Raw genomic sequence first — 144179 nt, forward strand, 5'->3', positions numbered from 1 at the left:
TTGTTAACAGCACGACATCATCTCCAGCTCTTCTCCTGGGCTCGTGTTCCTATCGGCCCAGTCAGATGAGTCAATTGGAAAAGCTGATGGTAGGATTAGAGTGTGACGCAGACAGGCACTATTTAAGCTGGCGGCTGCTCCATAGTGATGTCGACTGTGTTTACATGGAAGCGACTGAGTCCTCTGGTCCAATTGAACCGATAATTGACTGGAAATGGTTATGTACGGCTAGTTGGGGACTATTTGCAGCCATTCGTGGACCTCAAGTTCCCAAACAACGATCAAATTTTTACGGATGCCAATGCGCCATGTCACCGGGCCACAGTTATTAGCTATTGTGGTTTGAAAAAAATTCCGGACTATTCGAGCGAATGATTTGGCCACCGAGATCACTCGACATGAATCCCATCAACGATGTATGGTACGTAACCGAGAGGTCAGCACGTGGACAAACTCCTGCACCGGCAACACTTTCGCAATCATGAACGGCTACAGAGGCAGAATGGCTCAGTATTTCTGCTGCGGTCTTCCAGCGAGTGGTTCAGTCCATGCCACGTCGAATTTCTGCATTACTCCAGGAAAAGAAGATCCGGCACGGTATTAGGCGGTATCCCATGAATTTTGTCACCTCATTGTGTCAGCAATAAGTAGAGTCAGTTTAGTATACAAAAGCACAACAGTTGTTTTGTCACAATACAAACTGGACCTGCATTCGGGACAAAGAGCGATCTAATTTCTCCTTTCAGGCATACCGATTGAAGTTTACTGTAGTTTCCCTAAATATCTGAGATCAAATTTTGGAATGATTCCCTGACAAGAACGCGGACGAATTTGTTTCAGATCCTTCCTCATATTCGGTTGTGTTATGTTTCTAATGACCTCGTCGTCGAAGGGACGCTAAACTCTAAGCTTCCTTCCTTCTTTTCCTTTAATTTCCTTTGGTAGACTGTTTTCAGCTACGTTCTGTTTTACTAAAGAACTTAAAACTGTGTGTGTCGTCTTGAAAATTGACGAGCCATTCGAAAGATGAATTACAACTGTTGTTATTAACATGGTTATGCTTTCTATATTGACAAGCTAGCCAAGGTGTAATTTTAGTACTATTGCTCCGCAGATTACAAGTTACGCCTGGGACTGTGATGCTCACAGTGAACGTATGCCGAGAATGTTAATTCCACCGTAATATTGAGGAACTTGCGCTAGTAATTCGAAGCGTAATATTGCAGTGGGAGTCAAGGTTCATCGTCCAAATTATAACACCACAATCTCCTGTTTAGTCACATTATTGAAATAGAATTGTTTTTACTACTTGTTTATGCTAGCAGTCATAGAATAGAAATAATGTAATTCGTTCAAGTGGCTAACACTGATTTTAGCTTAACAATAGTAAGTGAGTTTGTTTTATATGGAGAAACTGGACAATACTAAGTTTCCCTTTCAAAAGCATCAAGTTCTCTTTCACTGCAATGTTTTTGTCAGGTGTCTACAACATCGATACACACGTATTATGAAAGTGGGTGTGTGTATGTATCTGTTTCACATCTCAAAACTACTGGACACGTTTCAACGAATAGTGGCACACATACCACTCACCACCAGGAAATCATTGCTGTGGGGGTAAGAACCTACCTATCGCAGGGGTAGGGGTGTGGGTGAATAATCAGTATGGTCCACGACAGGTGAATACCCATAATTTAGACATTCACTCTTTGAGAATGAGAGCACTTTCACCCAAATCTCCAGATGTCAGACACTCAGAACGGTACCAAACGTTGCGCGCCGATACTGTATCAACCATAACACCGATTAGGTTAGCGCTATGTGTTGTCGTCTAGTACAAAACGCGTAAACTGTAGTTAAAACTAACACCAGAATTATGAAGCACAGGAAAAGCTATCTGAGAGCTATTGTTTGTAGATTTAATGGGCGTCAGTTGCTAGAGCGTGAGCTCGTGGTTCCAAAGGTTCCGCGCTCAAACACACCGATGATAACATTTTTAAAATTTACTTTACCTTTTTTTATTTACGCGTCAGACGGTTATATCTAATTTCCTTCTCACACTTCTTCGTATGGGACCATTACTGTGAAGCCTTTGTTCCTGAATGAATAACACTGCCTGTGTTTGTATACAGGGTGTTACAAAAAGGTACGGCCAAACTTTCAGGAAACATTCCTCACACACAAAGAAAGAAAATATGTTATGTGGACATGTGTCCGGAAAAGCTTGATTTCCATGTTAGAGCTCATTTTATTACTTCTCTTCAAATCACATTAATCATGGAATGGAACCACACAGCAACAGAACGTACCAGCGTGATTTCAAACATTTTGTTACAGGAAATGTTCAAAAGGTCCTCCGTTAGCGAGGATACATGCATCTACCCTCCGTCGCAAGGAATCCCTGATGCGCTGATGGAGCCCTGGGGAATGGGGTATTGTATCACAGCCGTCCACAATACGAGCACGAAGAGTCTCTACATTTGGTACCGGGGTTGCGTAGACAAGAGATTTTAAATGCCCCCATAAACGTAAGTCAAGAGGGGTGAGGTCAGGAGAGTGTGGAGGCCATGGTATTGGTCCGCCTCTACCAATCCATCGGTCAACGAATCTGTTGTTGAGAGGCGTACGAACACTTCGACTGAAATGTGCAGGAGCTCCATCGCGCATGAACCACATGTTGTGTCGTACTTGTAAAGGCACATGTTCTAGCAGCACAAGTAGAGTATCCCATATGAAATCATGATAACGTGCTCCATTGAGCGTAGGTGGACGGAACTAAAATGAGCTCTAACATGGAAATCAAGCTTTTCCGGACACATGTCCACATAACATCTTTTCTTTATTTATGTGTGAGGAATGTTTCCTGTAAGTTTGGCCGTACCTTTTTGTAACACCCTGTATATGTGTGTGTGTGTGTGTGTGTGTGTGTGAGAGAGAGAGAGAGAGAGAGAGAGAGAGAGAGAGAGTGGGTGGGTTGGTGGGTGTGTTAGTGGTCGGGTGGGTGGCTGAGTGTGTGTGTGTGTGTGTGTGTGTGTGTGGTTGGGTGGGTGGGTGGGTGGTCGAGTTTGGATTGATTTCTTAACGTTACGTACCTACTATTGATCTTATTATTTTGTTATTAATACCACTGTTAGTTTTATTAAGCACATTATTATTATTATTGTCATTATTACTTCCGCATGTGTGATAGAATTATTTCTTTATTTTTCTGTTCTGACTGTGTATTCTTAAAACTACAAATGTATTCTACGGGTTTACTACTTTCAAAGAAAGGAAGCGAAAGCAGACTGCCAAGAGAACATTGCTGTGAACTCCAATCAGTCCTTTCACGCGTCATAAACATGTTGTCCCATGTAACACTTTCGTTCATAATACAGTAAAAATGTTGTCGTTATTGAAGTTTGAACAAAGGACTTGTTCCAACGCTCACCAACTTCCCCACCTACGCTGTACGTGTTGATTACTAACAGTTATCTTTTTCTGTGTTCCATTGTTCTGGTGTCACTTTCAATTAACGTTTGCGCCAGTTCTGTTGGACGACAGCAAATAGTACGAACCAAATCGGTATTTTGGTTGATATTCTATCGACATACAAGATTTGGTACCGATTTGGGTGTCTGACATCTGGAGCTTTAGGTGTTAGAGACTTGCAGAAAAGTTGACACGTAATTTCAAACCTATATGAAACTTTTCCTCACTAACGTCTCCTGCAAAAATGGTGAAAGGAAAAAACTTGCTGCGTGAAATAAAACGTTTTTATTATCACTTATTTACTAATAACTGTATTGACGTATACCATGTACCTGGAAAATTATATTATTGTAGAGCAGACAGTTCAGGAGATACGACACCAAAGCACTGAGGTGCCTGAAAACGAAACTGCGGGGCGAAAGTCGCTAGAGATACAGCTGAAACATGAGTAATAATACTTGTGAAACATGTTAAATGTATGTGAAATGCTTTTGGCGTATCCGCACGCGGGAAAACGAGTGAAAACCTCATCCTGAATCCGTTCAAAAACTTCAACTAAATTTGGTATACATATTAATTATAACATGGAATAAATTCACTGGGGGAAAGAACCAGAAGGCTCCTATTGCATTGAATGTGATATCGTGGAAAGAGAATGGGGAGGAGATGGAAAATAACGAAAGGGAAGAAGGAGATGGGCACAGAGAGGGGGTAGGAGGAGATGGGCAGAGAGTGGGGAGAATGAGCAGGGAGAGTGGAAAGGAGGACAGAGGAAGAAAAGACGAGGAGATGGACAAAGGCAGGGGGAGAAGAGATAGGCAGAGAGAGGGTGGAAGAGGAGATGTAAGAGGAAAAAGAGAAAGGAAGAGGAGGAGATGGACAGAAAGGGGAGAATAGATGGACAGTGAAGGGTAGAAAGAGCAAAGTGGTGGAGATGAACAGGGCCGCGCAGTTAGGAGGAGGAGATGGACAGAGTGAGTGAGGAAGAGGAGGAGATGGCCAGAGAAATGGGAAGGAGGAGGTGGAATTAGAGGGGGGAGGAGAAGATGGACAGAAGGGGAACCAGCAGATGGACAGAGGGGTAAGGAACACATGGACAGAGACTGGGGAGGGGGGGGGGGAGGATATGGATAGGCAGAGGGGCAGAAGGAGTTGTGAGTCATGGTCTTAGTGGACTGAGGGAGAGAGAGAGAGAGAGAGAGAGAGAGAGAGAGAGAGACAGAGGATGGAGGAGATGGACATACAGAGTTTGAATGAAGAATTGGACAGCGAGAGGGGTAAGGAGGAGATGGATTAATAGATGATTGGAATAAATACATACCCATTCAATCCTGGGTACTGAGATTACTTTCAATAATTGTTTGCACTTTATATAACCGTTTGTTATAATTCACAGGATTATAATTATTGTTAACAAAGTACAATATTCTTAATAGAGCTACTAGTCTATTGTATGGCGTCAATTCCTGTAGTCTAAAATATGTCATTTTTGGAATAGTAATCATTAAGCTCAGGTTTGCATTAAACACCATGGACCAATAACACAGCAGTGAAAATATGTATACACTTTTTGGTGCTGCACAGATGTCATCAAGATACACCCACTTCACGTTTCGGACTTCCTGCGGATAAAACAATGTAGACTATTCACCTTCAATGTCGAGCTCGCAGTCCTCTGTGCCATTTACGCTGCTCTGCTGTATGTCTCGCCGTTTTCATTGGCTGTTTCACTGTATTCCTCATAACTTCACGCTAATAGCCACAAAATAATCTGACAGCCGCGCGGAGTAGCCGCGCGGTTAGAGGCGCAATGTCACGGATTACGCGTCCCTCCCGCCGGAGGTTCGAGTCCTCCCTCGGGCATGGGTGTGTGTGTTGTTCCTAGTATCAGTTACTTTAAATTAAAGTATACAAGCACATCAGTTATATGGCTCAGCAATGTTTGCAAACGCACATCTAGCAGGTGCCAATTCACTGTATTGTACACAGTCGTTATGTCTGTATGGAACTGTTTGGTTTGGCAAATGGCTGCGGAACGCTGCATGCCATCTTGTATAGTGTAACAGAAGGTTGTGCCACGGTATCTGACTGATTTTCGTGTTTGAAGTGTGGTCCTCTTTTTGGGCTTCAGAAGACACTGGGTACTGCGTAAAGTTAGAGGAACAGTTCAGAGCATGAAAATGGAACCTGTCATAATAAAGACATGCGAGGCAACGGTATCAAGGCAATAACTTTCCTGACCCGTGATCTGGGGGTAGCGTCTTCCATTAGTAACGTAAATGTCCTCGGTCCCAGGTTCGAACCCCGCCACTGCTTAAATTTTTAATAAAAATTATCAACAATAGCGGTCAAAGACTTCCGACATGAGAAGTCATCCTCATTTAGCCATCAGCCTTGTCAAAGAAGGCGGAGGAGCGGACAGGAGCTCAGGGCACTCTCTTCTGCGGTGGGTAGTTGCCCCTAGAGGCAGAAAAATGAACAATGATCAACAGCATGAGGATGCACAAGGCAATGGAAACCACTGCATTGAAGACACATGATGTGTACCCATAGGACAAGTAACCTGTTGTTCAAGAAGTGCTATGGTGATCTCTAGATGGGCATAAGATTCCGGACTAGTACCCCATTCGGATCTCTGGGAGGGGACTAACAAGGAAGAGCTGACCATGAGAAAAAGGTTGAATAACCAACTGACGGATAACGTGTCCTGAAATGTCAGAATTTTGAACGTGGTAGGGAAGCTAGAAAATCAGGAAGGGGAAATGCTTAGGCTCAGTCGAGATATAGTGCGAGTCAGCGAAGTGAAATAGAAAGAAGACAGGGGTTTCTGGTATTATGAGTATAGTGTTATGTTAACAGCAGCAGAAAATAATGTAATGTGGATAGGATTCGTCACGAATAGGAAGGTAGCGCATAGAGTAGTGAACAGTTCAGTAACAGGGTTATCCTCATCAGAATCGACAGATAACCAACACCCACAACGATAGTTCAGTTATACATGGCGATATCTCAAGCAGAAGATGAAGAGATTAAGAAAATGTATGAGAATATTGAACGGGAAATTCAGTAGGTGAAGGCAGAAGAAAATCTAATAGTCTTGGGAGATTGGAATGCGGTAGTACGGGAAAGAGTAGGAGGAAGGGACACGGAAGAATGTGGGTTGGGTAGCCGGAATGAGAGAGAAGAAAGACTAATTGAGTTCTGCAATAAATTTCATCTAGCACAAGCGAATACTCTGTTTATGAATCACAATAGGGAATGGAAAAATCTAGGAGATGTGGCAAGAGTTCTATTAGATTACGTCTTGGTCAGACAGGGATTCCCAAACAAGGTACTGGATTGCAAGACGAGCCAGGAGTGGATATAGACTCACATCACAATTTAATATTGATAAGTCTGGGTTGAATTTTAAGAGACGAGTGAGAAAGAAACACTGTGCAAAAAAGTGGGATACGGAGATACTAAGGAATAAGGAGATACAGTTGAAGTTCCTTGAGGCCATAGATTCTGATATAATGGATAGGTAAGTACGCACTTCAGTTGAAAAGGAATGAACAACTCTAAGAAGGGCGATCATATAAGTCGGAAAGAAAAACATAGATACAAAGAAGGTAACTAACATAGAAACCATGGGTAAAAAAATAGTTCAAATGGCTCTGAGCACTATGGGACGTAACTTCTGAGGTCATCAGTCCTCTATAACTTACAACTACTTAAACCTAACTAACCTAAGGACATCACACACATCCATGCCCGAAGCAGGTCGCGCGGTCCAGACTGTAGCGCCTAGAACCGCCCGGCCACCCCGGCCGGCCATGGGTAAAAGAAGAAATTCTTCATTTGATAGATGAAAGAATGAAATAGAAAAATGTTCAGAGAAATTCAGGAATACATAAATACGAGTCATTTAAGAATGAAAAAAGTAGGAAGTGCAGAGAAACTAAGCTGAAATGGCTTCATGAGAAATGTGGAGAAGTAACAGGCGGAAAGCGTGACTCACCTTACAGGAAAGTCAAAACAGCCATCGGTGAAACTGAAAGCAAGGATGACAACATTAAGAGTGCAATGGTCAGTCCACGGTTAAATGCATAGGAAAGAGCCGATAGGTGGAAAGAGTACATTTAAGGTCTCTATGACAGGGAAGACTTGTCTGATGACGTGTTAGAAGCAGAAACAGGTGTCTATATGTAGAAGGGATAGGGGATTCAGTTTAAGAATCAGAATTTAAAAGAGCTGTGGAAGACTTAAAATCAGATAAGGCAGATGGGATTGAAAGCATTCCATCGGAATTTCTAAAATCATTGGAGTAAATGGCAATAAAACAACTATTTACGTTGGAGTGTAGAATGTATGCAACGATATACCATCAGTCATTTGGGAAAAAACGTTATCCACACCATTCCGAAAATTGGAAGAGCCGACAAGTGCGAGGATTGTTGCACAGTCATTTTAACAGCTCATTCGTCCACGTTGCTGACAAGGATATTGTATAGAAGAATGGAAAATAAAACTGTGGCTTTGTTAGATGACGACCTCTTTGCCGCATCAAATCAGTCTGAAGACTGATGACTAAAAAAAAAATGGAAGCAAGACTCAAGAAGAATCAAGACACGGCCACAGGATTTCTATTTGTCGGCCTGGAAAAAGCGTCCGACAGTGTCAAATGGTGCAAGATGTTCTAAATTCTGAGAAAAATAGGAGTAAGCTATAGGGAAATCCATTGTGTACAAGAGCTAAAAGAGAATAATAAACGTGGAAGGCTAAAAATGAAACGCTTAGATTAAAATTGGTGTAGGAAAGTCTTTCGCCCTGCTGTTTAATCTATGCATCAAAGAAGCAGTGACGGAAATAAAAGAAAGGTCCAAGACGAGAACTAAAATTCAAGGTGAAATGATGTTCAATGATAAGATTCACTGATGACAAAAAAATTACCTCCATAGGTGAAAGTGAAGAAGAATTACAGTATCTGCTGAACAGAATAAACAGTTCAATGAGTACAGAATATGGACTGAGAGTAAATCGCAGAAAGACAAAAGTAATGAGAAGCCAGAGAAATGAGGATTGCAAGAAACTTAACATCGGGATTGGTGATCCTTAAGTCGATGAAGTTAAGCAATTCTGCCACCTAGGCAGCAAAATAACACATGACTGCAGAGCAAGGAGGACATAAAAAGTAGACTGGCACTGGCAAAAAGAGCAGTCCGGGCCAAGAGAAGTCTACTAATATCAAACTCAGGTCTTAATTTGAGAAATGAATTTACGAGAATGTACGTTTTGAGCATAGCATTTTATGGCAGTGAAACATCGACTGTGGGAAAACCCGGAAAGAAGAGAATCGGAGCATTTGAAATTTGGTGCTACAAAAGGATATTGAACACTAAGTGGGCTTATATGGCAACGAATGAGGAGGGTCCCAGGAGAATGGGAAAGGAAAGGAATGTATGGAAATCACTGACAAGAAAAATGGTGAGGATGATAGGACATCTGTTAAGCGATCACGGTATAATTTCTATGGTACCAGGAGCTGTAGAGAGTAAAACCTGTAGGGGAAAACAGAGACTGGCTTGCATCCAGCAATTAATAGGGAATATAGGCTGCAAGTGATACTCCCAGCTGAAAGATTGGCACAGGAGACGAATTCATGGCGGACCGCGTCAAATCCGTCAGAATGAAAAAAACCTTTCCTAAGCGGACTGGTCGGCCCAGAGTCCCGACCTGAACTCAGTGGGATGAGCCAGGACGCCGACTTCGCTCCTGTGTTTTCACCACAACCTTCTCTGATTCCGGCTGACGAGGAAGAATGGGCTGCCATTCTTACATAGATATTTGTACATAAAATTGAAAGTGACCCAGCAGAGTTTAAGCTCTCATAACGGCGTAATACTATCTGCTAATAGCTGTACATATACTTGGGATCACATGGTATATACCTATTATACATGTGATAGCTTACGGTCGTAATGCTACTTACTCGTTAGACCATTTTGTTCAACCAATCCCTGCGTATGTCAATTGTACCGAGTTCTTATAATTAAACTGGCGGGTTCCAAGTGCCGCAATGTGAGCTATGTGCATCGCAGGACGCTGAAACATCGTAGAATGTTCATTAATCAGCGCGCTCGCGAAGTATCCTGAGAAAGTAATAGTTATAGTTTCTGTCACCAGTTGATAATATGGCATTTTAAGGAGTCAGGATGTGAAGTGTTTTCCGTATTGGCGTCAGCGGGCTGTTCGTCGCTTGGCGACTTCAGTTGATTTCTTTGGTGAAGTGACTGTTGGTGTAGAATTTGAAGAAGGTTGAAGATTTGCATACGAGACGTAGTAGCTACTGAGAAGAAAGACCATGCACTGTTCATAAAGTTGTTATATCAGAAAGGCAAAAGTAGTAGCGTTACAGTGCGGCACTATTTCCGACAAAGACGCCCCATGTCCGTAAACAGGCTAAAAAAAGTGAATAAGAAATTTGAAGAATCAGCCGAATTAGGAGTAGTAGCAGGGAGAAGAAGGCGGCCCATTCCCATGTTAGCTGTTGAAGTTGCTGCAGCTATAGCCGACCTTGCAGCACTTGCCTCAAGTTCTACAGCCAGTACTCGAGCTGTGTCACGGTAACTGTCTCTCCCCTAGTAAACTAATTAAAACATTTTGCAGCACATTTTACGCTAGTATCTCTATAAGATTCAGAATGTGCACCAAATAAATCTCTAAGGCAGGCTACAATGCAGTGACTTGGCTATTCGGGTTTTGGAGCGCATGGAAATCAAGGACATGTGACTGGGGAATGCTCTTTGGAACGGCGCGATACATTTTATTCTGAGCGGTCCTGTGAATGGGGTTCTATTTTCATGCACCCACTGCACGTTCTGACTGTTTACAGCGCCATATGTTAACCTGGTGTCAGAAAGTGGAACAATATTTTCTTCAGCATACTCCGCAAGCGCAATAATTAATGAACGTACGTATGTTCTAACGTCTCGCAATTTACACGGCCCGCACTGCAGCACACGGACCATCGTCGGTTTAATTACAATCGCCCAGTATATACGGCAGGTAGTGTTAACGCAACTTAGAGCAACTCATTTAACCATTTTCTGTAGATACCAACACACAGGGTGAATACCTAGAACTTGCACCACAAATACTGCGGAAATAGGAAGTGCTATTGATGAGCGGTTTTCACAGAACGGTTTGGTAGACAGTGGTTCGTATTGTTACCCAATCAACAGATGGTAATAACAATTAGAAAGTGTGTTTTTCGTTGAATATTACACATTTTTGAATGGAACAATGACTATTAACATGAATAAACTAAAATTAGGGTAAACTAGAATGTCAGTGGTGTTCGCTGCAGGATTTTAGTGTGAAACGTGTATTTTTAACAGTTTCCACACTGACACTTGTTTGTGCCACTCAACCTGCATAGTTTCTAGGTGCGATTTTAATGTGTTTGCTTCTAATGTCCTTGCTTGCTCCTTTAGTGCACTCCGGCTTGTAGTCACTTAGTGTTTGATATTCCAAACAGTAGGATGTGAGTGGACGATGGGAATTTGCAATGCAGAGAAAGCCTAAATGCTCATGGTGTATGGAGTGTGTAGGAAGAATACAGTTCGTTCTTGTATGGCATGTACGGAAAGATATCCCAGTAGACGTCAACCATCTGGACAATTATTTATCAACCACTTCAACCAGTTATGTGAAAGTGCTAGAGTAACACGTAGACAACGTAACAGAAGGAAACAAGTGACGATACACGAGGGGAACATTCACGTTCTTGCAGCTGTTGCAGTTGATTCACACGTTATCTCCCGCGTAATAGCACGAGAAGTGGCATGAATCAAGTAAGTGTCGTACGCATTATCCGTTGGCGAAGGTTTCATTAATATCACATCTCTCTCCATCAAAAGCAGCATAGAAACGATTATGAGAACTGCATTAACTTCTGTTCATGGACATTATGGCATGATAACTCCAAACGCATTATGTATCTTGTTTAGTGATGAAGTCACATTTACCACTCATGGCCAGGTAAACCGCCGACGCGCGTACCATTGATCTGTTGATAATCCCCGTTGGCTTCGTCAGGTGGAACCTTAACGTCCATGCAGTACAATCGTGTGGTGTGGAATAGTGAACCATCAGCTCATAAGCCCGATGTTCATCGACAGAACACTGAACGCACACAAGCATCGCAGCCTCCTAACAGACCATCTTCCACGGATGCAATAAGACGTTCCACTGCAGAGTATGTGGAATGTGTGGTACCAGTAGGATTGCTCCCCAGCCCATAGTGTACGAAGTACTACGGCACGTCTTCACGCATTGTTTCCAAACCTTTCGATTGGACCCAGAAGACCTGTAGCTTGGCCGACCAGTTCCACGGATTTTATCTGTGGGGAAAGCTGAACGGCGCTGTCTATAGTGACATACCAACTACATCCAACGACATGTAATGACGTATTACCTCAACCAGCTCGGACATTTCAGCTGAAATGCTAGCATGTGTACAGCAATCCATACCAGAGTTGAAGCGTGTACTGCTGCTGCCAGTGGCCATTTTGAACACAACCTGTGATGTTCAGTTGAGTCTTTAATGATCAGAATCTACATAACTACTGTATGCACTTGTGTTGTTCTTTAGCGTGTTCTGCTACAGCGCCGGTATGGGAAATTTTTAAAATACTGTATCTCGTACACAGCTCGCACTAGAATCCAGCAAGCAACACCGCTAACATTCTAATTTATTGTACTTCTAGTTTATTATGTCAATAGGCATTGTTCTGCTTGGAAAATGTATGTTTGCAGAAAAAATACTCTTTCTCAGTATTACTACAATCTGTTGACTGGCTAACACAACGAACCCCTGACTACCAATCCATTCTGTGAAAACCGCACATCAGTAGTACCATTTTTACGGTACAAGTTTTAGGTGATTCACATTGTACAATATGATTTCATAGGGCTCATAATCCTGTAACTTCCATTAACAATTGAGAGACCTAGACTCAATGTTCGCTACATTGTCTGAGCCAGGAATAGAATGCAGTTTACGTAATTGCTAAATTTTTTAACCATACGTCGAATATTTTGGTTTCATCTTAAAAAAATAAGGCATTTTCCCCACCCGAATTCATGTCCACGACATAGGAAACTATTACTCCAGCGACTTTAAATCAGACTTGAAATATTAGTGGGAAACTAGATTAGTATTCCCGTTGCATACCGACCATTACACACTTTCGGTTCCACTACATGCGTTTCGAAGTATGGGTGTCAAACATGAGTGGTCTATAGCTTGTGAACAAGTTAGAGAAACGTGGAATAAGAAACTGAAATACGTACCGTGCATTTTTTCTGAGGAATCCTAGGAACCTGCAGCCAGCCGCTGTGACCGAGCGGTTCTAGGCGCTTCAGTCCGGAACCGCGCTGCCGCTGCGGTCGCAAGTTCGAATCCTGCCTCGGGCTTGGAGGTGCATGATGCCCTTAGGTTAGTGAGGTTTAAGCAGTTCTGAGTCTATGGGACTGGTGACCTCAGTCCCATAGTGCTAAGAGCCATTTGAGCTCAGCAACCTGCCTGTAGCAAATGCAGCACAAATACCTACAGACTGAGAATGAGGCACTAACCACCAATTATGGAGGGTGTAGATTTCTCTCATAACTGTCCATAAACATCTGGTGACGTTATTTGGTTCTCACAATGCTCTTCCGGTCATAACGTGCAACGTCTGCCACATTCTTTCTTATACCAATTTTAAACCTGTTTCTAATTCACTGCTCACCATACTTATGTCGATGCGCTCTCTCTCTCGACGTACTGCCAGTCCTAAGCTCGCCTTTGGCCAGTAAAAGGGAGTCTGTTTCCTCCTAGACCACGATATCTATTGTGCTATAGACGGATTCCCAGTACGTCTGATTAGTTACTCTGAAACTGCCGACGGTCCGTTCACTACTAAGCAGCAGCGTAGCAGGCAGTTTGGCATCGGGTGCGAAGTGTATAGTTGTCACCCCCTCCTACCCCCAATCCCCACCTATCTGACAAAAATGTGAGACAATTTCTTGTGGGGGTGAGGTAGTGGGAGGAAGGGAGAGCTTATTTTGGTTAAGAGTGGTTAAGTAAGCGAGGTACAATGTTAACTATTTTGGAAATGGTTTTTATGAGTGGAACATAACCAGAACACATTTTTAATAGTAGCATAGAACGAAGATCTTAATAACGATAGGTGGCTTTAATATATAGCTTTTAATCACTTCCTCCTAACATTTAATGTTGCAGATTGTGAAACTGTGTCATTAAAATCGATACCTTTAGCTACAGTATTTTCGATTGACAAAAATGCCAACCTAGAAAGTTATTCTTGACTCATAGTGAACCTAAGACAATTCTTAATCAGTTTTGGTTCTGAAAAAATTCAAACATGACAGTACTGAAACATACAGAATCAAGAAAAATCCTGTAACTCTTCAGGCTTCCGCGGCGATCTAATGACATCTTGGGTTGTCGGGTGTTCTGCCGGATATCAGCGTCGTACTTGCACGATATTTCGGTCACGTAGCTCGTGACCTTCATCAGGTGCGACCTGAGACTGAGCAGTCTCAGGTCGCACCTGCTGAAGGTCACGAGCTACGTGACCGAAATATCGTGCAAGTACGACGCTGATATCCGGCAGAACACCCGACAATCCAAGATGTCAAGAAAAATCCTAATACCAAAATGAGGTTGAACCAAGAACTAGAAGATTCTCACAGATGTCCAGTTGAGAGTCTCTTCTTTCACAACTTTGGCAGCTTACCTAAATCTTCTTAGGAGTGAAATTTCTGCAACGATTCTATCTTCGTAACTCTCATCATAAATTTCAATTACACTTTCTACGACAGTAGGCAGTTCCGTTTATGAAGTTTTAATCTAACAGAAAAACAATCTGAAAGATCTTCCGTGGTATTTCTGCGTGTATCAATTTCTCGTAGAAACCTGTCGATGCGCTGTAGCTTCGACCTTAACATTTCCTGATGCAGAGTCAACGTCTCGCCATCAGCCTTTCTCCAGGCATAATTTTGTTCTTCTACGTGGTACCATCTTTTCCACAGGAAAGGCAGTTTCGCCACATGTGTCCTTCGCAAGTAGAAGTGCTTCATCAATAAGAGAATTTCTTTTGTCTTTCGAAAACAGCTTCAAACTTCTCATCACAGTAGTAGACCTTCCGAAGCTGACTCGAAAGCTGGCTGGATACTTTTGAGCTTTCGGATTTCTTCTAATGCAGTACTCCACTAACATAAAAAAAACACAAAAACGCGAATTCACAAAACTTAGGCCACAAAGTTTGTGAGTGTGCTCTGGTTTCAATAGTTACCAAAGAATAAGGCAGTTTCTCAGTCTCCCATGTCAAGGTTCAGAGAAACATCTAGCAGATTTATCATCAACGTCGCAAGATGATTCAGCAAAGATTTTCAGGCATTTTGCATCAAGGAGAAAGAAACCATCCATGCGACTAAGAGAAGTAAAACTGTTATAAAAAATATTCTTAAGTAATTCCATTTACTTACGTACAACTAAAAAAAAAGAACCTTATTCGACTTTCTGTAGATCTGCGGTAGAAAACACTCACTCACGTCGGGTCACGCATGATAATTGCAGAATGCCAGCCAACAATCGCGTCGATCAGATGGACAGTAATGGCAGTTTAACGTGAAACAATAATACTAATAATTATCCGATTATACTATTCCACACACATAGACAGAAAAAAATGCATTTCAATTTCAGAGTAGAAAGAAGAAAATTTCCTCCATTTTGGGCCGACGCGAGCACTTACCTAATTGCATTTCAAAATTAAAAAACGTAAAACAGCTCTAGAAAGACCGTCGCATCAAAGAACGTTCTATTGCACTAACATGATTTAACAAACGTAACAGCCATGTCTTTGTTATAAACACATACAACATAAAGCATTGATACATATATTCAGCTACAGATTTTGCTGAAAAACAATTCTTTTTAGTGGAGACAACCGTGAACCGTTCATGATTTTCTTTATTTTACAATTCCAAATCTCTCCTTACCACAAAATAATAAAAGTACGAAAGCCTTCAGAGCACAACCAAATCCTAAAAATGGTTTAGTAACTGATAGACTACGTTAACTATGCCCTCTGCAAACATGAACTATACGTCAAACTAAGATTATTGACGTCACTCTCTCATGTACTTCGTGGGTATAATATGTTTTGCACTCTGTTTAGCTATAACAGGGACAGGCCAAGCCCACAAACTCTCTGGTTGCCCGCCCACTTCTGTTAGTGTCAGGAATGAAATGGCGAAAGAACTCGTGAAATAGAAGCTAGCATGTTTTCTCACACTCCTGTAATAGATAACTTGTGTTATAGCAACCATCCCCTCCCCTTCCCACACCCCTAAAGATCGGCTTCTCTGCTCAGGTGTTACGTTTTCCTTTCTTCTTGTCTGCAGCTCGTGGTCTCGTGGTCGTGTTCTCGCTTCCCAAGCACGGGGTCCTGGGTTCGAATCCCGGCGGGGTAAGGGATTTTCACCTGCCTCGAGATGAGTGGGTGTTTCTGTCGTTCTCATCATTTCATCATCATTCATGAAAGTGGTGAGATTGGACTGAGCAAAGGTTGGGAATTTGTAAGGGCGCTGATAACCGCGCAGTGGAGCGCCCCAAAAACCAAAACATCATCCGCTCCTCTTTTGACGAATTCTGACTGTCAATAACCAGAAGTTTTGGTACGCTGTGGTACCATATCTTATTTCTCTTGGACCACTGTCACTGGAGAGTTAGTGTCGTGAAAGGGTTGGCACACATCATGTATGCTGACCAGTCAGTGACTCAGATCACGAAAAATCGGTTTGCCACCGCACAGTCCGAACCTCCAACCTGGCCGCTCCGTCAGAGTTTCTTTTCTGGGACCACATCCAGAGAACCTTGGCACCGCATTCATCTGGTCTTTGCGGGTACGGTCTTGAATCACAAGGCACTTACAATCGCTACCTCTTACTCTCGTTGTCCATTTGCATGCATGATGTGCGCTGCAACCACTGATGCTACTTTCACAACTATCTCCCAGGTTTTCTCTCGAACTTAAATGACTGATAAAAGTTTGAAATATACTTGAGTCTCTTTCTGTAAATTGCTAACATCAAGGGATGACCCTTCTTTTCACGGAACATCTTCTCCTTGCGTTTAGCGGTGTAGCAGATGTAATAGAACATTATGGAAAGGAATCCACAGCCTCCCAAGATATGATATGATGCAGAAACTATAATCTGTGAGTAATATTATCGTCATGTTATAGTTTCAAAACAACTGGTAGGTCAAGCTCAATTCTTCTCGTTTTTGCTGCTTGGCGCCTTTACCGTCTGCACTAAAAGCAGAAGGTGATGTTTCTGTACAACTAAGATTAATTACATACGATTTAAATCTGTATTACTTTTGTTTGACGTTACTGATATTTCCCGTCCTACCAGTGTTTTAAACGTTTTCACTGCGTTATATAGGGGAGCTCCTAATGAAGTTGGTTGTTACTAATACGATGATGCTATTGATCGTCACCCATTGCTGCTGCCTTAAACGCATATAGCACGATCAGAACAGAACCTGCGTTTATTCAAATTTCATTTCACGAGGTCTGAAACTTTTAAAAGAAGATCTTCGTCACAACGTAAATAATAGCGTTGAAATATTGATATTTCTTTCACTGTTACGCATCACTTCGTCAGTAACTGACCAATAGTTACTCATCGTGCCGATTTTACCGCCGCTCCCTACAGTAAGATAATTACTCTTTCTTGCCTTGCTAATCACCTAAGACAAATATCATTTGATTATTCACCAAAGTGGAAGAGAAGCTGTACAGAGAGCATCTTTAAACGTAGTTCGGTGAACGTTTTAAGGTCTGACACTACTTTTCTTGGCCAAATTCGTACCACAGTTTCCGGTTCTTGCAGACCCCGTAGCGACCAAAGTTCAACAGAAATCCCACATGGACGCCAGACTCGGAAGCAACTACACCTGCTGAAGACTGCCTCATCACGCCACCTACACATTCTTTCCAGTGTCAGACCGGCATTTGTCTCCATAACGATGTCAAAACACATCGTACATCCACGGCTGAAGGTTTAGACGGTGTCTAAACCATTGAACGAGGAGGGTGCCCTTGGTGCTCAACGACTGACACAATATTTTACCATTTCTCGCCATAATTCCATCGATTCTTCTTAAATGTCTGGGTTCCAGGGAGAAGGGATATTGATACCGGCTCCGATACCAACAGCGCCAATAACGGTATGGTTACCCAATTTCACCAGCTATAAATATGCGAAAGCAACCAGTAAGTAGGGTTTCTACCGTAACTAGGAACGTAGGGTGAGGCAGCAATCTCGCGCTGACTACAATGCCCCCATACTACGATAACCTCGGGCTCTCCCGCCATTGGCTAAACGAATCTTAGGAAATGGGCGCCTAGACAGATGTCAGCAGTATATGATGGCACTCCGATTTGGAGGGGGCAATTACAGCAAAAAACACGTGATGGGTCACATCACAATTTTCACAAGGGTGTCATTCAGGCTGTTGTTAAAGACAATGTCTTGTGGGAGAAACAGAATGCAATGGGATCCTGTATATATTCGAACGGGTTTTTTACTACAACTATTTCTATGAACTGTTAATGAATTAAAAATTGGTGCTCTCTGAACACCTTCGTGTATCCTGTGGATGACTAGCCTCTTCAACAGTCATCAGAATCAAATCATTTTTATCACTGTTTGAAGTGTACTTTGTCGTGTATTCACTAATTTGTGTTATGTAGATACCGCTACAACAGTCAGTAAGGGCTCAGAAAACCCGCCGTTGGCCAAACGAGTCTTAGGAAATGGGCGCCTGGACAGATGACTGCAGTATATGATGGCACTCCGATTTGGAGAGGGCAATTACAGCAAAAAACACCTAATGGGTTACATCACAATTTTCACAAGGGTGTCATTCAGGCTGTTGTTAAAGACATTGTCGACTGGGAGAAACAGAATGGAATGGGATCCTGTATACCATCGCGCCTTCCATATAGATACGCAAAACTATCCCTACCTTCAGCCAGACAAGTTTCCAATCGTTTGAAAACAGTTTTTGAAACTAAAATAAAGGAACTCTCATAGACGGTTTGAAAAGAGTGTGGATGCATGCACTTCTACAAAGATGATGGCTACTTCAGAGTTGGCACAAACAAGGAACTGAATCAGGATCTGTAACATCTGTGTCCCTTTGATGATTGAGGATGAGTACGGATCGATCATAATGATTATTGATTAAATGTGACGAGTTAGAAATGAACGTAAGTATCTAACTTTCTCAGGAAACTTACTGCGGATTGATCTGTACAAGCAACTTAAACTACATTTACGCTCATAAGTTAAGGGTAACTACAGAATGTGGTGCCACACAGCGTGGCACTACACAACGTGGCACGACACAAAACTGGCACTAATAGCATAGGCACATAGGGAACACACAGGAGACAGATCTGTAAGTCCACGGTATTGGTGACATGTAGAGAAAATCGTCCCGAAACACATGTATTACAAAACGCCACTGTTTCCTGCTCATGTACCCCGACGTCAATATGGGATATTATCACCATGCACATGTACACAGGCCGCACAACGGGTTGGCGTACTTTGGATCAGGTGGTCGAGCAACTGCTGGGTTATAGCCACCCATTCTTGTTCCAGTTCCTGTAGGAGCACCTGAAGTGTCGTAGGGGTTTGAAGACGTGCATCGATACGTTGACCGAGAGCATCCCATACGTGCTCGATGGGGTTTAGGTCTGTAGAACAGACAGGCCACTCCATTCGCCTGATATCTTCTGTTCCAAGGTACTCCTCCACGATGGCAACTCGGTGGGGCCGTGCGTTATGATTCATCAGGGAACCACTGCACCCCTGAAAAGGCGGACATTCTGGTGCAATATGACGACTCGATACACCTGACCTGTTACAGTTCCTCTGTCAAAGACATGCAGGGGTGTACGTGCACCGATCATAATCCCACCCCACACCATCAAACTACGACCTTCATACAGGTCCCTTTCTAGGAAATTAAGGGGTTGGTATCTGGTTCCTGGTTCACGCCACATGAACCCGGTGAGAATCCCGATTCAGATTATATCTGGACTCGTCCGTGAACATAACTTGGGACCACTGTTCCAATGACCATGTACTGTGTTCTTGATACCAGGCTTTACGGCTCTCCTGTGACCAGGGGTCAGTGGAATGCACCTTGCAGGTCTCTGGGCGAATAAACCATGTCTGTTCAGTCGTCTGAGGAATGTGCGTCTGGAGGCAACTGTCCCATTGGCTGCAGTAAGGTCCCGAGCAAGGCTGCCTGCAGTACTCCGTCGCGGTGTGCGGGCACTGATGGTGAGATATCGGTCTTGATGATGATGATGATGTTTGGTTTGTGGGGCGTTCAACTGCGTGGTTATCAAGGCCCGTACAATTACCAAATCTTTGCTCAGTCCAATTTCGCCACTTTCCTGGATGATGATGAAATGATGAGGACAACACAAACACCCAGTCATCTCGAGTCAGGTGAAAATCCCTGACCCTGCCGGGAATCGAACCCGGGACCCCGTAGATATCGGTCTTCTGGTGGTGTTGTACACTGAGGACTTCCCGTACTGTAGCGCCTGGAGACGTTTCCTGTCTGATGGAATCGTGGCCACAATCTTGAGATCACACTTTGTGGCGCATGGAGGACTTGTGGTACGACCTGCTTTGTTTGACCAGCCTCCAGCCACCCTTGTATTCGACCCCTTATAACATCAATATGTGTTCTTTGAGCCGTTTTCACACAGTCACCAATAGCATGTCTGAAAACATCTGCACACTTACTCGCTGCACCGTACTCTGATATGCAGCAACACACCTCTGCGTATGTGGACTGCTGCCAGCCCCACCGTGCGACGACCGCAGGTCAAATGCACCCATGGTCATACCCTGAGGTTTATTAAACCCGCAAACCACCCACCAGAGCGTTGTTTCACCATGTATTAGCATTATTCTTGATTAATTAACATGAGTGAAGTACTTATTGAATAATGTCAATATGTCACTAGCATTGTGTTGCTGTCTCTGCTCCAAAACTGTAGTCAGTTCCTTTTTACGGAATATAATATATTTTTGAGTGCCTGCTGTGAGACTCATGTTCATCAATTATTTGTAGAGAATACAAAGTAAAATACAATAATCAATCATCGTGTAAAAAGTGAAACATTATGTATAAATAATACGTTATCCAAAATTAGGCAATTGTAGTACAGCATACAATCCCCATTTCATACATCTATAAACAAAAATAGAAAACTAAAAAACGAAAGTGATTTCTTCAGATCCATTTGCCCTGTCACTTCATGTTGAGAAGATGTCTTTAGTGAGATCTCAGGCGTCTTACATAGAGACTGAAGCAGCTAATGAAAGCGGAAGTTACTTTCAGAAACAGTTTCAATATCCACTTACGCTAGAGGAGTACATGTGTGGGAAGTTTTCATCTACATCTACATCTACATTTATACTCAGCAATCCACCCAACGGTGTGTGGCGGAGGGCACTTTACGTTAAACTGTCATTACCTCCCTTTCCTGTTCCAGTCGCGTATGGTTCGCGGGAAGAACGACTGCCGGAAATCCTCCGTGCGCGCTCGAATCTCTCTAATTTTACATTCGTGATCTCCTCAGGAGGTATAAATAGGGGGAAGCAATGTATTCGATACCTCATTTAGAAACGCACACTCTCGAAACCTGGACAGCAAGGCAAATGCCGGGATGGTTCCTTTGAAAGGGCACGGCAGACTTCCTTCCCCATCCTTCCCTAATTCGCTGAGACCGATGATCTCGCTGATTGGCCTCTTCCCCCCAAACAACCCAACAACCCAACCCTGGACAGCAAGCTACACCGCGATGCAGAGCGCTTCTCTTGCGGAGTCTGCCACTTGAGTTTGCTAAACATCTCCGTAACGCTATCACGCTTACCAAATAACCCTGTGACGAAACGCGCCGCTCTTCTTTGTATCTTCTGTATCTCCTCTGTCAACCCGACCTGGTACGGATCCCACACTGATGAGCAGTTCTGTAGCAGCTGATTGGATGGTAAGGGATACTTATGCATGCGGCCGGACATGGCTGCTTGTCCTGTTCCAGAGGTTGCCCCTCAATCTGCAAGATCCGGGGGTTCGCAGAGGGTGGGGTTACTGGTAGTTGGGTGCTCCAACGTCAGGCGCGGAATTGGGCCCCTTACGGACATGGCTGCAACGGAGGGGAAGGAAACCAGTGTGCACTCCGTTTACGTACCGGGGGGAGTCATCCCAGATGTGGAAAGGGTCCTTCCGGATGCCATGAAGGGTACAGGGAGCACCCATCTGCAGGTGGTGGCTTATGTCGGCACCAATGATGTGTGTCACTATGGATCCGAAGGAAATCCTCTCTGGCTTCCGGCGGCTATATGATTTGGTGAAGACTGCCAGTCTCGCTAGCGGGATGAAAGCAGAGCTCACCATCTGCAGCATCGTCGACAGGACTGACAGCGTATCTTCGATACAGAGCCGAGTGGAGGGTCTGAACCAGAGGCTGAGACGGTTCTGCGACCGGGTGGGCTGCAGATTCCTCGACATGCGCCATAGGGTGGTGGGGTTTCGGGTTCCGCTGGATAGGTCAGGAGTCCACTACACACAGCGGGCGGCTACACGGGTAGCAGGGGTTGTGTGGCGTGGACAGGGCGGTTTTTTAAGTGAGATGGAATCGGGCAAGTACAGAAAGGGCAACAGCCTCAAAGGGTGCGGGGAAAAGTCAGAACATGCGGGGACCAAGCAGCAGTCGCTATTGTAATTGTAAACTGTCGAAGCTGCGTTGGAAAAGTACCAGAACTTCCAGCGCTGATAGAAAGTACCGAAGCTAAAATCGTTATAGGTACGGAAAGCTGGCTGAAGCCAGAGATAAATTCTGCCGAAATTTTTACAAAGGTACAGACGGTGTTTAGAAAGGATAGATTACATACAACCAGTGGTGGCGTGTTTGTCTCTGTTAGTAAAAGTTTATCCTGTAGTTAAATAGAAGTGGATAGTTCCTGTGAACTATTATGGGTGGTGGTTATACTCAACAACCGAGCTAGGTTAATAATTTGCTCCGACTCAGCAGCATTAGTGGCAGAACAACTGAGAGAAAATCTGGAATACATTTCACATAAATCTCCTCCGCCTGTTATAGTCTTAGGTGGAGATTTCAATTTCCCAGATATAGACTGGGACACTTAGAATTTTAGGACGAGTGGTAGGGACAGAGCATCGAGTGACATTATATTGAGTGCACTATCCGAAAATTACCTCGAGCAATTAAACAGAGAACCGTTTCGTGGAGATAACATCTTGGACCTACTGATAACAAACAGATCCCAACTTTTCGACTCTGTAAGCGCAGAACAAGGAATCAGTGATCATAACGTCGTTGCAGCATCCCTGAATATGGAAGTAAATAGGACTATTAAAAAGGGAGGAAGGCTCATCTGTTTAGCAAGAGTAATAGGTGGCAGATATCAGACTAGCTAACAGATCAAAACGAAAATTTCTGTTCCGACACTGACAATGTTGAGTGTTTATGGAAAAAGTTCAAGGCAATCGGAAAGAACACTGGTAGCCGTTCTGTAAAATATTTGGGAGTATGCGTGCTGAACGATTTCAAGTGGAATGGTCATATAAAATTAATTGTTGAGATTCATTTTGAGAGCCCTTAGATAATGTAGAACATTAACAAAGGAGGTGGCTTACAAAACACTCGTTCGACCTATACTTGAGTATTGCTAGCCGGCTGGAGTTGCCGTGTGGTTCTAGGCGCTACAGTCTGGAGCCTAGCGACCGCTACGGTTGCAGGTTCGAATCCTGCCTCGGGCACGGATGTGTGTTCTGTCCTTAGGTTAGTTAGTTTTAATTAGTTCTAAGTTCTAGGCGACTGATGACCTCAGCAGTTACGTCGCATAGTGCTCAGAGTCATTTGAACCATTTGAGTATTGCTAATCAGTGTGGGATCCGTACCAGGTCGCGTTGACAGAGGAGATAGAGAAGATCCAAAGAAGAGCGGCGTGTTTCGTCACAGGGTTATTTGGTAAGCGTGATAGCGTTACGGAGATGTTTAGAAAACTCAAGTGGCAGACTCTGCAAGAGAGGCGCTCTGCATCGCGGTGTAGCTTGCTGTCCAGGTTTCGAGAGGGTATCGAATTTATTGCTTCCCCCTACTTACACTTCCCGGGGAGTATTGCTGCAGCGTTTGGGATCCCTATCAGTTCGGATTGAGGGAGGACATAGAACAAATTCAGAGGCGGGCGGCTAGATTTGTTACTGGTAGGTTTGATCATCACGCGAGTGTTACGGAAATGCTTCAGGAACTCGGGTGGGAGTCTCTAGAGGAAAGGAGACGTTCTTTCGTGAATCGCTACTGACGAAATTTAGAGATGCAGCATTTGAGGCTGACTGTAGTACAATTTTACTACCGCCAACTTATATTTCGTGGAAAGCCCACAAAGATAAGATAGATTAGGGCTCGTACAGAGGCATATAGGCAGTCATTTTTCCCTCGTTCTGTTTGGGAGTGGAACAGGGAGAGAAGATGCTAGTTGTGATACGAGGTACCCTCCGCCACGTACCGTATGGTGGATTGCGGAGTATGTATGTAGATGAAGATGTAGATGTAGAGATCACGAATGTAAAATTAGAGAGATTCGAGCGCGCACGGAGGCTTTCCGGCAGTCGTTCTTCCCGCAAACCATACGCGACTGGAACAGGAAAGGGAGGTAATGACAGTGGCAAGTAAAGTGCCCTCCGCCACACACCGTTGGGTGGCTTACGGCGTATAAATGTAGATGTAGATGTAGATGAAAAGTTAGTTTTAGACAGGTACGTGCCTAGTAAATCTGTGAGGAATGGGAAAAACCCACCGTAGTTCAACAACAAAGTTAGGAAACTACTGCGAAAGCAAAGAGATCTTCACTGCAAATTTAAACGCAGCCGAAACCTCTTAGACAAACAGAAGCTAAACGATGTCAAAGTTAGCGTAAGGAGGGCTATACGTAAAGCGTTCAGTGAATTCGAAAGTAAAATTCTATGTACCGACTTGACAGAAAATCCTAGGAAGTTCTGGCCTTACGTTAAATCAGTAAGTGGATGGAAACAGCATATCCCGACACTCTGGGATGATAAGGGCATTGAAACAGAGGATGACACGCTTAAAGCTGAAACACTAAACACATTTTTCCAAAGCTGTTTCACAGAGGAAGATTGCACTGCAGTTCCTTCTCTAAATCGTCGCACGAACAAAAAAAGGGCTGACATCTAAATAAGTGTCCAAGGAATAGAAAAGCAACTGAAATCACTCAACAGAGGAAAGTCCACTGGACCTGACGGGATACCAAATCGATTCTACACAGAGTACGCGAAAGAACTTGCCCCTCTTCTAACAGCCGTGTACAGCATGTTTCTAGAGGAACGGGAGGTTCCAAATGATTGGAAAGGAGCACAGGTATTTCTAGTTTTCAAGAAAGGTCGTCGAGCAGATGCCCAAAACTATAGGCCTATATCTCTGACATCGCTCTGTTGTAGAATTTTAGAACCTGTTTTTTGATCGCGTATCTTGTCATTTCTGGAAACCCAGAATCTACTCTGTAGGAATCAACATGGATTCCGGAAACAGCGATCGTGTCAGACCCAACTCGCTTTATTTGTTCATGAGACCCAGAAAATATTAGATACAGGCTCCCAGGTAGATGCCATATTCCTTGACTTCAGGAAGGCGTCGATACAGTTCCGCACTGTCGCCTGATAAACAAAGTAAGAGCCTACGGAATATTAGACCAGCTGTGTGGCTGTATTAAAGAGTTTTTAGCAAACAGAACACAGCACGTTGTTCTCAATGGAAAGACGTCTGCAGACGTTAAATTAACCTCTGGCGTGCCACAGGGGAGTGTTATGGGACCATTGCTTTTCGCAATATATGTGATTGACCTAGTAGATAGTGTCGGAAGTACCATGCCGCTTTTCGCGGATGATGCTGTAATATAAAGATAAGTTGCAGAATTTGAAAATTGCAGCGAAATGTAGAAAGACATAACTGAGGAGTGTATACGAAGCTACTTAAATACATCTAAATTAAAAATCCGTTATTGTAGTATCATAAAATGTTCTTTGTTCACATGCTCTTTTGTTACACTCCAAGGAAAACCATTGTCATTGCAGCCTCATCTTCATAGTCACTATGTGATACGTGGAGTACATTATTGTACAGAAAGGGTTTTTCACTTACCATGCACCCGTGCCTGTATCTGAATACTAGCTTGAGTGCAAAATACTCTGACTGTAAACAATCGGTGTTATACTAATACCCCAAACTATCTGTTAGTATGTTGCCTTTTATTATGAATATAAGATTCATTTTCTAATCCAGTCTATAACACTCCACATAATCTCTAGGTGCGTCAGTAGAACCTGTATACAGAGATTAATTTATGGACAGAGCGATTCTGCAATGTGTAATGCAGACCCAATTAGCGGGGCTGGACAGCTCTCATAGTTGAAGTGTTAAATAGCGTTAACCATGCTGCAGGCTTGTCCGCAAATCGGCCCACCTATGGAATCCGTGCCTCCTGAAAACTGACTTTGTGATTAATAAGAGGAGTACAGGACGTAATTGTGTTCGTGTCTACCAACAATCTCGTGATAAAGACTTTGAATTTTTAGGCTCTTTCTCTCCACAATTCAGAATCGACCATATTGCATATACAGGGTGTTACAAAAAGGTATGGCCAAACGTTCAGGAAACATTCCTCACACACAAAGAAAGAAAATATGTTATGTGGACGTGTGTCCGGAAACGCTTACTTCCCATGTTAGAGCTCATTTTATTACTTCTCTTCAAATCACATTAATCATGGAACGGAAACACACAGCGACAGAACGTACCAGCGTGACTTCAAACACTTTGTTACCAGAAATGTTCCAAATGTCCTCCGTTAGCGAGGATACATGCATCCACACTCAGTCGCATGGAATCCCTGATGCGCTGACGCAGCCCTGGAGAATGGCGTATTGAATCACAGCCGCCCACAATAAGAGCACGAAGAGTCTCTACATTTGGTACCGGGGTTGCGTAGACAAGAGCTTTCAAATGCCCCCATAAATGAAAGTCAAGAGGGCTGAGGTCAGGAGATCGTGGAGGCCATGGAATTGGTCCGCCTCTACCAATCCATCGGTCACCGAATGTGTTGTTGAGAAGCATACGAACACTTCGACTGAAATGTGCAGGAGCTCCATCCTGCATGAACCACATGTTGTGTCGTACTTGTAAAGTCACATGTTCTAGCAGCACAGGTAGAGTATCCCATATGAAATCATGATAACTTGCTCCATTGAGCGTAGGTGGAAGAACATGGGGCCCAATCAAGACATCACCAACAATGCCTGCGCAAACGTTCACAGAAAATCTGTGTTGATGACGTGACCGCACAACTGCGTGCGCATTCTCGTCAGCCCACACATGTTGATTGCGAAAATTTACAATTTGATCACGTTGGAATGAAGCCTCATCCGTAAAGAGAACATTTGCACTGAAATGAGGATTGACACATTGTTGGATGAACCATTCGCAGAAGTGTACCCGTGGAGGTCAATCAGCTGCTGATAGTGCCTGCACACGCTGTACATGGTACGGAAACAACTGGTTCTCCCGTAGCAGTCTCCATACAGTAACGTGGTCAACGTTACCTTGTACAGCAGCAACATCTCTGACGCTGACATTAGGTTATCGTCAACTGCAAGAAGAAGTACCTCGTCCATTGCAGGTGTCCTCGTCGTTCTAGGTCTTCCCCAGTGCGAGTTATAGGCTGGAATGTTCCGTGCTCCCTAAGACGCCGATCAATTGCTTCGAACGTCTTCCTGTCGGGACACTTTCGTTCTGGAAATCTGTCTCGATACAAACGTACCGCGCCACGGCTATTGCCCCGTGCTAATCCATACATCAAATGGGCATCTGCCAACTCCGCATTTGTAAACATTGCACAAACTGCAAAATAACGTTCGTGATGAACACTAACCTGTTGATGCTACGTACTGATGTGCTTGATGCTAGTACTGTAGAGCAATGAGTCGCATGTTAGCAGAAGCACAGAAGTCAACATTACCTTCCTTCAATTATGCCAACTGGCTGTGAATCGAGGAAGTACAGTACATACTGACGAAACTAAAATTAGCTTTAACATGGAAATTAAGCGTTTCCGGACACATGTCCACATAATAACTTTTCTTTATTTGTATGTGAGGAATGTTTCCTGAAAGTTTGGCCGTACCTTTTTGTAACACCCTGTATGTATACAATCTCATTCAACATTCATGGAGTAACACACGTGTTCAGAGCGTCTAAAATATTTTCAGTGGGTATACAGTTGTCAGTCGATTACTGCCGGCCAATACACTTAATTGCCACAGTCAAAAATGTTCACACATACACATGTTGAATGGTTATTTCCGATAACGAAAGGGGTACTATAACATGAGTGATAGTTCCTGTACACCGACAAAAGATCATTGCATACTTCTGTTTACTGTAATTGCAACTAGTCCTGTGCAATTGCTTATATCGTACAAGTGTATGACATCTCAAACCAAATTGACTTAATATACCTCTTTTCTGTAGTATAATGCATTGTCCTCTAAGTCATAGCCCTGTATGAATATCATGTACACAACGTGCATACACTCAATTTGTTCATGCAGCGCGATCTATTGCCCATAGTACCTGGTCAATTTTGAATGTTTGGTACGTTTTGGATTTCCTTGAAGTAGTTTTTTTTTTTTTTTTTTTGTTGTGGTTTTAGGGCGCAAAACCTGTATGGTCATTAGCGCCCAGTCCTTGAAGTAGTGACTACATGATAATGTAGAGACTGCAACGACACACTCAAAAATTTACATGCCAAATCTTCATGAAGGTTCAATGTATTACATGCCAAGCCCAGTGTTATACTAACTACCTACTGAGCTAAACTGTACAAGGTATCCATGATGGTATTCATTTATACTACTGACAAAGCATGCACATTCAGTATTTATAGCAGTATTACTCAAAGGTGTTTGTTGTATGCATCGAGCCACTACTGCAGAAATCTAATGCCTATGTCTGTCTCCCAACTAACCACAATTTCAGATACTTATGCATATTTGTAAACGTTAATGACTATGTGTTACATCTGGAGATAACCAGATGTATGCCACCACCATGCACTGTCGTATCCTCTTTGACAGCGGTGCAAAGATGGATAACGGTGATTTCCAATACTTGAGCATTTTATGGCATGTCCTTAACCATGGTCCAGTGAGGTTTCTGCATGCTGTTAGACAGCTCCAGCGTGCCTCTACTAAAGAAATATAATGCTCATATCCAACTCCTAGCTAACTGCAATTTCCAGTATTTACCCATCATGTTGTGCATTACATTATTCACCATACAACTGACAGCTCGATACAGATCACCTCTGCATCATGTCATGTCATGCACATAATTAATTGTTACATTTGCTAAGGAGTAAAGATATTTGTATGAACTGTGCTGAAGTGACTGATGTAAAACAGTTGTGTATCATTAAAAATCACTAATTTTATTTATTTGTCATCCAGTCTAAATGTAACAGTGCATTTTTCCATATGCATTCATAAGTGTATCATGTGGAGTGTTCAAAGTAGGTAATGCAGGATATTTATTATCTTCTAGATTTTCTACTGTAGTATGTTCATATATGGCTCCAACACAAGTCAGTTTTTCACATCCTTCCAAATAATTATGTGTTTGTATGGTCGAATATCTTACCATAACTGTGTAGTGAATATTAGATTCGTTCCAGAGCAGACCATGCAGTTTACAGGTCAACTATAGTTCACTTCTTTGTGTGTTGAAGCATTTGACACCTAAAAATGCTCTTTGTGATGACATATTCATGCAGAAAATTGTAACAATACCTCCTTCTTCCCTCCCCCCCCCCCACCCCAACCCAAATGTTATGAAACCAATGTTTATCGCCATAAATTCCCCATTCTCATCATGAAATCCTTCAAATGATTTCAATTCCTTTTTATATGACCATTTGTATTAGCCCAGTGAGTGATTGATAATTAGTTACCTTATTTTGAAGTATTAACGAATAAGCAGCTGTGCCTGCTGGGAAATTTTTCTTTAGCCTGATATTCCATATATTCAACAGGTTCTGGTTTAACAATTTCATTTTGTTTTACATAGTCAATTATGACAACTGGCGCTGTTTCTTGGATCATCTCAAACTTGACAAACCACACCCATCTTTATTACCTTCCTAGGATGAACTTCAGAATTTCGAATACATGTCATCTACTAAATTGTGAAGGCTCTGGTCAGAATTTTGTTGTAAACTGTTATATAGTTACTTTTCACATTCGTCTATTTATATTAATTTCCCTTTCAGGTATGGAAAGCTATTACTTGGAAGTGTTATAGCGTCTTGGTGTTAAATAACTATTCCCTGATCATTGTTATTATACATTATCAAAGTATAAATTATATGTGAGAAATACTTAAACTAAGTAATATAGTCATCATATTCTACATGCAAATCATGTAAAGTAACTTCATGATTATTATTAATGTTGTTGTTGTTGTTGTGTAGCTTCAAATGTATAGATTTAAGGAAGTTGTAGTTAGTCTCTGTTAGCATGCTAAGGTTTTTATTGTCATACACCAACTCTTAAGGAAGCTGTAATTAATCTGAGAAATATAGAATACATTGGTCGAGCTATGTGTACCAAAACAGATTAATTTCTTATACAATCTTGTTTCTCACAGTGTATGTCATCAAAAATGAAGACTGAATTCAGTTTCAAGGGAGACGGATTTTTAGATTTTAGCATATTTGAAATACCTGGTGTCTTCTGATTTTAACCGGTTTTTGTTTCACATAAGTACGACAATTGCTTCGTGAGGTATGGGTTTCCTGACGCACAGTCCTTGCCCGAATGATCCTGACACTTTGTGCAAGTACAGGAGGAGTGCCAGATATGACCAGAAACATTCTTTACCCGCATCAGTAATGCATGAAATTAAACCCATATTTAGAGACCTTTGTAAGGATACCTTGTTGAAGAAATGTCTTCATGGGAAAACCCAAAATTGAAATGAATGTGTGAAGTCTGTCATTTGGAACTGGTTACTGAAAACTGTATATGTTCAGCTTACAACCCTCAAATTTGGTGTTTATGGTCCTATTTTATGCTTCAATGATTGTGTAATTAGAAAATTTGATGTTTTGGATATATTGGGCATAAAATGTAGTGGAAATACTGCAAAAGTTTTGGTGCAAATAGATAAAGAGAGAATCGGCAAAGCAGATATTGCTAGCTTAAAATGTACAAAAGAAGCCAGATAGAAAAGAAGAGGGACCAAGTGAAGAAAAGAAGATCAATATGATTCAATTGATGCTCACTATGGTGCAGGAAAATATTACTGCTAAGTAATTCTCATCAGAAACTATACTAGAATTGCAATATTAAACTTTAAATGGATTTTTCACAAACCTACATTTCTTTTTAATTTCAGGTAACATTATTTGATAAACTAATGGGGTTAGAAACATGAAATTTGGTCAATTTATACTGCAGATGGTTATACGTTATTACAAGTAGGTTGAGAACCACCAAATAATGAGAAACTGTTTTATAACAATTAATGTACAAAAAAGTTAAATTTTACTACTGAAAGAATAATTTTTTTCTTCAAAACCATAAGAGGTATTATGTTCAGTTTAATTGTAAGTTGAGGCATATGTGTTATATACATGCAGTAAAAATTTCATTGTTTTATCACTTATAGGTCTTTTGAAAAGTGTACCTATTCATAGGGTAAAATAGCATTGGCAGAATAGGGATAAAAATTGCCTTCCATCTCCCCTTCACTTTGTCTGTGTGACATATAATTTTATATATATAAATTTTCGGTGCCTGCAGTGTCACGTCTTTCAGTGTCACACAAATTTTTATTTTTAAAGGGGATAACTAAAGACTATTTCCATGGGTTCGCCACTCAAATTTCTCCCTCATATCACAAAATTGTTGTCTGATGTAGTACAAACTGAAAAAATAAATTCCTTTTAAAGCACAGTTTCGTATATAATTTATATTCAAAACCTTACACCTGTGTCACAGAACAAATCTTACATCGAGAATACTTTACACAATGTTAAGGGAATAAATGCTTCTGATAATTATTACAGTATTTAAAGAACATCAAAATATGAACAGGCTGAAATGAACAAACAGTACATAAGACTATGTTAATCAATTCAACTGTAAAAAGCTAAGGAGCGTATTATTAGCAAAATGAGAAATATGCATAATTGAAATGCCAAAATGAGCACTTCTCAATTGGGAGTAAATCAAAACAATCTGAATGGCTGAAAGAGAGCACAATAACATGACCCATAAACTAATAAGAGCTGAGCAACTAAGCAAAGAAGAGAATAGGCAGAAATGAGATGCCAACAAAATGAGAGCTGGCCGAACTCCGTCGGCACTTATACACGGTTGCGCTCGTGGTGGCACCTCGCGGCCCGTGCGCAACACGCGCGCCTGCGATCGCAATGCACTCTTAGCGCTCGCGGCGGCGTCTAGCGGCCTGTGCGCAAGTTGTGCGATTGCTGTCGCAGGTCGACCCTTAATCTATAATGTTACGTCTGGATGTGCTACAGATGTGTTGTTAGTACATTCATTATAGTTACATCATCAACACCTGTGTTTGCTGCTTTTTGTGGTTGATAGACCTACTTGGCTTCGAATTGTGTTTTTGAAAATATGTAAACATGTTTGAAGTGAAGTCCATCTGAACAGATTAATAGTGTCATGATACCATTACTTTTTCCATAAACTGAAGGACCTACATCTTTGCACACATATTGTTGAGTAGAAAAGAAGTATTTGTATTGAACTTTTTTTAATAGTGTCACATGACCAATCGATCACTTTAACTGCTTTGCAAAGATGTTGTTTCTTCCATAATGGCATGTTACTGCATACAGGATTAAATTACTATGTAGTGGATTTTGTAGGGAAAAGAACTAGAAAGTGTTTATGTTAATCTAAGCCCTTGTACATGTATTCAGATAGATAAACTGTTTTCAATAAAATCTTAGTACCATTACAGTGCCCAGTATGTTAGGTTCATGTAGAATATGATGTATTAATACACAATAGCCATCATAACATCTAGTTGTATGTTCTTCTATTGGCTGAAATTCACTTGAGCGACCTCACTCACAATTTTCGTACATATTGTACTTTCCACACACTTATGCCAGCTGGTTCTTCGGTGAACACCTCTTTGTACATTATAATTTTGCATATATCAAGTATTTAAGCCTTTGTGGTTGCAAATGTATTCTTTCATTACTTTCACAGATTGAATAAAATACACTGATAATTTCACTTCAAGAGTTTGCATATTTTGTATAAACATGGCTGAAAAGTTCATTGAATTTTCACACAGCTGGCCAAACTTTTCCCTCATTTATGTTTGCTATCTTTTACAGTATTGTTGGTTTGCAAGCACAACCACTGGATTGAAACTGTGGTCTGAATACTTTCTTATAATAAATACGTTTCGCCTTAGTTTGATTCAAGCCGTAGGTGCTCGTGTAAAGCAGTACTCCTGCAACTAGAGGAGCAGACATCTTTACCAGTAGAAGTTCCAGAATGCACATGCCAGAAGAATAACAACTATGAGTTCCTATCTATAGTTTAATTAAAATATTAGCTGACTGTATATACAAATGCAATACCTACGAGATGGTGGCTGTATATAGGATGGATTTGACACAGATCATTGCATGTTGATGGCTCAGTACCATCTCTCCTATAGAACAAGATTTCTCTTAGCGGTTAATAAATATTTAACACATAGAATACCTTCCACAGTCATACAGGTGGTGAGGGAGGGGGTGGTGGGACTGATTCGGCAGTTGTACACATGGTGTGAGCTGTTGAGGGTAGTGGGGGCTGCATTTAGGTGTTCCTACAATTTTTCCATTTGCATTTGACATTTTTGAGAAATTTCACTTAAATCTGATGACATTTAAGAAATACCTGGCGGCAGTGGAACCTTGAACCAGTTGACTAAATTCTGTTGACAATTGATTAACATTAGAAGCTGGGGACCTAGTTTGTCTTAGGAGAACTGGCTGGATGTGGAAGTGGGGATGGGGTTGGCGGTGGTGAGGGTAGTGTGAGTGGCAGGATGATTGGCTTGATGTGAAAGTAGGTCTAGGTAATTAGTGTTGACCTATTTCATCCTTACACAGACATTTCCCCACTACTATTGTCAGCATCTGCCTGCAGCCAGAGGCATCTCATTTGCAGTAGCAGAAGAGTCATCATCATCATCATCATTTAAGACTGATTATGCCTTTCAGCGTTCAGTCTGGAGCATAGCCCATCTTATACAGTTCCTCCATGATCCCCTATTCAGTGCTAACATTGGTGCCTCTTCTGATGTTAAACCTATTACTTCAAAATCATTCTTAACCGAATCCAGGTACCTTCTCCTCGGTCTGCCCCGACTCCTCCTACCCTCTACTGCTGAATCCATGAGTCTCTTGGGTAACCTTGCTTCTCCCATGCGTGTAACATGACCCCACCATCTAAGCCTGTTCGCCCTGACTGCTACATCTATAGAGTTCATTCCCAGTTTTTCTTTGATTTCCTCATTGTCGACACCCTCCTGCCATTGTTCCCATCTACTAGTACCTGCAATTATCCTAGCTACTTTCATATCCGTAACCTCAACCTTGTTGATAAGGTAACCTGAATCCACCCAGCTTTCGCTCCCATACAACAAAGTTGGTCGAAAGATTGAACGGTGCACAGATAACTTAGTCTTGGTACTGACTTCCTTCTTGCAGAAGAGAGTAGATCGTAGCTGAGCGCTCACTGCATTAGCTTTGCTACACCTCGCTTCCAGTTCTTTCACTATGTTGCCATCCTGTGAGAATATGCATCCTAAGTACTTGAAACCGTCCACCTGTTCTAACTTTGTTCCTCCTATTTGGCACTCAATCCGTTTATATTTCTTTCCCACTGACATTACTTTCATTTTGGAGATGCTAATCTTCATTCTATAGTCCTTACATTTCTGATCTAGCTCTGAAGTATTACTTTGCAAACTTTCAATCGAATCTGCCATCACAACTAAGTCATCCGCATATGCAAGACTGCTTATTTTGTGGTCACATATCTTAATCTCACCCAGCCAGTCTATTGTTTTCAACATATGATCCATAAATAATATGAACAACAGTGGAGACAGGTTGCAGCCTTGTCTTACCCCTGAAACTACTCTGAACCATGAACTCAATTTACCGTCAACTCTAACTGCTGCCTGACTATCCATGTAAAGACCTTTAATTGCTTGCAAAAGTTTGCCTCCTATTCCATAATCTTGTAGAACAGACAATAACTTCCTCCTAGGAACCCGGTCATATGCCTTTTCTAGATCTATAACGCATAGATATAATTCCCTGTTCCACTCATAACACTTCTCCATTATTTGCTGTAAGCTAATGATCTGCTCCTGACAACCTCTAAGAGGCCTAAACCCACACTGATTTTCATCCAATTGGTCCTCAACTAATACTCGCACTTTCCTTTCAACAATACCTGAGAAGATTTTGCCCACAACGCTGATTAAAGAGATACCTCTGTAGTTGTTACAATCTTTTCTGTTTCCATGTTTAAAGATTGGTGTGATTACTGCTTTTGTCCAGTCTGATGGAACCTGTCCCGACTCCCAGGCCATTTCAATTATCCTGTGTAACCATTTAAGACCTGACATTCCACTGTATTTGATGAGTTCCGACTGAATTTCATCCACCCCAGGAGCTTTATTGCACTGCAGTCTATTGACCATTTTTTCCACTTCCTCAAATGTGATACTATTTCCATCATCATTCCTATCCCATTCTACCTCGAAATCTGAAACATTACTGATCGCATTTTCACCTACATTGAGCAACTCTTCAAAATATTCCCTCCATCTGCCCAAGGCATCCACAGGATTCACCAGCAGTTTTCCTGACCTGTCCAAAATACTTGTCATTTCCTTCCTACCTCCCTTTCGAAGACTGCTAATTACACTCCAGAATGGTTTTCCAGCAGCTTGACTCATAGTCTCCAACCTGTTTCCAAAGTCTTCCCACGATTTCTTCTTGGATGCTGCTATTATCTGTTTGGCTTTGTTTCTTTCTTCAACATAACTTTCTCTGTCTACCTGGGTTCTGGTATGTAGCCATTTCTGATACGCCTTCTTTTTCCTTTTACAGGCTGCCTTGACTCTATCATTCCACCAAGCTGTTTGCTTCATCCTACTTTTACATACTACTGTTCCAAGACATTCTTTAGCCTCTTCTAGTACTGTGTCCCTGTACCTTGTCCATTCCTTTTCCAGTGACTGCAATTGACTACATTCAACTAACTGGTACCTTTCTGAGATCACTGTTATGTACTTGTGTCTGACTTCCTTATCCTGAAGTTTCTCCACTCTTTTCCTCCTACACATGGACCTGACCTCCTGCACTTTCGGCCTCACAACCCCAATTTCACTGCAGATTAAATAGTGATCAGTGTCATCAAAGAATCCCCTGAATACACGTGTGTCCCTCACAGCCTTCCTGAATTCCTGATCTGTTATTATATAGTCAATGACAGATCTGATTCCCCTGCCTTCCCAAGTATACCGGTGAATGTTCTTATGTTTAAAAAAGGAGTTTGTGATTACTAAGCCCATACTGGCACAGAAATCCAAGAGCTGTTTCCCGTTCCTGTTGGCCTCCATATCCTCTCCAAATTTACCCATAACCTTTTCATACCCTTCTGTTCGATTTCCAATCCTGGCGTTAAAATCACCCATGAGCAGAACACTGTCTTTGCCCTTTACTCTAACAACTACATCACTGAGTGCCTCGTAAAAACTATCCATCTTATCTTGATCTGTCACTTCACAATGCGAATATACTGACACAATCCTAATTTTCTTGCTAGAAACTGTCAAATTTATCCACATCAGTCGTTCGTTTACATACCTTATTGCAACTACGCTGGGTTCCATTTCTTTCCTGATGTAAAGCCCTACACCCCATTGTGCTATTCCTGCTTTGACTCCTGACAGGTAGACCTTGTATTCTCCCACTTCCTCTTCTTTCTCACCCCTTACCCGAATGTCACTAACAGCTAAAACGTCCAGCCCCATCTTACTTGCAGCCTCTGCGAGCTCTACCTTCTTCCCAGAGTAGCCCCCATTGATATTAATAGCTCTCCATCTTATTACCATTTGTTTGCCAAGTCGTATCTTAGGAGTCCCTGACTTGTCAGTTAGAGGTGGGACTCCGTCACCTCCAAAGGTCGGAGGCATTTTGCTCTGATTGTTGCCAGCATCATATTTAAAGTACCAGGGAAGCAGGTTGCTAGCCTTACTTGCCCCGAGTCCAATTGGGTTTACCCCTAACGGCTGAGAGACTAACCAGTGGATTTGGTAGTCTTTGCCGCATGAGCACAAAGGTGACCACGACTCAGAATATGTCTGAGATGCCCAGCCTTATTCCAAAGTAACTGGTATCCCGACTGTCGGGACCACTTACTTGGCCACTCATACGTTGCCCGTGGTTCATGAACTAGGACATGACTACAGGAACCCACACCATGAACCACACAGAGGAATTGTGTTTTTTGAGTCATTATTTCTGTAAACCCTATCACTAATATCTGTAATAAATTTGAAGGTTTCATCTTGAATTAACATTCATATTACAGAGGGTAATGACCTCTTTCTGTTGGGTGTTAATACCAAATCTGGGAGAACAAACTTCCAAGTAATTTTTGAAGAAAACTTTTTATGATGCCAATTTCAGTTTCAACGAAAATGTTTAGAAAGAACTGCTTAATTTTGCTACATTAATGTGCTGTAATTTAAAGTTATACCAATACAATTATGTAATTACTTTCATGAACATAGATAAAGTTACTGCTGTAGATTCATGTAAAATCAGTGACAATTTATGGATCTTAATTTCATTTACCAGGCTGTTAAAATTCATACGAACTAAACGCCATTTCTTAAATGGTGGAGGAACTACATTTCTTACAAAATAATTCAAAATAATTGAAATTATGACTGTTATGTACAGCATGTATTATATTAGCTATAATATTGCTATGGGACGATTTTTAATGCAAAAACCTGCACTGCTCTTCATCTGAAGCATTGTAAAGAGAATCAAAACTCTCAGCCCTGTGTATGCAGTATTACTGATATTTACTATGCATGGAGCATTACCTAAGATTTAGAGAAGATACCAGTTCAGAGTTTAGATTGTTTCAGCCCTGCTATGAGATCAAAATTGAAAGTTATTTTGCATTACATGATCTGTAGTATCTGTTAGCGGATCGTCTCGTCTATTTGCTATGTTAGTTCCATCAGCTCATGCACCAAGTATCCCGTCTGTATGTTTCTGAGTCATTGAACTGCGTTTCAGTTACCACAGAGCTGATATCTAAATTTTTACTGCTTCTGAGTGGTTTGGACGTGTTCTGCGATTACTGTGCATGGGTTAAATAGTAATATTCCGTTTTTACTTTGGTACAATCCATTGACTGCACAATTAAGCTGGCGACCATGTTGACCTTTAAAACGATTGTTTCTGCAAGTGCAGTGATTTTTACTAGATGTATACTGAAATTTGTTTGTTTTGTAGTTTGGTCGCATCCCATTAGCTGTTTACGATTCCATTACCGTTTCGAGTGTGACACTTAAATTCGTGAATCCGGTTGTCCATATACTGTGCTCTCGGTTTATGAGCCCATTCATGTACAACACGACTAAGCCGAAATATTCTGTTAAATTGGTTAACCACAACCACAACTATCCTTACGTCTACCAATCGATAAAATTATTCAGGGATATGCACAGTGCAGCCAAACTGAGTGACGTACCAAATAGCACAAGGGTGTGAAAAGGCACTCTCGATGTCGTTAGATTAAGAGATAATTGTGAAACACGCGCAGATGCTCGAAGATAAAAGCCGCGCGATGCGCTCCTATCGTCCTATTCGCACTGCTTTCTGACTCCTGCTGTCACACGAGTTCTGTGATCGCCATGCTGCCGTCACGGGTGCCACTCCAGCTGCCAGCAGCGATGGCAGGTAAACATTAACAAACACTTGTTCTTATTAGGTACCGTGCGCGTGTATATTGTCACAACAAGTCCCTGTATTCGCAGCGATGGGCTCCGTCTCATTAGGAGAACTCTTGAAGTAACGGTGCCGGTGATTCTGAACTACCTGCGATCTACAAAGCAGTTCCAGGAGATCTTTATTAAGAGCCAGAAGTGATGACATAGATATAATGTAGGAAGGCGCAGCAAAATAGGACACAACTAATATCGTCATATTTTTGGGAGTGACGTGACAATGTTGAGAAATCTGTGTTAGTGGGAAAGGCATAACTGACAGCTTGGAACCTGTGATCGTTACTCCATTGCACCACTTCATCGTTAACATATATGTGTAGTTCGGAAGGAAGAGTTTCTCCTTTACCAGTAACTTTCTTAGGAGGGTAGCGGTTCGTACAACAGCTAACGTTTTTACAATTGGGTTGTCACTGTGGGGAGCAATTGTCAATCCGTTCGGCTGCCAGCCATTGGCCCAACAGTTTCAACAGAAATGTGTGATATAATAATAACCAGAGATTGATAAGGAACCCAATCCTTGGTGTCATTTTTTCTGTAACAGGTTTTAGGAACAGTCTGGAGTTTAATGACGACCCCAATTTATTTCATAAGCGATGTACATTAAACGAATCTCCTGTCAGTTGAGCGGCTACAATAACAGACACAGTTATAGACGGTTTCCGACATTCACCGTCAACCAACCACCGAACATCAGCATCTTGGTTCCGATGTGAGCTTGTAGATTATGCACAGAGTGTGTAGTACGTGTAGTGTGTGCAGAAACTGATGATGAGAAACTAGCCTTTTACTTACGAAATAATTGCCTGGAAGAACGTGTACCGGAAACTTGGGTTACTTTCGGAGAGGTTTTAGTATTTTCCTGGATTTATGAAGAGTTTTAGCGTACTAAAGGCTAATTTTACGTTAGTTTGGTAGAATTGACCTTGTTATATAAACATTCCTTGCCAAGTGATCCCCCTCAGATTTTGTCCAAATTATACCCCACGGGTTGGAGTAAAATTGAGACAACTCGTTTTTCAGGCTAAAATCAATATAGGTATAGAACTGTCCAAATGTTAGAATACCACTTTTTATTTGGACCAGTATTGGTTCCACACAATGACATAAAAGTAATACTAAAATAAAAATTTTGAAGAAATAATAGATCAAACACATTAAAGAACTTGAGAAATCAATGAGTAACTATGAACAGATACTAAATTATGAAAAGTGCAAATCACAAAAAATGAAAAAGGCATCTGGCAGAATTTCGTCTAGCGTATACAGTCCCCTTTTACGCCTCACCGTTTCATACTTCTGAGCTGCCTCATTTCTCTTCTGCACGAGTAGATCCATGAATGAGTGTCTCACCGATGACCGCATTGAGGTTTGTTTTGCAGGACATCGTGAATGGCAGAAATCTTTCCAGCACAATTGCGTGATTAAAGGGGTAGATGCCAATTTTCTGCTACTGTCAAGTTCTCTCCTCTTGAGATCTCGCATTCCCACAGCTTCTTTAGAAACGTGAGGAATTTGGTTTTGGGCACAGAGCTGCACCTGCTATCCACTGCCATCTGTTTGAAGTACTCAAGGATCTTCCGCCGCTGTACTTTCAAAGGTTGAAAGTACACATCAAGCGTTGCAGAAGGTGGGCTGCATTCGGTGGCATTGCAATGAATTTTATGTTGTACTCTTTACACAACCGGAACACTTCCACATTGATATTTGAGCTCTAGTAACTGGATAAACCAATTCTCAAACCCCTCACTGTCAAACCATCTGCTCTTGGTTCTGTTGTACCTAGCCCCAGGTGGTCCGCTTTCCGTTCATGTGACTCAAAGATTTTCAAAAATGGTTCAAATGGCTCTGAGCACTATTTAACTTCTGAGGTCATCATTCCCCTAGAACTTAGAACTACTTAAACCTAACTAACCTAAGGACATCACACACATCCATGCCCGAGGCAGGATTCGAACCTGATACCGTAGCGGTCGTGCGGTTCCAGACTGTAGCGCCTAGAACCGCTCGGCCACTCCGGCCGGCTACGAAATATATTTGTGATCTATGGAACAAGTACTAAACTAATCTTCCCATTAAAAATCTTCGCTCTTAGTTAGCCCCAATAGACATGAAAAAGGTTATAAAGGAGACACTGGCTTCACAGAACTCAAATGAAAGATTTATTGTCTCTCGTACAAATCACGTTACACACTCCTGACGTTTCCATCGACATGTAATGACAGTCACCCCTATTTCGGCTAGTTTTTGCTGTTGTGATGTAACCATTACTTCTGGAATCTTTGCTAACAACTCATTTCTAATATTTATGAATTCTCAATCCCGTGCACGAACACAGCTACATTTTACCGATTTATCGAACTTTTCATGGTGAGTGGGTATGTATCGTCCAACCAAGTCTGACATCCAGGCACATCTCTCCATTACTCACTGCTTTCCGCGCCGCCCACAACGATTGGCACTGAAGCACTTTTATTGATCATTGGGATTTCCCTGCTGGCAGTGCTGCTGCGCCAGGCCGCTACGTGTAAGCTACAGATACCAATACTCAAAAAGTAACGATACCTGTAACATTACATCCTCCATCTTAAATATTTTCAAAATTAATTTTGAAAAAAGAAACAAGAATAATCTACCTGTGGTGATGGAGTGGAAGAAAACTTCTCGTCCGCCAAATTTGAAGAACTCACTGCACTGGTGACCTCAGGATAAATAGCGTTGAAAACACTAACAAGAAAACACCACTCATACTATGAGCCACACCTCCTAACTTTTGAAGAACATTTTATAAGTATACATGATATGAATCTGTGGAACAACACAAAAGTTTCAAAAAATTTGAAAATATAATCCTTTTGGCATAAATCAAATCAGTGTCAGACGTCCAATAAATATATGGTAATTCAACTAGCAAATAAGGTCAAATTTAACATATATGTGATTATTATTTACAAATACGAGCGGAAGGCTTACATACACATCGGAACTAAATGAATGAAAAATACATTTTCAGAACTGTAAAATAATTCTGTCCCTTTATAGTTATTACTACATATTATTTAAAAGTTAACGAAACTGTCAGACTGTACATTAATGAAAATGAGAAACATATAGCAACACAAAAATTTAAATTTGCCGAAAATCTGATTTAGCTTGGTATGGCATTTATTTTTATTTTATTTTATTTTATTTATTTTCAATAAATTCAAGATTATTAGTTTTTACTGTAGCCAGCTGCATTAAACAACTAACCTAATAAATACATACTCACATTTGTTGTTTCTCATGTTATCATCCTCTATTTTTTTCTTTTGTCTTATTACCAGGCATTGGGGTTGTTTTGACTAGTGGGGTTCTTGTACATACCTCCACACGATATCACCTACGCCGACGTTTGGCCGATCTCATGCTTACGCACAAGTCTAATGGCAGCGGCTAGGCAGCTACCATCTGCAAATCGCTCTGCTGTCCGGGGCATTGACCGCAGTCTCCCCTCCCCTCTCTGCCTAACACCATCCCCGATCTCTGCTGACGCTCGCCGAACCACGGTCGCTGGGTAGCCAGGGGCTATCTCTGCTCGCCACCGTGAAGGTTCTTACGCTGCTGCTGCCCCCTGGCGATTGCCACTAGCAGTGCTTGTGCCCTTCCGAGCAACCCCAAAGACCCCCGAACTCGCCGCTGCTGCGCCGACGTCGTCTTGCTGTCTAAAAATGGTTCAAATGGCTCTGAGCACTATGGGACTTAACATCTGTGGTCATCAGTCCCCTAGAACTTAGAACTACTTAAACCTAACTAACCTAAGCACATCACACACATCCATGCCCGAGGCAACTTTCGAACCTGCGACTAACAGTCGCACGGCTCCGGACTGAGCGCCTAGAACCGCTAGACCACCGCGGCCGGCTCTTTCTGTCTGCGATTATTGATATCTAGATGTGAATCGCAGTACTGCAGCCTCTGACCTCTCCAAGCACCTCTGAGTCCCACCGAATAGCCCACTCCGCTGTCTCTCATAGTTCAGTTGTAACGCATAGCTGCCGTTATAGTACCTGCGATGCTTCTGCTCCATGTTGCGACTAATTGGACTGGACTGTTGACTGTTGGTGACGATGAATGTCTGCTAACAATTGAGAAGCGTCATGCCATGCGTCAACATAAACTTATTTCCTAGCCGTCAGAAGCTAAACAGCGCGTCATGCTGTAACATGTGTCGACAAAATGCTAGGCCACAATTTTAACTAATCTATCACAGTGCTATTACATACATTTCATTATCTTAATGGCACTGGCTATTCGTGTCAAACTTAATCTACTTAGATTTTACACACTCAGTAATACATGTACATATTACATCAATCATTCCTCAAAATATCACAATTTTCTTGTGTTTTTGTTTTCTTTTTTATTTTTCTTACTACCTCACATCTTTAGTTGTCAGATATAGTTTCGTTGTCATAATATCGTTTCTTCACTTTTTCACGTCTATGGAAGGCCTCACTGTGATATTCTTCCAATTCCAATGTGCTAAAATGTGTTAAGCTGACCACTTTATAAGGACCCTTGTATACATGAGGAAATTTCGGTATTTCATGGCCATCTTTCTTAGACTGTTAGTTCGTATTAACACTAGATCCCGAACTCGATATATGATCGGATGCACCATTTTATCATACTGTTTCATCTTTCCTTCAGCTTTGTTGAAGAGAGTCAGTTCTACTTTTTCCAATATTTCATGCCATGTTACGTTTTCACCTGACATGTTCTTCAGTACTTCTCGTATCAAACCATCTGGCGTCATCACCATTAAAATTTCCACTGGAGCATTTTCGGTAGAGGTGTGGTGCATTAATCTTCAAAGATACTCGTCCACTGCGTCTGCTTGCTATTTTGGTTATGACAGTAAGATTTTGATACAGTCTTTCAATTCCCATATCCAATATGTTGCCAGTATCCTTGTTGAAAACAAGAAGAAACCATTGAGATTCTCCATTTCTATCACGAATAAACTACACTCCTGGAAATTGAAATAAGAACACCGTGAATTCATTCTCCCAGGAAGGGGAAACTTTATTGACACATTCCTGGGGTCAGATACATCACATGATCACACTGACAGAACCACAGGCACAAAGACACAGGCAACAGAGCATGCACAATGTCGGCACTAGTACAGTGTATATCCACCTTTCGCAGCAATGCAGGCTGCTATTCTCCCATGGAGACGATCGTAGAGATGCTGGATGTAGTCCTGTGGAACGGCTTGCCATGCCATTTCCACCTGGCGCCTCAGTTGGACCAGCGTTCGTGCTGGACGTGCAGACCGCGTGAGACGACGCTTCATCCAGTCCCAAACATGCTCAATGGGGGACAGATCCGGAGATCTTGCTGGCCAGGGTAGTTGACTTACACCTTCTAGACCACGTTGGATGGCACGGGATACATGCGGACGTGCATTGTCCTGTTGGAACAGCAAGTTCCCTTGCCGGTCTAGGAATGGTAGAACGATGGGTTCGATGACGGTTTGGATGTACCGTGCACTATTCAGTGTCCCCTCGACGATCACCAGTGGTGTACGGCCAGTGTAGGAGATCGCTCCCCACACCATGATGCCGGGTGTTGGCCCTGTGTGCCTCGGTCGTATGCAGTCCTGATTGTGGCGCTCACCTGCACGGCGCCAAACACGCATACGACCATCATTGGCACCAAGGCAGAAGCGACTCTCATCGCTGAAGACGACACGTCTCCATTCGTCCCTCCATTCACGCCTGTCGCGACACCACTGGAGGCGGGCTGCACGATGTTGGGGCGTGAGCGGAAGACGGCCTAACGGTGTGCGGGACCGTAGCCCAGCTTCATGGAGACGGTTGCGAATGGTCCTCGCCGATACCCCAGGAGCAACAGTGTCCCTAATTTGCTGGGAAGTGGCGGTGCGGTCCCCTACGGCACTGCGTAGGATCCTACGGTCTTGGCGTGCATCCGTGCGTCGCTGCGGTCCGGTCCCAGGTCGACGGGCACGTGCACCTTCCGCCGACCACTGGCGACAACATCGATGTACTGTGGAGACCTCACGCCCCACGTGTTGAGCAATTCGGTGGTACGTCCACCCGGCCTCCCGCATGCCCACTATACGCCCTCGCTCAAAGTCCGTCAACTGCACATACGGTTCACGTCCACGCTGTCGCGGCATGCTACCAGTGTTAAAGACTGCGATGGAGCTCCGTATGCCACGGCAAACTGGCTGACACTGACGGCGGCGGTGCACAAATGCTGCGCAGCTAGCGCCATTCGACGGCCAACACCGCGGTTCCTGGTGTGTCCGCTGTGCCGTGCGTGTGATCATTGCTTGTACAGCCCTCTCGCAGTGTCCGGAGCAAGTATGGTGGGTCTGACACACCGGTGTCAATGTGTTCTTTTTTCCATTTCCAGGAGTGTATATACAGAGCGTTCTTTCTGAGAGATGTCAACCACTTTTCTCTGGTGTTTGGGCAAATATTTGAAATTTCGTTTTTTCACCGTGTATCTGATGTCAGTGCCAAAAATACTGCACATCACATCTTTCGTGTGCGTCCAGTGGTGCCAGAAAGCGTCTATTAGTTTCTTGCTACAAACAAAATTACTTTTAAAACCGAATTTTAACTGTATATTCGATAGAGCGGTCCCAAATTAGTCTAGTGCGATGTTCATGTTATGGATATGTATTAATAGGGGCAGTGAAATACGAGAAATAGCCAGTACACCTGCTGCGGTAGAGCAGCGCTGCTGCACGGAGATAGCAATCAGCCCGGGCCAGGGCGGTGCTGTCGCTGCTGCAGTACTCGCTGTTCTTCGTGTCATACTGTCCCTGTTAGGCTAATAATTTCTTTCATAACTCTTTGTGTTGAGTTCAAGGATGCTCTGTGCTTGGATGTTAATACAGGTTTTATATTGCGTTCTTTCAGAGCGTTTATCTATATTTTACTGGTAAATTGACTCTCACTGTCATTCACTGTCTTCTTCAGCACACACACATTTTTAAACTAATCTTTCACCACCTTTTCAGGCTTGTTGCGTCCCGTGGCTTTCCTAAGCGGATATAACTTCACACAGAGGGAAATTAATTTAATACTTACTAGCAAATAAGTTATTCCCCATACCGACTTCGGCAAAGGGCCTAGCAAAGCCATGGCCATGGTTTCTCAGATTTCTTTAGATAGTACTGCATACAAGTAACCATTGCGCTGTACCATTGTTGTTTTTGTTTTCAGTTAAATATCACACGTCCGTAAAGTCCTGTTCACTCGTCTGGCCATATTGAAGAACCAACAATCTGTTTTTAACTTATCGACAATGAAAGCGAAAATGATTGGGCTTTGTGGTCCATCACTACGGTTGCATTTCGTTGGCCAGATGGTATATAAATTTTTCATATCCGAATACTATGGCTACCGCCTCTTTTTCCGTGACAGACTACGTGGTTGTTTAACATCCCACTGCCGAAACCAATGGTCTTTATTCCTTCCTCTTCATTTCCTTCTTCCTTCTGATAGGACTTGATTCCCAAGCCATAAGCCAATGTTTCATATGATAGACAGAATACATTTCAAACGTCGGGATGAGCCAATATCTGAGCATTACATACCTCATGTTTCATTTTATGAAATTCTTCGGAACACACGTCGGAACACAACGAGACATTATTATTTTTCTGCAGCTCGTGCAGTACTGCACTGTCCAATATCTAGTTACCTAGTAACGGTCTATAAAATCCACACTGTCAGACGAAACTCTTCAATTGGTTTCTATTCCTTGGTAAGGGAAATTCCTTATTTTCTTTCGTTTTGTCCAGTTTAGACTTTATCCCATTATGTTCAATCACATGTCGTAAACATTGTATTTCTTTTCTTCTGAATTCTGCTTTCTGAAAATGTAGTCCAGTTCCTGCTGCTGCATACCTCTCAAATACTCCCCTTAACGTTTGTAAATGTTTATTCCAGTCTCTGCTGGCAATTAGCAAATCTTTAACATACACAATTACTTTCGTCATTACTGCTAAACACAGTACCCTGTCCAATGTCCGTATAAAACCACGAAACAGATACTTTGAACCCGAAAGGTAACTCTCGGTATTGCTAACAACATCCTTCATATAAAAAGGTTGTGAACTAACTTGATTCAGGATGCAGCAACACTTGACGAGAGCCTGACGTCAGATCTAAGCTTGTTAAGATTTTTTCGGTTTAAACCTCCGAAGTAGCTCTTCCATATTTATGGATAGGTCTCTTTCAGTTTCAAATACCTATTCGCTTGTTTCACATCTAAAACCAAGTGAACTTTCCCGTTCTTTTTAACGACCATCATCAGAGGGCTGTTAAATTGACTCCTGGTTCATTCGATCAGGTACTTCGGACGGCAACATCCCTTGGAGATCCTTATCGACAACTTCTTCTCTTGTTTGATGTATTTTAAATGGAGGCGCAAAATGTGGTTTGTGTGGTTTCATTTTGATCCGATAAGGCGGTCCTTTTAAGACCCCTGGTTTTTAACTGAATACCTGTTTATGCTTTCCTATCAACTTCAACAATTTTTCTGCTTTTCTGGGTACCAACGGCGCAATGCCATTAAATTTCGAACACACTTCATCTGGATTTAGTTCATGTTCTTCTGATTCCCACAGATCCTTGAATCTTAAAACTAACTTGGTGTTTCTGCATTCTCTGTTAATAGTGCGTTGTAAACGTTGTTGGCAACTGCGCACAGCTGACTGCCACAGTCAATCAGCGTTCCCATTTTTCTTCCATAAACTTCTATTTACATTACTGCGTTATCATCGCCAATTATCTCATCTTCCATCACATCTTCTTGGTCATTTATTAATCGGTCTTTTGTTATTACGACAACTTTGTCAATCTCAATCTCATTGCAACTTTTGCGGTCCCGCTTCGTCCGTTTAAGGTCGGGCCACACCTGAAACTACAGACTGTTTTCCGTTTGATCACCTGGCAAAAGTTCTAATCCGCTCGCTCTCTCGCAAGTATCACATTCGTCCCATGTGCGTTACTCTTATTTTCCTCCCGTCTACGGTATCTCCCGTCCCAATAGCTTCTGTATGCGTAGCCGCCTTGTCCTGTGCAGCGCTGCATCCAAACTTCATTTCGTCGTTCCGTTTCGCACCTTCCTTCCGTCTGTCACCCGGTGTTGCCGAAATTCTCTCTAAATGCTTACCCTCGTCTTTCTTCTCTCTCCATCCGGGCGAATACCGACGTTGCTTTATCGAAGGAATCAATGGAGGTAACTACTAAGTGGCTATGAGTGTTTCTCGGTAGTCTTTGCATAATGCGTCTTACAACTGCTCTTTCGTCGTACGGACTATTTAAGTACTGGTTCGTTACATATTCTTATTCTAAAAAGTCGGCACATGTCCCGTGCGATTCATGCTGCAGTTGCAAATGGATATTAGTATAACATCATGTTTGCTTGGCGACCAATATTCATCCATAAATATTTTCTCAAATTCTCGATGTGACATTCACTTCTTTTCTAGCCTCGTACCCCATTTGTAGGCTTCGTCCTCCATCTGACTGATCGCATACCCAATTTTCGTATCGTCCAACTTGTAGGTAACAGGAAGGGAGAATTTCAAATGAAAGTTATGGGGTGTTGCTCTCCCCATGGATAAAATTTACTGAATTTACAACTGATAATGTACTCAATCTGTGGGTCACTTTTACTAATCATAGTTGTTTCTCGAGTAGAAGCTCGTAATTCCTGCTTCAATTTACTTTTCGCTGTCAGATCGACCCGCTGCTCTACGTCTGTTGCAATCCTTGCACAGCGTGGCTTACTGGTTCCACCGTTCTCTCAACTTCGTGAAATGTTTTGGGTGTGTTGTCGTTCTGCGGTATCATTTGAGAGAACTGAAACCACTACCATACTATCCTCTAACGTAGTTCTCCTTATGCGAATTTTGCCGATTTCGGACTTTAGAAAATTGACCTGCCGTGTTCGTCATTCATCGCCGACTGTTCCTGATTCACCTTTCGTATTTGTTCGTTTGTGTCCTTTTCCCTTTTCACTATTATAATGTTAATTGTTTGTTCATGCGTTTCCAGCTTTTCCTCTAGTTTTTAAAAAATCTCTCTTCGATGCCACTGTTGCCTCTGACAACTGCAGTTCTTTAAAATTTTCCTTCGTGAAATCTTTCATTTGTTTCCTAAAAACTTCCTGATATGATCTTCTTAATTGGTGTTTCTGTCACTGCATTAAAGCCTCCTCCTTTTTTAACTACCATTTCCTTCTCTACCGTGTTTCCCTTCAATGGTGTGTTCTGACATTTTGCGCTTTTTATCTGCCGTGCTCCCATGTTTCCCGTGCTGTCCTCTTCCAATCTCTTTCCTCCCACTATCTTCGTAGAATTTCCTAAGGGTCATTCCACTAGTACCACGGACGCATTGTCCCTTTGAACTTCAGTTTCAGTTAATGGTTGATTTGAAATACTTCACCCTTTATAAATTCCACTATCTGCGTCTACTTTTCACTTTGCAGCTTTGTTTATGGGAGTGCACGGTTCCAAATTTCCTCAATATTCACCTCAAAAACGTTACAAAAAGAAAGAAACACTTTCTTGTAATACTGAAAATAGCATCTTCTCACAAGCAGTTTTCTTCACACAGTTTCCTACTTCAAAGCTACTGCCGACCACTTCGCGCTGCTGTTAATTTCTCTCCTAATCTTCCAGAGACTGTTAGTGGCCTAGACATTTGCATTACTTACTTTCTATTCTCCGGCCACTGGCTGCTGCTTACTGTTGCTCTTCTTGTTCCCACTGTCGACTGCGTGTAGCGCCGTGGCATCTGGTTTCTGTATCCCAGTTCTTCGGCATTTCTTCCGTCTGTCGCTATATTTGTTGAATGTACTTTCCTCCGAAGACAACTACTGGTTCCAAAAGTCCTTTCATGAGTCAAACTGTAAGGTGGCTACTCGCTTATTCGTATCGATCACGGTCAAGTTTCTCTCTAAAATCACCTGTGTTGATATAACAACCATTGGACCAGTGTTTGTGTTGCAAAGCTTAGAGTAGGCCTCTTACTGCTAAGTAATATCCAGCAGAATACAAAAAATGGGACCGTGTGCCTATCGGTACATGCCCTATGAAAATCAACACACCTGCCATAAAAGATTTTCACACTGATTTAGTTCTAATAGATATGAACAGGATTCGAAAGGAGACACTGACTACATAGAACTAAAAGGTTTACTGTTTCTCGTAAAAGCCACGATTCACGTTGCTAACGTTTCTATGCACATTTACTGGCGTTCAGACTTATTTTGGTTTGTTTTTACTATTGTGAGGTAACCATAGCTTCTGCCGATCTTTGCTAACCTCTCGCTTCTAGTACTGATGAGTTCTCAATCCCTAGTAGAAACTCTGTAACATTTAACGGATTTATCGATCTTCTCACGGTACGCTGGTATGCATCGTCCAACCAAGTATGACATCCAGCCACATCCCCTCAATACACACTACTTTCCGCGTCCCCCGTAGCGACTGGCGCTAAACAGAGCTTTTCGACCACTGGGCTTCCTTGGCGACGGTGCTGCTGCGCTAGGGCACTAGATTTAAGGTACAGATAACGATACCCAACAATCTACTGTATCTCTTACTGGGAGGTGAAAAATGAAGATTGTAGCAGAACATGAAGTACATGATCCTGTTTTGTCCTCATTACTGTATCCTGTCAACTACATGAAAAGAATTCCATTGGCATTATATTAGAATATTCAGGCCAAATGAAAAAACTGTTAAAGAATGTCCAAGGCTTTTGCACATAGAAACACCACAAAACCACAAGGTACAGCATGGTATTAGACATACCACTGTAATATCAAAAGTGTTACCAGAACTTAAGTGAGCCACTCAGTAAATCATCAATAATTGTAAGCGTAATTCAAACCGCAATTTCTGGAAAGATAATGTTAGAGACACATGTGCTGTTATGGAACTTTTTAAGAAATATGTCAGCCACTGTTAAGGTTCCTGACATGTACTTACGAGTTACAGTTGTGTGAACTATGAACGAAGTTAATACAACAAGCTGGTCATCAAAAACCGCTTTGAAGTAAACAAATGGAAAAAGATTCCATTTATGGGATATGAATTTTGCCGTTTTGCTAACACACTGCTTTCTCTTTTTAACTAAACATGTTTCAGCACCCATCATTATCGGATTTTTGTTTATTGAAAACTGTAAAAAGTGAGAATGTTTTAGGTTTTAACAGATTTAAAAAAGTGAGGCTAAAGAAAGTTTTTGTTCGTTTTCTTCCTTACCGTGATTTTACATTCTATGCTTTTGCAGGAGCCACTGTATGTTGTTCTGCACTGATAGCTTCTCATCTGCAAATCAAAGGATGTAAATGTTAATTTCATCAGCGAGTTAACTCATCCTTTGATTTTAAAAAATGTGATTTTGTGTGTTAAAATGTTTTATGTACATATTTGCTACTACTCGCGCTTTGTTATGACTAATCCTTCTTCTTTTATGTTTTAAGGACACTGCACACACATATTAATGTGCTTCGTGTAATTTCTTTCTTTATAAATGCCTTTTTTACTTCTGAAAACGCGGCGATCACCATGTCGTTGTGTTTCCTAACACCGTCGGCTTTCATTCTTTCCCGAGAGAGGTTGGCACCAATTTTGAATTTTGTGTACTTTTCCTCTCTATTTTAGCACGCGTGTGATTGTATATATATATATATATATATATATATGTGTGTGTGTGTGTGTGTGTGTGTGTGTGTGTGTTTGTGTGTAAGTTCCTTTAGCCGTTTGTGTTACGTTTTCTGAAAAGTTCCTTTAACGTGTCAAATAATGTGCCTTTACAAAGCGTAGTGTTTTCATTTAAAAATTCTTTGTGTTCTGTTATTGCCTTCTGTATGTGGAAGTTCTCTTTTATTGTAAGTTTGTGGTATAGACTGTGGATGGAATTCAGTAGTTTTAAATCTGTTGCTACTGTATTTGGGTGGTGGTTGTGGGCTATCAGATAGCCAGTAAATGTGCTGTGGGTGCTGTTATTTTTTTAGGGCTCTGAGTATCTTGTTTTAAAGTTCCTGTATGTTTGTTCTATGTGTACTGATTGACAACTGTTGCATGTGAGTTCATATGTTCCCGATCTGTTGAATTTATCTGTGGGTGTCTCCCATGTTCTGAGTTATTTCTGTTGTGCTTTCTGCCCTGTGTCCTATTTGAAGTCCTGTTTCTTCAATATCTTGCCTATTCGGCCGACAAATTTTGTTACTGTAGGTGCGTATGTGCCATTTATTTGTGTGTGTGTGTATTGTTGTACTGTTGTGTCTTGCATGTTGTCATTGTTTGTATGTTGTGCTGATCTGTGTTCTGTAAGGTTTAGTGTGTGTGTTGTGCTTTTGTTCCATTTCTGTTTACAAATTTATGGGTTTAATTTCTGTATCATGTGGGACTTCTAACCATTTTCCTCTGCTATCTGTTTTATTGTGTTTAGCTCTTGTGTGTGATTCTGTTTGCTCACGCAAAACATTTTGACACTCTAAAACCACGTTTCTTTTTTTTTCAAATCAGGGGATGTATTAACTCGTCTATGAAATTTACATTTACATGGTTTGATTTGCAGATAAAACGGTATCAGTGCTGGACACCATACAGTTGGTCCTGAAAAACCATATAATGTAAAATCATGGTAAGAAACAAAACGAACAAAAACTTTCTTTAGCCTCACTTTTTTAAATCAGTAATAACGTAAAACATTATCACATTTTGGATTTGAAACTGTAGCCTATTACACTAACAATGACATTAAAAAGAAATTAAAAGTGATGTTAGTAATTTAAATTCAAATTTGGATGGAAAGTTGGTTTGTTGGTAGATTTTGGGGAGGTGACCAAACAATGAGATCATGAGACCCATCGGATTAGGGAAGGCTGGGGAAGGAAAGCCATGCCGTATCAAAGGAACCATCCCCGCATTTGCCTAAAGCGATTTAGGGAAATCACAGTAAACTTAAATCAAGATGGCCAGACACAGACTTGGACCATTATCCTCCCAAATGCAAGTCTAGTGTGTTAAACATTGCGCCACCGCGCTTGGTAATGTTGGGAAAATATTGTAGTAAGTGAGTGGAAGCAGATGCTGATCCTAGTCACGTAAAAATTTAAGGTTAAATGAAAATATGTATGGAAAATAACTATAAACATGCAATCTAATATAGAAAAGAACGAGATTAAAGTCAACCAGCGGAACTGAAACAGGAGAAAAGAAGTGGGAGGAAGACATTTGTTAATTATCGAAGATAGGGTCAGTAAGCCAAATGGAATTATGAAAAAGTATGAAGTCTGAAATGAATGCTTAATTTACTGAATTTTAAGACATGGTTAGCAGAGCTGAAAGTATAAACCCTAAAGTATATACTGTGTGTAATGAAGCTGCATTTTTAATGACAAAAAGTGCAACAATTCTGACATAATAGTAACTTTCATCCTCTTGATTTTATTAACGAATTTAATAACCAGTCTGTGTAATGGAACTGACAAAGATAAATGATTGTCATGAGTTTTTTGAAAGCGTATAAGTATGGATGGCAAGAATTTAGTAAATTATTTTTGGAGAAAAAGTGGCCCAGAGATGAACAGTAAAAGATTCTAAGGGAAATTTGTGGTCTTAACAGACGATTCCAGAGGAAGGACTATCAAGGGGTCCTGTCTTTGTTGGATTAACAAAGTTTGGCGGAGTCAGGTTGTGAATCAGTAACAATGAGATTAGAGCATATGTTTCCTCACGGAATAAAAGAATGGTCTTATGCAGCCCCCAGTAATAATATTAATGATTTTGTAAATTATTTCTGGAAGGTCGAAAGAGTCAAATAAACAGGAGGTGTGAGGACTAATGAGGCGAGGCATTCACCAAGGAGAGACTAGCAAGTGAGTACAGTGAGTACGAAATGGTTTGGGAGAAATAGTGGGGAACTCAGAACAAGTTGGGTAGTAAATGGCACTAGTAGATGAATCTCTAATAATACAAATACAAATAAGAGCAGTATGGGGTGTAGTAATTATAGTAATTACGAGGGAGACTAAAGGTTGCTCCAATTGGAGTTTGCAATTAGGCAAAATCTACAAAAGGGCCATCAGTAAATCAGATTAATCCAGCATTATATGTAATAGAAGCCGTAAGAGAATGTGAAAAGAAAGAACAACCAAAGAAAAATATTTCTGTGATGAAAGTCAACCTGATCTATGCAAAATTACGAACAAACTGACGAAACAGAGGTGTTAGCTAGCTATGACCCCATGAAAAAGTGTAAATTAATAGACAAAATTTAACAATGGAAGTGCCTTGCTTCTGGTTAGATAAAGAAAATAAATAACAGCTAATTAAACAGGAACTGGGAGACAGTAGTAGCGTCAGAATTATTAGTAGTATTAATGGGAAGGAGGGAAATTTAGTGGCAGATGCAAAAGAGATATTTGACTTCATGAAATTTATTGAGTAAAAAAATGGTAAGTGATGTAAATTAATAACGTAAATGAGACAAAGAAACAGAAGAAAGGGAGGAAGTAAATGAAATGGGAAAGTACATAATGTGCCACTAAGTATAACTGGAAAATAAGTTAGATAATCAAAAAGGTAGTTCTTCTAGAGACGAAATTAATGTAAATTTGTTACATTGGAAAGGTACAATATTGAATAATATAAAAATATGGTATCCTACAATTCTATTCAATACACTATGAATTCCATTTAGTACTGGGTACAAGAATTTGGTGCCCATGGAATGATAAAACTGATTTCAGTACAGAAAGATTTATGTATTTACTTTTTTTTGTAATGAAAAGTTCAATGCCGTCAACTTTCTGAAAAAAAGTTGAATGTAGATCTACATAGTGCATTGAACATGCCTTTGGGATATTTAATGACAAAAGCTGACATAAGTAATTCTGAAGAGGGTACAATGCAAGCTGGAGTAAAAGAGAAAATGATATACATTGAAGGTATATCAAGTAATGAAAGGCAAGATTCAGTAAAATTTTTTGATGCAAAGAAGATCTTTGTTTGATTAAAAACCAGGTTTAGTCAAAGATTTTGAATATATGTTGGAATTACAGAATCATGAACCTTTTTCCATTAGACCATATGTTGTCCCTTTCCCTAAGAAAGATTCTGTGAAGAAGGTAATAGAAAAAAATTCTAGAATGGGATATAATTGATGAATATAATAGCTGTTACGACAACTGATCTGTAGTAGTAGGCAAAAGGAATATGTGTGTATGGGGTGGGGATCTGAGGTCTGTTAGATGCCAGAACATTAAATGAAGTGGTAAAAAAGAAAGTGACAGATGTACCAGTGTTGATGAAGTCTTGCAAAAATCTCATGGTTCTAAATGTCTCAAGTGTCTCAAATGTACCAAACAAGACTCTTGGGATAATGAACATATACAGGTAAGGGCTGCACAGATGCTCGCAGGGTTATTCGACCCTTGGGAGAGGGTCACAGAGATAATGAAGGAAGTGGTGTCAAATTAATATGCTGTGATTAATGAAAAAACTGAGCCGCAAAGAAATACAAAACTCTTCAGGAATAAAAAAAATTGGTAATCCCTGTTAAACAGCTAATAAATGATTTTGCAGAAAGGTTTAATTAAAAACGAAACTAAAATTTTCAAAAATTATTTGTAACTGTATGCCAGGTGTTTGTCCTAAGAGACCTAGTGCGTATTTTCACAAGTGCTTCGGCAGATATTTGCAGTTTACTTCTTGTATTGTGTAGCTGGGTCAGCCCTAACTAATAATACCCACTGACGTCCTGTGCCAGTGCAGTAAAGTGGGCTAAATAACTTCCAGGCTGCACCAGCTACATTTACCCACCTTCATATCAACTTGGTCCGCCCTCTTTCTCCTTCAGATGGACATGGATACTCCTTCGCGGCCATTGACAGCTCATTCTCAGCGTCAAGTAGAGGGGATCACGCCATGGAAATTCAATAACTGGCACATCCTTGAAGTATCCACTAAAAACGTCAAACCGGCGGGGATTTTAGCATCAATGGTGCCGGATCCCTCGCCAGCACGTCACACCACAAGCTGCCCAGAGTCACCGGATTGTACTTACAGACACCAACGAACCCTGCCTAACAACTTGTGGACACGCAAGCGACAATCTACCAAAACAAGAGCCGGTCCCAGAATCAAGTCTAACTACCAAGACGTACCGGGTATTCCACACTGTAGGAAAGGTGAGGGGGGGGGGGGGTGTTGGGGGGGGGGGGGGGACGGAGCGTTGGGGGGAGAGGAGGGGTGAGGAGCGAACACTATGTGGCAGTGATAAAATGTTTATACTTGTGTGTTGTGAGAATATAGACGTACATGTGAACTCCCTAACATGCTTAGATTTGTTAGTATTTTCTGCAATAATTTTAAGTCGAGTGTGACTCCTTCCAGTTTCTTTATTGAAAGTTCTTATATTCGTTTGCGGAAAAAAAGGTAATGCTGTACATTCAAATGTTGTGTGCAGTTACTTACTTGAGTAAACTAAGAGACTAAAAACTGGTAATACAACTCGTACATCAGAGTACAATGCAGTGCCTCATCTCGTTAACAGATAAATGATAGATTTTTTAGCGTTTCCAACAAACAGAATTTTTGCATACGTTGGGTCACTTGTTGCGTGAGAAATTAGATTGTGATACACCACAACGGTCATTACCAAACTCGCTATCGTAAATATTATCTGTCAGACGAAATCTAATCTACTCTGAAGAGATCATGTACCACTCTGGCTGAAAGGTGTTATCTGATGGACTTCAGGCATTGAAAACAAATCACATCACTGGGAGCCTTCGTGCGAGGTGTGTCACCCATCATCTACATCAACAAACAGGGTGACAAGTCTTGAACTATATTGAATAAACGTAAGTTAGTTACAAACTATGTCGTGCAAATTCTTTCTTCAACACGTAAAGGTCACTACAGGTATTCGGATTTAGGTTACGGCATGTTCGATATGCCTGCCATCATTGGCGATGGTGTGGCCAAACGAATTGCGAAATTCTGTATGACCCTCTGAAGTGTCAAAAAATCGATGCTGTCAATGACTTCCTGAATGGCTGTTTTCGGCTAAGCAATGATTTTGGTGTTATTGCTGTACACCTTTCTTTAACATAGATCCACAAAAAAGAGTCGCTTGTGTTCAGAGCCGGAGAATATAGCGGCCAATCGAGTCCATGCCTGTGGCCTCTGGGTACCCCAGAGCCAGAATGCAGTCCCCAAAGCGCTCCTCCCGGACACCAAACACTCTACTGTATCGATGGAGGCTAGCGCTCTCTTGCATGAACCACATATTGTCGAAATCAGGGTCACTTTGGAAAAGTGGGGATGAAATAATCTTCCAAAACGTTCACGTACCGTCCGGTAGTCACCGTGCCACCAAGGAATATCGCACCAATTCTCCCCTCCCCCCTTAGGCATATTGCTCACGCTCCATGTTCCGATTTCTGATAACTGTATTCACTTTCTCATTATTCATTATCTGATATACAATGACATTAATCTTCCATAATCTATGCAGGAAATACTTAATCTTCGCCACCGCACTGAATTGTTCACGAAAGAATCTGGAGGTACTTTGCTTCTTATAAGATGGTATGAGACAATTTCTGAGTTCCTCGTATGTCAGTGCATTCCTTGAATCCTCATGGAACCTAACATATGTCTTTGCCTTAACTCTAAAGAACAATTTTCTCATCTGTAACAACAGCTCATATGTCCAGAAACCAGCTTTACAGCTGACAACCGATCATCTACAAAAGCTAGCACAAGCCGCATCTTTTCTTACAGATTTAAACTGCTTAAAGAATTCTGTATTATCTGCTTTCAATCTATCTACAAACGCTAGCACATGCCCCGTTGCTTTACTCAAAAAGGGACTAACCGGACTAGCGGCAGCTGAATCTAATGTGGGAAAAGTCCAACTGGGCGAAGCCCCATCTTCTCTTACAAATTTAAAGAATTCTGTATTATCTGCTTTCAATCTAGCTACTTACTCTAACAAAAATGGCACGGCTTCTTGCGAGATAACCCCCAATGTTTTCGACTCAAACGCTGCGTGACATATATCAAGTAAACAAAAATACAAGGAAGAAAACAAAATGAAAAAAAAATATATGTAGCTCACTGTGACGCCAAAAAATTGATTTGAGTCGTTACCTTTAATCATCAGCTATCTGGATTCACTGTACTGCCTAGCGTAGTGGACATATCCGTGACACATGCCTCACATTATTGGGGCTGATTCGATAGAAAGCACGCTGTGGCCCAACGAGTTACCCGACATGCACCTCATTTGGCACAGGCCTCTGGTATTCCCATAAAATCGACAGAAGTCTTAACAGTTATCTGGCCTTACAAACTTCACGCACAAATCGCCATGATCACAATTGTTAATAAAACAAAGCAGTAGAGAGAGAGAAACAGACAACAGTCACTCCACTCACCATTCAGTGATAACGATCCTGCCCATTGTGGGTGTTGTCATCCTCCCTAATACGGTTGGTCCCTTCTCACTGCGGTTGGCAGAAACCATTTCTGCCACCAGTTGGACAGGTTAATGGAGCCAGGAAGATGATGGTAAGTCATAGGTACAGCTATTTCATATATTCACATATTCCACACATAAATATTTCATGGTGTTGCTAGGTGGTTGTCAGCAGCCCCACACATGCACCTGTCTTAGCCCACAAGCAGCCTTTTGTCACACTCAGCATATGCCATTGCCTCATCCAGCAGGCAGAAGCTGAGCCAATGTTACCTTTTCAGCACCCTTCTAGTGTAGTACCACATCTGCTCCCAGACACTCAGATGGCATGCCACTGTGCTGGACTCCATAAACCCTCTTTTGTTAGCTGTGAAACTGCGTATTCAGATTGGAGACACTTGAGCACACATAGATAAACCATGGACCTCTTAGCAGAGCAACAGCAAAAGGAGCTTCCACTGACAGAGTGTGCCCACGCAAGGCAAGCGAGCAGAAGTAGTGTATGCCAGCACAAGAAAAGCCAGCGACAATAGAGTATGCCTGCACAAAGCAAACGACGGCACTACACATAGTCAGGCCGATGTAGGTACACTAATACTCGCAGAAGTCAGCCAACAGATGATTCCCCAGTCGGACAGCACCAGTTGAAATTCCAATCTGGCATCTGGTTTAGGCACAGACAGTAGTTCCGTGGCTAGGGACTGCAGTATTTGGTAGGGGCAGCTAGATGACCCAAGTGAAAACAGGGTGACAGGTATAAAGCATATCTCGAAGATGGTAGTAGGTAGTGACTGTATCCGCTTGTCTAAAACGGGAGGTATTACTGTCGGCTTGGCCTGTCAGTGTTTTGAGAGGACATCATCTTCCATCATGTAGGCTACAACACAGCCGCGGTTAGAGTATCACTCGTGTGGTAATTGTGTCACCATCGGCAGTGGCTGGTTTCCATCTTTCCCCTGCATCGGCAGTAGTCCATGCTGCAGCATCGAGGCACGAATGAGTGGTAACTTCACCTACCATACGGCCTGGGCGTCGATTCCTGTGGTGTCAACGCAGTCAACATGTAGTTTCTTGTGACTGAACACCTAGCTGCCTCCAATCTATATGACTCTCTTATGCTTTTTACGCCACCCTACTTTGTCGTTAACTGCTAAGTCAGTTATGGATCTCCACTGCCATGTCGAGAGAGGCCATCGCTCAGCAATATGATCAAAGAAGTATACACTAATTGACCGCTCTTGGATCACAACCCCATAATTTTAACAAGTGTGTTATGCCTTGACTGTAGTGTCTGCCACTGGACGTTGATGACCTTCTCCATGGCCAAGTAACGAACCAGTGACGAAATGCAAAGGCCACCTTGCAATTTCTTCACCTTTTCTCTTAATCCCCCAAGAGTCCAATAAACTATGCTACCCCCTATTAGAGTACAAGTGCGCTTTCTATTTGCGATAAACTTAAGGGCGGGTGCCTCAGCATGCCCTTCTACTCTCCCGATTTCTGCTATGACACAACATGCATGATCTGCTGCACATGCAACCTACTTGGACATTTCCCTGAAATTCCATCTCTTAATAATTCCATTTGTTATTAATCCACTGATGATTTTGCCTCTTGCAATAAGTTCTACGAGTTTCTCTCGTCTCATTTGGATGCCCTTTGATATATGGTTCACCTCATCAATTTTCAGCAACACTTCATTGATAACCACATCTCCTCTGCTGATCTTCGATAGCCTACATTACTGCCAGATGTCTAGGCTAGTTTCCCTCCCCCCTTTTGTTGTACTGTTTTCCGAACCATGCACCCAAATATGTCCACGATCCAGACAAATTGCTTTCAAGAGTTGTTTCCTATTTTACAGACATGTTCATACTGGCGAGTAAATTTTTTCTTCAATTAAATACAATTTTAGCTCGTGTATTCTGCTTCCAAATTGTGTTCAGCTCCCCACAGCATTAAGGAAGAAATAATTTCTGTCTCTGGTAGAAGGTAACTCATAAGTATCGCAGATGGTTCAGGAGAATACTACCTGAAAACATCAAGTCCTATAGAAAACGGCACATATCAGTGGACAGAGCACCTCTCCAAGTTTAGATTCTCAATATGTGCGGGGTTGTATTCGCTCTACGGGGTAGGTGTATCAGAACATGAAGACTAATCATTTCAAGCCTACAGATAGGCAAACTAGTGAAGAGATTTCCAAACTGGGCTGCTGCGGCCCATTACCAGGCAGTTCTTGTCATCGATTTCAATTAATTGCATACAAGTGTTTATGTTTGCCGTATCACCAACGGTACCCATACTGAGGACTTTTTTCACTAAAAATGTGGAGAGATGTCCTATCCACTGAATGTGTCCATTTTCTGTACGCCTTGCAGTTTTCACGCCATAGTCTTGTGCAGTTCTGAAAATACTTACCGATAACTCTGAGTAAAGTGGCACCTCCCAACTTGTAGGTCGTGACAAAGTTAATTAGTTACTTAGTAATATAGTTGGTTACATGTTCCATGTACCATTTTGCACGATAGATAATAGTGATGTAGAACTAGTCATTTTACATTCACTTGACAATTTAATTTTACGTAGGATTCTATTCTGAACATTTCTAAGTTTTATATATATATTAAAATAGAAAAAAAAGGTATGTAGATGTGAATTAGTAATTTCTATCCAAGATCTTTTACACATTATAATTCTATGGAATAGAAGGAGATGTCCAGGAGAAACTTCCTCAGTTTGTTTCAGGCTTTACTTTGTTTTCTGTTACACAGTTAAATCACTGAGTTAGTGATCCAATATTTTTGTTGTTGCATTGTGCAAAACAAAACCTTAAGTGGAGTAATGGATGTCATTTTTTTCTTCTGGTATTTCATTTACTTATATCATTATTCCTTTTGAACTGCAGTGGATTATTTAGAACAATATACTGTGAAGCAGTAGTCAGAATGCTCATCTCTTTAAATAGACGTCTGAAAGATGATCGTGGGTGAGCACCACATATTACTCTTACAGTATGATTTCGCACAATGAAGACTTTCTTTAGTGAAGATGAGTTACCCCAGAGCATTATTCCATATGACATTACTTAATGAAAATATGGGAAATAGGTCATCATACTGATTTGTCTCTCCCAAGAATTTGCAATCATTCTTAGTGCAAATGTGACTGAATGGAGCTGTTTTAGGAGTTCCAAAATGTGATTTTTTCAGTTTAAGTTCTCATCAATGTGGACACTTAAGAATTTGAAGTTCCCAGCATATTTATTATTTCCACACCATGCGTTACACTTATCACTGGTGTAGTACACTTACACTATGTGATTAAAAGTATTCGGACACCTGACTGAAAATGACTTACAAGTTCCTGGCGCCCTCCACTGGCGATGCTGCAATTCAATATGGTGTTGGCCTACTCTTAGCCTTGATGACAGCTTCCACTCTCGCCGGCATACGTTCAGTCAGGCGCTGTTCACGGGGTGCTGTACTGAGGAGAGGTATCGTTGTCGGTCGGTGAGGCCTGGCACGAAGTCTGTGCTCCAAAATATCCCAAAGGTGTTCTGTAGGATTCAACTCAGGACTCTGTGCACGCCAGTCCATTACAGGGATGTCATTGTCATGTAACCACTCCGCCATAGACTGTGCGCTTTAAACAGATGCTCGATCGTGTTGAAAGATGCAATCACCATCCCCAAATTGCTCTTAAACAGTTGGAAGCAAGAAGGTGCTTAAAACAACAGTGTAGGCCTGTGCTGTGATAGTGCCACGCAAAACAACAAGGGGTCCAAGCTCCCTCAATGGAAAACACGACCACACCCTAACACCACTGGTTCGGAATTTTACTTTTGGCGCTACACACGCTGCCGGCCGAAGTGGCCGTGCGGTTCTACGCACTACAGTCTGGAACCGCGTGACCGCTACGGTCGCAGGTTCGAATCCTGCCTTGGGCATGGCTGTGTGTGATGTCCTTAGGTTAGTTAGGTTTAAGTAGTTCTAAGTTCTAGGGGACTGATGACCTCAGAAGTTAAATCTCATAGAGCTCAGAGCCATTTGAACCATTTTGAACTACACACGCTGCCGGATGACGTTCACCGAGCATTCGCCATACCTATACCCTGCCATCTGATCGTCACGTTATGTACCGTGATTTGTCACTTCACACAACGTGTTTCCACTGTTCAGTGGTCCAAGGTGTCCGAATACTTTTCATTACATAGTGCAGATGTGTGGAACGGAATGTGTTGCGTCTTTTATAACTGAGGTTGAGACCATTCACAGACAACAAGTCAATAATACTTCTAAGGACTATGTTTGCCGGCCGTGGTGGCCGTGCGGTTGTAGGCGCTTCTGTCTGGAACTGCGCGACCGCAACGGTCGCTGGTTCGAATCCTGCCTCGGGCATGGATGTATGTGATGACCTTAGATTAGTTAGGTTTAAGTAGTAGTTCTAAGTTCTAGGCGACTGATGACCTCAGATGTTAAGTCCCATAGTGCTCAGAGTCATTTGAACCTTTGAACTATGTTTACTATTCCTTCTGTTTCTGTATGATTTGATTGACTACAATAGTCACATCATCTGCTGAAGGAACTAATTGTGTTTGTTGTATATTTATTATACGGAAGATGTTTTACATACATGAGGAACAATAGAGGACCTAAGATTGAACCTTGGGGAACCGCATACGTAATTCCTCCCTAGTCAGAATTATGTCCCAGGAGCACACTGGTTGAATTGTTAGTGCTCATTTGGTTAGATATGGTATTATCCAGTGGTTGGGTGTGTACAATTAAAATACCGTTTTATGACAGTGAGAGCATGGAGATGTGATTTGTGAACGCTTTTGGTAGTGTCGCTGGCGTACCTCAATGCCGGCATGTTTTTCGGCTGGAGTTCGCCGATTATCCCGGAGCTGCAGAAGAACACGTCGCACATCCCCATCACGGAGGACCAGGGCTCGTGGCTGGCGTCCGTGGGCCTGCTCGCCTCGGTGCCGCCCACTCTGCTGCTCGGCGTGTTCGTGGAGACTGTTGGCCGCCGATGGGCGTTGCTGTTCGCTGCCGTACCCCTGCTGACCTTCGCTGTGTGGCAGCGGTTCGCCACCACCTTCGGGGAACTGCTCGCCACCATCGTGGTGGGCAGCGTCAGCACGAGCATCATCTTACCTGTGAGTGCTCAGCAGTCTGCTAGTGTCTTTCGTGATGCCACATTCTCAAGGAGTGGCGACATAAATGTTTTATTCTGTATTTACTATTTCTTTCCTCTTGTTCGGCCATTTGTGGACCACGTTCTTTCAGGCCAGTTTCTTTTCTTCCGCTCTTTGTCCCTGTCCAACATTCTTTCACTCTCATACTTTGCAGCGCTCTTCGCTTTTCTGGAGATGGTGGTTTTGCTCTGGGTTCAATTCTCTCCTGGGCATCTAAATGGTTCAAATGGCTCTGAGCACTATGGGACTTAACACCTATGGTCATCAGTCCCCTAGAACTTAGAACTACTTAAACCTAACTAACCTAAGGACAGCACACAACACCCAGCCACCACGAGGCAGAGAAAATCCCTGACCCCGCCGGGAATCGAACCCGGGAACCCGGGCGTGGGAAGCGAGAACGCTACCGCACGACCACGAGATCCTGGGCATCTAAACAAGCCTTAATATCAGATTTGGAAGTCATCCTGCATTTTCGTTCTTTCCATGTCTTTTGTACCTCTTGGATACAATGTCTTCAGGTTCTCTTCTACTCAAGGAATTGCATTATCTCATATGTCAACCTCTCCTGCTCTATTCTAATAGTATAATGAGGTGACAAAAGTAATGGTATACCAATATTCACGTATACAGACGGCGGTAGCATCGTGTACACAAGGTATAAAATGGCAGTGCACTGGCAAAGCAATCATTTGTACTCAGGTGGTTCACGTAAAAAGGTTTCCGACGATATTAAGGCTGCACGATGGAAATTAACTGACTTTGAATGTGGAACAGCTGGAGCTAGACGCATGAGACTTTCTGCAGAAATCCATTACTCCGAGATCCACAGTGTCGGGAGGGTGCCATGTACCAAGAATACCACATTTCAGGCATTACCTCTCACCAAGGACAATGCAATGGCCGACGGCCTTCACTTAACGATTGAAAGCATCGGGTTTTCTGTAGAGTTGTCAGTGCTAACACATAAGCAACATTAAGTGAAATAACAGCAGAAATCCATGTCCGACAAACGTGCCAGTTTGGACAGTGCGGCGAAATTTGGCATTAATGGGCTACGGCAGAAGATCACAGTCGTGGGAGCCTTTGCTAACAGCACAACATCGCCAGCAGTGCCTCTTCTGGGTCCGTGACCATACCGGTTTTAACCTTTTCTTTTTGGAGTCCGCAATCTTCTAACAGGTTTTATTCGGTCCGCCACGAATTCCTCTCCTTTGCCAACCTCTTCATCTCAGAGTTGCACCCGCAATCTACGGCTTCAATTATTTCCTGGATGAATTCCAATCTCTGTCTTCCTCTACAGTTTTTGCCCTCTTCAGCTCCCTATAGCACCATGGCAATCATTCCCTCATGTCTTAAGAGATGTCCTATCATAGTGTCCCTTCTTCTCAGAGTTTTCCATATACTCCTTTCCTCTCCGATTCTGCGCGATTCCTTACCTTATCGGTCCACTTAATTTTCAGCATTCGTCTGTAGCATCACATTTCAAATGCTTCAGTTCTGTTCTGTTTCGGTTTTACCACAGTCCATGTTTCACTTCTATACAATGTTGTGCTCCAACCGTACATTCGCAGAAACTTATTCCTCAAATTAAGGCCTATGTTTGATAGTAGTAGACTTCTCTTGGCTAAGAATACCCTTTTGGCCAACGCTAGTCTGCTTCTGGTGTTCTCCTTGCTCCGTCCGTCATGGTTATTTTGCTGCTTAGGTAGCATAATTCCTTAACTTCATCTACTTCGTAACTCTCTGTTTTTCCTACCCTAAACAAAAATTGATCGTAATCTAGCAGATCCTCTATCTTTTTTTACATTCTTCTGCATATTAGTCTTGTTGCATGAGCTGTTAGCTGTGTGAAAATTCTCGCACTTGTGATCTCTTGTAGTGTTTGGAATTGTATGGACGATATTTTGTCGCAAGTCAGATGGTGTGTCCCCAGGCTAATACATTCTATACACCAATATCAATAGTTGTTTTGTTGCAACTTCCCCCAATGACTTCAGAATTTCTGATGGAATTTTATCTATCCCTTCTGCTATATTTGATCTTAAGTCCTCGAAAACTCTCTTAAATTCTGATTTTAGTACTGGATCTTCTATCTCTTCTAAATCGACTCCTGGTTCTTCTTCTATCACCTCAGACAAATCTTACCCCCTCAGAGAGCCCTTCAATGTACTGTTTCCATCTGTCCGCTTTCTCCTAAGCATTTAACACGGAACTGCCGTAGCATTTTAATGTTACCATCCAACCTTTTAATTTCACCTAAGCTTATTTTGACTTTCCTGTAAGCTGAGTCAGTCCTTCCGACAATCATTTCTTTTTAGATTTCTTCACATTTTGCTTGCAGTCATTTCGTTCTAGCTTCCCTGCACCTCCTATTTATTCCATTCGTTAGCGACTTGTATTTCTGTAGTCCTGAATTTCCCTGAACATTTTTGTACTTCCTTCTTTCGTCGATCAACTGTAGTATTTCTTCTATTACCCATGGTTTCTTCGCAGTTACCATATTGTACCTATGTTTTCTTTTCCAACTTCCGTGATTGCTCTATTTAGAGACGTCCATTCTTTTTCAACTCTACTGCCTAGTGAGCTATTCCTTATTTTCCGTAATCCACTTCTTTGCGTGCTGATTCTTCCTGACTAGTCTCTTCGACTTCAGCCTACTCTTCATCACTATTTCATTGTACTCTGAGTCTATATCTGCTCCTGGGTACGCCTTACAATTCAGTATCTGATTTTGGAATCTCTGTCACAACGCGAGGTAGCGGCGAGGTCGTAGGCGCCTTGCCACGGTTCGCGTCGCTCCCTCCGTCTGCGGTTCGAGTCCTCCCTTGGGCATGGGTGTGTGTGTTGTCCTTAGCGTAAGTTAGTTTCAGTTAGATTAAGTAGTGTGTAGGCCTAGGGACCGATGAGCTCAGGAGTTTGTTTCCATTGGAAATTATCACCAATTGCCAGTTTCCAGTCTTTATCTGACCATGATGTAATCTAACGGAAATCTGCCCGTATCACGTGGCCTTGTCCAAGTATAGTTCCTCCTATTGTGATAGTTGTGCAGCGTATTCACTATTACTAGCTGAAATTTATTACAGAACTCAGTCATTCTCCTCTCTCACACCTTGTCCCAAGACCATATTGTCCTGTAACCATTTCTTCTACTCGTTCCTCTACAAATTCATTCCTCTCTCCCGTGACTATTAGATTTTCATCTCCATTTACATACTATATTATCCTTTCAATATTCTCATACACTTTCTCTATCTCTTCATCTTCAGTTTGCGACATCGGCATGTATACCTCAACTTCCGTTTTCAGTGTTGGTTTGCTGTCAATTCTGATAAGAACACCGAGCGAGGTGGCGCAGTTGTTAACACAATGTACTCACATTCGGGAGGACGACGGTCCAACCGTCCTCCTTTAGATTTTCCATGATTTGCTCAAATCGAGTCAGGCAAATGCTGGGATGGTTTCTTTGAAAGGGCACTGCCAACTTCCTTCTCCATCCTCCCCTAATCCAATGGGATCGATGACCTCCCTCTTTAGTTCCCTTTTTCACAAATGAACCAACCTACCGATCTGATGAGAACAACACTATAACTGAACTGTTGACAGTAACACACTCTCTGTTCTACCTCCCTATTCATAAAGAATCCTGCTCCCTTTATACCATTTTCTGCTGCTGTTGATATTACCCTATTCTTGTCTGGCCAGAAATCCTTGTCACGGTCATCAGTCCCCTAGAACTTAGAACTACTTAAACCTAACTAACCTAAGGACATCACACAACACCCAGTCTTTTTCCATTTCACTTCACTGACCACTCCTATATCTAATTGAGCCTCTGCATTTCCCTTTTCCGATTTTCTAGTTTCCCTAGCACTTTCAGACTTCTCAAATTTCCGGCCTCGATTCGTAGATCTTTATCCTTTTGTTGGTTATTTAATCTTTTTCTCATAGTGGCCTCACTTTTGTCAGTCCCCTGCTGGAGATCCCTTTGTTGTTATTTAACCTTTTTCTCATAGTGACCTTACTTTTGTCAGTCCCCTCCTGGAGATCCGAGTGGGGGACTACTCCGTGATCTTTCATGTAGACATCATCATTAATGTAGAGATCATTTTTTCAGTTACTGGCCTCATGTCCTGTGAATACACGTTATGTGTCTTTAATGCTCTGCTTTTCATTACTTTCTGCATCCTCATGCCGTTGGTTATTGCTGATTGTTTCGTGTTTAGGGACAGTTGTCCACTCCAAGGACAAGTGAGTGCCCTGAATCTCTGTCTGCTCCTCCGCCCTCTTTGACAAGTCGGTTGCCGGAATGAGGGTGATTTCTTTTGCCGGAAGTCTTCGGCCGCCAATGCTGATTATTAATCAAAATTTATGCGGCGGCTGGTTTCCAATCCGGGACAGAGGATATTTTGATTATTAATCCGACACGCTATGCCTAAACGACGGGTAGACCAGTACACTTCTAAGCCACCTAACTTTGTCGTTCCTCTAAGTACCCTTCCCCAGATCAGGTTTTTCAACCGTAGTGAACGTTATTGCTTCAGTTGAAGACATTCTGCGCCACCTGCCATGATGCCCCAAAGAGGGAGATGTAAACAGCGGATAAATAATTAAAAAGTAGCACTTTACTTTGCGTTCGGCATCTACATCAACTTGTAAACTTGGGATATTTCCTTGACGGATTATCTTACAACAACTATCATACTGCCTGATTCTGTGACTGAACTGTCTATGGAGTATCTGTCTACATTCAGTTCACCTACCTTAACTGTGGACTGTGTTCCGTACGCTACATTAACGGTTCGAACGTGTGTAATGCTGCTGTCGATACGATAGTTAACGGTCTTCTGCTTATACAACATTTTGTGTAATTTCAAACTTGTTAGTAAGTAGGGAGATGTTGCAGACACTACAGAAACAGCAACTGAATGTAAAGATATAAGAAACAGTGAAGTATTTCTATTAACTGCATGTCGCATGAAGCAATCCTGGTCGTAAGTTTCTTTGTGGACCGCATGACTGTTAGGATAGAGGATAACTGCCTGCGCATAACATGATAAATCGTCTCCGGCAGTTCTGCTACCCCTTCATATTGTCGGCCAGTATTCGCAGAATTTGGCCGCAGACAATCTGGTGTCCAGCAAGATTAGCCGGATCTGTATTACATGTAACTCCCTGTTCACTGTATTGGTTAATAATCTTGCATAATCCAATATTTCCACCGTAGACCTCGGACCATCCTGGTGTTGTTCAATCCTCCTTTCTCTGGATTTTTTAGCCTGGGTGATCTGCCATTCCGTTCGAGCTTATTACCCTCCATTAAGCTCTTCAACTGCACAAGTCACTTAGTTCCTGTAAGTCATCTGTGTTCACGGTCAAAAGTACACTCCTGGAAATGGAAAAAAGAACACATTGACACCGGTGTGTCAGACCCACCATACTTGCTCCGGACACTGCGAGAGGGCTGTACAAGCAATGATCACACGCACGGCCCAGCGGACACACCAGGAACCGCGGTGTTGGCCGTCGAATGGCGCTAGCTGTGCAGCATTTGTGCACCGCCGCCGTCAGTGTCAGCCAGTTTGCCGTGGCATACGGAGCTCCATCGCAGTCTTTAACACTGGTAGCATGCCGCGACAGCGTGGACGTGAACCGTATGTGCAGTTGACGGACTTTGAGCGAGGGCGTATAGTGGGCATGCGGGAGGCCGGGTGGACGTACCGCCGAATTGCTCAACACGTGGGGCGTGAGGTCTCCACAGTACATCGATGTTGTCGCCAGTGGTCGGCGGAAGGTGCACGTGCCCGTCGACCTGGGACCGGACCGCAGCGACGCACGGATGCACGCCAAGACCGTAGGATCCTACGCAGTGCCGTAGGGGACCGCACCGCCACTTCCCAGCAAATTAGGGACACTGTTGCTCCTGGGGTATCGGCGAGGACCATTCGCAACCGTCTCCATGAAGCTGGGCGACGGTCCCGCACACCGTTAGGCCGTCTTCCGCTCACGCCCCAACATCGTGCAGCCCGCCTCCAGTGGTGTCGTGAGAGGCGTGAATGGAGGGACGAATGGAGACGTGTCGTCTTCAGCGATGAGAGTCGCTTCTGCCTTGGTGCCAATGATGGTCGTATGCGTGTTAGGCGCCGTGCAGGTGAGCGCCACAATCAGGACTGCATACGACCGAGGCACACAGGGCCAACACCCGGCATCATGATGTGGGGAGCGATCTCCTACACTGGCCGTACACCACTGGTGATCGTCGAGGGGACACTGAATAGTGCACGGTACATCCAAACCGTCATCGAACCCATCGTTCTACCATTCCTAGACCGGCAAGGGAACTTGCTGTTCCAACAGGACAATGCACGTCCGCATGTATCCCGTGCCACCCAACGTGCTCTAGAAGGTGTAAGTCAACTACCCTGGCCAGCAAGATCTCCGGATCTGTCCCCCATTGAGCATGTTTGGGACTGGAGAAGCGTCGTCTCACGCGGTCTGCACGTCCAGCACGAACGCTGGTCCAACTGAGGCGCCAGGTGGAAATGGCATGGCAAGCCGTTCCACAGGACTACATCCAGCATCTCTACGATCGTCTCCATGGGAGAATAGCAGCCTGCATTGCTGCGAAAGGTGGATATACACTGTACTAGTGCCGACATTGTGCATGCTCTGTTGCCTGTGTCTATGTGCCTGTGGTTCTGTCAGTGTGGTCATGTGATGTATCTGACCCCAGGAATGTGTCAATAAAGTTTCCCCTTCCTGGGACAATGAATTCACGGTGTTCTAATTTCAATTTCCTGGAGTGTACTTCTGCAATGTTTCTTCTAGTGTCTCACTTTTCCATGTTTCTACTCCCTTTGTTTGTAACCAGAATGTACACAACGATAGCACTTAATATCAATACAGAAAATATTTCCTCTATTACGGACATTCGTTACGGGATTTATTTTTTCCACTGCTGTAGGCACAGCAACACAGGTTTTGGAAATTCTGCACACATCTTTCTAGAGATGTGAGGAGGCATTTCCCTTACAAATGCGTCTAATATCCTGTGTTCGGTTTCCTGCCGAACGATTCTACTTGTTTAGTCATCATCCATAAGTTGATCATTGGTCTTTCATCTCCACCTAGAAAACTGTAGTCAAACTCTTTCTGCTTCGTGACACTGCATTTAATTCTGTGCAGCAGAATCTACAGCTATTTTTCATCCTACAACGTCGTACCTGGTTGTTAATGGATTTTATCAAATGATTCAGCGTTTCCTGTCAAGCGCGACTTGGTCATCAATAACAACTATTCATCTATACATAATCCAAAGTTTTATGCAGACAGTAAGTTATCTGTAAATGCTAGTACATTCTCTTCTGACTTACCTGAAACTTCGTTGCTACGAAAGGTGCCACTGTTTTAATTATTGCCATCCATTGCCCGTATCATATCTTTGACGGCCTCTCAGCAATTTTGCGATAATATAAAACCCATTGCTCTTCTCTGAACTTTTTCGATGTCCTCTGTCAATCCTATTTGCTAAGGATCCCATACCGCACAGACAAGCGTAGTGTTGGCAATCTGGGTAGTTGGCATGTTGCATCCTCTAAGCGTTCTGCCAAAAAGGCGGCCTTTGGTCTGCCTTCCCCACAATATTATCTATGTGATCGTTCCAAATTAAGTTATTTGTAATTGTAATTCCTACGTATTTAGTTGAATTTACACTCTTTAGATGTGGGTGATTTATATTGTAATCGAAATTTAGTGCATACCTGTAAGTGAGATGTGGATGCTTCACACTTTTCATTATTTTGAGCCTATTGTCACATTTTTCACAATACCGATATATTTTATATACCATTTTGCAGTTCGTTTTGATCGTCTGACGACTTTTGAAGATGGTAAATTACAGCATCATCTGCAAACAGTCTAAGAGTGCTGCTCAGATTGTCTCCTAAACCGTTTATGTAGATCACGAGGAGCAGACGGCATATAAAACTTCGTTGGGGAACAACAGATATTACTTCTGTTATACTCGATGACTTTCCATCAGTCATTACGAACTGTCACATTTCCGACAGGAAATCACGGATCCAGTCACACAATTTGATTAGAAGTAGCTTCTGAGGAAGGCTGTCAAATTCATTCTGGAAATCTAAAATTATGGAACTAATTTGACGCCCCTTGTGGACAGCACAACGTGAGAATAAAGAGCTAGTTGAGGTTCACAAGAACGACATTTTTTGAATCCGTTTTAGCCATCCGTCAATAAATTGTTTTCTTCGAGGTAATTCGAAATGTATGAGATCAGTATATGTTGCAAAACCCTACTGCAAATCGACGTCTGTAATACCGCGGTGTCCTTGGAATATTCGTAAGTCCTTTGTTGAATATTGATGCGATCGGAGATTAAGAGATTTACTAAGAGATTTAAGCTGCTTCATTACACCGAGGATATCTACTTCCAAGCTATCCATGTTGGCAGTTCTTGACTCAAACTCTGCAATCTTTAGTTCACCATTTTTGGTGAAGGAATTTCAGAAATCCATAATTAGTAACTCGACTTTCGTGACCCTGACATTGGTAACATTAGCATCGCTATCACGGAATGAAGTTGTTGTGTCTTTCCGCTGATGTACTTTACATACAGCCATAATCTTTTTTGTTTTTTGCCAGATGTCCTTACAGAGTTCCTTTGTGGGAACTGTTAAAAATACCTTGCATTAAAGTTCGTGCTAAAATCGAGTTTCGTGTAAGACTTCCGCAATCTTGGGGATTTTTCCTTTTCTTTTTTGCATACTTCATCATTGCTTCTGCAACAGTGTTCAGGCCTATTTTATGTACCACTTCATTCCTTTACTATTTTATTTGGTATAAATCTACCCACATATGAAAAGAGTTTCTATTAATAATTCTGCCTGGAAACACTAAGCCAGTCTTCTTTCGATCCTCAGTAGCGATAAGTTTTAATAAGTTCCAATGTAGACTGTCGAAAATAGTTACGATTCCAAGAAACATTAAATGTACAGTCATGAAATTTCGGAAATACATTTATCTAGGTAACATGTTTAAGTGATTAAAATTCCAAGATCATACATTACTGAAAAAGCAGAAGAAGTCATTGCAGATGTGAACTGATGATACAGTAATAACCGGTGTAGCATTGCGTTGTACAGGTGCCGCATGCCAGATGTGGGGTGATGTCCCATGCCTATCGCACTTGGTGAATAAAGGAACAATTAATGCTGTTTGTGGACGACGCTGGAATTGTCGACTGATGATATCCAATATGTGCTCGATTAGAGACCGATTTGGTTATCGAGAAGGTCAAGGGAACACGCCAATCCCCTGTAGAACACTTAGGATACAACAGTGGTATCTGGGCGAGTGTTATCCTCTTGGAAAATACCCCCTGGAATGGCAGCCCAACAGGTTGAATCACCGTCTGACGTACAATTTTGCAGTCAGGGTGCGTGGGATAATCGCGAGAATTCTCCTGCTGCCGTACGACATCGCACACCAGACCATAACTCCTGTGTTTCTGGCACGCAGCAGCCGAGGCAGAACTAACTTTCTTCAGAAAACACGCTGCCCTCCAGTGTGCTCTCACTTGACGCCACTGAAGTCGCAAATGGTGGTGTTTTGTGGTCGGTGGAACGTGCGGAACAGGGCGTCTGTCTCGGAGCTGTCCTTGAAGTAACCGATTTGAAACAGTTCGCTGTGTGACTGTGGCGCCAACTGCTCCTCGTATTACTGCTGCAGATGCAGTACGAAGCTAAAGAACCATACGCCGAACACTATAGTCTTTCCTCTCGTTACGTGCCACGTAGCCTGACAGAGCCCGAACTTCTTGCGCACATTCTCTTGACAATCGCTGCCATCAATAATGTACAGTGGCTGCTTTCCTGCCATGTCTTTCTGGAGTATCGAAGAAGGAACACCCGCCTCCTTGTAGCCCTATTACATGACATAGTTCAAAGAGAGCTGTTGATAATGGTCTTGATTAATGTCATCTCACTACGTCCAGTCTCAAAAAGAACTACCGCTGTCGAACGTATAAAGCATACCTGATTTGTGTCCTCATAGTGGCGCTATTGTCACCTCTCTTAAATTTGAGCAGAAATCATGTTTCAGATGTAGCAACATCTACCGACTTTCATTTATGTCGCAAAACTCCTTCTTGCTGTTGCGATTCTCTTTTCGTCAGCATTTCTCCGAAACCACATTAGCTTGTTTTCTATGATGAATGATTCTGGAGCTGTGCGCCTTGAAAAAATGAAGTGACTTGTGGACTATTTTGTGTTTATCCGCAGCTGGGACCCGTTTACTTGGTTGAAATAGCCGAGGACCGCATCAGAGGATTCTTGGTGTCAATGGCTACAACGATGGCGGGACTCGGTTCCCTGCTGATGACCGCTGTTGGGCCAAAACTGTCTTTCTTCACGGTGACCGAAATCATGATGGTCTGGCCGGTCTTGTTTGCGGCCGTCTTCTGGTGGATGCCGGAGAGTCCGTACTTCTTGATGGCGAAGCATCGCAAGGACGAAGCGACCAAGGCGCTGATGAGGCTGCGCGGGAAGAGTTCGGAGGAGGAGGTGCAGGGCGAGCTGGAGGTCATCCAGAGGGGACTGGAGGAGCGCTCGCAAAAGGAGGTCAGCGCCGCAGACGCCTTCCGGGAGCTGCGGAGGAACGCCCGGTCGCGGAGGCTCTTCATGGTGAGTGTTTGATGAGGCGGCTGCTGGCTGGAAAATACTTCAATGTGTTTGGGGTTTACGTCCGAGGAGACTCGTCTCTAATATACGCAGCGACTTTCTAGACTACATCAGTATTTACATCTAGACGATTTCTTTGCCATTCACACTCAGGTCTTTCGCAGAGTGTACACAGAATGACTACCACAACATTTCTCTACCGTTCCACTCCCTAATGGCACTCGGGGCCAATGAACACCAATTCGTACCACACTGCTGACTGTTAACAAAAAGGCGGACCATAAAGAAGAGCGTCTCACATACGTGAATAGCTCGAAGAGTTTTTAAGTAATCACCGTTGTGGCTACCATTAGGCAAGACTAGACGACGAAATTTTGCGGGCGGCGAAAGGAAGGGAAAGTGTCAATACCTTTCGACAGAAAACAACATCCACACCTCATCGGTATCCGAACGTGGATCCATCTCGTAAGAATGATCAGAGTCGAGTCACTTCGATCAGCGTGCCACCGGGGCGGCAAGTGAAAGTTGTAAATGTCCCAACAGAAAATGCAGACAAGACATATTTTATTTAATTAATCGCATAAAAGTGGATGCTCAAGAAGATGAGATTTGTTCCTCTTTCTAAAAATACTTCAATTAAAACAGAAACGAAATAACACCACGATTATCCAGACGACTTATTTGGATGCTTCGCAGTGTCTCCCATAAGTATACTGTAATTTCTAAGTTATGGGAAAATGCCACATTTGGGTGCGCTGGTACATTCAGTTGAGTGATAGTTTAAAATGTTCTGTAAATTCTTCCTATTTCAATTACTTTAGGAAACTTCAGAAACTGAGGATGAAATATAAGAAACGGATGGCATTTGTTGTCATCAATAGTCTTAAAGAAATTGAGGAGAAAGCCTGAAAACTGAGAACCGTTCCCGGAAAATGAGGACGCCTGGTCACCTTAGTTTAATAATGTTTAGAAGTAGTAACACACGAGAGGCGCATTTCTCCACCGTTGGGTGTTTTTGGTGGTGGAGTGAGGGAGGGGGTAGGCGATATTATTGGGGAGACCGATGGTAATAAAAAAAAGTGGGGCGTCATTTTTCATTTCTGTCTAGGCGTGCAGAAAACCTACCAACGACCCTGTAGGTAACAGCACGCATTACGTTGTGATGGACGGCAACTGTTCTGCGGAGACAAAGTTTACAAAATTGTTAAGAATTTCTGCTTACTTGTTGAAGATATTCCGGTGTTTTTGTATTTCTACAGCTTCTCTGGACAAGCGGCTGTTATAGTGCTTCTCTACAGCCAGAACTTCCGTGTTGGTGAATTTTAGTACGTGGTCGGTTTCACTCAGCAAGTGCTCTGCCACGGCCGATTCCTCCACGTGCCCCAACCTGCAATGTTCCTTATCTTCTTTGATCCTGGTGTTGATTGATCGTCCAGTGATTCCGACATAAACTTTTCCACATGTGCATGGTATGCGGTATATTCCCGACACTGCAAGTGGGTCCCTTTTCTCCTTTGCCGATCTAAGACATACTTTGATCTTCCTTTTTGGTTTAAATTTACCATTCAAGTAGAAAAGGACAAAAAACTACCATTTCTAGATGTGCTGCGCACAACGGATGCCGAAAACTTAGGACGTAGTGTGTACCGAAAACCGACACACATGGACCTGTACCTGCACAAACTATCGAACCACCACCCAAGCCAGAAAAGAGGCACTGTTAATACGCTCGTGATGCGAGTAGGACGAATATGTGAGCCACAGCACCTCAGATACGAAATGCAACACCTGGAAACTGTTTTAAGGAGCAACGGGTACTCCACAAATTATATTAGAAGTGTAACAGAGCCAAACACTCGGCGAAGTAAGAAGTCAGAAAAAGAAATGTCGCGTACGGCCTTTCTGCCATACATTCCAAGAGTAACAGGCAGAATCGGCCGTATCTTGCGCAAACACGGCGTAAAGACGATTTTCAAACCAACAAGGAAGATCAAAGAATGTCTTAGATCGTCAAAGGAGAAAAGGGGCCCGCTTGCAATGTCGGGAATGTATCGCATACCATGCACATGCAGAAACGTTTATGCCGGAATGACTGTACGATTAATCAACACCAGGATGAAAGAACATAAGCGACATTGCAGGTTGGGGCACATGGAGAAATCGGCCGTGGCAGAGCACGCGCTGTGTGAGACCGACCACGTAATAAAATTCGCCGACACGGAAATTCTGGCTGTAGAGAAGCACTATCACACCCGCTTGTTCAGAGAAGAAATACACAAACACGAGAACATCTTCATCAACAAATAAGAAAGCCTTAAGGTAAACGGATCCTGGCTTCCCGTACTGCAGCGAACGACCGTTGCAGGTGGCAAGAGGAGAACCGCACTGGAAATGACAGCGGAGAAGCCCTTGGACGTTGGCGAGCCAGGTACATGTAGTCTGCGGCCGCGATCTCGGCTCCAATTCACCACCGACAATGGAGAGTCAAGCTTTCACTATGCCAGACACTCGTTCTGGCTAAACGTCAGTAAAATCATCAGATGAACGTCGGCTGAAGAACCAGAGACAGAAACCAATAGGAAGTTTGTCGTGACAAATTTTGTCAGAAGGGCCCCAGGAAGGGCGCAGCCACGAATCCTCCCGAAACCAGGTAGGTAAGTAGGTAACAGGACAGAATCCACCCCAACTGACACAAAGCGACAGAGCATTGGGTGCGCTAATGACCACAGCTGGCTGCGGCCGCTTCGCAGTTGGCGGCAGATCGTTGTAGAGTGAACATGTCCTCAAACGAGCTTGCAGTTTCAGTAAGTAGGAAGGGAAGGAAAATGTTAGATTTGAAATTAACACCTTCGGTTTTCAAAAACCGCTGAAAGGTGGCTTATCGCGATAGATGTGCAACATTAATGGCAAGTGTCAAAAAGAGCACAATCATGAAGAAATGCCTCATAACAAAATTCAGACGCAAGGAATCATATCTGACCTAAAGAGAAAAGCCATAGAGGATAATTGTGAGAGACCATCAAAAACAATTTACCAGGAGTTAAAAGGAGAAGACAAGCAAGATATAACTACGAGAGATGTCAACAATTTTTGTAAATCTATTCACAAAGCTAGGCGCAAAATTCTGCCAAAACTGCCCATGAATGCTGCAGATGTTCATGACGTTATCAACATGCTGGTTGCGGAAATCACAGACGGGACGAAGTGTTTATTAGTAAATAACACCGAGAGAAAAGTGATCATATTTTGTGACTCTGCAAACATTAAAACATTAACGCAGTGTGAATCTATATATGTTGATGGTACGTTCAAGTGGTGTCCAAAGTTTTTTTGTCAGCTGTTCACAATACTTGGATTAGTTAAGGGTCATTACATTCCATTGGTCTTCTCTTTATTGAACGACAAGAAAACTTCGTCGTATCAGTATGTATATCAAACCGTTGTTGATAAATGTAGTGATATAGGTTTCAATTTTTCGCCATCAACTGACTTTTTCAACAGACTTCTGACTTTGAAGAGAACATAATGAAAGCTGGAAATGTAACCATAATTCATAAAATGAACACTGAGATAGAATATGTGTTACAAAATTTTGATTTGCTATCTTAATAAATTAACTATGAAGAAATCAAGGCTATAAATTATTCCATTTTCTAAAAATAATTGTCTAAATAAGATAAAAGATAAAACTTTTAAACATAAAATACACACGAAAAAGTTTTACATCTTGTACTGTAACTTCATATGCTTTCCTTTGCCTGCTTGGAGTATTCGTAACGTTTAGAACTGCTACCTGCTTCAAACGGGAGGATTCGGTCCCATCGCTTTTCGGACCCTTGCGGGCTTGGGGGGATTCGGTACCATTTTCCTGACCGCGGGAGGATTCGGGGCAGCGCCCCCAGGAAAGTTTGATAAGACTGCTCTTGTTTTCTGTACACATAAGAGATGTGCAGCAGTCTGCGACTGTTTGCTGATGACGCTGTAGTTTACGGCACAACGTGCTCCACAAGTGACTGTTGGGCATAATAGAATGACTTGGCCAGAACTTCTATGTAGAGTGATGAATGGCAGCTTTCTTGAAGGTTGAAAAATGGAAACCAATGGAGGTGAGCAGAAGAAAATATCCTGTAACGTTCAAATACAGTATTAGTGGGTGCTGCTTGATACTGTGACATCAATAATACGAGTAAATATAGACTGAACGCTGCAAAGAGAAATGAAATGTTAGGAGCACGCGAGGTCGGTTGCAGACGAGGCGAATGGTCAATTTCAGTCGATTTGGACAATTCTAGGAAAATGTCGCTTGTCTTTATAGGAGATCGCGTACAAAACCCTGGTGTGACCCTTTCTTGAGTACTGCTCGATTGTTTCGGATCTCCAGCAGGATGGATTAAAGAAACACATCGAAACAATTAAGAGGCATGTTGCTAGATTATTGAGAAAATTCAGAACCCCGGTTTTAACAACGTAGTGTAGAACAACCCTACTGCCATCTAAATATATCCCGCGTAAGGGACACGAAGACAGGATTAGAGAAATCAAGATCATTACTGAAGCATATAAAAAGTCGTTTTCTTCTCGGTCTAATTGGAGAGGAAGGGCAGAAAGATTGACTGGTGGTAATTCGACGCACCGTCGGCCATGCACTATATCGTGGCTTATAGGGTGTGTGTGTATGCGAAAGCAAAATATTTCTTGCGCTCTCTTATTTCTCTTATTTTATGACGATACTCATTTCTCCATATGTAGGTAGGAGACAACGAAATATTTGGCGTAGGAAGATGGTGAGTGAAATGTCATCAAAAATCTCGCCATAACGAACAATGCCATTGTTTTTATAATCACCACCACATTCGTTTATTGTGTCTATAACACTCTCTCAAATATTTCGTAATATTATAAAACTAAGTGCCCTTCTTTCAACTTTTTCGACGTACTCTGTCAATTCTGTCTGGTAATAATCCCATTAGTCCAGGACAGATGGACAAACATAGTATGGGCAGTCCCTTCAGTATTTCTGCTGCATCATGGTGTGTTCTCCCAGTACAACACAGTAGAAATACCTTTAAATTTATCTGCTTTATCTTCTAAACAAAACACAATAATGTAACTCTAGACATATAAAGACCACTCAGTGAGAGGTGAAAATGTAAACGCAAGTAAACTGAATGACTGACGTCAAACTCCGTCTAAACCGACCACAGCCTGACGAGATTTTCAAATAGGAAAAATTTAAGACAATAATATTGTTGTCTAAAGCTGTTAAACTCTGTTTCCTTTTTTTCTGCACAGTGAACCAACACACGGTACTGTAATCTAAGTGTCAGCTACTGCCAGCTGCGGTGGACGAGCGGTTCTAGACGCTTCAGTCCGGAACCTGCTACGGTCGCAGGTTCGAATCCTGTCTCGGGCATGGATGTGTATGATGTCCTTAGGCTGATTAGGTTTAATTAGTTCTAAGTTCTAGGGGACTGATGACCACAGATGTTAAATTCCATAGTGCTCAGAGCCATTTGAACAATTTGTGAGCAGAAATATTCTACGTCCCTCACTGGCAAACTGTGTTAGTGTGTAGCCTCAGTGTACAAAATTAGATTTCCAGACGACTTTACGCGATAAAATCACAAGTTCTGCGGAACTGCTAGCAGAAAGTAATCAGAGTCCTGGCTATTTATAAATTATTCAGAAGTCCACAGTGAACTCATGGGAAATAATGCTACGTGTCGCGAGTGACGAGCAAAAAAAGTCTGTCTCCCAAAACGTATGCGGCTGGAATACCGCTCAGGCTTGCACAGATCTTGCCTCAGTCAATCCAGTTTCCTACCATTAATTTTAAAATTTAATGCTCAACGTCATCGTGATCAAGTTCCCTGGAAATGAGGAAGAGAAGGAAGAGGACTACCCTGTCTGAACACGCCAGTTTTCAGACAAGATAAGAATGTGCATGCGCAGGCATTCACGCATGAGGTAAGAAAATTCGGGGAACCCATTCTGCACAACTTACATGACGTTAGGGTATAAAAGTCGGAATACTTGCTTAGAGGCTATTAGTCGATGTTGCACAATCAGACGTCACCAATGCAGGAAATACTATGCTTGCGAAATTGAATTCTGCTGCCGTAAATTACATAAATAGGAGGTTATAAGCTGATTTTAACGTTTCTAGTTGTTATGAATGATATGTTTAGTTCGAGTATTGTAACGAATAATAGTGTAATATAAAATAAGGTGAATTCAGTGAAAAAGAGTACTTTTTCTTATTGCTCCTACAGTCGCACATCTAGGCCTAATTTTACAAGAATGGGAATAGTTGGCGATGTCGTGGTGTCAGCATTGACACATTCATGGGTCGTCGGCCGAGGAGGCTCATCGTTAGGAGTGTTCGGTGCACTGTGTGTTCAGACACACTTGCGCACTGCCCAGCATTAAAGTCTGATGTTAATTTCGCCACAGTTCGCCGCCTGTCCTGCTTTACCACTCTTCCCAACCTACAACGTCCGACTTGGGTAATGAGGGGTGGTCACCCAACCCCACGACCTCTGGACGTGGTTTCACCTTGGTCTGGTCGAGTGTTGAAGACTCACCACAGCGCTCCTCGACCACCCGACAAATCGCGCAGTTTCCGAAATGCTCGTGCCGATTTCATTCTTCTACGGGTCTCAGTTGGAGGATATTTGCTATAGTTTGTAAGAGGTATGCGCTGCCCGTGATATAGAATCGCTGACCAGAGAGCAGTGTTGACTGCAGTACGAACTGTGTAACTGTAGCAGTTAGTTGTTGCTAGTCGCTTGTCTGAGATGGTCTGCGCTTGTCTGCAGTCTGCTCTGGTCGGGAATCTGGAGATGCAGTATTGTTGTATAAGGTAAAGAATCAGCGTCGCGCATATCTAGTAATGTATCTGAACTGTCACCCAAATGTTTTAAAAATGTCCTAATAATAATTTTGGTAACATAAAGTAATTTTTTTTAAAAAAAGCATCCATTTGAAAAAAATCAGTTGCTTCCTTTCACAAGTCACAGATGTATAAGCCAGCATTGCACGGAGCTGTGCCGGAAAAATGTTAAGTAAGAGCAGATATATTCGTCGTTTTTATTGAGGTAAGAATTTTTGCTTTTTATTCAGAATGATCTTACAGGGCCGCGACGCAGCACTGCTGTTGTCCAAATTTTACCAGGTTACTGAATTTATTTTTTTATTATGAGGCTCAGGAATTTTCCTGTTTCGTGCTTACATTAAATGACAAAAGAATTTTGTGGATACATTAAATTGGGAACCAGTTTTGTTCTGAGGTCACACGAAAATGACAATCGCTATCCATAATAATAATTATTTATAATTTAATTTTTTTTAAAATTTCAATTTAAAAAATATTCACTTGGCGTGAATATTATTTATGTTCACATTTTCTGTTGAGAGGTTGTGGTGAAGAATTTTACGTGTGGGGAGGTTACACTTGGCGACCCTGCCAGGATCGTATTTCTTTGTGAATCTCTGAAAAGTAGTAATATATCTGCTCTTATTTACTTAAATGTAGTTTGCATCTGACGCAACGCTTTTACTAATTTGTCACTCTTTCTTTCACAAATCATCGGCAATTTATTGCTCTTTGTTGTAATTGTGTTTGTTCCATATTTTGCTTCGTCTTTGTTTCATTTTGTGCTTAATTTAGATTTGTGTATAAATGCCACGAAAAACTGTTAACAGTACATCGCGATGTGCAATGAGTGAAATAGTCGACTCAAATAATTTGAGCGATAATACTTGCGACATTCAGTGTAATAATGATGATTCCCTAATTACAGACAATCAGCGTATACCTCTTACAAGTTATAAACTCGATTAGAGCTCGCCGGTTTCCACTCACCGACATACTTACAGTATGTTACACACTGCTATATTAGAGCTACAGTTCAGAGGCCTCAAGGGGCAGAGCGTTGCAACTTGCTCCAGTGAAGCAGGGAATACGACCGAGTAATGTGCATGACATATTACACCTCGACCGATATCGAGAACAGAATGAAGAGATCGTCTCCTTAACTGAATTGTCATCACATCTGATTGCCAAGCAGTAGGCCCAGGTTCGATTCTCAGCCGGATCGGTTTTTTCCACTTTGGGTCTGGGTATTGTGTTGTCCTCATCATTTGATCATCATCGGCACGCAAATTGCCCAGTGTAGCATCAATTCAAAAGACTTGCAGCTCTTTGGCCGATCTTCCTCAGGTAGGGACTCGCAGCCATGAATGCCATACGACAATTTCATTCATTTACTAAATAAGAAAATTCGGAGGCATTACATTTTAGCAAGCCCTCGGACACGAGGCAGCATGGTAAGTGCTGCAGCTGTGTCGTCTAGATGACTTCCTTAGCCGTCCAGTCACCATGGATGAGAACTAGATGTATTACAGTGAGTAATAAACAAAGGAGCAAAGGAATCCGTGTAAAAGTGTGGATTCACCAGCGCCGTAGAGGGTAAAGACATAAACATCACCGGCCAGGAGGATGCTGAATGTATTTTGGGACTGACAGGCCGCCGTGCTCACATGGGCAGTCAGTCAGTGAAGCATACTACCGAAATAGCCTAATGAGCTTGCAGGACGCTGTTAAGACGAAACATCAACGGAAAACTATTCGAGTGTTCGCGCCTTACAACGCCCCAGCTCAAGATCAAGGCACACATGTTGTTTCATTTATCAAATTTTGTCTCGCTCCCTGTATTCTCACCCGACACACCGTTATATCTTCCTCTTTCCTACGATGAAGAAGCAATTGCGTGGCAAGCACTTCCAGAGTGACAGTGTTGCGATTTTCTAGATGTTCCCTTAAAAGCCAAAATGCAGACTACGAGAGTGAAGGTTACCCTCACGTTATCCATAGTTGAGAAAAATGTGTGATATTGAAGGATGATTATACCTGCAAGTATACTTACCACACACATCGAAAAGTAATCCGTTAGGTGACTTCTAAGTTTATCTTCATTTTTACCATTTTTCTGTTGCTAACGAAGTTCATTGTTCTTATAGATGTCAAGATATGTCCCTTAAAATCTCTTTTTATAACATTCATCTTTATGGTAACAGCTATCAATGGTCTTTACGATGTGCGTGGTGCTGAGCGGCGTCGACGCCATCAATGCCAACACGCTGCATATACTGGTGGAAAGTAACAGCTCGCTGGACCCGGAACTTTCGGCCATCGGTGTCTCCAGCAGCACGGTGCTGTCCTGTATTGTCTTCTCCCTCGTGGTGGACCGACTGGGTAGGAAGCCACTGCTGCTGTTCTCCTTATGTGGCTGCTGCGTCGCCACTACATCCCTCGGCGTCTACTTCTTCCTCATTGTCTACGCCAGCGAGGGCGCCACAGACGATATCTTCTGGCTGCCTCTTGCCAGTCTCATTGTCTTTTTTGTAAGTAACTAACGTTAGCCTTTCCTCATATCTGAGTGCTTTTGTTTTTATTTGGTCATTAGTAGTGATGGAGCCCTGTGAAAGGGGGAACAGAAACTTTAACTAGCGTACCCACCTTGCATGAGATGACCCAATAGGAGGTAAAATTCCTGCCTTGCACGATAAAGACGAACACAGGTGCAGTCCTCGTTGAAATATCCACGCCATAGTATTCTTCCATGGCCCTAGAGGCGCCAGTATTGTTGTGTACAATTTCGTACACAATGGTAAGGACAGATGGACTTCAGAGTGGTGTGGCAACTGTCGGCGTAGGGAAGCTGGACAGGAGTAGAAATGATTAGCAAGCAGTAAACGGATAATTTACTTAACTTGTATTCTTCCAAACGAGCGAAGATTCTTTACAAATAATGCAGCTGGAACGAGAGTCCAGCTGATACAATAGCAACTAGGATGAGGACCGCTCTACTAATCATGAACGATGGTGTCGTAGCCATGAAACTCCAAGAACAAGTGGGCCATGTGTCTGCCACCGGTCGTCCTACAGCGTGGCGGCAGGGGGTACTCGTAGTCCACAGCAACTGGAGGCGTGGCTCAGTGGGCGCGCACCATTGGATCCTCCAGATCCCTCGCGACCACTATTGGCGCCAGACGGAAACTTGCAATTCCGTTACCAATTCCGCGACGCTCGTGGGGTGCTATTGATACGTGACACCAAAAAAACAGAATGATTTAGTACATCCACATTTTATCAGAGCGTAGGGGTTTCTTCACATTTTATCAACGATACTGTGGCACGGAGGTTTCAGTAAGTACCAGGGCTGCAGGAATGTACCAGCAAACGAACGAGAAATTAATTTCGTTATGTTTATTTTTTAGAAGTTGTGATTGATACGAGAGCTATCGGAAAGTAGGGAACAATCGACCGTTAGATGGAAATCACAGTGGTAATCCGTTGAAGCTTTGCACAGAAGTTTTGGTCAGTGCCTCGTGAAAGCGTCACGTCGTTCTTCTTAGTTCTGAGCCCACAGTGAGCACGTATAGATGCACAGAAAACTGTCTCCCGCCAAGTGTAGGTTTATGTCCAGAGATTTCGCCTGATTTCGTGCGACGCCACACAATGTAACTCTCAAGCAGTTCCTTATTCATGACGGTTCTTGGCCGCACACTGTAGCAGCAATGAGGAGGCTCCTGCAGCGTTTTCGATGGGGAGCGATCACCCACCATACAGACCGGACTTTGCTCCCTGTGATTTTCATCTCCGCTCAGAAGCCCCGCTGACTATGAATACAACATTTTTGTGCAGGAAACGACCTGCAGTCCAGCTTAGAAAACTGTCGGAAAGCACAGGGAACTGGCTTCTGTTACGAGGGTAATAGAAAGTTGTCACAACGCTACAACATATGACTAAGTTAAGTCGGAGCGGCGACTATGTACAGAAGTAGCTCGAAGATGTACCTAATTATTGCAACTATGTTTTGATTTTTCTCTGTGATCTCGATGTCACGACTGATCGCTCCTTACTTTACAAATAGCCCTCGTACCTTAGAACAAACCCTCGCAAATATGGGTTTCTTCGCTTGGTACCTGTACTACACATGTGTGGATCATTCGAACAACCGTCATTGAAGTGGAAATGACGGTGAGGTTAGAGAGCCTGTTTTCATGTATGAGGTTTCGTGTACTCGGAGACTGCACTTCTACGTTGCAGTGCTTATGCGCGGCCCAAGCAATTAAGTAGCGCAGCGAAAGAGGAGTAACTGAGTGATCTCAGTGTCGCTGCTCCAGAGTCAAACAACTACGTCACTACGGATGGTACTTCAATGTTTATCCGAAGATTGTAATTACTCGCATAATTCAGTAGTTAACGAGACGAAAATGTGGGCGTAAAATCCTTTACGTAAATTTCAAACATCCCATTCCGCGATTCCACGTAATATAGGCACGGTTGACATTGTAATCATCGACTGCTTCACTACTGTTAACACCACTCTCTGCGTTTATATAAGCAGATTTCAGATTTTTTTGTATTAACATTTACAGAGCTTGTTTTCACATCAAACATTGGCACTATCAAGAGGTAGTTAACCTTGCAAATTAGGGCAATTATTACCCTCTTCCAGTCTGAAAAATTTCCATTAATAGTCGGTGTTGACTTTTATCGTATTATCTGATATTCAAAGATACTGATAACTTCGCACTTTCAACGGCACTTTACTTTCTCCGATTAGTTAGTGCTCGTTACAATACTCAGGGTTGCTCAAAAGTAACAAATATTCAGACTGCTATCGACACACATAAAACACTTCAACACCGAAAACACTGTAGTTCACAAACGGAGTCGCTGATTATAAGATATGCCACGTATTGTAAAACTTGAAATAAAATTTTCGTGGCTCAAAGCTGAATACAGATACATTGTTTCCCGTTATATACAACATTTACTTTTACTTGTACATTTTTATAACCATAAACGTAACATAACAATTATATTCTGTGTGTTGTCCCGATGCACAGCCGCCGACCGTAGAAAAATCTTATTCGGCGAAGTATAGTCTTTTTGTACTGTGGAAAGCTGCTATCGCTCCCACTCGGATGTCGCGTCACTCATGTACCGAAAGAAACATGTGCAAAACGTTATAGGCACTTTCTTCCAATTAAAGTTATTACTGCTATACAACATCAACTAATACCAAAATAAATGATAAATTTGCCTTCCCGTGTGTCGGCAAGGCAGCCCGAATACTGCATGGCACATTGAATTACAAGCTGTATATAGCAAGCCTCATATGGTGTGTACCCCGTTTCCGGATCCAGCCGCGAAAAGTACACGGAAACAACGACCGTTGGTTAGCTTCCGTGTGAACTAGAATCTCCATGGTATCTTACTGAGATATGGATTGCTGCGCCAAAATAATGCCACCATTGTCCACGGACGCAGAATACTACCTGGTGGCGTTGCAGGCAAGTGACGGGGAGAGGAAAGTATATAAGCGGAGCAGAGACGGGTGGGAAATCATTCTAAGGCCGCTACGGAGGAAAGTTGGGAAATCCACCGAAATCAGTAACTTTGGTTAATCTCATGCAGTCATTCGGTTTCATCTGCAGGTTTTAGGATATTGATACCTGTGATGTGCGTATTCCGGTTAAATTTGTTAGCACACATTTTCAGTTTCGCAGTTTCTTAATGTTTGGATACCAGTAATTTCAAGCACTGGTTAGACTCTGTACCTGCTGACACAAGGTCCTATATTTATTCGTTAAGTTGTGTTCAGCAGCAAGAGATTTTTTTTAGATTGCTGTACTTGAAGTGTGGTAATGGGCTGAGAAACAGTTCGCACAGACAGTCTGACATACATACCGCAAAGTTCCCTTCGAATACTGTAAACACCTTGAACTCTGAGGTAATGACTGTAATTCAAAGGACACACCATGTCTTTGATTTTATTTGGCGGCCAAATGACGGTTTTAAGGAGCGTTTATACTTTTCCGCCTCGCTCCTAGTCGCCGTCTGCCTGTGTTTGTCTCTGATTCCATACACACCTAGAGAGAACCGTGCACGCTATTCCAGGGGTCAATATGTCCAGTTTCTTAATAGTAACTGTCGCCGCAGCCGCTACACTGTGGGACTAACTAAAAATTATAGAAAGCAGCAAAATTACTGGGATAGTTATTACCTTCTACGTAATGCTTGTGCGTGTGTAGCGGAAGAGATATGATGGCAAGTAGTATTCTCTTTAACAGTACTCACGGCTTTAGAGTAATACTTCATCACGTTGGGCCACATATAGCAAAGGAAAATAGAAACTACACAATCGCGCTACCAGAGGCAATTGACATTTCGAATTCTTGGTACTGGGGAACATTGCTGTCGTCTGATATTCCATTTCAGCACTGCCTCGAAATCTAACAACGTCTCAAAAGTTTTCGAGGCACTGCTGGAAACCCTCGAAAATTCCGTTAACTCTCCTATACCAGCGGAGCGGCGGGGACATGTAGTTCTTTGTGTCAATTACTTGAAAATATTGCAATATAGGCAGCTTTTATTGTTTTAATGAAGTCTTCTACCAGATTACACAAAAGTTTTAAATTTTCCAGTTAAATTTAACACTGTACATAGGTCTTTCCCAATAAATGTCATATTCAATACTTCCAGGTTTTGGACCCTAATTACACATCACTATCGTTTTGAAAAGTATGTCAGTAAAAGTCAACAACAACCAACAAAATTTGAAATAATTATTTGATACTGAACGTTGACGCTTAGTAGTCCAAAAATATGCAACTATGTGTTTACCTCTGAATACCTCAACACCGTTGAGGTGTATGGAATACAAGGACTAAAAGGATAACACATCTCCCTTTACATATATGGAGGGGAGTGTGGTGGCGCCGGCCGGAGTGGCCGCGCGGTTAAAGGCGCTACAGTCTGGAACCGCGTGACCGCTACGATCGCAGGTTCGAATCCTGCCTCGGGCATGGATGTGTGTGATGTCCTTAGGTTAGTTAGGTTTAAGTAGTTCTAAGTTCTAGGGGACTTATGACCACAGCAGTTGAGTCCCATAGTGCTCAGAGCCATTTGAACCATTCTTTTGAGTGTGGTGGCCAACGAGGGTTCTTATTAAAATATAATCGTTTGGCTTCACCCTCACATCTCTACAGAAGAGAGGTTCGGTACAGGGTGAGATTCTTAATTGAAGTAGAATTTTTCGCACTCGTTGGAGGCTTTGGACGCCAAACATATTACTTTGCAGTAATCACACAACAGAGGAAACAGCTGTTTCAGTTACAAGTACGATATTAATGTTGTTCCATTCTCCTTCATCGACGCAGCATACTTATGTATCAAATTGGCTCGTAAAGGAACCGGGAAGTCTTCATCATATCAAGCGCCCACAATCACTCCCATTCTTCGACAGGTATTCCTCTGAGATGCGAACAAAGGGTTGTAATTTTGTACACGCTTCCATTGTTGTTTCCAGGATGCATTTATTTATAAGAAACTAAAGATAATTTCCTTTCATTTGTCTTTGTAATCCACCAAATTAGCCAATCACATACAAGAAAATGCACGACGATGCTCTACAGAATCCATGTACGAATACATCTGTCTGACCACTCGACCATAGTCGTAACACAACGGCCAATTTAAACGTTTGCCGAAGCATCACTAAAAAAAAGATGCCTTCAGTTACAGATAGTAGTTTTTATTTCAGTAAACGACGAATTTGGAGCCTTGGAAGCCCATCTTCAGGTGCTCATTCAGTCTATATAATTTATCTGTCCACGTCAATTCCTGAGAACAGTTTACTGCTGGTCTATTTTACACTGACGACCCTAAGAAACTGATACACCTGCCTAATATCGTGTAGCCTCCCCCTCCCCCCTCACCTCCAGTGAGTACGCAGAAGTGCCACAACACGACGTAGCATGAACTCAACCAATGTCTAAAATAGCTCTGGAGAGAACCGACACCATGAATCCTGCACGGCTGTCCATGAACCCGGAAGAGTACGAGGGAGTGGAGATCTCTTCTCAACAGCACGTTGCAAGGCATCATAGATATGCCCAATAATGTTCATTTCTGGTGAGTTTTGTGGCCAGTGGAAGTGTTAAACTCAAAAGAGTGTTCCTGGAGCCACTCTGTAGCAATTCTGGACGTGTGGGGTGTCTGATTGTTCTACTTCAATTGCTCATGTCCGTCGGAATGCACAATGGGCATGGATGGATGCAGGTGATCAGATAGGATGCTTACGTCTGTGTCACCTATCTAGAAGTATCAGGGGTCCAACATCACTCCAACTGCACACGTCCCACACCGTTACAGAGCCTCCACCAGTATAACAGTCCCATGCTGACATGCGGGGTCCATAGATACATTGGGTGGTCTCCATATCCGTAAACGTGGATCCGTGCGATACAATTTTAAACGAGACTCGTACAATCAGGCAACATGTTTCCAGTCATCAGTAGTCCAGTGTCCGAGTTGACGGGCCCAGACGAGGCGTAAATCTCTGCGTCGTGCAGTCATAAAGTGTACACGAGTCGGCCTTCGGCTCCGAAAGACCATATCGATGATGTGTCATTCAATGGTTCGCACGCTGACACTTGTTGATGGCTCAGCATTTAAATTCGTAGCAATTTCCGGAAGGCTTGCACTTCTGTCAAGTTGAACGATTCTCATCAGTCGACATCGGTCCCATTCTTGCACGATCTTCTTCCGGTCGCAGCGATGTCGGAGATTGGTTGTTTTACCGGATTCCTGATATTCACGGTACACTCGTGAAATGGTCGTACAGGAAAATCCCCACATTATTGCTACCTCGGAGAAGCTCGTGCGCCGACTATAACACTACGTCCAGAATCACTTAAAACTTGATAACTTGCCACTGTAGCAGCAGCAACCAATCTAACTACTGCGACGGACACTTGTCTTATATAAGCGTTGCCGACCACAGCGCCGTATTATGACTGTTTACATACCTCTGTATTTGAATACGGTTGCATACACCAGTTTCTTTGGCGCTTTAGTGTACAAAAAGGCTTTTCTGGAGATGAAACGTTATCGAACGTTGACCTAGGCTGTTTGCAGCATTGACGACGAATTCACTTTTTTCCAAAACCGTAAAAAGGCTACTCAGCTAGGATGTATGAGCTCGTATACTTTAAAAAAAAAGACGCTAACAAATTATTAAACAGTAGTAACTTTACCATTTAAAGGCATTTATTCAGAAAACTATTCGTAAGAAATTTTTTGCGCTCCAGACCTGAAATCAAAAACATAGCGTGCTTTGTGAGTGCAGAATGATGGGCTAGTTCTGTATGCGAAAATCAGATCACTGAACTGTTCGGTAGTACTAAGTTGACGAAAGATGCACGGTGATTCTTGTTTCAGGTGTCCTTCGGCATGGGCTTGAACTCTCTGCTATGGGTGATGCCCAACGAGCTGGTGCCGCCCTCGCTTCGAGTGCTGGCCTCCTCCTCCGTCTACGTCTTGGTGGCGGTGTTGGGCTTTAGCGACACCAAACTGTTCCAGGTGGTCACCGACGCCTACGGCGCTTTTATACCTTTCTGGTTTTTCGCGACGTGCTCTTTCCTAGGGATTATCTTCGTGTGGTTCTTCATTCCTGAAACCAAAGGACGCTCGTTGGCCGACATATCATCTGAGAAGAACGTTGAATCTTCTCCACACCATAACCAGTCCAGCCAACCAACTTGATCACTCAGGCGAATATAGACGGTATTTTAGCACCCTGAGAGATACAGCAAGCTGTATAGTGCCGACAGGGGCTATACCGTATCATCTACATTGTTAAATTGCGACTTGCATCTCTCAATCGTTAATGTTGGACTAATGATGTACACTTCCTGTGGAGGAACCGGTGGAAGGAAGACAGACATCGCTTGAAATGGAGAACCTCTGTGTTTGTAACCTCTGGAATGTGGTAAAAACCTACGACACAATAAGTCAGAAAGTGGTCCCTCCGACAACATCAACAGCAGAATCCTGTGTTCAGTAGCCCCAGATTAATGAAATCAGACTCTTTACGTGGGAAAAACTTATTCTTCTTTTTACATCGTTGTAAAACAAATGTTTATGTGTTTTTACTGGTACTTGTAGTCAGTTCCCTTATGTACTTTAAAGGCCTACGATATAATACCTCTAAAAGTGGTTCCTCCGAAAAGAGCAGCATCAGAATCCAGTATTCAGTAGCCCAGTGTAATAAAATACCCTTTACATAGGAACAACTTACTTTTATTTTTTACATCGTTGTATAGTAAATGTTTATGTTTCTTTACTGGTACTTATAGTCAGTTTTCTTGTGTACTTTGGAGGCCTACGACATACTACCTCTAAAAGTGGTTCATCTGAAAAGAGCAACAGCAGAATCCAGCATTCAGTAGGCCAGTGTAATAAAATAAGACTCTTTACATAGGAACAACTTACTTTTATTTTTTACATCGTTGTATAGTAAATGTTTATGTTTTTTTACTGGTACTTATAGTCAGTTTCCCTGTGTACTTTGGAGGCCTACGACATACTACCTCTAAAAGTTGTTCCTCTGATAAGAGCAACAGCAGAATCCTGTATTCAGTAGCCCAGTGTAATAAAATAAGACTCTTTAGATAGGAACAACTTACTTGTATTTTTTACATCGTTGTAAAATAAATGTTTATGTTTTTTTACTGGTACTTACAGTCAGTTTCCTTGTGTACTTTAGGGGAGTACGACATAATACCTCTAAAAGTGGTTCCTCCGAAAAGAGCAACAGCAGAATCCTGTATTCAGTATCCCCAGTGTAATGAAATCAGACTCTTTACGAAGGAACAAATTACTTGTATTTCTTACATCGTTGTAAAATAAATGTTTATATTTTTTACTGGTACTTATAGTCAGTTTCCTTGTGTACTTTAGAGTCCTACGACATAATACCGCTAAAAGTGGTTTACCTGAAAACAACAACAGCAGAATCCTGCATTCAGTAGCCCCAGTGTAATGAAATCAGACTCTTCACGAAAGAACAATTTACTTGCATTTTTTACTTCGTTGTAAAACAAATGTTTATATTTTTTTACTGATACTTATAGTCAGTTTTCATGGGTTCTTTAAAGGCCTACGATATAATACCTTAAAAGTGGTTCCTCTGAAAACAGCAAGAGCAGAATCCTGTATTCGGTAGCCCATTGTAATAAAATAAGGTTCTTTAAATAGGAACAAATTAACTGTATTTTTACATCGTTGTAAAATAAATGTTTATATTGTTTTACTGGTACTTATAGTCAATTTCCTTGTGTACGTTAGAGGCCTACGACATAATACCTATAAAAGTGGTTCCTCTGAAAATAGCAACGGCAAAAACCTGTATTCAGTAGCACCAGTGTATTGAAATCAGACTCTTGACAAAGGAAAAACTTACTTGTATTTTTTACATCGTTGTAAAATAAATGTTTATATTTTCTTACTGGTACTTATAGTCAGTTTCCTTGCGTGCTTTAGAGGTCTACGACATAATATCTCTAAAAGTGGTTCCCCCGACAACAGCAGCAGCAGAATCCTGTTTTCAGTATCCCCAGTGCAATGAAATCAGACCTTTTACGAAGGAACAACTTACTCGTATTTTTTACATCCTTGTAAAATAAATGTTTATATTTTTTTACTGGTACTTATAGTCAGTTTCCTTGTGTAGTTTAGAGGCCTTGTCTGGTATTTTTAATGAGTTACCTTACCCTCACCGATTCTCTTTCTTTTTTACACTGTAGGGACTAAATTATTATTGTGTGAATAATTTGACCTATCTAAACGGAAGTCACTATTCAAAAGACGGTATTTCTCTATTATTTTGACGACATGATTATGATCTTTATCTTTCATTTAAACCTACTTCTATACTCTGAAAACCAATGAAATGGGACTAGTTTCCAGTATTACCAAAGATTGCAGTTGCTTTGAATAAATGCTGTGTGCTTTTCTCGCTCTCCTTAATCGTGATATGGTACATATAGGTGGATCATGTGCGATATTTCCGGTACACTGCTGCGTTCGACATAGAATCGAGTTTGTTGGAACAGTCAAGTGATATTTGACTTGCACGACGCGAATTACCTACAATAATAAGCTCTGCATAAATTTGACACTTTCGTGAAACAGCATTAAATCCTACCACTGCACAAACTCCTGTTGTCTTTGAACAAATTTAAAAGGTCTCATACAGCACTGGTATGTATGGATATGTAAACTTTTAAGTAAAGGTAACATAAAAAGACGGAAATGTCCTCCCATTTACCAAGTAGGTTGTAAATGAGCAATTCCATCCCTGTTCCCATATTAGAATAACAGATAAAATCTTCACCATACTTTAATCAGTTTGAAAACAAGACAGCAGCATTCAGATGAAACAACCAAGGCATTTTTCAGGTGATACAATTAAGACAATAAATCATAAATTAAACGAAGAACAAACGAAATACACTGTAATAAAGCGACTGTAATTTTTATCACAAGATTAAATGCCCGTTCTTGGAGTTTGTACCAACAGACCCCATTAGGTCATGGAACGAGCAAAAGCTCGAGAATTGCATATATCAAGATTGCAATTTTTTATTTATTTATTAGTTACGGTTGTTACACGTGATCAGCGTGATAGAAATATTTCAGTCTGTGTTTCAATAATTTTTACTGTTACATCCATAGTAAATTAAAAACACCAAGAAAGGTTGTTGTGATAGTACCCACAGAAGCAACTAGATCGCAGGCCAATCAAAAGATCGGAAAGAACTCGGGATTCCCAAATCCATAATCAGTCCCATCCTCCGTTATGGCAGTCCCACCTGTATATCCGCCCTCCCCCCCCCCCAAAAAAAAAATTATGTCCCTCCAGATCCTCGAGCGCCATTCACTCAATCTCGCCTTCCGTATACGAGTTCTGTCCCCCATGCGGATCCTCTATGACCTGATCCCTTTCCCCCATCTGCTCATATTCCACATACTCTACACCTCCCGCTGCCTTGATCCTCCTCATCCCCTCGTTGCTCCACTCTATCCAACCGCCACTCTCTGCCACTCCTTCACTATTGTGTCCCCCCTACGCTCCATCTCTACACCCTTCATTTCCTTTCCCAAGGTGTCTTCCGTAGACTCCCCCTTCGCGATGATGCCCTCTCTCCCTCCATATATCCCTCCTATAAACTCTGATCCTCACCTCCCCCTCCCTTCCTCTGTCCTTTCCATGGGCTCCCTCTCCCCCCTCCTTCCATCCTGTTTTTTCCCACCTATCCTCTCTCTGCCTCCCTTCTCTCCCCTGAGTCCTTTTGCATTTCCCTTCCTGCCTTTCCCCATTCCCTCTCGCGTCTGCCCTGCTCTCCCCCCCCCTCCCTTATGATTCCTCTCCATCCGTTACTTCCCCCGCCCCTTCGTTTTTCCTCTCCTACCCTCCTTTTTTTCCCCTCATCAGTCCATGTACCCCCCCCCCCCCCACAAATCTGCCCTTGGCTGTGGTGTGTCATCTTCGTGTTGACTTTTTAGTGCTGTGTTTTCAGTGAGTGTTCAGTTCTGTGGGTCTTTTCCGAAGTATTGCGAATGGAAATCATACTGCTGCTGGGTGTAATTTTTATATCTCTTGCGAACAGAAATCAGCCTGTCGCTGTGTGTTCTAATTGTCTGTCCACTATTTTATTTGTGTGCTTCCTGTGTATTTTATTAGCATCGCCAATCCTTTGTTTTATGTTTAACTTTCCACAATTTTCTGCCGTTTTACAGTTTAAGTCACCGTTTTATCGCCTGCTTTTATTGTTTCTTACCTTCCTCTTCTTTTTTAAAAATTCTGTAGGCTGAAGAGCATTGTACTAAGCTGCTTCCAGCCCACATCGAAATTCAATAAAGGAAAAAAAAGGGGGTTGGGATTCCCGGAACTGTGATGTAAACTATTCGAAAAGTTTGGTTCCTGTTCTAACTCAAGCCTACAAACGTCTCTACTGCACTCTTCGTACCTATATAGATTCCTATCATTTTTGCCTATAGTGGCCTATATATAGTCCGCCAACACAATGCAGTCTCATAGCGAACTAACTGAGACAAACTGATTCCGTTTTATATATCAAATTACATTTTTCCAGAATGTTATAGAAGCTGTTTGTCGAAATTTGAGATTTCAATAACTTCCGGTTCCTGTGCAATTGAAAATTTTGGTTAAAATTGCATTATTTTGCATAGCATTTTGAAAATGAATGGTCCAGACTAGCAGCAACAAATTTAATCTTCATTCTCAATTAATGTGCGGATACAACGTAAGTGACTCTATTTACATTGTGGTGATTGTCCAAGGAAATAATTACACCCTGTAATTTTACATTGGTGTTCAAGTCTGGTTTGATTTGAAGTTAATATCCAATCTATAGCAAACTGTCACTGTCTAGTTTGTAGGGATTCCGTGACGTATAGTAACTACAAATGGACGGAATAGTTTTCGACGCATATTTGATAGTTCGTTTACTATGAAGCGTGATTTTACATTTATTTTACAATTCTTTTACCAAGATGTTCTATGTTTGCAAAGCATAATTAGTTTCGCAATGATGGTGTTATATTTAACTGACTTGATTTTGCTGCGAATTATATATTTGGTCTGAGTACATGTTGTTGTACTATCCCTTTTCGTGTTCCAGTAAGTCAAAAGAAGTTTCCCAGATAATATTTATTTTTAAAGTCTGTGTGTTCGTTTGGAATTACATATGGGTAGTCCTTCGTATGTATATACAGGGTGATTATAATTAATGTTAAACTTTCAAACCGCTGTAGAAATAACACCACTATTCACAATGACGTCAAACTGCAACGCATCTCGTGGTCGTGCGGTAGCGTTCTCGCTTCCCACGCCCGGGTTCCCGGGTTCGATTCCCGGCGGGGTCAGGGATTTTCTCTGCCTCGTGATGGCTGGGTGTTGTGTGCTGTCCTTAGGTTAGTTAGGTTTAAGTAGTTCTTAGTTCTAGGGGACTTATGACCACAGCAGTTGAGTCCCATAGTGCTCAGAGCCATTTTTTTTGCAACGGAATATTACCGGAGAGGGGGGAAAACGTATAGCAGAATAAAAATAAACAGCTGCAAAATGTAGCAATAGATGGCGCTGTAACCATCATAATTTAATAGTGGTCTATTACAAATGACAAATGAATCATAACAACGCCTAAGGTGTACGTTTGACGTTAGACATACTGTACTACTCAGTGTGCGTGGGTATACAGGTGTGATACTGTTAGTTACGTAAGCCCATCCACCACCGCAAGGTCATATCACATCGGATGGGAAAAATAGGTTTTTAATTGTCCTGAGGCCCCAAACCGCACAAAAGTATCAATAGCATAGGTTTTTAATTGTCCTCAGACCAAACACCGCACAAAAAGCATCAATCAAAATCAAACAGTATTATTAATTTCCGTGTGACTGGATCAAACATGTTCAGTATACTGTCCACCGTTCCCTGCAACAAGGTCAAATCGAGAAACAGCATACTTCACAACCAATCGAAGTGTTGCGGGGTCAGGTTCAGGATTTGTTACGCAATGCTAGTCTTCAATGCAGCTAAGTTAGCAATCGGAACACTCAACACAACATCTTTCAGATATCGCCACAGCCAGAAGTCACACGGATTAAGATCAGGTGATCAGGACGGCCAGGCTGTAGGGAAATGGCGGCTGACAATCCTAACATTTCCGAAATGGTGCTTCAGCAGCTACTTAACTGGATTTTCAATATGCGGAGGTGCGCTATCTTTCATAAAAATTATCCCATCCGCACATCCACGCTGTTGAAGAGCTGGAATGACGCGGTTGCGGAAAGGACGCTCATAGCACTTACCAGTGACGCCACAGGTAACAGGACCACAATCACGTGTCTCTTACAAAAAAATATTACCCTAATGATGCCTCAAACCCGAACCATACATTTTCAGGATGAAGTGGTACTGGTTGATTTGCGTGTGGATTTTCCGTTGCCCATGTTCGACAATTCTGTGTATTGACATGTCCTGCCAGGTGGAAGTGATCTTCGTCTGTCCACAAAATCGACCACGGCCAATCATTGTCCAATTCCATGCAAGCAAAAAATTCTAAAGCAAGGGTCTCTCTTGCTTGCAGGTCAGCAGGAAGCAACTTGGGCACATGGGTAATTTTGATTGTAAAGGAAAGAATGATGTGTCATAGGATTTTAAGCACCATGCTCAAGGGTATGTCCAGTGTTCGGGCATTCTCAGTGGACTACACGTATGTGCACCACCACTCACCTCCTCGTGCGTTGCTGTGGCCACTGCTTCCACTGACGTCGAATCGTTTCGTTTCCTCCCTCTAGCAGGTTGCACTCGTCTTTTCGAATTTCTGTACCATTTTCTCCAGACCTGTAGCAGTCGTCGGACCACCGCCTTTTTTCAAACCCTTCAGTGTTCGGAACTTCTGCAGAGCAACGTGAGCATAGTCATCACTCTTGTAATACAGCTTTTCAAGCAGAGCGCGATCCTGCATTGAGACTGTCATGGCGAACGTCGCAGTCGCGAGAGGAGGAAAAGCCGTGTGCCCGGCGTGTTTGTACCAACTTTAAGGGTCGTGCGCCTACAGGTATTTTCATTTACGTATTCAGACACATACAGCACCACCTACTGATCAATTTTCGCACTATTTTTTGTTTCTGTCATGCGTTTTTCCCGTTGTTCGATAATATTCCGTCGGAATTTGACATTCTGACCAGTGGTGTTATCGTTTTGAAAGTTTAACTTTAATTATAATCACCCAGTATGGCACCATTTCTTCAAGTATGTTCATAGTAAGTCCTTTCAGTATTTTGTGCGGCATTTGCAAAGGAATTTCAATTACCTCGTTCATGTGGTGCTGATTTTTAGATGTAATCTATCTTGTTTACTGTCGCTATTTCTGGTGTATTCTCTAGATTTGATACTAAAATTTGGTCCTGTTTGGCCGATGTAAACAATCCTCCAATTGTCACAAGTGATTTTAGTGCATTCCGAAATTGGTATTTTCTAAGATTTTGGTCTTGCAGTTTTGTTAAGAGATTGTTATTGGCACGGAAATCCGGTTGGTTGTGCATTTATGTTGTTTGATATTAGTCCTAGGTAAATTGCAGGTAGGATTATTGGTCTCTGTTTAATTGAGGTTTCTCTAGTTAAATATATGCATATGTCGTTATATGTAATTCTGTTAGTATATGGCTATGTAACGGAGTATTTCCAGTTCTTTTTGTATTGCTGCTTTTCTAGTGACAAATCTATTAATCCCTTAATCACTGACTGGAAGTGTGCATATTTGTGATTTATGATGAAAACAAATAGCACTTATAATGTTATCTGTAGGGATAGGTTTTCTGCAAATATCAAATGCATGGTGATCACTGATTTGATAATTGTTTGGTTAGGGTAATTTATTAAACTATCTGTTTCTATTTCCATAGTAAATTTGATTTTGAGATTGACATACTGGAGTACGAAAAGTAATTGTAAATTTGACGACAAAACATACTCAAATCAAAGATATGATTCTCAGCAAAATCCAGTCAATGAAATATAACACTATCGATTGCTTCACTAATTATACTTTGTACACATACAGCATCTTAGTAAACGAACTGTAAAATAAATGTCAAAGAGTACTTTACGCTAAGCGAACTGTCAAATATGTGTCGAAACTTATTCCATGCGTTTATAATGACTATATGTCACCTAATCACTGGAAACTAGACAGTGGCAGTTTGCTATACATGCAATATGGACGTCACAACAAACTGGAAATAAGTGACAATGTAAAATTACAAAATACAGTTACTCACGTGGACATAAACCACAGATGTAATTAGTCTTACCTTCATTGTGTTCGGAGGTTACTTGTGAATGGCAATTAATGCCGAAACAGCTGCCGTAAAGCGTGTTATTCTTATTGCAGCTAGTCTGGACCTCTCATTTTCAAAGTGTCATACTATGACATGTACGTACTATGCTGTAGGCCCATACAAACACTATTCATGTTGTGTTCTCTGGTTGCTTGAGAATGGCATGAAAGCCGAAACAGCAATCGTAAAGAGTATTAATCTCATTGCAGCTAGTCTGCTCATTTCATTTACAAAAAAATCATACTAGGGCGTGCAATAAATTAAGGACTCAACAAAATTTAGAATATTATTGTGTGTTCATAAAAATCTGAGAAATAAAATAATATCAGAAATTGTTTTATATAGTTGGAAAAATAAATTCAACAGTTTCATAAAGTGCTGCTCCACGAAGTTTGTCTGTATTTAGCTTTTGCATCAAGATATTTCTGAAGAAGTTCACTGTTCCTTTTTAATATAATGGTTATTCCTACTACATGAAGAATAAAGTTTTGTTTATCATTAAGTAGGTTACATATGGAAAACAATCATGTCCAAGTGGCCTTAGTTACGAATGATACGCAAATAAAAGTCGGATCATGTTTACATAGGCACCTACCTTATTTTGAATCCACGTTATTTTAAAGTAAAATCTGTAAGATAACTAGTTGTCATAGCCCAACACGATCACTTAGAAACATGGAAAAATGTGATTACGTCATGGACATTTTGGAAAGGTACGGAATTTCGTAAATGCACTACTGTACTGATGCACTGATTGTATGAGCAACACGAATCTCAAGCTTAATAGCCGAATATCAGAATAAACATTACCGAAAAGAATGTGAAATAGCAACCATTGGTTGACACAGGAAGTAGCTGTAAATCTTGATTTGTTATGCCACCTTGTAGTGAGTGGAGGATGGTGCTTCTGATAGTGCTACCTCTTTCCCTCTTCCATTCGGGGAAGGTGAGTGGGCAGTATTACTGTCATAAAGCCCCTTCATAATTCTAATACCTATGATTTAACCGTTGTGGTCATATCGCGAGACTTATGTTGCAGGAAGTAATATGTTGTCCAGCTCTTCCAAGAACGAATCCTGCTGAAATTTCAATAGGAAATATTTAAATCTGCTTGTTGAACGGCGCTTTCATTTCCTGAGCGGTTTTCTTAACAATAACTCGCTAATATTTTGCAAAGCGTTTTGTAATCACTATCGATATGCAGTGTAGGTTCGTTGATGTGTGTCCCTTTGACACTGTGCAGTGAAAGCTGGTTGCCCCTGCCGCGTACTTAAGACAACTACATAACTAGCGTTGAGATGGACAGTACTTGCGAATACATTCGAAAAACTTTTCTTTCCTTGAGGCGCTTGTGAGGTAGACGTAGCTTCGTGATGGCAGCAACAGTGAACAGTTTTTTATTCGAGATGGTTGCTAATAGGCAAGGTGTAGCAATCAATTTACGTGTGGGGTACCTGTATCGTTCGGTTATCTTTCATTAATTCCGCGTTGTAAGCTTGTGATGATATGCGGAGACGAGCCGTTCGTTAGGCGCAAGATGTTAGAAAATTTTATTATTTCATAACTATCATTCTTTATTATAATTTAGGTCATTCCACATTTCGGTGGTTGTCGTGGATTTAGATACAGCTGTGTACCATTACTGAATTTCACGACTTATGTTCTACATTTGTCTTGAATGCCAAGTGACTCACGTCATGTTGACATACTTTGAAGTCAATACAAATCACTGAACTACGTTAGCTGTCAGTCAGTTCAGCTCTCCTGAATAATTCAATAGAAATTAAATTTACGTGAATAATTGATTCGTTTCATCTAACTTTGAGCCTCCAACTCAGCAGCAGCAGGAGTGGTCCACCAGTGACATATCACAGGACGATATTCAGAACTGTTCTTCTAGGATTGTCAGTTATTCCTATCACCTACATCTGCACCACCGTCCATGCAGTTACACTGGCATAATGCATGGTGTTTCTGTTCTCGGTTAAGTATAATCTAAATGTGATTGGTAGCAAATGTATAGCCCTGCAGCAGGCGCACTGAAGTTAATTGCGCCAGCGGGAGCGTGCGCACTCACTGCCGCCTAACATCAGATACCATTTCACGAACAATATTTTCAGTTTTCTGGTAAATTTTTCGCAATGGGTTTTGAACTACAAGTAACATCGCTATAGCTACATCTTTCAGTGCTATTATAGGTCTTTGTTAAAGGAAGCCTTGCAAAAATGTATAGTGAAGACAAACGGGAATACTGCATAATCACAATAAAGAACTAGACACATAATTAAGAAAAAATGTCTTGAACACGTATCAAGAATGACGCACTTAGTTCCTCTGCAGTCATTACAAGACACAATGTTGTGGCTGTGAAGTCTGCTAACGAATCTTTTGCAGCTGTTGCAAGTCACAGTAGTCATACAATGGAGGCTTTCACTACCGGATGGCACTGTTGTTGATAATTGTTCCGGATTATATGGCCGAGGTTCATGGAATTCTTCTATTCCTAACGTTTCGTTTTTGTTGTGGGTGATGACTGGAGTTTTTATGTAAGTATCTATCAGTATGTGTGCGATTGATTCCCCTACTTATCGAATATCTAGGTATCTAGCTACTGTTCTACAACCATACATTGGTAAGACTGATTCTTATGTGAGGGATTCACGTCATTTTATTGAGAAAATTGAAGGTCTAACCTTGGCTCCTGAAGACATTTTGGTCAGTTTTTATATTGTATCTCTGTTTACTATGATTCCGGTCAATGAAGTTATGGTTTACATAACGGAAGTTTTCCCTGCAGATTTGACCGCTCTGTTTAGACATTGTCTCACATCTAGCCAGTTTCAGTGGGATGAGGAGTTTTATGATCAATGGTGTTGCCATGAGTAACCCGTTGAGCCCTGCGATTGCCAATTTTTACATGGAGAAATTTGAACAATTAGCGTTGAATAAAGCAAATAAGAAACCATGTTGTTGGTATCGTAATGTAGACGACACATTCGTGGTTTGGACACACGGTAAAAAATCCTTAGAGGAATTTTTTGATTATCTTAATAGCATAAACCCTAAAATTCAGTTTACCATTGAAGTGGATAAAGACCAGGCTATTTCGTTTCTCGATGTGTTAGCCATGAGACAGACCGATGGCAGTCTAAAACATAAAGTGTTTCGGAAGAGCACACATACTGATAGATACATAAAAGAATGGGTACTCAAACAAAGAAATTAATAGAGTTTTAAGAGCTAATAACAGCAGGCCAAAGGACAAGGATGGTGCACAACAATGGAAGAACACGGTGTCTCTATCTTTCGTTAGTAAGGTTACAGATCGAATCGGCAAAATTTTGCTGAAACATAAAGTGAAACCGGTATTCAAACCTACCAGAAAAATACACTCCTGGAAATGGAAAAAAGAACACATTGACACCGGTGTGTCAGACCCACCATACTTGCTCCGGACACTGCGAGAGGGCTGTACAAGCAATGATCACACGCACGGCACAGCGGACACACCAGGAACCGCGGTGTTGGCCGTCGAATGGCGCTAGCTGCGCAGCATTTGTGCACCGCCGCCGTCAGTGTCAGCCAGTTTGCCGTGGCATACGGAGCTCCATCGCAGTCTTTAACACTGGTAGCATGCCGCGACAGCGTGGACGTGAACCGTATGTGCAGTTGACGGACTTTGAGCGAGGGCGTATAGTGGGCATGCGGGAGGCCGGGTGGACGTACCGCCGAATTGCTCAACACGTGGGGCGTGAGGTCTCCACAGTACATCGATGTTGTCGCCAGTGGTCGGCGGAAGGTGCACGTGCCCGTCGACCTGGGACCGGACCGCAGCGACGCACGGATGCACGCCAAGACCGTAGGATCCTACGCAGTGCCGTAGGGGACCGCACCGCCACTTCCCAGCAAATTAGGGACACTGTTGCTCCTGGGGTATCGGCGAGGACCATTCGCAACCGTCTCCATGAAGCTGGGCTACGGTCCCGCACACCGTTAGGCCGTCTTCCGCTCACGCCCCAACATCGTGCAGCCCGCCTCCAGTGGTGTCGCGACAGGCGTGAATGGAGGGACGAATGGAGACGTGTCGTCTTCAGCGATGAGAGTCGCTTCTGCCTTGGTGCCAATGATGGTCGTATGCGTGTTTGGCGCCGTGCAGATGAGCGCCACAATCAGGACTGCATACGACCGAGGCACACAGGGCCAACACCCGGCATCATGGTGTGGGGAGCGATCTCCTACACTGGCTGTACACCACTGGTGATCGTCGAGGGGACACTGAATAGTGCACGGTACACCCAAACCGTCATCGAACCCATCGTTCTACCATTCCTAGACTGGCAAGGGAACTTGCTGTTCCAACAGGACAATGCACGTCCGCATGTATCCCGTGCCACCCAACGTGCTCTAGAAGGTGTAAGTCAACTACCCTGGCCAGCAAGATCTCCGGATCTGTCCCCCATTGAGCATGGTTGGGACTGGATGAAGCGTCGTCTCACGCGGTCTGCACGTCCAGCACGAACGCTGGTCCAACTGAGGCGCCAGGTGGAAATGGCATGGCAAGCCGTTCCACAGGACTACATCCAGCATCTCTACGATCGTTTCCATGGGAGAATAGCAGCCTGCATTGCTGCGAAAGGTGGATATACACTGTACTAGTGCCGACATTGTGCATGCTCTGTTGCCTGTGTCTATGTGCCTGTGGTTCTGTCAGTGTGATCATGTGATGTATCTGACCCCAGGAATGTGTCAATAAAGTTTCCCCTTCCTGGGACAATGAATTCACGGTGTTCTTATTTCAATTTCCAGGAGTGTAGGACAAGTACTTCGTTCTGTTAAAGGTAGAAGGCCACCATTATCATCTAGCGGTGTGTATAAAATTCCGTGTACTTGTGGCAAGGTCTATATTGGTACTACGAAAAGAAGTGTGAATACGAGGGTAAAGGAGCATAAAAGTCTTTGCCGACTGGGAAAAATAGATAAATCGGCCGTTGCGGAACATGCACTTCAGTCAGGTGACCATGTAGTTAAGTTTTCTGAAACTACAGTTTTAAGTGCTACCACGAACTACTATCCACGACTGTATAGGGAGTCTATTGAAATTTATAAACATGCAGATAATTTTAATAGAAAAGAAGAGGCCTTGAAATTAAGCGAGATATGGACAGTTGCGTTACAGAATCGATAAGTGATTTTTATCTATGACGAACTATTATGGATAGTTACATTTTATCTTTGACTAGTTTACTCTCTGCTACTATGTATTTAGGCCGCTCTCTGACGCCCGACTCGTCAGTCGGCAGGACTCAACAGCACCAGCCATACCTCTGAGGATGTCCAACGTAGTATTGGACGAAACGGTAGGAATAGAAGAATTCCATGGACCACGGCCATATAACCCGGAAGAATTACCAACAACAAGTCACAGTAGTTTCGTTATTTTTTTCCCTCCACAAAGATGGGATCTTCCACACCTTGTAACGACCTCTTCATTATTTACGGAGATTGATCGATAGGGTGACAGAAATCCTTGGATGTCCCTTGGTAAAGTACAGAGTTGATCCCTTTCTTCCATTAGAACCAAACCCAGAAGTATGTTCTTCTTCTGAACTTTTATCTGGATTATTTACGAAGAACAGCAGTTGGTAATTTATTCCATAAATATCCAGATAGCGGAAACACAAGGCCAAGGGCCATCTTTTTGTTGTCGTCTGAGTAGGATGTACGAATGTAATCGTCAGTATCTCAGTATCTACGCTAACTTTGGTTGCATTGCAGTCCAGATTTACAACAGACTTTCCTGTAGAAGTGTCTATTTCCCCAGTTTCATGCACTTGTGGCAGGAAAAGCACATCCTTATTACTTTTCGTTAGGTACCAAACAAGGTGAAGTCATCTGAAATCCGAAAAGACACAAATTCTCGTGACCTGTTTGGCAAAAATTCGGGATAAATTTCCTTCTTGTTCTTTTTCAGTGTCCCTGTGAAGGTTAGCCCATTTTCTAGAAGATACTGTCGTAACGGATAACTGCTACAGTAGTTGTCTGTAATTACATTCGTATAACTGCCCTTGGTTGGTTCAACTAATCTCTTCACAATATCCACAGGCTGGTTAGACGCAAGATATAGTCCAGGATTCTGTCTGCCTCAGTTTACTTCAAAGTTACAAGCGTAAAATGTGTTGCTATCACACATAGCCTACAACTTCAAACCATACATGGCAGGTTTATTGGGCATGTACTGCACGAAACCACAACGTCCACGAAAAAGAACAAGCATATCGTCTATGGTTGTAAACTCCACTGGCCGTAGTTATTTATGCAGTTGTTCGAAAATGCAGAGTGTAGTTGGCGGATGCAACAACTTTGCCAATTGGAAGTCGCTCTTTTCTCACTGAAGTATCATCAAACCTCAGTGACCGAAGCAAGAATAAAAGCGCATCATGCTAAATGCTGCCCTGAGAATAACCATTTCTGTGCCATTTCATGCCCACAGTCCTAGTATGTTTGTGCTTCGACCTGTTGCGGCCACATGTAGTAAGCGTTGCTTCACGCAGTGGAGAATGGCAAAACAGAGGCACGCCACCTACCGAGGCGTTGCGAAGTAGGCGAGCACAGATAGCCTTGCAGACAGCAGCAGTCTACCAACAAACTGACGCAAGGACGCACACAGACCGAGCGCCGAGCGAAGCCTGGAGACTGCTGAGTAAGGGGAAGTGAGTCCAGCACGCTAAGTTACGCTGCAATATACTGTGGGGATAGTAACAAAAAGCTATCACCAAGAGTAAGAAACGTCCTCCTGCTGGACATAAATGGTGGAGCGCAGGTAGCAACAGACAGAAGCCATTAGGAAGCAGTTCAGATCTGAGGACAGACGTGGTCCGTGTCCGAATGTTCAGTCTTCGTAGGTGATGATTCCAGAAGACTGTTCCAGTTCGCAGGAGTCATCTGTTCGCCGCCAGATGTCAACTTCAGCTCTGTAGGTCGGTCCGAGTTCGGTCGGCACCATGGCTGACTAACTACAGTGAGAACTTCCAGCAGGACCGGCCGCAGCGCGGTCTTGGTCACAGACGCCGCCGGGGTACGACACCCGGACTTCATGGCAACCCGGCCCCACGGCGCATGGTCCGTCCATGACGGGACCTCGCGGACATGGCGACTGACGGCTTCCCAGCCGCCGGTGTAGCAGGCATCGGCAGCTGAACTCACAGTGACGCGGCTCTGTGGACGTGCCGTACTGGGGCGCCGAGTGGCGACGAGTTCATCTCAACCACAGGGTATCCTGGCTTCAGCGGAGCACTGGTGGCCTGAGGCTCCCGAGTGCGATCAGCGGCGAGCGTTGTGCGCATTGTCGGAGAATGTACACAGCAGCAGCCAGGCGGAGGGATCCGCAGGGCTGGGCAGCGACGACGAGGGAGAAATTGTAAAGAAAGTTCAATAAATAATTGTAAAACTCTATGCCGTCTCAGTCTTTGGCGCAGCCACTGTGTCTGCTGATAACAAGTGGTGCAGAAGACGTAACACTCTTTTTTGTACAGCAATGAGAAACAGTGCTCCTAAGAGAGCCGTTATTGCAAAAGCAGAAGTATTTCTGCAGTCTCTGTCCCTTACATAACTCAAAGATGATGTCTTGTTATTTATATATCTAATGGTGTTCGCAACAACACAATCAATTAACTCAAGATCAAGAAAATTTAGAAAAATTTCAATTTCAGTTTTAGTTCCTGTAGCATTAAGTTTCGGACCAGGTTACACCTTGATTATATTCTTACGTTTTGTTTCACCAGGCACCACTAACGAATTACTTATCGATAAAGTTTCCTGTTCCTTACCAATATAAAAATTGTACTCATCACTTAGTAATTCATTCACTTCAATCCCAATATCGGACGATAGTTGATATTCACTGGAATAATCTAGAGCCTCGATTATTTCTGCTTCATCATCGCTGTCAAAGAAATCACCATAATCGTCTTCGTCAGATGATTCCAAGAGAAGGCACTCAGTTACGACTGAAGTCAATCCTTTTTTTTTTTTTCGTGCGAACCTTCAAGACAATAGCTAAATAATCGTTCACTCGAAGTGTTTTTGTGAAACATAGCTTCTGATCTTTAAAACATTAAGCCGAGGCTATGCCACATTTACATACATCACAGGGCGCGTGCGGTACGCAGTGCCGCCTCATTGTAGTTGCCCACGTCACAGACCAGTCACGGCTATTATGAAGGCTCTTATAATACGTGAATAGTCAAAATTATGGCCTGACAACGTCATCGAAGCATATCTAGGACCTTTGTTGTGTGCTTCGTATGCTAACGTAATTACGGAAGGAAAACTGAATTGGCGGTACCGTATGCCACCACGCACCCGCCGCAGGGGCAGTTGTATGCATGTCGTCTTGTCATGAGTTCAGTATTCTAACAGTGTTTGGATATCTTCAATTTATCAGTAAGAGTGTTATGCTTTCATCATATGATTGGTGGCAGCTATGTGAGTATTTCTTAAGGGTAGCTTCTCTGTCAGCACCTCTGTGTTAATGGACTTCCCAAAACTGTTACAATTATCAGTGATGAGGATACATTAGAGTACAGCCATTTGCAGATGGCGACATACAGAAACTTAGTCTGTGCCAGTTCAGCAAATAATAGACAGTGAATTATCATGTTGTCTGGTAGGTCTATGTTTATGGTATGTTTGCCAGTGTTTAGTATGATATTTCAAAGCACTTTTGGGCATGTATTCGCAAACGTTTTCACATGCATGGTGCGTCATTGCTACCTGATGTGGGAAACGAAATGCTTTCATACTTATACGTGTTTATCTTTCCCATATTATTGTCTGAAATTGACAGAGAAAATAACGAACTTGTAAAATTTATTTGTATTTTATTTCAAGTAAAGATGCACTGCCACTGTAGCTCTATCAATAGTGTACTTGCACTAAAAAAATGAGTGTGCCTCCCTAACCAACATAACTTGCACTAAAAAATGAGTGTGCGTCCCTAACCAACATAACAGCTATGCCTTTTTATATGACAATGAACTATCCACAAATATGACAGGCATTTTTAATACAGAGATCAGGAGAGAGGAAGCTATAACTGACAATTCTGATGATTTTGACAGTTTTATCTAATTTATTCACTAGATATACAATAATTCTCTTTCACAGAAATACTTTTATATGGCATTGACTACAAGTTATGCAGTTACGCCTTTTTCTGGTGCTGGACTGTGATTCAAATTCGTACCTCCTCTTTCGAGGATGTCAATCTCTCGGAACAGTATAGTTCAATCAATTCGTTCCTTTTCCCAAGACTGTAATCTTCTCTAGGTCTCCTCCAAAGGTAAGTATGTGGGTCCGAATCCTGATCCAGCACAAAAAAATTCATAATTTCATTTCAAGCCCTATCACGTGCACACCGGCCTGCTTGTGAAAATTAACGATCGTTTTTAATGTCTGTTCATGTGTTGCCAACAATCGCAATGGGTGTTTTTATTTCTGGTCAAACACGCACACATCTTACTGTTGGTGAGTAAGCAATTGATACGTAAGCGATATTGGTAGATGATAAAGAAGGTCGGTAGGTGTGCGGTTCGATTGTCGCTCAGGCACAAAAATTTGTATTCTTACTTTAGATTCAAGCACCTAGCAGCTGGTAAGAAAAACCGATATGTAACATTTAATTTTACGTAGTTAACAATCCGATTACGCGTTGGGTTAGTATCTCCATCGCAGAACTTCACATCATGCGCTCCATCTTTAAATACTTGCACACTTTGTTACTTCTGAATGGAGGTATATCAGACATTTTTCAATGTTAGTTAACGGGACGAAATGGTCTTGATAGGAGTCGCAGTTTATTACAAAAACTGTCGTCTTCTATTTTCTAGTTTAGATTTGGTTACTGATATTGGCGAAAATTTCGGTAATTCATGAATCTTCATGGCTAGTCAGCAATTTGATATGGATTACATGAGATTATATTTGGTCCTGCGGTAGCGTTCTTGCTTCCCACGCCCGGGATGTCGGGTTCGATTCCCGGCGGGGGTCAGGTATTTGCTCTGCCTCGAGATGACTGGGTGTTGTGTGCTGTCCTTAGGTTAGTTAGGTTTAAGTAGTTCTGATGACCATAGATGTTAAGTCCCATAGTTCTCAGAGCTATTTGAACATTTCTTTTAAAATTAGATTTGATTAGATTAATACTTGTTCCATACATCATGAATACGACATTTCGTAATTATGTGGAACGTGTCATTTTAATGAAATATTTCTTTACATACCATGATTCTACAATTTTTTATACACTCTCTCTTTCTTTTTTATTTTTATCTCTCCCTCTCTCTCACTCTGACTCTCTCTCTCTCTCTCTCTCTCTCTCTCTCTCTCTCTCTCTCTTCTCTCTCTCTCTCTCACACGCACACACACATTCTGTTTTTATTTTTATTTGTTTGTGGTTCTCGACTATCGGCGAGGCTCCAAAACGACTGTGAATGAGTTTCCTTGTTTTGAGTACTCTTACGAAAGAAATATAAAGACAACTATGAGACTTACTGATTTATGATGCTTAGTTTGCAGTCAGTTCTGAGTATTATTAGTAACTACACTCCAGTCCCTAAACCAACAGAAATTGGAATCAGATTCATTACGTATTCCAGGCTGTAGCAACCGCGTCTTTAAGATGCCACCTACGGCCACTTCCCAGCCTGCTGTAGGAACACATGAGTTCGTCTTCTTCTTGCTGGTACTGTAACTGAGATTTGGCAAACAAGGCAAGGTACATTTGGCAACTCTGTGATCGACGAGTTTCTTCCTGCCTCAAAGTTCACTTGATTTTTCCTGTCATATCCATTGAATAATATGAGCTATTATCGGTTGAGGTGTAGCAGGTTTTCAGCCCAGTAAAGTCGTTACACGTGGAAATCGCAACTAATATCAACCTTTAAATAGCGGTTTACGAGTTTTAGCCACTACTGGCCTCTTAACAGGAAGCTAATACGCATACCTCTTTGTTAGCTCTGTGGTAAAGAGGTGCCCTCTGAAAAGGCGTCTGTTATGGTTCCCAGTTCCAGTCTCGCTGGCTGTAATGTTTTTATCCCTTCTGTGAAAGAGAAAAAAGCGGTCAAATGAAACATCGAAAAGGAAATAGCAAGAAAATATTGTCGGCTCATTGTGCAATGGTGAAAAACTTACAATGCTGCACAACAGGTAACGCCTCTTTCCGCTGCTGACAAGCAAATTTTGGGTTTTCAGGAATACATAACTTTATTTATGAAATGTCACATTTGCATACCTCGTGAGAATGACACATTATACCAATTAAAGACAGACCCAAACGAAATCTAAGTGAGTAGTAATTTACTAATTCGTGCCGATAGAGGCACGCTTGTGTACAGATACTCAGTTTTATTAAAACCTACTTTCTTCGTAAGGTTATCGTGGGTACTTTTATTTCATTTCTTATAATACGGTGCACAATTTTCGTAAGGTTTCTTTTAGTGTTGTTAAAATAACAGCAGACATGAGAGAGAAATTAATCCTCAACGATACATGTGTATTCTGTGTTGTTATCATAACAGTCTGACAATGAACATGCAGTTTATTGATTACATACATGCAGAAAACTTGTTCTGAAATAAAGCTGTCAAACAAGGTTTGAAGAAGAATAAAATGCCGCTACCACACGACAGCTAAAGTAGAAAATACTTTTCTGACGTATTTTGGCACGATGCGCTCTACCCATACATAATACAAAAGTTTCGAGATGCATCTGCTGCCTGGGCGTCTATTAAACCTGAAAAGAACAAAATGTTGCAGAAGTTAGCCCTTTTCCCCATGCGACTTTTTTTGGTTGAGAAGAGAATTGAATTATGTTCGAAGTTCTATTGGATTGATAACTTCAGCAGACAGCAGAATTGCGTTTTTAAAACGTTTCTATGGCTATACTCGAACTCGCAACATCTCATCTACGGTGAGCGACACTTACCGTTACACTACAAGCTGACAAGCAGCTACAGTAGCTCAGGAAGTAAACAACAATTTCTGCAGATCTTCCGCATTTCACAGTGCTGTGAGATAATGCATATGGCCGCATCCAGTCTTCTAAGAGGCAGATAGTTACAGCTTTTCTTTTGCATTGCATGACGTTTCCAACAAACAGATAGGGCAATAGAGTAGCTGAAGTGGAAAGGAACACTTCCTATTTAAATTTCTGCATCCTACGCTGCTGCCAGTTCTGTATAGGTGGCAGTTACGCGATTTTATCCCGGTGATTACAAAATAGAGTCGAATGTATGCACTGTGTAGCTGTGGCAGCTAGTTCATGGCGATTGGGTCAACCAAGTAAATGAATGGTCCGAACATGCTGCAAACAACTACAGGGATCCTGTGTGTCAGAATTCTCATCCAGTGTGGCGCAACGGCGTTACGATAGGAAAATGAGTCTCAGAGAAGAGGATTTGGTGGTCTGTAGGACTCATGGTAGGTTCATGTACTTATGGTCTGTGTTCGATTCCAACTTCTGCCGATGGTTTTTGATAGGGAGAGACAGTCTATTCTCCTCTGGGTACGCCAAGTGAAGAAGGTATAATAGCACTGTGGTCTGAAATTCACATTAAACATGATATTCCATCTCTACCAAGTAGACGTTAGGTTGACCCACAATAAAGTCAGGAGTGGCGACATGTAGAAACTATCACCAGTAACCTTTCTTATATTAGTTATTTTTTTAAAGTGGCGAAACAGATGCAATATAGGATCATAAGACACTTATTACATCTTTATTTGAGCTTCTGTATGTTATAAAATTTGTTCTGAAGTGAGAATACTACTGAGACCGCCCTTAACGCGGAACTTGATCCCTTCATGACAATAACGCTCGACTACAATTTGTTGTTTGTTCAAAACTGCTGATTTCTCAACATCTCCACATATTGCGCGTGAATGGGTTAGAATCCTGGCCCGGCACTAAAGTTTTCATTACGTATTATCAAGCTATAGCAGTAGAACACCTGTCTGCTGGTGCATAATAATTTTGATTTTTTATGTATTTTCATGCGTTGTCAGCACTAAAGATATCTGACGTTTTTGGTTCTCAGTGCCGGAGTGGCCGAGCGATTCTAGCCGCAACAGTCTGGAACCGCGCGACCACTACGCTCGCAGGTTCGAATCCTGCCTCGGGCATGGATGTGTGTGATGTCCTTAGGTTAGTTAAGTTTAAGTAGTTCTAAGTTCTAGGGGACTGATGACCTCAGAAGTTAAGCCCCATAGTGCTCAGAGCCATTTGAACCATTTGGCTCTCAGTGAGACATAGAACTATTTGCGAGATCACTGTAAGTTCAAGGATGTTATTACGAGCTGCTGGTGGAGAAAAATTCGGTAGCTGACGTCTCTTTGTGTGTAGTCAACAACGATATGTGTGGGGTTCGATTCCCAGTCAGCACTGAACTCTTCGTCATATTATTTCTAGTTCAAACATGCTCACATGTCACTGCTGCTGTAACAAACCCATGATTAAAGTTCGTTTTCTGTAGAATATGACAGCGATAGGTGCCGAGAAAATCCGATATGTCACAGTTGATTGTGCTTCGATAACTACCCGATTAGGTTCTGGGTTCGAATCCCTGTCCAACACAAAGCCTTACTTCACGGAATTGCAAGTAAGTTACTTGTGAAGAAGCAATATTTAACATGTCTCGTATTTCGTTAACAGGCTGCTCAAGTGCATAAGTGATTCAGAAAACTGTTCTCGTCGAATACAGTCTTATGACCGCTGATTTTTAGTTAACGTGTAATGATATGGATGCAATTCTCCGTTGTGCAACACTTCAAGAACCAATCTTTGTGATTCCAGGAATTGCCCTGGCATATCACGGGAATTCCATCGAGGTGATTGGTGTACGGTTTCAGGAACTGCGTCCTTTGTTTGTTACTAGTGAAGAAACAATATTTAACATCTCTCGTAGCTCGTTAACAGGGAGAATATATGCGGGTAGGAATTTGCGTCCGTGATAAATGTTTACCTTATATAATTTAAAGTTGACATTTGCTAACTGATACTGTCTAAAATCGAGGTATATCACTCTCTGTATGCCTAACCAGGAATGATTGTTAGTTACCGTCAGTCACGAAACCTTTGCTCAGTCTTTATAACCTGGGTTTGAATCAATATGCAGAACTAGACGGTTCGTCGTGTCATTTGAAGATCATACATATTCTCTACTAGCTGCTCGTGAATAACTTAAATTTTTAATGTCGTTTTGTGTTAAATAATAAGTACGGTATGTTACTTTGAAGAGGATATTATGAATACGATGAACTTATTCCGTACATTATCTGTCTGATGTAATAATGAGAGTGGTAACACTTCAGGTATGTTATTTATTGTAATAAATGAGAGATTACAAGCCTTAAGGACAGTCTTATCTGTGATAAGGTGTTCCCTGATATTTGTAGTGTCGTGGTATTACTTTACATCTTGAGTTACTGCGATAGTGAGCAGTGTTTTCTAGTGGTGACTTGTTGGAAACATTTTCAATAGTCGAACGACTGTACCAAGGAGCGATTAAATGACCTGCTAAACAGATGGGTAATGCGGGTTGCATGTGAATCAGGCGATACGCAATTCAGGTCGTTCGGATACTTTTGAGCATGACTGTACCTTGCAAACTTCAATATTCAATTTCATTTAACACGCAGATATAAAAACATATCCAAATCTCACAACCAGCATATTTGTTAAATCTGTCCAATGAGTAATCCTGATAACAGTATGTACAGAAATAAGAAATTTAATAACTTAATGACAACGCCCGTCCGGCATTGGCCACACTTTTACACAATCGTAAATTCCGTTGAAAAGTGACTGCTTAATCTCCACACAGTTAAGTAAACCAACACCGCAGAAGTCACTAAAGGTTAATACACGTACCATGTTCCATTGCTTTCTTCTCCAATATCATGACATCCTTATTGTGGGAAAACATGCTACAGTACAGCGTGTTCAGGTTGGACCCACGCTGTCCTGTTTATCTGTCGTGGCAAAACACCCACAAACGACATCGGCCACAGCTCGTCGCAAATCGCGTCCATAAAATTGCAGAGCCCACGGCTCATCGTTCCACACCAGCATTGAATTCCCAAACATCTCGGTGTCACCATCAGTTCATTACCACAGAGTGTCACAATTATGAATGCAGAATTCGGAACATCCAGGCCCCAACACTCTGCCGTTCTGTCCTCCTCGCTCCGTGCTCTCCAACGCTCACCAGAGGGCCACTCGCCGCCAACTCGGCGCCCCAGTATCTCTGGGGAGGCCAATATCGACCTTAACACTCGGGGCGGGAACACAATCGTGCCGAAAATCGGCACAGTCTGGATAGATGTCTGCCTATTAGACATTATGACTCTCTCCAGCTGTCGCCGGTCTTTGTCAGTCAATAGACGAGGTCGGCCTGTACGATTTTGTGCTGTACGTGTCCCTTCACGTTTCCGGTTCACTATCACATCGGAAACAGTGGACCTAGAGATGTTGAGGAGTGGGGAAATATCGCGTACAGACGTATGACACAAGTGCAAAGGACCTCATTCTGCTGTCTCATGATGTCTAATGACTACTGAGGTCGCTAATATGGAGTAACTGGCAGTAGGTGGCCGCAAAATGCACCTAATACGACAAACGTATGTTTTTGGGGGTGTCCGGATACTTTTGATCACATAATGTATATGCTGAATCCGTCCCTCCGATAATCATTCCATTTCTGATGCAGCAATTACGCCTCACCTTCCTGCAATTCCTATCTACTTCGTTTCTAATTGATTTGTGTTTCTGTGTTCCTGAATTTCCCTGAACATTTCTTCTGTCGACCAGATAAAGTATTTCATCAGTTATCCTCGGTTTCTTCGCAGTTGCCTTCCATGTACCTACAGTTTTCTTTGCAACATTGTGATTGCCATCTTTAAGTGGAGTTTTACTATCTTTCTGTTCAAAAAATTTATTTTTTTAAAAATTTTTTTGGATCCATAAAAGTGTTTAGAATCCACCCCTGAAACGGTTTTTCCGAATACGGAACGGAAATATTTGTTATTCGCGGTTGAACAAAAAATACACCTGCTTGAAATCGGCCTTTTTCACGCACCAGTTATTTTCTTACGGAGAACGAGTTATTGTGCCGGTGCTTGGAAGGAAACACACAAAATTCAAATCAAAGTTTGAACACGTGTGTTTGGAAGGTAGCCCCAAAGCATTTGCGTTCTGGTGCGAAGAGTGTGGAGATTGCGACTTTCCTGGCAGTGAGCAGCTTCAACGAAGGGTATTCAGCAATTCTGAAGACCATGACAACGATGGACCTAACCCTGGGACGCTATTCGACGCAGTTCGCCAAGCATTCGGATGACCACCGGATTCAAGATGCCGAAAACCGCTTGTCACCGGCCGTACGAGCGGCTCTGGAGCAGCGCAGGATGGCCCAGATCGAGCAGAACGCCTTCTACACTCCTGGAAATGGAAAAAAGAACACATTGACACCGGTGTGTCAGACCCACCATACCTGCTCCGGACACTGCGAGAGGGCTGTACAAGCAATGATCACACGCACGGCACAGCGGACACACCAGGAACCGCGGTGTTGGCCGTCGAATGGCGCTAGCTGCGCAGCATTTGTGCACCGCCGCCGTCAGTGTCAGCCAGTTTGCCGTGGCATACGGAGCTCCATCGCAGTCTTTAACACTGGTAGCATGCCGCGACGGCGTGGACGTGAACCGTATGTGCAGTTGACGGACTTTGAGCGAGGGCGTATAGTGGGCATGCGGGAGGCCGGGTGGACGTACCGCCGAATTGCTCAACACGTGGGGCGTGAGGTCTCCACAGTACATCGATGTTGTCGCCAGTGGTCGGCGGAAGGTGCACGTGCCCGTCGACCTGGGACCGGACCGCAGCGACGCACGGATGCACGCCAAGACCGTAGGATCCTACGCAGTGCCGTAGGGGACCGCACCGCACCGCCACTTCCCAGCAAATTAGGGACACTGTTGCTCCTGGGGTATCGGCGAGGACCATTCGCAACCGTCTCCATGAAGCTGGGCTACGGTCCCGCACACCGTTAGGCCGTCTTCCGCTCACGCCCCAACATCGTGCAGCCCGCCTCCAGTGGTGTCGCGACAGGCGTGAATGGAGGGACGAATGGAGACGTGTCGTCTTCAGCGATGAGAGTCGCTTCTGCCTTGGTGCCAATGATGGTCGTATGCGTGTTTGGCGCCGTGCAGGTGAGCGCCACAATCAGGACTGCATACGACCGAGGCACACAGGGCCAACACCCGGCATCATGGTGTGGGGAGCGATCTCCTACACTGGCCGTACACCACTGGTGATCGTCGAGGGGACACTGAATAGTGCACGGTACATCCAAACCGTCATCGAACCCATCGTTCTACCATTCCTAGACCGGAAAGGGAACTTGCTGTTCCAACAGGACAATGCACGTCCGCATGTATCCCGTGCCACCCAACGTGCTCTAGAAGGTGTAAGTCAACTACCCTGGCCAGCAAGATCTCCGGATCTGTCCCCCATTGAGCATGTTTGGGACTGGATGAAGCGTTGTCTCACGCGGTCTGCACGTCCAGCACGAACGCTAGTCCAACTGAGGCGCCAGGTGGAAATGGCATGGCAAGCCGTTCCACAGGACTACATCCAGCATCTCTACGATCGTCTCCATGGGAGAATAGCAGCCTGCATTGCTGCGAAAGGTGGATATACACTGTACTAGTGCCGACATTGTGCATGCTCTGTTGCCTGTGTCTATGTGCCTGTGGTTCTGTCAGTGTGATCATGTGATGTATCTGACCCCAGGAATATGTCAATAAAGTTTCCCCTTCCTGGGACAATGAATTCACGGTGTTCTTATTTCAAATTCAAACATTTTGACCAAATTTGACATTGATATCTATAACACATCCCGAGAAAACAATTCTCCAAAACATGCTTTTTTCGGGCCAAAGATAGTAAACCTCCTGTTGTAGATGCCCATTCCTCTTCAACTGTACTGACTGTTAAGCTATTCACTATCGCAGTGTCTTTAGCCTCAGAGAACTCCAAGCGTATCTCTTCATTCTGTAGTACTTCTGTATGCTAAACTGTGATCTGAGTCTATATCTGTTCCTGCCCATGTCTTACAGTCCAATATCTAATTTCGGAATCTCTGTCTGACCATGATGTCATCTAACTGAAATATTTCCCTTCCGGACTTTTCAATGTATACCTCCTCATCTCGTGATTCTGGAACAGAGTATCGCTATCATTAACTGATATCTATTGCAAAACACAATTAGTGATTCTTGAACAGAGTATTTATTGTTACTAATTGATATTTATTGCAAAACTTAATTAGTCTTTCTCCTCTCTCGTTTGTAATCGCAAGTCCATATTCTCCTGTAAGTATTTCTTCTACTCCTTCCGTTACAACAGCATTCAAATCCCCTATGACCATTAGATTTTCATCTCCCTTTACGTACTGAATTACCCATTCAATATCCTCATATACTCCCTCTATCTTATCATTTTCTGCTTGCGACGTTGGCATGTATACCTGAACTGTTGTTGTCGGTATTGGTGTTCTGTCGATTCTGATAAGAACAACCCTATCACTGAACTGTTCACAGTAACACACTCTCCGTCCTACCTTCCTATTCGTAACGTATCTTACTTCCTTTATAGTATTTTCTGCTGCTGTTGATATTACCCTATACTTGTCTGACCAGCAATCTTTGTCTTCTTTCCATTTCACTTCACTGACTACCACTATAACTAAATTGAGCCTTGTCATTTTCCCTTTTCAAATTTTCAAGCTTCCCTGGCATGTTCAAACTGCTGACGTTCCACGCCCCGACTCGTACAACGTTTTCTTTTCGTTAGTTATTCACCTATCTCTTAGTAGCTCCCTCCCGGAGATAAGAATGGGGGACTAATCCGGAATCTGTTGCCATTTGAGAAATCATCATAACACTTCTCAATTACAGGTCACATGTCTTGTTGATACACGTTATGTGTCCTTCATGCAGTATTTTCGACTTCCTTCTGCATCCTCATGCCGTTGATCACTGATGATTATTCCGTACACGAGAAGTATAATAGGAAGTACCTTCACTCACAAATATTCGTTTTTTCATTACTTTATACGATGCATTTTGCCTCGTGTACTTCCATCATCAGGTGTAATTTGACTAGTATATCATTTACTCTTCCTATTGTTGTGGGAGTGTAGAATTTACAGTTCAGTACATCTCATCGTTTTGTTTACGTTTTCTTACAGGAGACTCATGTAATAACCTATTTAGCCCGGACAGTGGAGACCTAGGGGCCGAAATCATCATATGATGTAAAAAGAGGAAAGCTACTGTTATTGCTCCGCTGACGAGGAAACCGTTAGGGACGAGGCAAAAGCTCCATTTCAAGAAACAATGGAGACATAAATCTGAGGTTTTCTTTAAAGGTATCAACCGAATAACTGCGATAAGCGATTTAGGGACCCAGAAATACTATTAGTCGCTCCAGAGATGGCACGACAGTGCACTTCTCGATACGCGCTGCTGCTGCCGCTCACCAGGAAGTGTGGCAGGAAGTTAGTGACGCCAGTAAACAGAATAATAAAACGAGGCGGCAGTACCGTTGTAGAAGATGACAAACAATCAACGGGATAAACGCGAGCCGTGCACGGCTCATCCTCTTTCAGAAATTCCCAGATTACAGATCGTTTTCAGTGGTTCCGAAAGAGTGGTAAAATAAATGGTAAAATGACTGACAATTAACGACAGTTTTGTACTGATTCCAGGGGCTTCCTGTTGAGGAGTATGATAGCATTTAAAACTGCAACTAAGTAAAAACAGCATTTTCTCTCTTCGATAGGAAGTTGAAGTGCACCCAGCTCTCACCATCGCATTGTTTCAAACAGTTTTCAATGAAGTAATTTTGGAGCAGTTATCGTCTGTTTTGTGCTTCGAAGTAACTTGGAGGGGAGTACATTCACGTAATGGTTTCAGATGCATATCTTCGGCAGCGTTGTCTCGAGGACGATTTCTCCTGTTAACTTGGTGTTCATAATAGCCCTCCTTTTTGCTTATTATTGAGTACAAGAAAAAACTTTTCCTGGACTTTTGACATAAACGATACATTCTATTTTCTTCATAATAAGAACGAAATGAAACTTTCTTCTATATAACCCAAATAACCAACAACTGACCACAGCTAATAATCAACCATGTGAGAGTTACAAGACTATTAACACAGTTCTCCTCTCACACTCTGTTACGTACACGCCTACACCACCATGCTTCGGAAACCAAGGATACAAGTGTACAAAGAAAGGATCCCAAGGAGTTTCATTGGTACGAAAATACAAACTATGACATAAGTTTATGCACATCAGAAGATACATCAGAAGGTTATCTCAGTACGTGATTTGTGTAAATACATCCGATTATTGCTTTTATTCAAACCCATTTCAAATCAGATGTAAAGTACCTGGATGACAATTCTTTTCGGAGCTGTGGTATTTACACCTTTTGACGTATAAAAAATACTCACATAAGCATTAAATAAAAAGCGTGTCTGCAAATACCTAAAAATCAAGCTGAAATAATGTCCCCCCCCCCACACCACCACCATCGAATGAGGCGTTAGTTCACAAAAAACAGAGCATCGTAATTTTCGTTGTAAGGTGTAACTGCCATGTACACGTCGTTCTCCGCCAAGGAATCGGCAACCCCTCAGAAAATGAAGCGTCACGGGCTTGCATATGTACAAGGCGTTGCACTCCACGGACTGCGTCCATCACAACAAGGACAAGGGCAGGACAAGCGCCACGAGAGGTCCTCCGTGCCAGGGATCTATTTCCTTCGCCGTCTCACATGTGCGGAACTGGTTCGGCTACATAGTGTGACGCAAGCCAACCCGGCCCATCAGTCAGAACCGAATCGGAAGCCAACACTGCGGAACCTACAGCTTTCCGGTGATATCCCGAGACGTACCTGGCATCCAACAACGCCGCACGTTCAACCTCTGTCGTTCAGGATGATCAGTGGCACAGTTCACGTCCCACAACGTTTACTCACTGTGTGTTCCAGGTGTATGCCTCTTAGTATCTGAGCAGTTTTATAATTTCTTATTCAGAAGAGTTTTCCTTTGTTATTAAGTAATAAACGCTTGTTTTTGTGTACCTGTGACTTTGTATTTTTCATCAAGTATCTCCAAGTGGGAGACATAGCAGTAACCACATATTACATTGCTGGTCATTAAGATGGTAATATCATAAAGACAGCATACAAAAACAGTTAAATTCGCATGAATCGCACTGATAATCAAGTGATTAGCGTTTCAGCACAGTTGTACAAAGTAAGTAGCAGTTAGAGGATTTTTTTTATTTTGGTATATATATATATATATATATATATATATATATATATATATATATATATATATACCAAAATAAAATATATATATATACATATACACCAAAATAAAATATCACTTGATTATCAGTGCGATTCATGCGAATTTAACTGTTTTTGTATGCTGTCTTTATGATATTATCATCTTAATGACCAGCAATGTAATATGTGGTTACTGCTATGGCTCCCACTTGGAGATACTTGATGAAAAATAAAAAGTCACAGGTACACAAAAACAAGCGTTTATTACTTAATAACAAAGGAAAACTCTTCTGATTAAGGAATTATAAAACTGCTCAGATACTAACAGGCATACACCTGGAACACACAGTGATATTTTTTATTTTGGTATATATACACTCCTGGAAATTGAAATAAGAACACCGTGAATTCATTGTCCCAGGAAGGGGAAACTTTATTGACATATTCCTGGGGTCAGATACATCACATGATCACACTGACAGAACCACAGGCACATAGACACAGGCAACAGAGCATGCACAATGTCGGCACTAGTACAGTGTATATCCACCTTTCGCAGCAATGCAGGCTGCTATTCTCCCATGGAGACGATCGTAGAGATGCTGGATGTAGTCCTGTGGAACGGCTTGCCATGCCATTTCCACCTGGCGCCTCAGTTGGACTAGCGTTCGTGCTGGACGTGCAGACCGCGTGAGACAACGCTTCATCCAGTCCCAAACATGCTCAATGGGGGACAGATCCGGAGATCTTGCTGGCCAGGGTAGTTGACTTACACCTTCTAGAGCACGTTGGGTGGCACGGGATACATGCGGACGTGCATTGTCCTGTTGGAACAGCAAGTTCCCTTTCCGGTCTAGGAATGGTAGAACGATGGGTTCGATGACGGTTTGGATGTACCGTGCACTATTCAGTGTCCCCTCGACGATCACCAGTGGTGTACGGCCAGTGTAGGAGATCGCTCCCCACACCATGATGCCGGGTGTTGGCCCTGTGTGCCTCGGTCGTATGCAGTCCTGATTGTGGCGCTCACCTGCACGGCGCCAAACACGCATACGACCATCATTGGCACCAAGGCAGAAGCGACTCTCATCGCTGAAGACGACACGTCTCCATTCGTCCCTCCATTCACGCCTGTCGCGACACCACTGGAGGCGGGCTGCACGATGTTGGGGCGTGAGCGGAAGACGGCCTAACGGTGTGCGGGACCGTAGCCCAGCTTCATGGAGACGGTTGCGAATGGTCCTCGCCGATACCCCAGGAGCAACAGTGTCCCTAATTTGCTGGGAAGTGGCGGTGCGGTGCGGTCCCCTACGGCACTGCGTAGGATCCTACGGTCTTGGCGTGCATCCGTGCGTCGCTGCGGTCCGGTCCCAGGTCGACGGGCACGTGCACCTTCCGCCGACCACTGGCGACAACATCGATGTACTGTGGAGACCTCACGCCCCACGTGTTGAGCAATTCGGCGGTACGTCCACCCGGCCTCCCTCATGCCCACTATACGCCCTCGCTCAAAGTCCGTCAACTGCACATACGGTTCACGTCCACGCTGTCGCGGCATGCTACCAGTGTTAAAGACTGCGATGGAGCTCCGTATGCCACGGCAAACTGGCTGACACTGACGGCGGCGGTGCACAAATGCTGCGCAGCTAGCGCCATTCGACGGCCAACACCGCGGTTCCTGGTGTGTCCGCTGTGCCGTGCGTGTGACCATTGCTTGTACAGCCCTCTCGCAGTGTCCGGAGCAAGTATGGTGGGTCTGACACACCGGTGTCAATGTGTTCTTTTTTTCCATTTCCAGGAATATATATATATATATATATATATATATATATATATATATATATATATATATACGAAAATAAGAAAAGATCCTCTAACTGCTACTTACTTTGTATATACCAAAATAAAAAAATTATATATATATATATATATATATATATATATATATATGTGTGTGTGTGTGTGTGTGTGTGTGTGTGTGTAATGTAGGAATCAAAGTGCTACCCCTTTGGGGGCTGGAACTTCTTGGATTTTATTTATTGTGGAGGGTTTTGGGCTCTGTTTGTCGCTTCAGACCTTTACAACGCCAGTTTACAATGATAGATAGTGGGACTCTAATTCCGTGCCTCTCTTCTGGCGAATTTTTACGACATTTTCTACATGCCAAGAAGTTGGTCTCAGGGTATTTGTTTTGTCGAATAATTTTCTCGTTTGTTCTGAAATTTGTTCCCCGGACGTTGATCTCTGCACGAAGCTGTTATGTACTCGGCCATCGTGGAGTGGGGAGAACTTACCGGAAGCATCGTGGTTTGAAGTCGGTGTAGCACCTGACTCACTAGTGGTCCCACCCTCCCACCTGCCCCCACTCGATGTTGAGCACCCATGTCTCATCACTGGCTGCAGAGTGGCAAGGTATATTCATAGCTTTTTCTAATGCTGGGAGCTTTGCTTTTAAATAACGGATACAGAATGTTTTTTATCATTTAGATTATCTTATGTGTGATGGAACTTTCTTATCTAATATACACTGTTTATTTCTGTACTGAGCAGTGTCAGTCTCTCGTTCACGTTGGGCCTATGTGTTGTGAAGAGCGCAGTTTTTCTTTTGTGAGCATATACTTTTACTTTGTTGCGGGTTAGCCACTCTTCCGTGATGTCTAGTGGGCTCTGTAAGCTTCTAATTGCAATATCTAGTCTTCAGGAAGATTTAAAAAAAAAAAAAAAACAGTATCACCTGCGGTTTGAGCCAAAAGTGTATGCTGGAGAACAAGTAGGTCGTTAACATGTACTGATGAGGAATGGCGAAACGACGGAGCCTTGTGGAACTCCTTGCTGCACCTGCTTGGTCTTCGACTTTTTCCAGTAGATGGTAACGTGGAAGTTCCTCTTAGGTAGTGATCAGATACTTTGATATAACAGTATAGTAAATTTGTTGATGCATGGAGCTGTAATGCCGTATATAAGGAAATTTTACGTAATGGGTTTCTTGTTCAGAAATGATTGCTACTTAAAAGCGAGAAGATCGTGTAGTGTTTCGTGTAATACGCGAAAATGCTTACGAGCTCGTATCAGAAACCGATAGCAGCTAGTTCGTGACATACTGTTGCTGTTGTTTATATCCCTGCCATATTGCTGCTAACGTTTGTTGGGATTCCACGTCTGTCATGCAAATATGGAATCTATTAGCACTGGAAAGCATGACAGATAAGGGGGATCGCAACATCGCCACGCGACGAGCGCCCAAGAGGAAAGACGTACTGTTTGGTTGACCGTGCAGCACCGTACAGTCACATCACTTCCTTCAGCCTGGAAACAGGCTTGTTTGCAGCAGGTCATATGTAAATACAGATAGTGTGTCGACTAACGGAGCATCAACTACTATCAGCAATATAGTGGCTGTTTCCCATAAAACCGCAGCAGAAGGCGGTGCATCAACAGTGGTGCGCCTAGCGACGACGCGGGACACGGGAGTAGCAACAAGTTGTCTGTTCAGATGAACCTTGTTTCGCTGGACAGATAACAATGGTCGTTTCCGTCGGTGGAAGCTCCAAAGAGAACGAAAGTAGCCACATTGTATTCGACGTCGACATATGGACCCCGAACACGGTGCTATGATACAGTGTGTTATTGTACATATATACTAATGATCCTGACCTCTGGTTCGCATTGACGGTAAGCTGGATAGCATGTAAAGGAAGGTGGCTGTGCTGTACCTTAGAGTTATACCTGACGTTATTTTTCAACAGGATGATGCAAGACCGTATCTTCCGTGTACTGTTCTCTCACGTAGGGGATGTTCGACTGTTGCCCTGGTGAGCACGTTCTCCAGGTCTCTCATTCACTGAAAATATCTGTTTTTGTGTTTCCAGTCCCATTGCACTGATGTATTGTAGCCTAGAGAGGAGGCAGTGTGGCGTTCGTACCGGTATCTGTTATCCGAGCTCTTTTCAACTCAATACCCATGCGATGTGTAGGCACTACAGTTGCCAGAGATGGCAGCTCTGTTGACTACATTTCACGCCCTGTATACCCCCAAATCCCCTATAAATTTAATGACGTATTCGTCTGACTGTACTCTACAAACGCAATAAGTGAAATTTCGTTACTTACTATCTTCCTTAGTGTTGCAACTTTCATGGCCAGCAGCGTCTTATCTTACTCTGTATTTACAAGAAAATAGACCATTTCGTTGACATTAAGCTGACGACTATAAGCCTAAACATCGAGGGAGCTGCAAAGAACAAGCCATACATCTTATCTACATTCTGCTAAATGCATAAATGGGACATACTATGTATTCAAGCAACTCAAAGAGCAGGAGAAGGGAAAACACTCGTCATTCAAGGAATTCGACTAGCTGTGGAAGCACCAGAACCCAAACACGCCAGATACACATTCACTAGACTAGACAATATCGTCACATCTCTCGACAAAACTACAAGTATTAATAGTCTGAAGTGGAACTTCACAGTCACATCCGTATAAAATCCTTCAGGATAAAAATTTGCTTTCTCGTCGCAAAAAATTTTCAGCAATCAAAATGCCAAATTCTTACTGGGAGATTTCAGTTTCCCTAACACCAACTCGGGCTACAACGGACACCAGCTGGAGGAGTGGGCAGACACAAGTCATCTCTCTAGCCTTAATGAACCAAACCTTCTCTGCTCTTTCACGAGTAAAATATGGAAATGTGTCAAGAACCACGGTAACTGTATCACTACCTCTAGGATACAAGACTGCTGTATTAAAATTGTATATTACCCTATTGCTCTAAACCACCTGGAATACAATTGCAAGCCCCAGTTAAGGCCACTACGGTGCCGTTGTGCAGAAGAGAATCCGGATGAACATCTTTTTAGAAGGAACTTGACTAAATGTTATGGATGTGATCTCTACATCTGAAAACTACCCGGTATTTGCAAAAATATTACGAAGACTTCCGAGACAACACATACCCCATGTGCCTGTAGGCACCACTTCATCCCAGATCCCTCATATAAATCTAAGAAATTCCTAGCTACATCTGAGAAACTAAATCAGAAAGACTCTTTTAGAGAAGCTATAACATGCGGCGTGGCACTAATAGCAATGCTAAGTGAAGCGAAGCACAGTAGATGGAGTCTGACCTTTCCGAGGATGGATATGACACACAGCTGCAAAATAACCTGTAACCTCATCCAAAAGCTCAACGGTGACCCAATAGGCTCCAGAAAGCCTGCTGAGGAAATAGCGAACCAAGTGGCCTATCAATTCCTCTTGAATGGAAAGACCAACACAAAATAACCAAAAAGTAAAAATCTACAGGGTATTACAATCGGAAACACATACTCCCTCACCGTCTTTCACATTGAAAGAACTCAGCCATGGCCTCGGTACCATGAAAGACGCTAAAGCGGCTGGGATGAATGATATGTGCTTGGAGGAGATCAAAAATGTTCGCCTGGGTGGCAAAATATGGTTCCTAGACTCTTTAACCATTGGCGAGAAAGACCCCCAAGATTTCGAGAAAGGCAAGGAAAGTAGCGCAGCTGATGCTTGGGAAGAAACTAGATCCGTGAAAGAGCTACCGAGCTCTATCACCTCTTTGTTACCTGTACATACTGTACGAGAGATTCATTTTTAAGTGCATGGGAGACTCTACCCACCTGAAACTTATCCGTCAAGAAGCTGATTTTAGACGTGGCAAATCATAGACCAGCTAAATTCTGTACCTGATAGAATATGTAGAAAAAAGGCTCCGGTAGTAAAAGGATTGAATGGCGAGCATTGGTGACATCAGCTCTGCATACGGTACAATAAACCGTAGGTTGCTCTTTCAGAAACTTCATGACGAACTACGATATTACCACTTTGTCAAGGTCGTTGAGTCCCTCTTTCAAAATAAACAATTTTACGTCGTTCTCGATGAAAGAAAGAGCCGATGGACAAACCGAAGAAACGGATTGGCCCAGTTAAGCGTTCTGATCTCTTCCATTTTTAACCTAGATACTAACGGCCAGCGAACACCTAATCATACTAAGCATTTCCTACATGCAGTTTACTTGCTATCACACATCAAGGGAAGACTTGCGAGGACGTAGAGCACGAGAAGAAAGAGCTCAACGGATATTACCAAAATAACTCCATTAAACTAAATCCTTCGATTTCAGTAAGCAGAGTGAAAGGCCAATGTTTCCTGGAATCATACCACATTGGAACACAAAGATAAACAAACCCATCTGGCTGTGATGTTGGATGGATCTCTGACATGCAGACACCACTGCGAAAAGGTCGGTCAGAAGGTGGCCTCCAGAAATAATATTCTGTGAAAACTCGTAAACAGCAAATAGGGAGCAAAACATACTATCGTGAAACCATCACACAAACACTATGCTCCTCTATGGCTAAACCGACCTGTTCGGTATGGACCAGATCAACAATGCAAAGAAAGCCCGTATAAGCCTTAATGAAACGTGTAAAATAACAACGGGGTGTATGAAACCTACACTCCTACCAGAGCTCTACAGACCAGCTATCTTGGCAAGTCCCAGCTCCTGAAGAACACCTCACAAATTCACACAGAGTCTCAGACAAACCATCGACGATCGACACCCTCTCATTGACACTGAGTGTGACCCTGGACGACTGATATCTCATAAAAGATTCTTAACCACGGCGACTGAAGAACCACCACCTGGCTGTCCAACAGAACACGTAGTGCCTGGCGGCTCCACAACAAATTAGAAAACTTGGAGGACAACAAACTGCAGAAGAGCAGGGGTGGTCCTGGTGAAAGAAAACGTGATCAGGTGGAGTCATTGCAACGTGTATGGTGACAAGTGCAGTTGTGGTGCTGTGCAAGACATGAAACACTCTTAGCCTCTCCAAACTGTTCCTACAGAGGCAACCTCAACGATCTGTGACTGAACAAGAATGAAGCTCTGGACGTGGCTTAATACTGGGCTGAAAGAATGTGATTTAGTTTCCGGGCACGAAAAAGTAAGTAAGTACCATTATGTCGGAAATAAAGTGTGAATAAAAAGCACAAGATTGTCCTGGAGAGAAAGAACAAGCACTTGGCTGACCCTCACTGACTAATTAATCTGTTCAGAACAGTACGGAATGGAATAGTTGAACATAGTACATTAGCGCTCGAAAATATTTCGCGGTTGTTGTTAGTTCTCTACCGTAATGAAGGATAAATTACCCACTGGTAAACATCGTTTCCACTTTGGAATTAATTGCGGATAGGAAATAAATTCGTTTCCAATAAATTTTGATACTGTTCGGAGATTTATATTATTCTATTTTGTTTTCTAGCGGCTTCTCTTTATTAGCTACCTGAAATGTTTTAATAGCCTCCACTCGCGAGAGACCACTCATTTAGTGATGTCACTTGTTCCGACCATGCCCTGTTTCCAGGAATGGATTATTCGATGTGACTTCCAAGAGTAACTCTCGACTCACTGCTCGAGTTGTATGAACTGATTGTTGAATGAAGTTATGACTAATGTCTGCTGCATAACGAAACGTGTCGCGCAGACTTTCTTTCCGGAACTGAAAGGCATTGGAAGTATAATCGTTCACAATAAAGTGAAAATTGACGAAGTCTTACCATTCAACACCCGATTTCATACTGAACTAAATACTTAGTGTGAAAATGTCTAATACGTTTCAGGATTAAATACTGAGCTACAAATATCGGCGACAGTATCGAAGATAAATTTTGTTTTTGGTAATTGAAATTAATAAATATTCTTGGCGTCGTAAAGCAGCAGTGCTTGTGTCGCTCTGTAGTAACTTCCTGCAAAAGAGTTGTCCTCATTCAGGATCACTCAAAAAGTACTATGATTTCTTACGGTTGATCCATAACAGGTTGTTGCTATAAATGTATTTTCTTCTGAGGATTGTTAAATAATAAGCCTTCTGCCATATCTCTAGCACGAACTTCGAAAAACTGACATAATTTTGATGAAATTTTTCCATCTTAGCCGAACCTTAGCATTTTGTCAAAATACAATTGTGTAGTTCAGATTGTCCTTTCAGGAATACTAATTGTATCGGAGTAAGTTTAACAGACTAGTTCTTCAGTAGTGGAACCAGTTACACGAAGAACTGAAAATTTTCTTCTAAATTCAGATTTAGTTTCGAGAATGCATTAAACTTTTTGGATTCCAAATAGCGCATTCTGTAACCTTTCCTCTCATCGTGGACTTTTGAAGACTACTTGCCACTAACAACTCAGCACGCACTCCGTAGCTTTCTCTAACTTTTCGGTAGTATGCCTCCATAATTACACAGTGTTCTTTTCACATAGTGCAGTCCGCTAAGAGGTCAAATTTCCTGCTTCGAAATCTTACAATCTTTCATATTCATAATATAAAGCTTTTCCTTCCTGTTGTTTCCTCTTCTTATTTTCTTCTTATCTACTGTTTCTTTGTAAGCATTTCACAACCCTTTGATTACGTCTTGCTGCTGACTTCTTTTTCCAAAGCTTTTTGATGACTGTTCTCTCTATCGCTCTGTATTCCATACAAATGATAAATTAACGTCAGAGTCCTGTTTCTTACCGTTTTTTTCTTTTTTTGTTTTCCCCATGTTTCGATAGTAATATCTCTTTTTACAGGCGTCTGTTATCTTTAGAAAACCCATTTAGTCTATTGTCTTTCTTTACTATGTTTTATAATATAGTTTATCTAATTAAAAATTTAGTACTACTCATCACTTATACACAGGCACTTTGGTTTCAGCACTGTGTTTCAGTGCCTTATTTTCAGGTTATTAGCTAAGCATTTATTCACTATACACATTCAACTCCAGAGCTTCATTTTAAGACTGTTGTATTAAATATTGTGATGTGAACATTCTTCGTGATATTGTAAGCAGTTTTCACCCCACATACACTCTCCTTGGTAATAAACTTTAGAACTGTTTTCGTGAATTATTTCTTCCAGTTACCTGAAGTTTCTCTACGCACAGAGATTCACACTTGTCTTTAGAACTAAGTCTTTCGCCACCACAGCAGCAATTTTGAAAGTTATCTAAGTTCCTCTACGCACAGAGATTCGCACTTGTCTTGAGAACTAAGTCTTTCGCCACCACAGCAGCAATTTTGACAGTCAGTTGCTGCTGACGAAGAGAATTGTGAAAATCGTGGAAAGGGTTTTACCCTGAAATGAAGTGGCGAGAAATCCGAGAATGTTTTATATATCAAACTTGCCTTGCTGTCTTCTTACTCCATAATATTTGTTTGCGTCGCCACATTTTCTAGCTTTTCAGGAATTGTAAAAATATTATCTTCAAATGCCGGGTATGAGTTTACTCTCAGGCTTAATTAGTGAAATTTTTTCTTCTCTTAATTTGAAAAAAATGGTTCAAATGGCTCTAAGCACTATGGGACTAAACATCTGAGGTCATCAGTCCCCTAGAACTTAGAACTACTTAAACCTAAGTAACCTAAGGACATCACACACATCCATGCCCGAGGCAGGATTCGAACCTGCGACCGTAGCAGTCGCGCGGTTCCGGACTGAAGCGCCTAGAACCGCTCGCCCACTGCGGCCGGCCTGTTAATTTGATTCTACTCATATGTTACCTTGAAAACCGTAAGCAAATAAATAAACTTCACAGTTAGTTATGAACAAATGGCTGAAAAAAACATGAGTGATTCTTGGACTACCAAATAAAAGTAAAATCGCCTTCCTCGAAGACAATACGCCGTCCCCTGAAAGTGCTACACTGGTGGTGATTTGAAGTGCATATTGTATGAACATTCTGCTTATTCAGCAAATGTTTCACAGTAAGACGTCCACGTATTCTCACATTGGAGATAGACTGATCCAAAGCTGTTTTGAGTCGAATGAATGTGTTATGGCAACTGAAGGTGGATGTTTAGCAAATCCTCCAGAACTGCTCTCAATAAACGCAGTATCCTAATTGAATGGAGTTTAACAAAGCGACATAAAAGGAGTTGATGTCAAAGAATAAGTGGATACTAGGCCTCTCTCTGTCGATCCGAAGAATTTTCTCCTCGTCACCTAACTTGGGCGTAACTAAACTAAATGTCTCCTTTTCGTTTGTATATTTGTCTAGACCAGTACCGTGTTACATTGTCAATAACTGTGCGTCAATAAACAAAATAAGCATAAATTCGATTTTCGTTCGATGTGACCAGATAATCATACTGATCTAAATGTTCTACAGAAGGGGGATATGTCCACTGGCAGTCCGCTAGCCGAAAAGTCCGAACTTTTCCAACGCTCGTTGCTTAATAATTCTGCCAGAGTCACAGTCAATAACGCGAAGGTGAATAATAAAGGGTCTGCAGAGGCAGGGCCTTTGGTCTCGCGCCTTTTCATTGCGACCGTAACGACACTGCTATGCAGGATATTAAAAATGAAAAATGCTTCTGAGAAGCGACGCTGCTCGAGCAGACAAATGAGAACACTTTCAATGCAGTGAAAACAAGGTCGTACTACGAGTATAAAGGATGCAGATCTGCAAAATACAGAAAAAAAATTTACGGTGTGCAAGAGGTGTGTATAGGTGCCCGCAAACGATATGATGAAAACGGCAGAAGTCTGTCGCTATGACAGACGGAGAGATGGAGACGGTGAATAAATGTAGCACACCAACTTCGTGGCTGTTGATTCATGAGGATACCTTCTAGCAAAGAGGGTTACATAAATCATTCTGTTGATTTATGAGAATCTTTCTATGAACATGTCAGCAGGTAGTTTCAAAGAACCTCGTTCTTAGGAAATAATTTAAGTTTCTGGGAATTATTTTATATGTGAATCCTGCCTATTAAGCTTTCAATATAGCCGTAGTTGGTTGATTTTAATATACCTACAATGAATGAGAAACTAATTCTATTAAACTTTATCTATAGTGTGGAGGCCAAGTGTCCTCAAAACGTAACTAAATCGAGAAAAACTCGAAGATGGCTTGCTCAAACGTGAGTGTGGCGATGCCAGAGGCACAAAGGCCATACACGAAACTTCGCTCGCGCCAGAATTTTTGCTGCATAAATGCCGCTACACAGGTAATCTACGTTCGCGACATGTAATTAATGCCCTCTGATTCCCCGGTCTTATCGTAACTCGCCTGGGTAGTTTGTAAAGCCGGAAACTACTAATCAAATGTTCTCTATGCCAACAAATTCCACTAAATTACTAGTCGTGACTAAAAGAGCATCGGCGACAACAGTTTCAGAACACCTGAGTATTTAAGAGTTTGCCTGATGACACGACCAACTTACCTTCATGATCGCGAGTGATATACTTACACGACATAAGCTTCGCAAATCAACTACTGACGTCTTAACCTCTACAGTTTTCCACCATCGCAAATGCGCTTCAAACACATTCATAAAGTTCAGTGCCTTTGCTGTTTTATTTAGACAACGTCAGCAGCCCGTACGAGCATTAGAAAAGCTTACTGTGCAATCCTGGCGGAGCACCACTCAGCACACATCCATTCTATCCAACCTCCGAGCTCATCTCTTCTAACAACTGTGTGTCGCCCCACATCTCCCGATTCTTGATGGCAGTGGCGTCATACACTTAAGTTCACCAAACATTACCTCTGCATATAATTATATCATTCTCTACGGTTTACTCAGATTCGGAAAAATTCCAACGTCACTTCCATAAATACTACGAAATCTCTATTATCCGTCACAGTAGAATGAAAAGTGGACTAATTTTCCCTTGGCCGGGCTCACTGGCGGAATCGTCCGCAGGAATCATAGTGAAGGTGTGTCTGTCCCTGGACACTACCTCTTAACCTTTGCTATGGGTTCTTATTCAGTATCTCTGCGCCTGCGCCTCTAATTTCCAGACGCCACTGGCTTTATCCACCGTGCTGACTGCTGATATCTGGGCACTAATGGCTGCTCCTGCCCCCGAATGCGCTATTGGGCCCATTCGCGCTCCAGACCGATAGGCTCGCTGAATGAAAACTCAAATACGTCCACTATGTATACTTTGACCGTTACGCTGTTTTCACCATTCTTAGTGTAACAAAATATTGCAGCAATTAACACGTTTCCGATCTAATTACTTTCCTTAATTATCACGCTTGAATGTTTATATCATGCTATTATCAACTCGAACGTGCGCAATATTATCACAGCCCACTTCCAAGTCTCAAGTGGTCATTAAATTTTATCTTTAAGGATCACAAAGCGTTTCGGACGCAAGAAACTTTTCTTAAACTGTTTTAGTTTTTACAGAATTGTATCAACACGCATGATATTTCACTCTGAATAACATGTATGGAGCGTAGTGTATCAAAGTGACAGCTACAAAATATTTCATGGGTGTATTACTGGATGTGAGTGTCCAATGCGCACAATATTTGAGCAAGCGACAACGTTGCCATTATCAGGTGCGCTGGTCAACTAATCGAGTGGAGGTCTGTGCGGCACTTGCTCATCTGCACCTCGCTGAGGCGGCACCCAATTGGTCAGTTGCTCAGCACACCTGATGATGGCAATGCGGTCGGTTCTTGAAATATTATGCCTGTTGGACACTGACATCCGGCTGTTCACCCATAAACTACTTCATCATGTTGTACGCCAGCAGAAGCTGAAGTATCACAATGTGTCTGATGTTGATAAAGATGCGTAACAAACATGGTGTGTGTAAGGAAGACCCTGAGCGTTTTTATATTTAAACTGTGTGAACAGGTTAACTCACAGGGTGACAATTACTGAACTATATGAAATAAAATCACCATAACTTCCAAACGGTTTGCGTTTGGACTTTCAAACTGCACGGTTGGCGCGAGGCATGATGGGAATTAGTATGTGAAGGGTTTTTGGTTTAGTGACGAAGGCCACTTCCCTTTGGAGGGGTTCGTCAATAAGCGAAATTGGTACATTTGGGGGTCTGAGAATCCGCATTTGGCGATCGAGAAGCCTCTTCACCCTTAATTAGTGACTGTGTGGTGTGCAATGTCCAATCACGGGATAATCGGTGCGATATTCCTTGATGACACGGTGACTACCCAATGGTACTGAAAGTTTCCAATGATGATTTCATCCCCATTATCCAAACTGACCTAGATTTCAAGAAGATGTGGTTCATGCAAGACAGAGCTCGACCCCATCGAAGCAGGAGAATCATTGATATCCTGGAGGACCACTCTGGGTACCGCATTCTGGCTCTGGGTTACGCATAGGCCACTGAAATGAGTCTCGATTGGTCGCATATTCTCCGGATCTGAACACACGCGACTCCTTTTTGTGGGGCTATATTAAAGACAAGGTGTACAGCAGTAACCCAAAATCTATTTCTGAGCTCAAAATAGCCATTCAGGTTGTCATCGACAGCATCGATCTTCCAAAACTGCAGCGGGCCATGCAGAATTTCGGTATTCGTCTGCGCCACATCATCGCTAATGATGGCAGGGATATCGAATATGTTATAACATAAATCCGAATATTTGTAGTGACATTTACACGTTGAATAAAGTGTGTGCACGACATAGTTTTTAACTAATTTACGTTTTTCCATATAGTTCAATAACTGTCACCCTTTACATATCACTGTTTACACGCCTTTCAGATATTTGCCATTTCGGAATACACTCATTGCACTAACATTCTGAAAAGCATTTCGCATAGTCTGTGGTTCTTCAAAAACTACAAACTACAGAAAATTTAGCACTTCTTAATTACACAGGCAATCAGTTGCTCATATCTGTGAATACGCTAGAATTCGGGATGATCCGTTAATAAGCAGTATGATGCCAAACCAGACCCTTTACTAATATACTTTGCTTTAGTAAACTATATATATTTTTCACTGTAGAAGTGAGTAGGTGGCGAAATTGGAAGATTTATTTTATTTCAAGGAAGAGCTGAAGACGGCGACACAACAATCTCTTACCTCTGACAGTGAGAATTCTCTGACTAATTTGTCTTCCGTTAGCTTTTACTGAACAGAAATACAGCCTTGCGACAGTACTCTAATCCAATACCAAATTAGGGACCAGTCGTGTGCCTTATGAATTATGAAGGACTGATTTTATTGATTTCGTCAATAACGGAGTAAGAACTGGGGCTTTCAGTTGCAAATTTATTCATTATACCACATCTTTCTTCCTCTAAGCGGTGGTATTTCCTCCAGTGTTAAAATTACAGCTTGATTGGTTTTGTAATAATACGAGTAAACTTTCATCTGCAGGCACGTGTAGAGACGCTCTGTGTTTACAAATACGGCTACAAGAAAATATGTTAGTTCGTTACTGCTATACCATTCCCTTATTCTTAATGGTAGTGATAAACATAAAGGTACTATAAATCTTGACTGTGGCTTTTCCTAACTTTCACTTCCTTACTTCTCGCAGAAAGTACGGTAATTTATGGCCTCCAGGGAAAGTCTTCCGACAGCATGACCAGCAGCCTCAGTAGGCCACGGCCGTGACGTCAGCGATGCTGCATTTTGCGCTGCAACGTGGCTCCTCTGGGCAACTGCCTCTCCCTTTCACTCAGCCCTGCAACCGTTCACCGCAGCAGAACATAGAGGCTGCCGTGCACGAGTCACGATAAGCTGCCCTTTGGCAGAAGTCGGGTGAGGGCTGGCTCGGGCGGCAGTCAGCGGCGCTGTGGTACCAAGTCCCGCTAGGAACTCAGTGCTAGCGGTGTCTGCCCTACCCAGTCTCCAACGCATGACTGCTGATGGCGATGCCAAGTTGTCTCGTCATCTGGCGTGGCTTTTCTGTTGTGGTGGTGCTGCTGCTGGACCCCTAAGTGGCTCTGCACAAAAAATCAGACTCATTTAAAGGCAAAGGCTCGCATTTTTTACACCAAAACCTGGCGTCCAGTCACGTAGCGCTTAACGACATTATTGCCCTGATATGGTGACATCTACCCACCCACTATGGCTATTACTCCTGTGCCTGTGCGGTGCAGTTTTCCGCTGAACGCGGTTACCCCAGCTCACAATCCAATGCGTACGTGTTATTCTGACACACGTGTCGACACACTGCCGCCACCAGCCCTTGACTGCTATTGAAAAATTTCACGGTGGTTTTCTTATCATCTCTTATTAATTTCACTAAAAACTGGTTAGCGACAACACAAAGCCATAAATATTGTAGCATATTAGAACATTTTTGTAGACTCACGCTAAAAGAAAAGGGCAAAACACCTTGAACGACTAGATATGGGCCGTTCATATTCACAGGACATATACATTAGTATGATCTACAGAGATGATTAGCATTTGAAACATGTCAGCCCTCTGGCTGAAGGTCAACATCGATATCGCGGTGCAACACGACTTACCGGTAAAGAGTGCGTGCGGCTCTCGTCGCTACAAACTGAAGACAATGGATCAGTGTGACTTGAGCAGACGAGCAGGATGCGTCACAGGAGTTTGCGCGAACCGTACAGTCAAATCTGTGAATTTGAAAGAGGGCCATTATTGGCATGAGAGAAGTGTTTAGGCAGTGCAACGGATGTGTGCAAGCCACAGAACACGACGAGATGGGTCATGTCTCACCACCCAGACCACCCCAGCAAGAAGATCGACACCTGATCCGAATGGCCATTGCAGAACAGATCTGCATACACTGTAAGTGGTAACAATCCGTCGCCGTTTATTACGGCATGGATTACGTGCGCGTCGTCCACATTCGACGAATGTGCCGAGACGTACTAGACGACAGTGCTGTATGGAACGACGTCACTAAGAACAGGAATGGCATCGGATAGTGTATTCACAAGAATCCTGGTTCTCTTTGAAACTGCGGCTGCATATTTGTTCTTCACAGGCAAGGGGACCGGCATCACAGTGGCTGCATTCATACAAGCCTTACAGCGTCAGCTCAAGGCCTTATGGTGTGGGGTGGTATTGGGTACAGCAACAAATGGCAGTTGGGGCGTGTCGACGGCAGTGTGGCCTGTGTGACCTACGTCAATGACGACCCGCGACCCGTAGCCATACCCTTTCTGCAGAACACTGCAGACGCCATTTTTCAGCAAGACAATGCACGACCACATATTACGCGCCTGGTTGGTGTCATAGGATGTCAGGCATTCGCCCTGGCACGCCATATCACTAGACGTGTCCCAAAACGCAAATGTGTGGGATATGGCCCGACACTCCACTCCTTTTCACGTTTGTCAGATGGTTCAAATGGCTCTGAGCACTATGCGACTTAACTTCTGAGGTCATCAGTCGCCTAGAACTTAGAACTACTTAAACCTAACTAACCTAAGGATATCACACACATCCATAGCCGAGGCAGGATGCGAACCTGCGACCGTAGCAGTCTCACGGTTCCAGACTGTAGCGCCTAGTACCGCTCGGCCACTCCGGCAGGGGCTCGACAACAAACAAAATTCTTACAGACAGTAACATTTTATGATGTGCTTGATTTTGATTTACGTCGGTGAACTAGGCAGTGAGTTAAATTTGCTGCTACGTCAGGGGTAGAGTGATATGTATCGTGGACACTGCACGTTTGATAGAAGCGAGGGGTGGAATATTTTATTGTTTGATCAGCTGCTGCGATATAAACGCCAAACGGAAGTAAGACGGATTAGTGAAGGCTCGTTATACAGGCTGTCATCTCCAAATGCAGTGCGTGTTCGAAGCAACTACAATGAAATCAAATTAAAGCTGTTGTGCAAGGGGCGATCAAAAAGTTTGCTTTTGATGGTCATACTATGTCCTTACCTATAGGCTCGTGCTTACATACCCTGATCGGAGATGCGTTACACCTTGAAGAGAAACTTTTGATCACCTCCTATAATACAGAGGATTGAGTAAAAGAAAACTGACATTCAGTAAATATTTGTGATCGTGTCTCATACTGCTAAGAGCTTGTTAAAAGTGCATTTTTGTTGCTCGGTAGCAAAAAAATAGCTCTGAGCACTATGGGACTTAACTTCTGAGGTCATCAGTCCCCTAGAACTTAGAACTAATTAAACCAAACTAACCTAAGGACATCACACACATCCATGCCCGAGGCAGGATTCGAACCTGCGGCCGTAGCGGTCGCTCGGTTCGAGACTGCAGCGCCTAGAACCGCACGGCCACTCCGGCCGGTCAGGTTTGTCAGACATCAGCAAAAACACCCTGTGAGTGCGTTAGCATCACTAGAATAAATGATTGAGGTTAGGAGTGGACCTTATTCCATGACAGAGCACATTGGTGTTTAGCTGTACACAAATTGTTTAATTTCAGAATTATTGTCAAACAAGAACACAAATTTACATAGACTGTGACATGACAATGTCAGGACAGTTGTCAAGATAGTGTATTACGCCATGTTTAGCAAAAATTACACTGAACACAACAATATCAGATTTAAGTAGAAGGTTCTCTACAAAATTTTTCTTATTTATACACCGTGAAGTTGGCCAATATTACGACAAATCTTCCATTCCGGTACTAAGTCCGTTACTATTTAGGATGACAATCAAGTCTATGGAGGATGGTTAGTTTTTGAGACAATATGAGCAAAAGACTACTTAAGGTTGTTCGAGTTCACAGTGGACGCATGCTGGTGAACCAAGAAGTTTACACCTCTGCCAGTGTTATTTACCTTTTAGCTGCGAAGTGCTGTCGGCTGCATGGCTGCTCTCCCCCTCTGAAAATCCTATAAAAAGCTAATAAAAATCTTTACAGACTTTATCAGCTGAAACTGTCCTACGTTTCTCGTTAGGCGAGAAAACATGCACTCATCCCTAGTCTGGAAAATATGGCGATGTACAAGTGCCTAGATGGAGCAGCGTGTATGCTTCAACGCCCCCACAGTTCTCAAAAGAACAGTTAACTACATGGCTGTTTCGTTTCTCCACTATTGGAGCTCAACGACTCTTCAGCTAATTTCTAGCTGACTGTGAGCCAAAGTGAACGCAGTGTTCACACAAATTTCTCTTTTGACGTCGTACAGAGCGTGATGCGCCCTGTTCTACACTAGACGCTGGTTCAGAGGAGAGTTCACGAAGTATTCGGTATTGTGTCTTTCATAGCAAATTGTCCCCCTTCTGTGTCCTTTCGTGCTTCACTTCACGGCCTTTCAGGCCAATGGGAGTGACCTTCCATGTTGTGGAAACTACCCTTGCCAATCGTAGAGGGCCTAACTTTAAACTGCATCGCAACATCGCCCCTTTTTCTCCTTCTGAGTTTATTTCAGACAATCGGAAATTTTGTGACCGCTCCTGTGCCTAAAAGTCACATGCATGCATCACAAGCGTACTACGGGCATTTCATGTGATCAATTGCGTCGCTGGTCTGTTTGAATCCATCTGGAAATTCCCCAACGCAGTTTTCTAAGGAAATTCTCTGTCGCTAGCTGCACCGCGTCGCTACCTGCTCTTTCAATATATCGCGCGGCTAGTTCGTTGTCCCTCTCGCCACGGGTCACCAACCCTTTTTAGAAGTGTTCCATTGTACTCGGACTGTGATGGCACAACTCGCGCATGCCCCCAAACTTTCCTGGGGCAGCTTTTATCTCCTTTTTCTCAATGACATGCATGATTTCAATTCAGTGTGTTAATATTATCGAATTGAGTGTCATCCCTTTACATTACGTACAGTACATATTGATAGGCAAATCTGCTCATTATCGCTGAAGTATGTCAGGTGACATATTCATCTACTTGTTACAACATATACGATCTCATGTAAGGTGCGAAATTGACATTCATTCTATCTGTCACCTTACAATACTGTAACGACAAGTACATAGCTGTGATCCACTGCCAGCCACTACAGATGAAGTTTGCAACAGGGTGGATGCAGCATGGATGGCTATACGGCAGGACGCCATTCCACCTTATACACGTCGATGCTACTGCGTATGGACCAAGTTCTCAGGGCCCATGGGGAAGCCTGTACCTACTATACAACAGGACACATACTGAACAGACTTGACTAAAATGATAATCATTTCTCCAGAACATACTAATGTACATGTCCTATGAATATGAACGTCCAATCTCTAGTCTGTTTTTTTTCTGAACATCAATGTATAATTCATTACACATATAAATAAAGACCATCGTTCCTTTCCAGACTGAACTCTATTGCTTCTACTCTTCATCTACATGTACATGACTACTCTGAAGTTCTTGGCAGAGGATTCACAGAACCGTTCCAGACTATTCTCGACTCACAAAAGCACGCGGAGAAAGTGATCCACAAAATCTTACCTTGCATCCTAAGATTTATTTTAGTAAAATGTTCATTCTCTCTACGTAGATGGGAGTCCACAAAATACTTTCACATTCATACAACAGAGTTGACAATCGAAATTTTTTGGAAAGATCGTACCACAACGAGAAAACGATACTGTTTTAATGACTGCCACCTCAACTCGTGTGTTATATACATGACACACTCTCCCCAGATTTCCTATAATACAAAATGAAAAGACATTCTCTGAACTTTTTTATGTAAGTCCTATCTGAAAGATTCCCATACTACGTAACAATTCTCCAGAACGGGACGGACAGTCGTAGTAGATGTGTTGCATCTTCTAAGACTCCTTCCAACAAAACGCAGTCTTTGGTTCGCCTTCCCCACAGCACTTTCTAGTTGATGGTCCCAATTTAAGTTGTTCATAACTGCACTCCCTAGTCGAATTGACAACTTTCAGATTAGTGTAATTTTTCTGTGTAGTAAAAATTTAACCGATATTTTTGTTCTCGTGTCAGGAAACCACACTTTTTATTGTTTAGGGTCAATTAGTACTTCTCGCGCCGTGTAGGTATCTTTCCTAAATCATTTTACAATTGGCTTTGGTTATCTGACGATTCTACTAGACGGAAAACGACATCATTGTATGCAAACATTCTAAGAAGGTTGCTAAGATTACAAGATTACACGTATTATGAACAGCAGAGGTCATAGAGCTTATGAAAAACCTCAGATATTACTTCTTTCTCATTAGATAACTTCCCATTAATTACTAAGGATTGTGTCCTTTTCTTAAGAGCTCACATATTCACTCACCTAACTGGGACGATACTCTTTAGTCATCCTATTTGATTAGAAGTCTCTTGGGACGCACGGTATCAAAAACTTTTTGGAAATCTAGAAATGTGGAATAAGCTTGAGCTCTAGTCGATAGCACTCATTACTTTGTGAAAGCAAAGATCCTCTTGTGTTTCACAAGAACGATGTTATCTATATCCGTGTCAATATACTGCTTTCTTCGAGGTATTTTTTGATGATGGAACGCAGTATTCGTTCCAAACTCCTACTACAAATCGATCTCTGTGAAATGCGTCAATACTTTAAGGGATTACTTCTATTTCCTTTCTTGTGTATTGTTGTTGCCTGTGCATCTCTCCGATCTTTAGATACGGATATTGCGTAGGGCGAACGGTTGTATATTACTGCCGAAAATGGAGCTGTTCCATCAACATAAACTGCAATAAATTTAATTTCGACCCCTTAGAGTCTCGACTGGAACACTCGCCTTTGTTGAGCGCAGTAAGTAGCGTGCCTGCATCGAATGTCTCTGCTTCCAAGATCCTAATATTGGCAGTTGTTCATGATTTTAATTCTGGAATATTTACTGCATTGTCTTTGATGAAGCTATTTCTGAAAACTGTGGTTACTAACTTCGCTTTCGTGATGCTGTCATCGATAACATTAGCATTGTTATCACCCATGGATGGTATTAATTGTCTCTTGCTCTGAGATACTCTATATACAATCAGAAACCCTATAAATTTTCTTCCTGATTTAGAGTTCCTTTGTGTAAACCTTTAGAACAAACTCCGGTCGAAATCGTTTGCAAAATTTCGAGGTTCTACAGAACATCGCCAATCATGCAGTTCTTTCCTTTTAAAAAAATTTGGCTCGCTTTTTTAGTTGATTCTGCAACAGTTTCCTAGGCAGTAATGCGTATCATGGGAGATCCGTTCTGTTTCTTATTGATTCACTTGGTGTGAGACTCTCAACTGCTTCTCTCCAAAGTGAGCATAGTGTCGTCGGCTTTTAACAGTCAGTTTTAAAATAACGGAGACTATCTCTTACGAAGGCTTTAAGCAAACTGTTATCTGCTTTTTTCTGTACACTGTCCGAAAATCGCTAAGGAACAACTGACACTTGCTACGGAATAACCGATATTTGCTACGGGGCACTCGACCGATGATAGTGAAAGGAAATGTGGAAGGCGGGACGAGTTAACTGCAGCAAAGCTAGTGTAAAAAATGGTTCAAATGGCTCTGAGCACTATGGGACTCAACATCTTAGGTCATAAGTCCCCTAGAACTTAGAACTACTTAAACCTAACTAACCTAAGGACATCACACACACACCCATGCCCGAGGCAGGATTCGAACCTGCGACCGCACCAGTCCCGCGGTTCCGGACTGCAGCGCCAGAACCGCTAGACCACCGCGGCCGGCAAAGCCACTGTACGAACGCTCTGTATGCATTAGACAGTTCATGCAGTACGGCGTATGACGAAGACTGACGTGCAAGCAATTAATGCGACATCCCATGCTTACGACAACATATCTGCAAGACATCGTTTGAGTTCTAATGATCGTGGAAGAACAGTTGGACGACTCTAAGCCGACAAAGTATCACTACCGTGACCACAGTGACGGGAGCACCGCCGCTGGTACTTCTAAAATATATAAATCCTGTAAATTTTACCAAACACGCAATAACCATTTCACCAAAGCTGGTGGCTCTACAGAGTATCACATGTATCAAGTATTGTATTGCCCGCGCCTTGAAATATATTTAAAATAATCTTTCACATTACTGATCAAAATTTAAACCCCACAAATAATAACAATTATAAGTACAAGCTAAACACTGCTTGGCTGAAAGGTGCAAGAAACATCGCTGATGACGAAGCATAACCGATTACAATATTACGCAAAAGCTAGAGCTTCGACTGGAACAAGTTAAAATACGTAGATAAAACAATCTTAAATCTGTACGCACTCACTGAGAAGGTTTAGACCAGCTGTACCACTGACCTGTTGAGCGGATCTCGGAACCACGCCACCCTACGGTTAAAGTCAGCTCCTTTATTCCGACCCTTGGTAACGCGAACAAACTAACAGGCAGAGGCTGCACTGGGGTGACTAAAGCCATGGATATCCCCTAATATCGTGTCGCTTCTCCTTTCACACGGCGTAGTGCAGCAACTCGACGGGGCATGGAACCAACAAGTCGCCTGAAGTCTCCTGTAGAAATAATTGAGCCATGCTGCCTCTATAACCGTTCTTAATGGCGAAAGTGTTGCCACTGCAGGATTTTGCGCACGAAATGATCTCTCGATTATGTCCCACAAATGTTCGACGGGATTCATGTCGGGCTATCTGGGTGGCCAAATCAATCGCTCGTATTGGCCACAATGTTCTTCAGACCAATCGTGAACAACTATGGCCAGACGACATGGCACATTCTTATGTATAAAAATTCTATCGTTGTTTGGATACCTGAAGTCCATGAATGGCTGAAAATTGTCTCGAACCCGACGAACATGGCCATTTCCATTCACTGATCTGTTCAGTTGTACCAGTGGACCCAGTTCATTCCATGCAAACACAGCCCATACTGTTATGGTGCCACCACCAGATTGCACAGTGACTTGTTGACAAATTGGGTTTTTGCCTTAATGGGGCCTGCATCACACTCGATCCCCACCATAAGCTCTTACCAACTACAGTTGGCACTCATCTGACCAGCCTACGATTTTCCAACGAGCCCAGGAGAGACGCTGCAGACGATATCGTGCTAAAAGCAAAGGCACTCGCATCGGTCGTCTGCTGCCATAGCCAAATTTCGCCGCACTATCTTCATGGATACATCCGTCGTACGTCCAACATTGATTTCTGTACTTACTTCACCCTGTGTTGCTTGTCTGTTAGTACTGACAACTGTATCCAAACACCGCTGCTCTCGGTTGTTAAATAAAGGCGGTTGGCCCCAGCGTTGTCCGTGGTGGGGGCCTCAATCCATTATAATTTTACTTGTGGAGACTCTGAAAGGAAAAAGTTCATAGTGCTACACCAACGGATGTACACGACCTAATAGCTAGCGTGCATACTGTTTCAACAATGGTAGATGCGTGTGTTTTGCGTATGGTCCAGTAACTTATGATCCAGCGCGTGGCGAAGTGTATGCAATTCCAAGGTGCTCCTCTTGGACATCTTCTCTAAACTGAACATCGTTCGAACATGTATGTATCGGCTCTCTGAAGATAAGCCTGAAAGTCAAACGTACATAATAGAATCATTGTGCGTAGCATAATGTGCAATCTAGTGTAGCCTACCTACTGTGTCTTCTGTGCGCCATTGAATACAGATGATGTTACTGTATCCACTATTATTTCTGGTGGCTTTACTTGTATCTTGGACGAAACAAAATGAATGTTTACGTCCCAAATAGTTCATGTTATGCCTTAGGGGTGAAATAAAGACAACCGTGAGAGAAAGAAATACATAGAACACCCAATTGTGAAGCTGTAAATTGGATACCATTGGATGCTTTAACTGAGAAAATAAAATGTTTGGCGCCAGCGCAAATCTGCATACCTGTTTCTCACAACATTGCCTCGTCTCACTGGGCTAATGCGACGATGCAAATTTCACGCTACCTGTTCCTGGCTGTGTTGCATGCATTATAGCGTTTCCAGAGCCACGTATTTCAAGCCGCATTTCCACTAAACCTACTGCCTGGACAAGGTTTTGCTTGATGCCGTTTTGTCTTGAACTGGAATGGGGAATCGCCTGCAGACGGCTAAGTGCGGCATATTTCTTCA

General features: G+C 42.5%; 1 protein-coding gene across 1 annotated transcript; it reads left to right on the forward strand.

Moving 5' to 3' along the window:
• The first annotated feature begins 38709 nt into the window (after positions 1-38709).
• LOC126188534 (facilitated trehalose transporter Tret1-like) lies at positions 38710-90863 on the forward strand. Its single transcript, XM_049930135.1, has 4 exons — positions 38710-38757; positions 73844-74245; positions 83321-83647; positions 90540-90863. The coding sequence occupies exons 2-4, from the start codon at positions 73904-73906 to the stop codon at positions 90861-90863; spliced, it is 993 nt and encodes a 330-aa protein (XP_049786092.1). The 5' UTR covers positions 38710-38757; positions 73844-73903.
• The last annotated feature ends 53316 nt before the right edge of the window (positions 90864-144179 follow it).

Source organism: Schistocerca cancellata, chromosome 5 (genome assembly GCF_023864275.1).
Source record: "Schistocerca cancellata isolate TAMUIC-IGC-003103 chromosome 5, iqSchCanc2.1, whole genome shotgun sequence".
NCBI lineage: Eukaryota > Metazoa > Arthropoda > Insecta > Orthoptera > Acrididae > Schistocerca > Schistocerca cancellata.

What these genes read in the sequence shown, in the direction of transcription:
- LOC126188534 (XM_049930135.1), top strand. Translation starts at nt 73,904, where the DNA reads ATGGCTACAACGATGGCGGGACTCGGTTCCCTGCTGATGACCGCTGTT. An exon ending in GGTCGCGGAGGCTCTTCATG is followed by an intron (nt 74,246 to 83,320) that starts GTGAGTGTTTGA and finishes TTATGGTAACAG; the next exon opens with CTATCAATGGTCTTTACGAT. An exon ending in CCAGTCTCATTGTCTTTTTT is followed by an intron (nt 83,648 to 90,539) that starts GTAAGTAACTAA and finishes TTCTTGTTTCAG; the next exon opens with GTGTCCTTCGGCATGGGCTT.